Consider the following 144,179-nt stretch of genomic DNA (forward strand, 5'->3'; position numbering starts at 1 on the left):
TCAGCTTTATATGCTGGGCATGACACCATATGGTATGGTCTGGAATATCTCTCTGGTCAGCTGGAGTCAGCCGTCCTGGCTGTGTCCCCTCACAGCTCCTGGCTCACCCACAGCCTGCTGGGAGAGAACAAGAAAAGGCCTTGGTTCTATGTCAGCAGTGCTCAGCAGTAACAAAAACATCCACATTATCACCACTGCTGTCAGGTCAAGTCCAAAACACAGCCCCACACCAGCGGCTCTGAAAAAATTAACTCTACCCCAGCCAAAACCAGCACAAAGCGGCGAGCGAGGTAGTCACATATTAGCAAGAGCAGATCCTTGTGCCATCCAAGATGCGTTGATTAAATGTATTAAAATATCCTTTTTGTTCACTTTTTTTTTTTAATAGCTTCAACTTTTTTTTTTCTGTGGGTACAATGTAAAGTCAACTGTATAATCTGGGCAGGGTATGTCTGACCCAAGTACCACCAGCAAGGCTTTGTGGACATCCAGTTAGCTCCCTTTTGAAGGTATCAAAATTACCCTCTGCATCTAAGCCACTGCGAGGGCAGCAGAGCTGCCTTCCTTTGCATTATTTTGCTGGAGGTGGTGTTCTGTAAAACTGGGTTTGTGAGGGAAGATTCCTCCTATGATTGCTGCATCCAGGCAGGGTATAGTACCTGTACCTCACAGGACAAAAAGGCACATTGTTCATCCAAAGAGCTAATTAAAAAGCTGAGTGTCACAAAGGGCCAGAGATCCATGGCTAAATTTCTGAGAAAGAAGAGATCAGCATACATGACCTGAACAACTGTCCCACTGAGCTGCTAAAAAAGTAATCCAGACTTTTCCCCTCTCCACCAGGATAGCAGATACCAGGCCTGCCACATGGGGAGGTGCTGCAGCTCCTGACACTGAAACTGCTGTCACTGAGCAGCTTCTCCTTTACAATGAAAACAAAATTCTCCTGACCCTTATATCCTGTCCCCTTTCCTCCTTTCTCTTTGTATTTCATCCTTGAACATTAAAACCAAGGGATCAAAAAAGTAGGGCAGCTTCCCATCTGTCAGTGGAGCTGACTTAAACTTGCTTGGGTGTGATGGAAGTGGGAGCTGAGCCTTCTCCCATCTTGAGGGAGATGCTTTCTCCCTTCTGGTGTCCCATGTTCCTCTGAGTTACTGGGTGAAGAGGATATTTTAGATTTAATTTGCAGATCAGAAATGGGCAGGCTGCCAGCGGCAGGTGGGCACAAGGCTAGCTGTGGTTGTACATGGTATGGGATTTATTTTCTCCTTTGCTGTACCTGTAAAATGTTTTCTGGAAAAATTGTGCAATCATCTGCAACCTTTGAGTGTCTCCATGCATCAAGTCAGGAAATCCTAGGAATGAAGGTCATTTATAAATTACTTCTCTAAAATTTTCCTGCAAAACACTGGCTTTACTTAATTTCACAGTATCCCTCCGAATCCACAGAACTGGATATGTAACCTTTGTTTTTACTCTTCTCAGATACTTAAATTTTTTTGCTTTTCCATTAATATGCTCAAGATGCCTTTTGCTTCTTTAGACTTATTCTTACCTTATGCTCCCTTGAAAAGGAGAAGAAAAGAATTCCCTAGAGAGACAATTGTCCTTGTTACAGTCCAGAGGAATGGAGAATTTGGGAAAGATCGAATTATTTGAAATACATTAATTTTTCTATGTAATGTGTATTTGTTACAGTCAGTAACAAGAAATAATTGGGGTTACTTTGGGGTTTATCATGAAATTGAAAGAAAAAAAAAGAAGAAAACCACAAAGAATGGATTTGAGAACAAACCTCTAGGCAGGCTATCAGGATGTTTGAGTACAAGGGCAGTACTCCAAATATTCTGTATTATTTAGGCCAAGTTATTTTATTCCTCATTTCCACCAACTCTGTTCTTTCACCTGGGGTGAGACAGTCACTTGCATGCTCAATTATCTCCTCTCCTCCTGACCAGTTCAATGACTTCTTAAAGGTGCCAAAAGCACTGAGATCCTGAAAAACATGGTTTACCAAGAAAACAGGATGCATTATTACAATATGGTGAAATATTATGTCAGTGGTGTTACACAACTATTGCTTGAAATAAAATAATCCCTCATAGATCACTTTTGCAAGATAAGAATTTTACAGAAGCAGTGCTGGTTTTGTGTGGCTTTTTTCAAAAATCCTTATTTTTCTTTTTTCAACACAACATTCATAAAATCACAGAATTTAGAGAATGAGAGACAAGGGAGGAAGAAACCCATGAGAAAAACCTAAGACCTAATCCCCCGGAAATGCAGACTCCTCACTGAGAGCAGAAAATGACAGGGAAACACTGGTTTTCCTTCTCTAAATATATTATTTTTTTCAGTAGATACACTTAGGAACATTAAATACAGAACTTTTAAATAATTTTAATGGCAAAAGCAGCTACAGCCTTTTCATTTCATTACCTCCATTATGGTAAGAAAAAAAGTATGATTTTAATTTACAATTCCAATTTGTATTGACACTGAAGAGAAGCTATCCTGCTGTTAAGAGGAACTTTTCCAATTAGACCCACACTTCATGGTCTGCTGTTGAAAAAAGGATTTCAAAATCGAATTTTCTGAAATGTCAGAAGTGAAATATTGCCTTTTGTGTTTGTCACAAGTCCCTGTAACTCGGCAGAGAGGATGTCACTGCAGTGCTCATTCGTGAGATGGGTTTTGTGAAGCTGCCCTTTGTATCCCTCTGCCAGGCAGAGGTGAAAGAGCGCAGGACGAAAGTGAAAGGAGAGTTTGGTCTCATTATTATTATTTAGGCTGATTAAGGGGGAAAAAGGCTTTAGGAAGCTCTTCATGCCAAAGAACAAAAACTGCTCCTAGTGCTCAAAACACTGTGAAATCCCACCAAGTTCAAACAAAGGTACTGAAAGGAGAGACAGCATATACTCAAAATAAATTCTGTCTCTCCAGGTTCAGGGTTCACACACACATCAATCCCAGGCTGTGCTTTCCACAGTCCATACTGGCCTGTGGGCCAGCTGAAGGATCAATAGGTGAAATGTGGCTGATGAGTAAATAGGAAAGGACTTTGCCTTTAGAGAAAGAATAGGCATAAAAGTTTCTTTAGAGGGAATTTTCTGTGTTCTCTCTCTCATGCAAGTGCTGGAGACCCTCAACCAAGATTGTTTTATTTTATTTAGTTTCATTTTGTTACATTTTAGTGTGGCTTTGGACTGGAATGTTTTACATTATACTACAAATCACAGTGTGAAGAATTTTTGATACTAGAAAACCAATTATTATTTAATACAAACCCAGAGACAGACCAATTAAGCATAAGGAATTTTAATTCTCATTATACAAGTGGTTATGTATATGCTTGCTCTTTTGTGTTTGCAAGATAGAGTGAGAAAAAAATCTATTTAATTGAAGTCACTGGTTTATATTTTGGTGACAAAAATAGCTCTATTGAGAGTCAGAATACCTTCTTAAATTCAGGTATAAAATAGTTATGCAGCATATTGCTATGGACAGCTGTTGTGTATTCACATATATATATTTATACTTCACTTAAGGAAGCAAAAGTGTACAAATCCTATTAAAGACAAGTGAAAGCAAAATAACAGCTTTTCTGAGGTTCCCTTTAGAAAGTGATCTGTGAAAATGTCTAGCTGTGAGTTCATACATGGTTGTTTGTATAGCTGTGCAAACAGACCTCAGTCCCTGACAAACAAGCCAGCCTGTAAAATGGAAATCCCATCTCCTCCCTTCTGATAAATATGGGCACAGAGCAAGATTTTGGTGTGACCTCACACTGCAGAGCTGCCTTTCCTGTGACTTCAGGAGTAGGAAATCCCTGCTGGTTGTGTTGCTGTCTTCTGGAAATTGTTGGCTTTTCAGCTGGGAGAACTCCCTTATGTCTTTCTCAAGGAATGGGCACTGACCTTGCAGATGTTATTCCTTTTCTTGTTCTTTGTCTGGAGAAAAGCAAAGGACTCACTCACAGTTGTTTCTTGTCCTGTTTTAGTGACTAGGATTGCTCAGTGATTGCATCAGCTCCAACCCTGGATGGCAGCAGTGCAAGATGGAGCAGCAGAATAGTCTCTGAAGAGGGCAGGAGACTTAGCATGCTCCACAGCCACTGCTGCTCTTGATTAACTCTCCCCATTATCTCTGCAAGAGTGAGAATCCTTATTTTACCAGCTGCGGGTTTAACAAGACTCTTCTGCTCCCTAGGGAGAGCACAAGCCCAGTTCTCAAAAGGACTTTTTCTTCCAGACGTCTTTGCCTTGAACACAGATCAGCTTTATGGTGGAAATATCTACTCTTCCTCATCATCTCTCTTGGTTTTGGGAGGCCAAAAGTCCTGAGGAAAATTATTCTGGCATGGAAATAAATCAGTTTTGTGAGTGCGTAACTGCAGAGGGAATTAGCAGGTGGGGAAGGAGGGCAGCAAGAAAATAACTTTGTTCTTAATGGTTCCCGAGTCTGAACTCCTATAAACATCTCTCAAAGAGCATGGATTTGACCCTGAGGATCCACGTGCATCTTTCCTCAAGTTTTTTCTCCCTTCTGACAGCTGAAGTGAGAGAGAAATCCAGAAGAAGTGGAGGAAACTGACTGTCTCTTGGGGAACAAAAAATGCCAACCCCCACCTCAAAAAAAAAAAAAAAAAAAAAAAAAAAAAAACCATGCATAGAGGAGGCAAAATGTAGCTTTTCCTGATGTGAGTTTGAAGCCAGCTACTGCTGCCCACCCTTTCTGTGACCACCAGTGGACAGAGAGTACTTTCTATCTCATTTTGTCTCAGAGGGAGTTATCACACCTGTAGCACACTAAGTGTAAAATAGTGAACTGGTTTGTAGTCAGCTTCTTCTCTTTCCCTACCTCCTTGTCTTGAAAAGCAAGGCAGGAGATGTCACTTAGGCAAGATGTGGGGTGAGGGTAAGGTCCCATGGCTGTGGGCAATGAACCTTTGCTGTAAGCATGAATTTACCTTTCAAATAAGGGAGTGCTGGTTTAAGGCATCCATTGCTAATAATTAAAGACACAGACTTAGCTGTGGTGTATTAAAGGGTGGTTCATCATCAGAGCCATGTGATCATTTCTGGGATTTGACCTGCCTGTAATTCAGATAGGCATGTTTCCATTTTCATGGGTCAACAAAACTGTGTTTGGGAGACAACAATACAGTAAAAGTTGGAAAAAATGAGACCGGATGATGGTTTCAGTTATTTCATTTACCTTTGATCAAAACTGGCTCTTGTACAAACAGTTATTCTTCAGACAGGCTTTTTTTTCCACCTGTTTATCAGTATCCTACTTTTTAAGATGTGCTTCATGCAGTCTGGAATGCCTTCAGCTGATGATTCATCTTACATGTTTATGGTAAGATGAGACTAATTACCCTCCTTAAAAAGCCCAGTGTCCTGGGCATAAAGGAAAATTTGGCTAAGTGGCTCAGATAAAGGCATCAGTTTCATTTTCAGTGAAGTTAAAGCAGATGAATGTCTCCAAGCACCACAGTCTGAGACTGATTTGTACAGGTAGATTTCCAGCACAGCTCCTTTGGTACTGTCTAAACCAGAAAGAACTTTCACCTTTGCTGGACCACAGAGATGCCTGGGGTTAAATAAAGGCATAGAGAAGGAACCTGTCACCTGCATTTGTCCCCATTTAGAAATACCCTACAGCCACTTGAAGCCACAGTGCCTTGTTTGATTGTGGGATGTCTTTGCATTATTTGTGAAAACTTCTCTCTGCACTTGACTTTTAGTTGCTATCATGTGAAAACATTGAAGCTGGGAAGAGAATGGATGAATAAAAAAAATATGAAATTGTGACTTTGGACTCAGAACGTTTCTCCCTAGGGTATTACTGTGTGCACCACCAGCATGTCCATCACTATTGCTTGCACAGTTTTGCAAGTTATTAATAAATAACCAAGATAGGCAACATCATTTGCTGTGATGTGCTGTCAGCCCATTTCCTACAGCCAGCACCTAGATTGATGGTGGCTCTTTGGTGCTTCTGTATTGCAGATGTTGTAGTTTTCCAATGGAAAGGCTGGTATTGTTGATGAGCTTCTGTTTGCTGTTGTCCAATACACAGCAAACACCATCGTAAGTATATTTTATTACAAATTCTTCAATCCTAACAAATCCCTTGAAAGTGGGGGTAGGAAATAGTCTCTCTTTCCAATAGAGAATCAAAAAAGCCAGGTTCTTGGACCACTGAAAGCTTTTGTAACCTTAAATAGGTAAGAAGTAAAAAGCTTAAATCTACCCTTTCAATGAAGAAATCTTCTCTCAGGAGCCAATAATTTAAAATGTACTACTAAAGCATGTTGTTCACTCTCTTATTGCTGTTTACTCATTTATTGTTTGTGACATTTATTGGATCGAAAATTCTTGAGGGAAAAATCTCTGTAATTGATTTATACATTGCAGAAAGCAAAGGTTTAACTTCTGGGAGACCTTCAGTATTCTCTATTTATCTTCTGTTTCAGTGGAGATTTACATATAAGCCAGGCGTTGTGCCACCTTTTGCTAGAGCCAACAGATTCCAAGTGAATGAAATTAAATAACAGCTTTATTGCCTGACTTCTATACCTCACCTTTCATTTTATGTATTTAAGAAAGAAGAGGGTTTTTTTTGGAAAAATAAAAACGTAGTTCAGTCAACCCATTCTGATAATAGAAAATCAATCACCTTTCATTTTAGAAAACTTCTAAGAATAATCATTTTCCAAAAGCACCTGTCTTGAGCTCAGAAATGTTCTTTGTCTATAAGACATCACAGGTGAAGAGACAGGACTTGGCTCTTCACACAGTTCTCTGATTTTTGTAAAATTGTTTTGTGTAAAATAGACTTGAAAAAAATGAGAGCAATGATAATGATCTACATTTTAAAGGTCATGAAATCAATTACTAAGGAGCACCACAGTAGTTAAGAATGAAGGAAAATAATAAAGAGGAACAAAAAAACCCAACCAATTTAGCCTCCAACTCAGCCCTTCCCAGGGATGTGTCTTACTTTCTGTGATCTCTCATTTCCAATATTTCACAGTGATATTGCAAGGAAGATCAGCTACTTGTAATCCCATACATATGGTTATATAGGGAATCTATACCTCCTGACATATTAAAGCATAAGCTGGCATAATGTGGGTGCTAGTAAATGAAGATACATAACTTTGCAGAATTAATTGTGTATTTTTGAATATGTATTCATTGTCTTTCAATGCATGGCCTCATTCTGTTTCAGAAATCTGTTTTTACAGAGCTTTCTCTGAGTTGCAGCAGGTTATAAATTGCCCTGGTAGTCCCTGTGACATATTGCAGGCTTTTTCTTGTCTATGTATAGTGATTGATGTTTTACAGGACTTAAATGGGAAAGTTCAGAATCTGGAGATCAGTCAGAGAAAATTATTTTCTCTTAACCTCTACTCTGACTAACAAGGGTGATGGATTAGGTGATCTCCACAAGTCCCACGCTCAGCTATTTTGTGAGACCCTGTTTTATTTTTAAAATTCATATTGTTTGGACATTCATGGAACATACTGGACAATCTGTTTATCTGTTATTTTAGATTTCTTATTACTGCCCCAAACGTGGTGCATTTGGGCACACATGAGACGATAACAGTTCAAGTCCACGGGGCACAGAGCCCTGTGCAAGTTACTGCATACTTCAAAGATGAGACGAAAAATCAGCTCATATCAGAGAAGATCTACTTTAACCTTAATCAAAATAATGGCTACCAAGAGATGAAAAAAATAACGGTGAGTCTGCCATCACAGTGATTTAATTTTTTTTTTAATTTGGTGATAAAAAGCTTGGAATAGGCTGGAACCGAGACAACACTGATCCTGAGAGGCACCGACAAAACCAATTCCAGTGACAGCAGCACCCAATTCACCCAACCAGCTAATAAAACAATGCCTAATGTAATTTCAGCGGTGATTATAAATATTCTTTTGTGCCCATATAGCTCAAGATTTTGTCACATGGTGATAAATGAAATTTAATTTAAACACATTTAATTGTTTTATCGCTGTTGGGTTTTCTGCCTCGCTTAAAGTATGACTGCATTCAGGCCTTTTGGTTACTACTGGCCATTTTACAATACAAGAGAAACCTTTAAAAATGTGTAGGCTCTCAGACCAAAGTCTGTGTTCTTTCTACAGATTTTTAAGTTGATTAATTCTTTACATCCTATGTTGCATCATTTACCCCTGGCACGATTCTTTGAAGCCTGGCAGGATTTATTTCAGTAGCACTAGTTTGGGCTATTTGGTTGGGAAAAAAGCACACAGCAATATTCAGTTTAGCTCTGGTTAGTTATTCCCAAAGATAACAGCTGAGCTTTCAAATCAGGTTCCTGTCAAGGGTGATGTTTAGAAACAACACATTAAACTGCATGAAGTAAAGCAGCAATATCCTAACCAAGATTTTAGCATAAATAGGAGTTACAGGATACAGTCATGTAGACTGAAGTCTCCCACGTGGAGTTACTAACACTGGACAGAAGGAAGTGTTTTTCTGTGGTGGAAAATGGAGGATCAGAGAGTATTTCTACTTTAAAAGAAATATTCACCTATTAAGAAGGATATAATACCCAGTAAGAAAGATATAATTGTGAATCTTATGTTGAATGGTGCTAATAAGATTATTTAAGCGCTTCAGCTGTTGTGGGGCCTCAGCTATGTGGTCCCAAAGTTACCAGGCTCATCTCTGACTCTGTGGGGGGTTTTCCCTTTTATTCTCTTCAGGTCAGGCCAGGGAGTCTGCAGCAGAGCCTGTTCAAGAAGAGTAATCTGCCATATGTTCTACTGGTCACTGAGAGCAAGGAGCTTCATATGCCTGCGAAGAGCACTCGCATCCTCCTGTCCTCTAAGAAAGGCTACATTTTTATCCAGACAGATAAGCCCATATACACACCAAGTTCCCAAGGTTAAAATACAAATGCTTGTCTTCAGGTGTTGAATATGGATGTTACAAAGGCAGGATTAGAAAAAGTAATAATGAGTCAGTTGTTCTGGCAGCCAGAGCTTCTGCAGGGTCTGCTCTGCACATTGCAGCAACCCCTGTGGAAATGCTTCCAGAGACAGTCACTTTTAAGGGAGACAGACAAAATCTGCTCCTTTTTGTTCAAAAAGGTTAATGATGACTTTCCTTTGGAAAAAAAATTCATGAGCAACTGCCAAAAACTGAACTCCTACTGCTTCTGCTTGCAACACCAGCAGTAAGTTACCTTTGCTCTTTATGAGCACTACTGCTTATTACTTACCAATTTCATTAACAAAAGTGGTAAGTAAAAAAGGGTTTGAGTTTGGTTTTAGGCCTCAACTGCAGAAGGAACACAAAAGAAAGTGAAGTTCCCAGAGTAATTTTGAGAATTTGCTTCAAATATTTATCCAGTTGTGTAACGTGCGAAGGCTATGGAAAATTATTTTTTGAAATTTCTCAGACTTCTTTTCACTAAAACAAAGTGTGTTATCTTAACTTTGGTAGCTCAGTTTACAGACTACAATGATATATATATAGAAAGGCCAGAAAGAAATTTGTGTATTTATTCTTCTGTTAAACAGTCAGATACAGGATCTTCATTCTGGACAATGCTATGAGGCCGACAGATGACACGGTTACAGTTGCTGTGCTAGTAAGTATGCAAAAACACTTTTGATGACTGCTTCTTCAGCACACGAGCTATGGAAAACTTGTACAAAACATCCAAGAGCATAACGATAACTGGGACTCCTCTCCAGAAATCTGTATTTGCACATAGTGAGATATCTGTAGTTATTTTTGGCCCGTATCAGAAACATGGAGATACATGACGTGTGAATAATAAAGTAGGAAAGTAAGCAAAGCATTTTCTCTTCCATAGGACTAGGATATGACCTTGAGCTTTTGGATGTAAATGTTTGACACCTGGTGCATAATTTCATGTTTGCTTCTTCTGTCTCAACAGAATTCCAAGGGTATGGTGGTTAAAAAGTCAGACCGGAAAATAAACGCAGTGTTTGGTGAACACTTGGATATACCTGACATTGCTGAGTATGTTACTGCTGTGTCTTCTGCATCAAAACCTGGAGATTAAGATTTTTAACTGCTGAATTTCTTGAATTACCTTTCAAAATTTTCTTTCTTTCACCAAGGGGCACATATGGAGCCTATGATCAATATTCTTTTACCTTTAAATATCCTATTACCTTGGAGAGATGAGTCCAGAATTTACTGTTAATATGCTGCAATTAGCAACACGTATCCTGGTAAAGAACAATTAAACAAACTACTCAAATATCTGCTCAAATGTATGGCTGCATTTGAGAGAGCACTTCTACAAGGGCTAGTCTGCAAAGTGTCTTTTATTATATCTGATTTCAAACAGTCAAACTTTTTCTTAATATTCAGGGTCTTCTGGCATGCTAGGTTGATTTTGATATCTCAGTGAAGATAATCTATAGGAAATATTCTATGAGTTCTCTGTTTCCACAGACTTTTCAAAGGTAGTGGTTTGCAAATATGTTATCTTGCACTTCCTCATACTTGTTTTGAGTGTTTACTAAGACATTTGGAAATATCTTGCTGGCCCCTCCCAGTAAAAAGAAAGCCATTAATTAGTTAGTGATGAGATCAAAGTAAGGAAAATATTATAATTCAGTGATAATTTATATGTTGGCATCATAAAATATCAGAGGAATTGTAATTAAATATTTTCTGCTGAATCTCCACTTTAGGCCTGGAATTTGGAAAATCAAAGCCTGGTTTCATCAACATGAAATGTCTAATGTTTCCACTGAATTTGAAGTTAAAAGATATGGTGAGATATTATAACATTTGCATTATAAATATACGGAGCTATCACAATGTGCTAAAAATATACTGCAGTGGTTGAACCTGGCTGTAGTTAGGCACTAAGGAAAACTTTCATGGTATTTCAATGCATCATTGTTATCTCTGATCTCTGGGTTTTTGTGGCTTCCACTTATATTTAAAAAAATAAACACCTCTGGTTTTATAGAGACTTAGTAACATTTTAAACACTTTTTTAACATTTTGTCACAAAACATTGGAAGGGCTCGCCTACTGCAGAAAAAAATAAATGAGATGAGCTCCATTTTGAAGTCATTGCAATTCTGGCTAAAGTTTGCAGTGAAGACTAGGATGGAAAAAAAGAAAAAAAAAGTTGCCCATTTTGTCTCAGTCTAATTCAATCTGGAAGTTTATTTGAGTTATTCCTATCCTCAAATAACCTTTTTTTATGGAAAATAAGGACCCATTTGGATAAAGTAAAAATGTAAGAATCTGGGATAAGAAATTGTTTGCTTGATTTACACTGAAATTATACTTTCTTGTAAAATTAACGTGGGTTTGTTGTTTCATTGTTTTGGGTTTTTTCTCATTCAAAGACAAAAGAAAATCTTGAGATTGTATAAAAACCTCAGTTCAGCAAACCTGATTTTGCCTTAGCTAGTGGAGGTAGCAGAATTGTGGAGATTACTGCCTCCTCTCCAAACAGCTGCAAGGAGGAGCAAATCACTCTGATATACCTGCAGGAGCAAATAGGTTGGCTTTGTAGGAGCAAATTCAGAGTGACACAGCTGATGCTGAGGAGCTCATACCCACACTCTAACCATTTCAGGGTGGGTTTAGTTCAGCCTGCTCCTAGTCCAGGGCACTTCATGCCCATGAATGGTCAGAGTTTATTGTATTTTCATTGTAAATAAATACACTTTGTGTGCTTGAAGACTGCTCCACTAGGTGAAGCAAAGCAGAATAAGGGAAAATGACCAGATTTGCTTCAGAAGAGCACTGCTAATTCAAACTGAAACATCCCCTCAGTGCAGCTGCATTGTCTCAGTGTGTGTTGCCACGACAGGAGTATAAGGTATGTTTGAAACTTACATGTCATGACCTTTTGTCTTCTTTTTTTCATGCAGAACTTCCAAGTTTTGAAGTCAAACTCATCCCACTTCATCCATACTACCACATCTGGAATGAAAGCTTTGTGTTTGATATCGAGGCAAAGTAGGTGTGCTTAGGGCTAGGCTGGTTAAGAAGCAGATAAGCAGTTTGTGACTTCTTCCTTTTTCTTCTCATTAACACTTAACTAGCTTCTGGCTTGCCTTGGAACTGACTAATCTTATATACTCTCTGTTTCCACCACTGACTTGATCACACATCAGTGCCAAGTGCTGCATGGGTCCAAGTCATGGTGATCAAGCTGGAACAAGATTTTTCTGAATATTTCAGTTTGCTATCAAAGGTTCAAAGGTGGCTATTTGGGACTCTCTTCTGTGTTGTTAAGCAAGGTTCCAGGCTGATCACCTGGGGTTTTTTTTGTGGGTTTTTTTTTTTTTTTTTTTTTTTTTTTTTTTTTTTTTTTTGGTATATTTTCAGTTTAAACATTTAGAAATGTTCTAAAGCCTCCACTGTGCTATGTAACATAATTCAAGTAGAGCTGGATTCAAGTTTGGGTATGGAATTTTCTCAAAGCACAGTGAAGTCTGTAAGTAATAAGCTAGTGCCTGCTTGAGAGTAATGATTTAGGTAGAAAGACCTCCAGGTAGATAAATACAAATAATCAGAGGAGTTTCCGTGACCATCACTACCACATCATATGTCTATTGCTGAACAGCAGTGCACTGGTCTGGATATTCCATAGCTACAGAGCTCTCAGATGGGCCAGACCATGGGGCAGGGCTCAAGGGAAAATTAATTGCAGCTGGTCCCATAGCAAATTAGAATGGCATGAAACATAGAGAAACTTAGGAAGGCAGACAATGAAAATCGAATCCATCAAAATATTTTTTAATAAAAATAAATTTTTGACTGTTGAATTTTCAGGTTTCATAAGAGTGGAAATGCTAAGAAACTGCCTCTTAGGAGAATGACTAAATTAGAACTTGATACTTTGTTTTTCTCTTTTGCTAAAGAGGAATAAATGTTATTAAATGAGAACAGGCGGGTGGAAGCAGCTGGCCTTCTTTCATAGTTGGGAGAAATGTATTCAGTTTCAGAGGAGTGAGGACTGTTAGACTCCTGCCTGCTGTCCTTGACTGTGCTGGTCCTTCCGTTTGCCAGCACACCTTGAGAGAGCAGACAGAGCCTGTATCCACCTCCTTGTGCTTGTCTGAACAAACTCAACTCTTCTTATCTCCTCTTGATCACCTTAAATTTTTATTTGGTTCTATTGAATAATTACTAGCTTTAATCATGATCACTTGATATTGTGATATGAAGTGATTTAAAATCACTGGCTTTAGTATTTTAATTTTTTCTAAATTTTTCTCTGTGCTATTGCAGCACTCTATTTTGAGTTTATGAACTTCATATGTATTTGACTTCTCATTAACATCATAATTATTTAAGAAGAAACATTGATGTTCAATAACTGGATGCCATTTCTTTCCATATTGGAAAAGCTCCTAGCAGTGCTACACAGGCCTGCTTGATTTTCATCAAAATCAGCATATGGAATACCTGATGACTGAACTTATTTCTCTGAACAGGTCATGCATGTAATGACATTACTTGGTGTTTCCCATTTATTAGCTCTGGCTTTTAATGCAGTTTTCATAAGAGCTGACTCTCCATTGGCTTTATTGGTATAGATCAGTGCTGCCGATCAGGTCAACTTGAAAGAGGCTTGTTTAAACAAAAATAAGCCATTACAGGACTGAGGTGAAGCAGGATTTCCACAAGCATCATGGCCATGATGGGCCTCACGTAGCACATTGCACACTGTGCTGCTGGAAGATGCCATCTGCCAGGGCTTTCTTGAGTACAGAGTCAGGTGCAACAACATGCCCTATGCTCTCTCCCCATGACCTTCATTAAATGTTCAGGGGTATTCTGGCCAGATGCTGGTCTGGCAAATATTTCACTTACAAGAGGACTTTTATGCCATACTGCCTAAATCTGTAGGAGTGACGTGGGGCAGAGGATGTCCACTCTACCCAATGCAGGTTTTAAAATAGCAGCAGGTAGAGTCTTCCTGCTGTGCGTCTTCAGAGGTACCAAATATTTCATATCAGCCCCTGAAATGATTCTCTGATCCCTTATTTTCTATGCTCTGCTCATGAGGTGTCTCCTACAAAGGAATTAGCTGTTCATCCAAGTGAAATGGTATGGGTGGTATGAGACCTCTCTGTGCAACTTAAGTTCCCATAAATTTGTTAAAAAAAATTACTCTAGTGAAATTTTATCAGATGATGTCTCCCCATGTGATTCTGCCAATGTGATTTACGCTTTAAATATCTTTGCATCTGAAATCACCAGTTGGCACAAATATCAGTGAATGTTTTCATGTTTGAGTTACGAGAGAAGGGACTAAATTTTGTCTTAAAGCTATTAGTTACAAATGAGATGCCTACAAATATTCCAATATTTTTTCAGCATAAAATGATTAGTCTGCCTTATGCTTGTTTTTTTATTAAAATTATGATCCTTCTCCTCACTGTTCTTCCTTCAAAAGACATTCTTATGGGAAAGAGATTCAAGGTGCTGCATATGTGCGATTTGGCATAATTGATGAAAATGAGAACAAAATACTTATTCCAGGCCTGGAGCAACAGCTATCAGTAAGTATTTGGTCAAACTACTCTGATTTATCCTACCTAAGTTGAATATTATCAGAAATTCTGGAAACTTACAAGTCCATAATACTGTAGTTGTGATATAAATAACACTTTATTTCTAATGGCAACAATGGCAACAAACCAGTAAGGGCTCTCTTTCCCTTTTTTTTTTTTTCCCTCCCTCTTTTGTTTTAGATCCAAAATGGAAAAGGAAGAGTTACTTTAAATACACCACTTTTGGAAGAGAAATTGAGAAAGAGTATTTCCACTCTGGAAGGGTTTCATTTATATGTTGCTGTTACCACTGTAGAAACTGCAAGTGAGTACAGTATGGCTTAGCTGATATAGTCCACAAGATTCACATTTATCTTTCTCTAGTGTAATCTTTTACGTGGGGAATCTGGTCTCACTGGGTCCATCTTTGCTGTAAAGCTTGCTCATGCTGTAGGGAATTCACTAGAAGAATCTTAGATGGAAAGCAGCTGCTCAAGCTCCAAGTTGCAGAAGATGACATTAGGTAACATTAACTATTGCCATTAGTTGAAAATGAAAACAAAATCTTTTAGAAAAGTAGATATCCAAGTTATGCAAGTCCATAGTTAGTGCCCCCATAGCAACATACTGTTTTATATTAACAGGTGGTGAGATGAGGGAAGAGGAACTCAGCAGTGTGAAGTTTGTGAGATCTCCTTATGTTATTGATCTTTCTAACACCAAAAAGTATTTTGTGCCTGGAGCCCCCTTCTCTGTTATGGTATGTAGTGCTCTGACTGTATCTGTCTGCCTCCACAGCGATGCCTTTATATCTGCCCTCTTTCTTTGATCCACTATGAGCTCTGTAGGACAGAGACCTTCAAGAATAGGTCCAACAGAGCTACTGTTTGTGTGTCTGGTTTGTCTCATTTCTGTATGCTCAGAGTCTGAACAGACAGAAAATGCTCGTTTTCGGCTCTAGAAGTTGACATGCATTGCCACACTACAGGGTTTTATAAAACTTAATCTCTTTCTCACTTCCATATCAAAAGACTGAAACAAGAATATTGTAACAAATTAATCCCACATCAAATTAAAATTCTGAAAAGTAAAACAGGGTATAGCCTTTTTAAAAAAATGCATTTAAGTTTATGTGGCTTGAAACTTCACACCTTTAATTTTCTAGAGTTTTCTACAAAGAGTTGAAGTCAGAAATTTACCTTATAATTGTTAATGACAAATATCTTTGGGACCTGCTTAGACCAAATAGATGCCAATTGAAAATCTGGTGCATTTTGTAATCTGTACTCACAGATTTTTGCCTCAGCTGAAGACCAGATGGAGTCAATTGCTATCCTTTTTTCTCAAAGCTCAGATTTTTGAATGATGGTGCATACAGTTTTATATTTCTTCTCAGTTTACAAAAATGATAATTCTAAATTATAATTTGCCTTTTATTTGTGAGCATTTTTTAAAAATAAGATTTTCTTTAAATAACAGAACTTTTTGTTTTGTTTTGTTTCAATAGGCATCTGCCACTTTGGTTGATGGTTCTCCTGCTGCCTTCCTATTTGTCACTGCCACTATTACCTTGCCTGGAAAACCCCCAGTGAAGAAGACTGCCTTCTGTAATAGGGAAGGTCTGGTCTCCATTACTTTTGACATTCCCAGAGATGCTGATATGCTTGAAATAAAGGTAAAGAAAGTGCAAACACCCATGTTTAAAAGTATCCCACTGAGAATTGGTCATAAGACAATTATAAACCACTGTGAAGATGATCACGTTTCATTGAACTAGCACAGAGGGTGGAACAAGATCTCTTACACCACCTGCAGATTATTGTCCAGATTGTGTGAGATTTGCTAGACAGAGCAGGGGCCTGAGGGATGTCTCAAGTGAAGGACACTCCTGTACATCAGAGCCTTGGGAGTACATGCATTGGTTATAGTGGTGCATTTTTGTGTTTTGGATGTGCATTCACCTGGCATGAAGGATAGAAATGGGACTGTAGGGAATATCACCATATAAAGTGATTGAAAATTATAAGAAAGTGAAGGAAAAGGTCCTGAGCAATGCAGAGAGTCAACTACATCTGCCCACCCAGAGGATTCAATTATGTATGCACAATATAAAACGGGGAAAAAAAAATTTTCTGAATACAAAATTACCTTGTGATTTTGACCCATTTATTCTCATTTAGAAAGAGCCAAGGGTGAAAATATCAAATGCAAATACAGCAAGAGGCGAAATGGGGTAAGAGAATAAAGTAGCTAAAATCCTGGGGTTTGATGGTACATTCTGCTAATGAGGTCTTAGCAATTACTCCTCTCACTTCACAGCATTTTCCAAATAACCTGGCACAATATGATTATTGGTGACACTATGCACTGTCTCCTGTGGGACACTTTACTCACTCTGTCCTTTTCTTCCCTGACAGGTAAAGGCTGAAGAGGGTAAAGATAGGTTAGAAACACCTGAAGCCAGCATCAGAGCTGAAAGATACCAGTCTGCTTCTCCAAACTACCTCAGCATCAGCATCCCGCACACTGTTGTGGCACCTGGAGATACCTTACCCATCACCTTGAATGATATTCATCAGCCTGGCAGTGGAAACATTGGCTATTTCTACTATATGGTAAACAGAATAGTATCATATCAGTAATTTCTTTCAGAAATTATGCAACCTGGAACATTTACCTAGTTATTGATACAAGGAAAACTGAGGGGCTCCGGCAAAGGGCAAGTGGGATGACTGCTGTTCTGGCACTCCTGACCCACCAAGACAGGCTGAGGGAAATGGGCTTGTTCAGCTGGGTGAAGAGCCTAAAAGTGAGTTAACAGCAACTTAAAACTACTTGAAGAGGAATTAAGGCACGGTGGAGAAAAGTTGTCCTAGGTGATGCCACACAATATAACGAGGGGCCAAGGTTAAAAATGATAGCCTGGAAGATTCATTTTGGAAAAATCTATTCACTAGTGATGAGTGCAATATTGGAAGAGGTTCCCCAGAAAGTTGAGAGACTTTCCAGCCTTATAAAAATTTAACACTCAATAAAATAAACCCTCAGAAGTCTCATCTAGTCTACCCATGTGATGTCTCATCTTAGAGCAAGCAACTGAACTAGAGATCTCCATAGGTTCTTTTCAGAAATTATTTCTATTATTCTTCTATTTTTATACATTTTCACTTATTTTGGGAGCATGTAAAATGTATAGTATTTATTTTGCTGAATGAGACAAATGTGGTCATGGGTAGATTCCAGGAGTGAATCTGTTGAATGTGAAATATATTTAATCCCCTTCTTGCTCTTTTCCTAATTTCCCTTGGCAGTCTAAATCTCAGAGGATAAGTGCCAAGATATCAGTTCTCATTTATTTTTAAAAGGACTCTGATATGTTGGAATAATTGTATCCCTAGGAGTTAAGTTTAGGTTTGGAGGTTTGTTTTCAGTGGATGATGTATCACAGGGCTGGAATGGGTGCTGCCAGTCTTTGGGAAGGTGTAGTGCTGGGCAGGCAGGTCATGTGGGAGGGATGGTGGCAGACACTGCTGGAGCTCAGCAGTGAAGGTCTCTCTCAAACTTTGGTTGACTTAACAAAGACAGTGAGGATTTCAGGGCAGGCTGTAGCATGCCTTTGTTTCTTCCCGAAACCCTGTATGTTTAGGAAAGCTTCACGTATTTTGTTCAGGGAAGAGCACTCTCACTCCTGCCACTGTGCCTGTTTTTCGTTCCTCTGACCACCCATGAATATAGCTAACATAATGTAAGAAGGAAGGAGTTAAATAGTGAAGGATGGCCTGAAATCAGTTAAAGACCAGTCTGTGGTACTTTATCCTGAAACCTCCTGCTCCAGCTCTTTCATACCATCTGAGAGATTCAGTACTGATTACAGATTAAATAAATGCTGGTATCTTCCTGAATGTGATGACCAGTCATTGTAGAAAACAAAATTTAGTCTACTATCTGGGTACCCCTTCTCAAGCCATAAGATTGAGTGGAGGGTGACAGATTTGTGTTTAAACCTGGGCCACAAGACCAGTGTAGCAGAGATCCACCACCACAGTATGCAGATCTCCTCCAGGCTTCTGGTATACACACTGGCTATCAAAACTGTTAGTGCCATTAGAAGAGAATATATTTTAAACAGAAATTGCCTCAGGGAAAAAAAAACCCAAACAGTAAAATTATGCAACATAATGCCCTTTCTGGAGCATAGTCACAGTATTTGATTTCTCTTTGTTTCTGCCTTGCAGGTTGTGGTAAAGGGACAAGCTGAGCTTCTGGGAAGGGTCCCATCCTCAAACAAAGTAATAAACCTTAAAATCACTGAGAAGATGGTGCCTGCCTTTCGGTTTTTAGCCTACTACTTCATTGAGCATGAGGGCCAGCAAGAGATCATCGCTGATTCTGTGTGGGTGGATGTCACGGATGTCTGCGAAGGAAAGGTGCTTTCAAAGCTTGTGGCCTCTGTTGTTGCATTCGAAAACTTTTTAAAAATGGGGTGCTGGCAGAGCAAGTACAGCCTGGGATTATAAAGTGAGACATGTCATTTTTATTGAAAAGGAGACATCAGGAGTTGTGCCAAAAGGTAGCTCAGAAATGCTCCCAAGCTGTGCCTCAAAGAGATGAAAAATACAGTTTCTTACAGAGAAATCATCCCCTGTGAGTGCCTATATTTTAGAAATCGACAAGAAAACACTCATAGAATTGTTGAGGGGGAAGAATCTCTTTGTAACTTTCTCTTTTTGTAGTGATGTGTGTTGCACAAAAGAAAGTGAAGCCATTTATCGGGAAAAATTATGAATTTGAACTAATTTTTCAAGCTTTTAAATTTCTGATAAAAGTAATTTTCTAAGTTTTGGTAGCACTGTAAAAGCTTTTAAAAAGAACAGTTTACATTAGAAAATGAAGTATAGACAAAATGGAAGGCCCTCTAAGCCTTTTTTTCATCTTCCTTCTCCTCTTCTTCCTCCTCATTTTGGGACCATAATGTAAAATGAAAAAAAAAAAAAAATTAGACAGAGGAATTTCTCCCAATAGCATGAAACCCAATTGATGAAAATTATCAGCTGTCTAAAATTATTTTTCCACTGAAAATGTTTGTTTTGGAAAAAGAATATGATATTCCACTGGGGGGAAAAAAAGTTTTCAAGAAAAAATCATCCATCTCCAACAGACAAACCAATCCTTCATTTATACAAGGGCGAAATTCAATAATGTTCACAGGCATTTCTAGAAATAATTCATATTATTTCATAATCACCATGGCTACTTCTTCTTTAAACCACAGAAGTGTGTACGTCAGAACCAGATGTGTGTTTGCTCGGTTGTGCTAAAAATTTCAAGTGTATGATAGAAAGCAGGAAATATTATTACAGACTGGTTTAAGTTGGTTAATTTTGAACATTACCATGTAATGACAAAACGTTGCACTATGTCTTTCATGGTAATTTTTTTCCACTGGAAAATAACAAAATTATGTTGAAGACCTCAGTTCCACAAACCCCTAACACAAACTTTAAATTTCCCTTAGTGCTTAAATGTCACTGAAAGTCAACGTCCAGTATTCTGCGAGACACATCTTTCAGTTCCCCATGATTTCCTTCAGTGTGAAATATCTGCACCTATGTGTTCCAAAACACAGCATCACTGGCAAAATCTCCTGTGATCACAAAACAGGACCATGTCCCAGCCTCTGACTGCTGAAAGTCACAACTGACAGTATTCCTGGCCCAAAGAGTCTTCACTTTTCATTAACAAATAAGATACTTTTGTTTCAATCTTTTCTATTTAGATTAAAGTGAGAACAGAACAAGACACGTATGAACCAACAGACCAGGTCAATTTACAGATTGAAATGGACCATGCCGGAAAAGTTGCCCTAGCTGTGGTTGATAAGGCAGTTTTTATTCTGAATAAGAAAAATAAGCTTACAGCCAAAAAGGTAAGATATTTGTAAGAAAATATCACATCTACTAGTCAAGCAAATTTTTCCATTACTAATGAGAGGATCAAAATGTAATTAATGGCTATTAATTGCTTAGACAGCACTTTACTAAACTTGAAAGTGTTTTTTTTCTTTTGCAATTTAGGATCTATTTAAGATTAATTGCATGTTTAAGATGAGTGGTGTATTTAAGATGGGGATTTTCATCCTATGGCAGACAAATTTGTAAATTTAAAAAAGCATGGCTTGAAAGTGCTCCCTAAATAAAACATCCCTCAACTTTAATCTGCTTCCAAAAGCAGCTTGCACCACCAGTTTGTCTTGCTTCTGCGAATCAAAGGCTACAATAATTTTTCTGATATATATGTAAACTCTTTACAAGCATGTACTATGCACCTGTGCCATTTTATTTGGCAGGTATTTAATGCTATGAACTCCTATGATCTTGGCTGTTCTGTGGGTGGTGGTGCAAATAGCGTTCAAGTTTTTACTGATGTTGGTCTGGCTTTTATATCAGAGACGATTCAATCCAGCATTCGGGAAGGTAAGTGCAATCTGCCCTTTAGAAATTTGTGTAAGACCATTATAGATCTGAGGACACTGCTTAAAAAATCAGAAACATTTTTACTCTCATGCTGTAAGAGTATAAGTAAGTATCTTTGCTTTTGGATTTTTCTTCTGCTCTTCCACAAGATGCTGGCAGCTCAGATATCTCAGGTGGTGGGTGCTGGTCCTTTGCTGACCACCTCAGCTGGGGCAGGCAGCAGTTGGCTAGGCTGGTAGTTCTGTGGGACTCTCCCTCAAATTGTGGGTCTTCTGTCAATGAGATGGGTCCTAAGACAGGTCTTCATGAATGATGTGAATGATCAGGCTGTTCCTGTCATATCATCATGACCAAGCACTTCTGTTTTGCCTTCCCAGGATACAAATGCCACCAGGGCATCAGAAGGCAGAAGAGATCTTTGGATTTTCAGAAAAAAATGTCAGGAATCAGTATGTATGCTCCTCTGGGTAGCCTGAAAATCTTGGCAGGGAGAGGCAAAGGGATGTGTCTGGGATCTAGGAGGCAAGAAGTGATGGCATAGTGAAGGATGCCAAGATATTCTTTGTTCCAGTTCTTGAATTATATGACATAATCTAGCACAATTGTATGTACTATGCTGCATGATGCATCATTCATCAGCACAGATCAAAAAACAAAACCAAATAATGCCTGTAAATGGAAACTAGTTCACTGCTTTATAATCCCAAATACAAAGCACTTCTAGTAGATAACGCATCATGTCATCAGTCATGACTTCGAGGTTTTCAAAATAATTTGTATGGTCAGAAGATGTTTTATAAATCCTTTTTTTTCTTGACATTCTGCTTTGAAGTTGTGCCAACTTTGGTAATTTGTGCTTCAATTAAGAGAAGAGTTAGTATAGCATTTGGTATAAACTGTCAATCTGTGCATTTTTTTTTTCTCATTTTCTTGCCAGAAGACATGAAGGCTTGGAGTCTGATTCTTCCTTTCTTTTGAAATCAGACTCTATTTAAGAAAGAGAACACTGATATTGCTATTTCTATTAAGAATTCCAGCCTGCAAAGAGGATTCAACTTTTAATTGAGTCTGACTGGGAAGAGAGGGCTTAGAACAGAATGGATGCCATAGAGCCTATGATTTCCTCCTGTGTTTGTGGACTGTTTTTAGGATGGACTGTTTGCAGGGTCCCATGCTGAAGCTTGGCTTTGCAGCAGAAACTGATATTAATGGCAAAGAATGACAGGAATGAGCACAATGAACACCTTTACACTGATTTCTACTTACATAGCACTAATTCTGGACTTTAATTCTATTGCAGCCAGCAGATACCAAAACACTGCTCTTCTAAAATGCTGCCAAGATGGAATGAAATTAAATCCCATGAGGTTTTCTTGTGCAAAAAGGCTTGCAAAGGTGTCTGGCTCCCAGGAATGCAGGAATGCCTTCCAGGACTGCTGTGAGAAAGCCACAGTCCTCAGGAAGAAGGCGAAGCAGAGGAACAGAGTGGGCTTGGCACGACGTAAAGAGCAGTGGCATACAGTTCTGCCACTTTCATCCTTCTTGTGGTGGCTGGGGAGGGTCAAGGGGCATTTTAGTGCTGTGGGGCTGGGGAGGAAGTTTTCACATCAGCATTTCAGAGAGCCCTGGTACAGTGCAGCCGCCACACAGCATTGCATTTTCACACCTGTACACTGGGGCGGTGGGAGTGGGATGGGACAACTTCTTGGGGTGAGTAAAGGCAAGAATCACTTCAGCCACTGCTGGCCCCTCCAGTCTTACAGAGGAACTGATGGCCTCTGTCCACACCCCAGAAAGGCCCCAGGCAGCAGAGCAGGGAAGGGGGTGGTTGTCTGCGTTCAGGGCCCTAAGTGGTCTCAGATTTAAGCCTCTATAATTAGTGGTACTACTATTATATTACCAAAAAAAATTTACTTTGCATCTAAAATGATCTTATTCTGAGTGTAATTTCTGCTATCATTTCTCAGAGATTTCTCCTGTCTATCACAAGTATGGGACACTGGGAGGATCTTTGCTAGCCTTACTACAGGGTACTGATTTCTCATTTGGTAGCATATAGTTATTGAAGTTGGAAAGAGGAACTATTTCTTTCTTCAGGGAAAAGGTATGGTCATTGCTTCTTTTTTTTCAACATTTTTCTTTAATGTACAAGATGAAACCCAGACGAAATCTTTTCATTCAGAGTATTTTTTTGTGCTCTTACAAGTTGACTCTCTGCAAGACAGTGTAAGTTAGCAGCTGAAGACTTCCAAAAAGAAACCTCACTCCTGTTTTGCAGAATACAATGCATATGAAGAATTGTTTGATGAAACCTCTGTCAGCTTGCGCAGTTATTTTCCTGAGAGCTGGTGGTGGAGTTTTGAAGAAGTGGAAGGCCCTGGAAAGCACAGGTACTGTGTCGCCTGACTAGCTGAATATGTTTAAATTCGTACTCTCAAATGTCTATAAATATCAGTTTTATGTAGTATCTGATGCAGAGAACTTCAGAATATTGCAAGTACCTTGTCTCCACAACTGGGGGAATATGGTTTACTCTTTAAAGACTCAAACTTCATCAAATTACCATGTTTACATTTTATACATGCCTTCTGATATATTTTGTGTGTTTTTAGTGTAAAAAACTTCGCTCCTGACTCTATAACTACCTGGGAAGTTCAGGCAATAAGTATATCTCCTGAAAAAGGTATAAGTATTGAGTATTTTTTGTTTGTTTCTTTCTTTTATGGATGAATAGAGGATGTGTATTTTTAAAAAGAGAGATACAATATTATGCTGACAGAATAAAACAGTCTGTACTGTTTTACTTTATGATCTTGAAGGTCTCTTCCAACCTAGTTATTCTGTGATTCTGTGAAAAAACACAGTGTTTTGATCATAATAGCTACTTCTCTCTTTTATGCCATGTTAAAGCCCAACTAGAAGTTAAGATATATATTTATAAAAGCAACATGAAGTAGGGTCTCAAGGATGATGGGTCATACAATCAAAACTGCCATTTATTCTTTTCAGTCTTTAAACCACCTCATTTTGTCTTCCACATGGCCAGGAAGCCACATGAGAGGTAGCAGCAGTAACGCCACTTTTCTTTGAATTATTCTGGGACCAGGTTCTGGCCATCTAAGTATGAACATCTGTGGCCTCTATGGCAGAAAAGAACACCAGGAAACCAGCAAAGGACCAGCAAGGGCTGGACACCAGAGAGCCCAGGTTCCCAGGTGCTGCTCTCTGGGAGCTCCTAGGAGTTGATGAGAACTACACAGGATGGATAAGGGGTCTATATTGTACTGCCCGCTCCCCTTTGAAAGGGGAGGAAAACTGAGCCACATTTCACTCACAAAACATACAAACACTTCTGCCAAGTTTTAGCTATCAAAAACCATGGATGTGACTCGAGGGGGCAAACTGGAGATAGGTCTCTAGTGCAGATGAGTTTAAATGAGTTCTGAGTATGCCCATTTTCTTTGCCTGCTTGTGACCTCAGAGGAACCCAGGCACTGAGTTTTGATTAGACATTTAACTTCCTATCAGTTGATGTTAAGTGTGCAATTCTCAGTTCTAGCTGTTTCTCTTTTTCGCACCCCAGGGTTCTGTGTGGCTGATCCCCACACCTTTGCAGTTTTCAAAGACTTTTTTGTGTCCCTGAGATTACCGTACTCAGTCAGACGACACGAGCAACTGGAAATAAAAGCAGTGGTTTACAACTACCTGCCCAACGATCTCCAGGTAGTGTTATCAACAACTGCTGTACCTTGCATGCCTAGCTAGCTAGATTTGTAGTTATGTAATAATTTAATGGGAATGACCTGGCCACCCTTCAGTGTCCCCCTACAGCACAGACATAATCCTCTTATCTTGAAAGCTTTCCCAAGCATCCAGTTCTACTTGGTAATCAAGCTTACCATATAAAGCAGATTTCATTCACCATGTTTCATAGCCATATCCTTTGTCTTTGAGTACTTCTTCCCCTTCATTGAAGCAATCTGTTCCCTTTTTGCTGCCTTCTGATCTGGACAATACCCAGCGCTGACACTGACATTCACTGACACTTCACAAGATACACAAGATAGAGAGGTAAATGGGTATGAGCCCACCATCCAATGTTAGCCACAAAATTCATTGAGTATACAGCACATGGCCACTTTTTCTCTTCATGTGACTCCTACGCAGTCCTGCATATGGCCACAGTTGTCACTGGGCTTAGGGCCTCCATCATCCTAAGGCTGGTACTCTTTTTTCACTTCTTCCTATCTCCCAACCAGCTGTTCGACCAGCATCCCCTGAACTGCATTGAATTGTGTAGAGCTGGGATGTATAAAAGTGCACTGTCCTTCTTACTTCATTGTGGTTCAGGGAGAGGCCAAAACTCTGTTTCAAGTTTGGTGTAAGGAAGAAATGTTAGCTGATTTACCTTCAGAGCCCTAATCAATATAGCTGAATATTAACAGACCACAGTGTCACAGAACAATTTACATTGGAAGGGGCATCCAGAGGTATTTTCCAGTGCAGTGCTGCACCAGAACTGCTGTTGGGCATTGCCTTGTCCCCACAGGTGATAGTGAAGATGGAGACAGTGAAGGGGCTGTGCACCGCAGAGACGACGGCGAAGGCTGTGCAGCTGCCGCTGCTGGCTAAGGGGAACTCAGCAACACCAGCCTTCTTCTCAGTCGTCCCTCTCACTGTGGGACAAATCCCAATCACCATTATTGCTTTCGACCAGGATTCTGGGCAAAGTGATAGCATTAGGAAGAATCTCAAAGTTGTGGTATGTATAACTAATTGAGGGCAGGCACTTCACAAATTGTCCTCAAATGTGACATTCACTATATGTGGAGCTCTCGTGGAGGGAGTGGAATGGTACAAACATAAGGCTGGAAGCAATTCAGGAAATACATTTTTCAGCAAGGACTGAGGGACAAAAATTAAGCCTCTGTGTGTATTGTATATGGAAAGGTTTGTTCTCTATGGTAATGAATATCCTTTACCCATGACACAGCAACAAATTCTTCAGCAGGTGCCTGTCTTAGAATCCTTAACTTCTCCCTGCTTCATCAACATGTATGAAAATTCTTTTTTCCTTGTGAAGCCAAGATTGAAAATGCTGGTAATAAAGTTAAACCCTATTTTATTCCTTCTGGTCAATGGATCAATCTTCACTCTTAACAATTGCATAGGTAAAAATATATGCAAAACATGCTAATCAATACAGAGATGCTGTATTGATTATTTAATACCTTATCTGTCTTTCAAAATTATAAAAAGGAGGAGCCTTTTAGAAAAAATTACTTTTCAAGTGCCAACACAGACTCATTACAATACCTAAGTCATCCATGAAGAGCTTTTTTCCATCCACACAAAAAGGGCAAAATATGAATCCTTGCATCCCTGATGTCAGGTTTTACCATGTAGGTAAGAATAAGGCACAGGATGCTGGAAACCTGCTGTTATTAAAGGCTATAGCTTTTGTAGATAAAGACATAGTCTCAGAGTTCAGTGTTACACCAAAACACTAGAAGTAGCTATAAAAATAGCTTTATTAAAACTGAAACTGTAGGAAGAGGGGTGTGAGGAATCAGAAGGAAAACATGTTTAAGTCTTACATCCAAGATGTACTCAGAATTTCAGGGATTTCATGCATGAGAGGTTTACAAAAATGAGACCCTCTGTGAACTTGATAGGTCACAAAGCTGAGAATAAACTTTGAAGTTTAATTTTTGGAAGTTGGTTTTGGTTAAAGGAATTTCATCCAGAGAAATGTTTCAACAGTAACACAAAATATTCAGTAAAGTTTATCAGGATTTCAGTTGGGAAACTGAAATTCTGATTTGAAGGTTGAGTTTTACCTAGAGAGAAATTGCCCTTCAAGATCACTTATTTGTGCCACCTGCTGGCCTAGTGCTTGGGTGGAGCTTACAGGTTTCTTGCAGCTTAATTTCAGTTGTGAGTGCTTGCAAATGTTTTGACTTTTCTTTCTTTAACTGTGCAGGCTGAAGGTGTTTTACAGAGAGAAGAAGAGACCATTTGCATTAACAGTGGCTGTAAGTTACCCAAAAGGGTTAGATACAGATGAGGTTTAGAGTAAGAATGAGGAGTGAATTATGGGTGCAGTGAAATACTCCTTAATGCACAGATGTTCCTTTGGTTAACCAGAACTTGTCATAAATCTCTCCATCCAATACATAGAAAAATACTCATGAAAGGAAAGAAAAAAGAATTATAAATTTTCATAATTGATTTATTTTACTTTTGTTTTTCATGGTATCATTCTTTATATATTAACTGGGTATCCATTTCATTCACTAATGGGTCTTAAAAGGTATTAAAAACAAGGGGTTTTTTCAAGTGTAAAATATTGCTAACGATTGAAAATTAAATCACTATAAGAAAAATAATTATATTTTTTCTAAAATTACAGGATGTTGTTTCTTTTTTTTAAGTCTTGATGTAGATATTTATTTATTTATTTATTTACTTACAGTGAAGTCCCATACAGTTGACCTGAACAAACCATCTAATATGGTACCGGGTTCTGATAGTCACGTGTTAGTTAGCCTGAAAGGTAAATGTAATTTTTTTGTCAACAACTTCTCCACAGGTGACAAGGGACACGTCCCTCTGTGCTGCTCATTCCTGCATGGAAAGACTCCATTCTCTCCCGTTTTTTTTTATTATGACTCAAATGGTCTGTGCTACATGGCCAGGTCATAAAACAAAACATCCCCAGGGTTGAAGCAGTACCTCTCCCTCTTTCTAACTACTCCTTCTTACTTGTAGTGAGTGTAATAGCTTTATGAGATCCATCCTTCCTCACTATGCTCGGACTAACATTATGGGAAAGCCAGATGTGAAGGGAAGATTTCATCTTCTCTAATAACTTCATGCAGGGCTGTAGAAATCTGCTTTGGATTCCAGAAATAAAGATGCCAGACTCTGATGTATCATTTCTGGAGAGTTCTGTATTTCCTAAGAAGAGATATGTTCATATATTCATTTAATCATATATATTTGTGTGTATACATATATATACATATATATATATATATATACACTCATGCATATATATACTCATGCATACATGTCTTAAAACATCCATTAGCAACTACTTTTATTAGTGATAAATATTTCTCCCCCACCCCCCAGAAATGTAAAATAATGCATTTGTGACACAAAGGGTATTGGTCTCCATTTCAAATCCGTGTTCTAAAATAAAGGGATCATCAAATTTGTAAAGTTACAAAATTGCACAGAGAAAAATAAAACCACGTAAAATGTTTGTCATGATTAATGCACAATCTTTTTATCCTTCTGTGGGAGGATCAGGGCTGGTTTGACAAGATTTTTTCCAGCCCAAACCTGATAGACGAGTCTTTCCCCCTTCCGTTTATTCCTTGCCTCCAGTAGTCTGAGGACTCTTTCTCCTTCATATTCCTTAACTGTGCCAGCCTCCTTTCTCCAGGGGCTTGGCACCTCATCCTTGCCCTTCTTCAAAGAGCTTTATGAAGTCTCAGGTAGTTAAGAACAGTGTTGAGCAGTGAGGAGTATCAGGCCATGCTGAAATATCAGCCTATAGTTAGGATCACCTTTCTTCATATTTACAGTTTAAAATAAGATACATACTACAGCTTGTATTTTTTACAACAGGGAACATTATGGATCAGTCTGTTGAAAACTGTCTGAGTCTCAATGGAGTTGAGAAGCTGATTCAGCTGCCCACAGGCTGTGCAGAGCAAACAATGGTGAAAATGGCCCCTGCAGTCTACGCCATTGAGTACCTGGATGCCAGCGAGCAGTGGGTGAACTTTAACCCTGAGCTGAAGCAGGAAGCCATCAGTATGATTGAAAAAGGCAAGCAGAAAAAACAAAACAAGGCAAACCAACCAGAAGCCAAAGGAAGGGATCCTTGCTATCTGTTTGCACTACACACTGGCTGCAGCTGCCTCCTGAAGGAGTGCTCACTGTCTTACCACAGCTTCACAGAAATGCCCCTGGCAGTCTGCAGACAGATATGAGACATGAGGGACACAACATGTGAGGAGGGCTTAGGACACTAATTACCAGCATCTGGCACTGGATGGTATTGACATCGATGGTCCATTCTCTCTCTTGCCTAATTTAGAAGTAGAAAGTAAAATCTGAGCTGATCAATGAAAATTCTTTTGAAACTAAATGGATAGCAAAGGCCAGTTGTTCATTGCCTCCAAATGTTCAAAATCAACCAAGATAAATCACATCCTAAAAATGCTTATTTCTCCCTATGGTTCACATACACTGCTTAGGATAGGCAGCTGGGATGTAGACATCTCTGTCTGTGGCTGTCAAGAGAAGTATGGCAAAGGAAATTCCCAGTGCTAATCATGATATTGACACCTTCCCTTGCCCACTCCTGTATTCATCATTACATAAGCTAGAAGGACTTCAGCAGCCTTGGGACAAGTCAGGGAGGGAGTTTCCTTAGGGAGAGGACACCTGCAATTCTGCTTCTGGAAGACTCCACTCCAAGATGTGATCCAAAGCTGGTATTAAATGTGCAGCAAAGCCAGGACCACATTTCCACAGTATGTGGAAATGTTCCAGCTCACAGGAATTAACACAGGGAATTGTCAGTATTGGAACAGGTACAGCTGATCTTTCTAAATATAGTGGTGTGCTTATGGCATAAAGCAGAAAAATGCACTTGTCATTGTGATCTTCAGATATGATAAACACATTTCATCAATGAAAAAATAAGTGTATAAATTAAAAATTTAAATTATAAATTAAAAGCATGCTAGCAGTTGCTGCATGGAGATCTTTGCCTATTTATCAAGCCTGCCAAAAGTGACATGAGATCCTGCTAATAAGTATTTAGTATTATCAGCATCATTTAGTGCCTACATTATGCTTTTATTGATTTTTATTGAAGTTCATTGTGTAAAAAATTAATTGTCATAAAATCAACGGCTTGAAAAGTTGTCAATAATGGGAAATAATTTCCCAATATTCACTATACATACAATGTTTTGTAACCACAGGTATCTGCAATTTTCAAGTTATTTTCTTGGTTCAATTAAGTCAAACAAGACAGAGGACCTTCTAAGCCTAGTGATTTTTCTGTGTCAAATTGTGCTGACCCAGTCATTTCCTCCTTAATGCCCCATTGAACACCTCCATGAACTCTTCCACCAGTCAATACAAAACATGTCCATTATAATACAAGTGATGTAGGAAAATGCCCAATAAATATGGATGTTCTTTGAACAGTTACGTGCTCTCCTGTTCATGCAGGTTACACTAGAGTGCTTGAGTTTCAGAAGGAGGATGGGTCCTATGGAGCATTTAGAACAACCCCCAGTAGTGTATGGTAAGTGATTTTCTTTTCTTGGGGTTTTGTTTTTGGAGGGTTTTTTTTTGTTTATTTGGTTGGGATTTTTTTTTTTTTTCAATTTACCTCTATTATCATTTGACGCATCAGAAGTTTTTCTTTGGTGATGGATTTTGAAAATCTGGTGGTTGCCTACATACTTTTGTCATGAATAATCAGCCACCAAATTATCTGACTTTATTAAGTCCTTGGTGGAAGAGATTTATACTGAACCACTGATCATTTTGCATTTGCCACAGAGTAGAAATATTCAAGCTGATGTTGAACAATAACTCGCTAGGTTCCAGTGAGTGCACTGTGCTGAATATTAGTTTGTGCATAAAATTAGTATGTTTTTCTTCCTGTCAATATAGTCTTCTATAAGCATCTCTCAGCACAAGTTTGGAAAATTTTCTTCTGTGCAGGTTAACTGCATTCATTGTTAAAGTGCTCACAAGGAGCAGAGAATACTTCAATATCCAAGACAGTCACATAAGCAACTCAATTTCCTACTTGGTTAATCAACAACAGGCAGATGGCTCATTCCATGACCACCACCCTGTAATGGACAGAGAAATGCAGGTAGGTCATCCACAGTTTGAATAATTTGTTGTGCATTTAGGGCTATTAGACATTGAAAGGAACGCTGCGAATTGTTGAATAATAAGAAATGTTTCTAAAGAGAATAAATCTGTAATGTAAGTACAAAATCTGTAATGTAAAATTATTTTGTAAATATGTCTGTTATGTCAGATGCATAGCTAGCACTTCACTTTATCTTTTTATACAGTCTTAGATGCTTTTTTCACCTATGCCTATAGAGTACTTAAAATATTATTTTGGGGGGGGTCATATATTTGGTAAAAATGTAAGCCTTTTATTGCCAAAGGCAATAGAGTGTAGAATTTTGTAACTTTGTTTCGAAGGGGCATCCAGAGCTCATCTAGTCCAAATGCTGCTCAAACAGTTCTAGTTAGATCAGATTGTACAGGGGCACGTCCATCTGTGTCTTAAGTACGTCCCAGTCTGTCTGGGTAACCTGTTTCAGTATTTCACCAGGCCCATGGTGAAAAAAGAAAACGTTTACACTTAATCAGAATTTCCAATTGCATATCTTGGTCTACATAACCTCTATAACTGTCCAGAAACACATAATTATTATACTGTCCATGAATTTAGTCTAGGAAAGTAATGCGCATCTTCCAAAACTCATTGAAAATGCAATGTAGCAACCATGTATATATGAAAAAAAACATATATTAATATTTTTAATGATCTCTGTCAAATAACTAGGGAAACTTTCACCCCCAAAGCTAGTTTCAGTTGATGTAACAATATTGGGGAAAAAGAAACAAGTAGCTCAAGGCCTGGTCCAAAGAGTTTTGGGTTTTTTGACCTGTGTTCAAGGTGAGATAATCTTCTATCTTACATATACTTCAAGAGCTTTCAGGGGAAAAAAGCTAATGAGGCCACAGTTCTTACTTTATCAAGAAGAGGGATAAGAAATGATGTAGTATTGGTGTATAAATACCTTTACAGGAGAGTTCTGTCTGCAAGGTAGAGGGCTCTTTAGTGTGTAGAGAGTAGCACAGCAATGAAAACAACCCCACCTTCCTAGTGACTCAAAACTGAAACTATGAATGTTTCAATGAGAAATTAGAGATTTTTAGCTGTAAGATAAATAACTAAATATTTGATTATCAGCTGTTTTCACATGGTGGGTTACTGATCTCTTACAATGTTCAATGCAACCTTTAATGCTGCCACCATAGAAGATATACTTTAGATGGACACATGTTATTGAGAAAAATTTAAGGTAACTGCTACATGGTACATGATCAGAGGGTTTGCAGAGAAGATCCTTGACTTCATGGAAAGTAATTGTCTAGATTTAATCATAAACGTATGCATGCACATTTAACTTTTCCTTTTCATATTTCATCTTTCAGGGTGGCATTAAGTCAGCAGAAGACGATTTGTCTATGACAGCCTTTGTAACCATAGCATTGCAACAGACCCTACGTGTCTACCCATCACCTGATGTGGTAGGAAGCCTGGCTCTTTAAGTCTGCAGTCTATTGCACAATGGCATATCCACGCTTCCATCTCTTGGAGAATTGCAAATGGGGTTTAAAATCTGCTTACATCTGTGGTGGATAGGAAAAGATATCATGATCTATTATACAACAAGGTGTTTCGAGCTACATGCTCCATCATCAATGGCTTTACTCACTAAGCAAATATTGTTATAATTGTCTTAAAAATCACTACAGGGAAGTATTCTAATTTCCGAGTACTAGTTTCCTCGTGCCAGAAGCAGCAGTTAGCAGGTCTCAGTGATCTTTACAAATGGATCTATTCTGTTTTCACAGGAACGAGTGATTACAGGAGCAGTGGCTTACATGAAAAATCAATTTTCAAGAAGTACTGACTGCTATTCTATAGTCATCACTGCTTATGCTCTGACACTTGTGCAGTCTGAAAGTGAAGAAGCTCAGTTTGTGAAAGAAAAATTAAGGGACTGTTCTTCTTTTGATGAAGGTACTGGTAACCATTCTTAAAAATCCCTTTAAAAAGCACTTTTCCTAAAGGAAACACTCTGAGCACACTTACATGAACAAAACCATTTGAAGTAAATGAAGAAAACTTAATTTTATACAACTGTGTATGTATATATGTAATATATTTAATTATTTAAATTGCATAATTAAATATTTTAATATTTGACATTTTAATATGTCATTTTAATAATTAATATCACTATAAAGTGACAGCTAGTGAAGCCTAGATCATAACCTTCTCTGATTTTGAAACTGGATCAAAACTACAGTAAATATTCATTTATGTTTTCTCCTTCCCTTGAGAAGAAAAGAAGTCCAAGCCAAATGAGAAAGAAGAAACTTCCTATGAAAAAATAGCAACATACAGGAGTAGTCCATACTGGATTTGTAACCGAGAGGGCAGGTGTCTCTTCCAGCCCACCTTCTTTCAAAGCCCCCCACCAGTTCTGAGTGCTTTGTCCCAGCTCCCCGTGGATGTTCCCACTGACCCCCACAGGGTGTGGCAGTGGTGACTGCTGAGTCAGTCACCTGTGTGGCTGCACCACTGTCCTGGTTATTCCTTCCAATGCATTTGGCAAATACAGTATGGTTCAACAGCCCCAGTTTAAGCGTAGGGAATATGCTTCTCCTTAATCAAGGCTGGATTTGTAGCCATAATTAATACTATTATGTCTGATGGACCACCAGACACAATGCTACCACTCCATCAGATGGACATTGCTGTCCAATGGGATCGTTGGGCCCATGGGTTGGAGAAATAAAAATCAAAAATCATGGGTTTTCTTTTTCATTATCTTTCTCCCTGGCTGATTTGTTGCTCTCACAACAGCATCTGTGTCTTGTGGTTCCACAGTGCCATGACATGAAGTATCCATTGTGTAGAATAGTGATTTTTGGCAAAAGTCTCTGCCAAGGGAATTCAGGATTGTTATTCTTGCAGCAAAGCAGCAGCGCTACTGGGGAAATGGCAACGATGCAGTCTCAGTGGAAAGCACGGCCTATGCCCTGCTTCAAACCTTGCTCCTGGAAGACATGGAATATGCAAGGCCTATTGCCACGTGGCTGACAGAAAGGAGGAACTACGGTGGAGGGTACTGCTCAACACAGGTGCCTGACCACCAGTTCAGGAGGAGTCTTAAGGGGAGGGAAGGAAGTAGAAGCCCCCTAAAAATTTTTCATTTAGATTTGTAAGGATCATAACAGTTAATTTTCAACTTCTTTAGTGTATGAAGCAGTAAAGATTTTGGATTGTTAATTAGCAATGGGCCAAAATATAATAGTTAAAAAGCCATCAAAGAAAATTCTTTTTCCTTATGAAGAAGTAGGATAATCTAAGGTCAGGACTCCAATGTGTTTACAATTTTAGTGCTATAAGAAGAAGCTGGGCAATTAAATGAATAGTCTGTGTGAGAGAGTAATCAGACAGACAAATGCAGGAGAACTTCAAAGCAGCAAAAAGCATAAACCTGAATTCGAGGTGACTGATAATGTCATCTGAAATGTTGTTGAAATTACCTGGCATAACTGCTAGTTTTTTTGCTTTTCTTCCTCACCTAGGACACAGTGGTGGCCTTAGAAGCTCTGTCAGCATACAGCATACAGACACTGGACACTGCTTCCACAGACCTGACAGTCAGACTGGGAACACCTGGAAGGCAAAATTATTACAGCATTGTTCTGACTGATGCCCATGAAGGATTTCAGAAGCAGCTAGAGGTATACAACCATTGGTTGTTTCAAAGGTTTTTTTCCCTCAAGAAGGAGAAATCAAATCCTCTGGCAGAGGTTTTGTCATGTTAAGCTACCATGATGTAGCTGATTTATTATACCTTTAAATAATTTGATCTGTAAAACAACAAAATCTTTTTAAAGTCAAAAAACCCCAAACCCAGCAGGTACTTAGCAGCACACTTTAGAGGTGCTTTCCTGCCTCTGAGGACTTTGGTGGCATGAATCTCTCCCAAAAGTGAAGAGCAGCCAGGAACCTAAGTCCTTCTGGGGAATGAGGTAGAAGGAGAATATTCTGATATTCTCTGTACCTGGAACTGTGAAAATGTTAAATCCAGGATACAAAGGAGGGACTGAAGTTGTTAAAATACATCTACTGGGCCCTAAAACAGTAGAGTAAGATTCATTAGCTCAGTACATTTCAAATCTTGAGACATGAGGTCTCATAATTCCTTCTATAGTTTTCCTTACCCAGATTTGGGGGGTAAAGGCACACAAGACTGTCAAGATGTCAGGAAAACAATAGACCAAATGCTGAGCACAAACTAAATATCTTTTCTTTTCACTTGGTTTGCAGTTTGAACTTGGGAGAAAACTTGAAGTGTCTGTGAACGGCAAAGGAAATGGGACAATGAGTGTAAGCTGTAAATTCAAAATCCAGAGTCCAGCTGGACTTCTTTAATCTCTTTTTGAAACCGAAGTGAAAATTTACTTGACATGGCCTCAACCCTTGTGTTTTTACCACCAAAATTCTAAAATTTGGGGCTTAAAGCCTTATGGACTCTCAATTTTTCCTGTCTTTATTAAATTCATAAAATGTCAAGGGTGTTAGAGGTGGCTGGAGTTTGAAAGACCTCTTTGTGTTTGGGAATGAAGAGTTATCTCAAAGGTGTCCCACACTACTTGTGAATTGCACATGGGACCTGTGCAATTCTCTGTGCCATGCGGGGGGACTGGTCTTTCTCTCCACACTCCCATGTCCCATCACCATGTGTTGGAGTCCTGAATGGGTAAATTCCTTGTCATTTAAATGATATTTTTAGTGGCTTGCTGTTTGTGTGTTCACTTTAGATATTAAAAATGTACTGGTCACCTGAGCTGAAGAACAACACCTGCAATGATTTGATTTTGACAGTGGAAGTGGAAGGGAGCCTTAAGTACTCTGGTGAGTGAAAAGGACAGGGGCTGGGTCTCAAAGGTGACACATTTGGCCAGCTGCTAATGATACTTCATAGCTTTCCAGGCTTGGAAAGTGGGAACAAATGAATGAAACAAGGAAAAAGAGAAGTCCCTGAACTCTACCCAGTCATTGTTTCATTTAGCTTATTATTCTTATGCTAAACAGTATAACAACCATCTGAGTGACTGTAGGTGCAGCAGGTACTTGACAGTTACACAGATACCATTAGAATCTCTTCTTGAGAAAGGGGAGGTAAACTCCCTTCACAGAAGGGAAAGCCCTGCTCAGTTCCTGGCTAAAAAGGGACCTACCGTGTGGGTTTAAAATTCTTTGAGGCAGACCTGTCATAGACCTTTCATATGAGCAAGAATGTGTTTTGCATCTCCTGAAGTCATCATCATCTCTGCCTGTGTATGCATTGTTTTTTTCTGTTTGAATTGTTAACTTTTGGAGGGAGGGATTGTCCTTTAAATATTTATGCATAGCCTAAACCTCACCCTTAGCTAGGTTTGTTAGTTATTCTTACTATAGTTATCCCTAGAATTCTAACTCTGAATGAATTGGAAACACTGAGACAGTGTACAATGAACTGTTATAAAACTCACAGTGATGGCATGAGTGCCCACTGGTATTTATCATTATACCAAAAGGACCCAAATTGCAGGCAAATCTGTGTATGGCTGACCATGCCTCTCACCTCCAGAAGCTGAATACTCTGATGAAGATGATGATTATGAGGACTTGACTACAGGAGGAAACAGCACATTTGAGACACTGTCTAAAATGGATTGGTTTGATATCCGCAGCAGAAGAAAAAGGGATCTGACAACTCCCAGCAAAACAGAATCCTTGCAATACAAAGTCTGTGTCAGGTAGGTCTGCAAGATCAGCTCTTCATTTGCTTGTAATTCTCCTTTGTCACCCTTTTCATATCCACTAACTCAGCATCCAACCTAGTCATCTTCTGTGAGTCTGCATACACTGTGTGGCCTCTCTCACATGGCAGGGGAAATGGTTTCCAAACAATGGGTGAGATTTATTTACATGGTTTATGTAGACTTCAAATGTATACTGCTGATTCTTCCCCATCAAATTCTGGGGAGACTCTAAATCACTTGGCAGGCTAAAAATTTGAAAGAAATATTTTATTTAAAAAGGTAAATACAGCTACAATGTATTAGTAGCACATTTACAGAGTCCCATCACTTTCTGGAGGGATGCTTTTACATCCTTTGTGGTCACACTCTGGCCTCATAAAAAAAGAAAGGATGACTAATACTGTCTAGGAGAGAAGAGGAGATGGGATATTCTGATGTGACAAGAAATTGGCAAGTGCAGAGGTATGCAGCATAACAGTGAAACACCTGTCTTTGCTCCCATTTACAGTCTGGCATTGGTCTCAGAAGCACAAATTTGTGGCTATCCTGGGTTCCCCTTCTAGAGAGGAGCTGGATGGAAGAAGCAGGTTTTGCGCCCCAGTAGAATTTTGGTTTTCCTCTGACTTTTGTCAAAGCCTTGAAGACAGTGGTTTTATCTCTTCTTTTAAACAGTGGCATGAACAATGGCAGGGGAGGACTGAAGTTACACTAATTCCCAATGTTTACTCTCCCCCATTGAACACATATTCAGTGAATTATGTACAGGTCAAAGCATCACCTTCCCCACTAATTGCTATGTAACATTTATCAGCTACCTGATCCACTGTTCTGCATCGCTGTTCTGCTGAGTGTTAGGCTGAGGCTTAGACAATAATGTGAAATTTCTTATGGCTAAGACATGGTAGAAAAACTGAAGGCATTAATTACATCACCATTCTTCTTCCCTACACTGTGGTGCATCCTTTATGGGATGGAATATTTTACATACTAAGTGTATGTAAAATATCTTATGTCAAGGCACCCTGTGTGAGTGCAGAACAATTTCATTTTCCAGGCATAACACCACTACCTGATTTTGAGATGGTGAAAGCCAAAAAATTGGAAATCCAATACATATATTTAGTGAATAATTACAGCAATGAGGATTTTTGCCTCGAACAGCAAAGGTGATGTAAATTTGACTTAGTCCATGAAAAATTTTGATAAATTCATTTTCTGTCTCCACTTTGTAAGTAATAGAGAACAGATACTTTGTCAGTGTTGTTTACCTCCCTGGCTTCAACAGTGCCTTTAAGGTGAGATGAACTGTAATTGACAGGTGATTTTTTTTCAGCCTATCAGCTCCAAGGAAATCCTATATGAAAATCTCAGGCAAGGCACCTGGGTTTTGGATAACCATATGACTAGTTTGTATGAGTCATTTTACCTCGTGGCTCTTAATGAATTAGGCAGATAATTTCCAAATTAAAATCCACTTAGGAAAGTTAAATGGAGTGGAAAGTTTTGCTTCACCTTTAGCAAGCCTGAAAAGCCAGACTCTTCAAAGCAGCCTGGCTGTTCCATGCACATGTTCACTGCTGACCATCTCCCTTATGAAGGTCCACAGGTCCCAGAGCACCAAAGATGTCCCTGGTTGATCTCACTCTGCTGAGTGGTTTGGAGCCTGACACAAAGGAGCTCGAACAGGTTAGAAACACACTTTTCTATGCAAACTTTTATAGAGCCTTTAGAATTTTTTTCTTTGGAAATCTTTCCAAAAATCTACACAAGAGACATGGGAAAACAGATTTTTGATTGGTAGGTAGATGGTAGATAGATGGTAGATAGATAAATTGATTTTCACTATTCTCATTCTAATAAAAATATTTGCTGAGTATATACAAGAAATGTAAAGCTTGTGGTGAACAGAGTTCAGATTTCTTAGTTCCTTGTAAAAGAAATTAGGGTGAGGTTTAGCAGGTCAGTAATGTGCCTCTCCTTACCATATACTGCTGTCCTGTGACACGCCAGGACAGTGCATCCTGTGCTTGCAGAACAGAAGACAAGTAGTCTTTCAGTGGAGTTTGGTGGCAGGACACTGTGACAAGGAGATGGGGCACAGTACTCTGAAAATGTGGCCACAGAGTTTGGGGTTCTGGAGCCAGCTTGGTTGAGAGAGGTTTGCTCAGTTTTGTGCTTTCAGGGACTGTCTCCTTTAGGGAGGAAGAAAGAGGGCTGAACAAAGCAAACTAGAATATGGAAGGTGGCAGCAAAGATGTTCCTGTTCTGCTAGGTGTTTGTTTTGATTTGTTTGTTTATTTGTTTTCCTGCAGTTGGTGACAGCTTCAGACAGATACATTCAGCACTTTGAGTACAAGGAAGGGAAGGTTTTGCTCTACTTTGGTGAGGTAAGCAAACCCAATGATTTTCTAAGCCCTGTCATTTCAGATAGTATATAGACTTTTTAAAAATCTAATCATCATCTAAAAATCAGTGGAAAGAACAGAGGAAGGGAAGAAGGGAAACACACACTTTCATCTTCTACCTTTCTATGTCTAAGGAGATGTAGTTAATATTCAAGATTTGGCCTTTGGCCCAAGAGAGAAATCCTCTCCATTTCTAGTCAGGAGGGATGCTTTTTATACATGATAACAAAAGTGTTAACTGGTGGTCCTGTAAATTTCACATGGACATCTTGCATGTCAAGACCAAGATCCAGATAGTGATTAACAAATGTAAGCATCAGGACCCCTAGTCTCTGTGTATATTTCCCAATATTTTGGATAATGACTCCACCCTACATCCATTGAATTGCTTCACCTCTACAGCCAAAGCAGATATCAGTATTATTTCAGCTTTGCCATCAGAACAAGTGTTCAACAACTAGCACAGGCACAAACACTGAGGAATTGACTGAGAAGAGAGAGTTAGTTTTCTTATCAAAACTGTTCTTCCTTTTTCCTCCAGCTCCCAAATGGACCAGACCCAGATTGTATATCATTTGGGGCAAAGCAAATCAATCCCATGGGCTTGGTTCAGCCAGCAAATGCCATCCTTTATGATTTTTACAACCCTGGTAAGGGCACAGAAAAATTATACATAACTGCTTGAAAGAGAAACTCAAAAAAACCCTCCAGTCTATAGAAAGTTGATTTTGATGTAGTGTGTGAAACCACGTAATTTTGTTGAGTGATAAAAATACCAGTTTTGCATAACTGTCTTCCAGTTACTCCAGATTATCTAAACAGAAATCTTCTCAGGAACAGTTCAGTATGGACTGAAAATATGAACTTTTACACTCATGGATTTTTAAATCATATTTCCTGAGTTCCTGTTTCTCACAGTGCTTTTAAGCATATTTCACTCATGTTTTGTTTTGACAGGCTGTGTCTTTATTCATCTAAGATAGGCAATCTTAAAGATTTGACTTTTGTAGTTTGCTTGCCAGGGAAAGCAATCTTGTTCCTCATTCAAAGAAAGGTTAAATGCAAATCATCCCCATTTGCCAAAGTTATGCAAGCAATATTTGAAAATTAGGTCAAATCTCTACTTTGCCTTAATGGAGGGATCCAAGACAGTTTACACTGGGTTTAAACCACTAACTATTGGTTGCTCCTATCTTCTTCTTCTGAAACAGTGCTGTGTCAGAAGGAACAAAAAAAAAAAAAAAAAAAAAGGAAAAAAAGGGAGGAGATGCAGAGAGGGAAGAGTACAACTTAAAAAAAAAGCCCAAACAAAAATTATCCAGACTAAAGTAAAATAACATCAAGCTGTTGCCCAGCTGTAAGGCAACACCGTACGTGTTTGGGAACTGCTGATGTGCATCTGATCCCTCAGTGCTCTGCTTTCTCTGGACCAGGGAAAAGCTGGGCTGCAAACGTAATTTGTGCTGTACTGTACAGGCTTTTCCACCTGAGTTCTCCCATATAAGCTGCTTTATTCCTTGTCCACAGACAGGATGTGCAGTGTGTTCTACAGTGCTCCCAAGCACAGTGCCATGCTTTCAAAGCTGTGCCACGCCAACGTCTGCCAATGCGCAGAAGGTAAGGAATGACTGCATAAGCTGGTCTAAAAGAAGATAGTTACTTCTAGGAACAATTTACATGGGAATTGTTAAGCCCAGAAAGGACCACTGGAATTATCCTAATGTCTATCCTAATGTCTTATGCACATTTATTCTCTAGGATGTTCACAATCAAATTGATTTTTTTTTTGATAGCTAAACGCATTATATATATATATACACGTGTGCGTGTGTATGTAAAAATCCTCTATCACACCACTAAGGAAATTGTTCTGCTATTTTATTCTCTGTTATGCTGTTGTGTGAACATGGATGTGTAAACTACATCTGTCTACATATCTATGCCTATAGGGGTGTATCACTTAATTTTCTTCCCTCCAGGTCCCTGCCCAAGACAAAAATCAACTTTCAGTAAATCATTAACACAAACTACGCGTGTTAGTTTTGTCTGCTACCAACCTACTGCAGATTATGGTAAGGCATGAAAGACAACTGCTGATTTCAGCATCATTCATTTTAATAAGTATAAACCTGTAGTTTTATGTGCCCAGACCTCTCCTGAATTGAGTAGGGCTTCCCTATGCGGCCAAGAGGCTGAGGAGAAATAAACAAAGGCATGTGCAGTTGTAGTCATCAGGGCAGTGAAGTGGGAAGTAAAGGCCTTGGAAAGATGCAGCAGGATGCTGGGGGAAGGAGGAGTGGACATTATGTTACAGGGTTTAAGGAAAAACCCATGGGCCAGTACCACAATCCACTACATCAGTCATGTTACAGGATGTAAATAAATAATAGGGTTTCCATGGCATTCCATAATTCAGTAGCTTCTTCTGCAGAGCTAGATGAATATTTTTCCCTTTTTTAATTTGCCTTTCTGGCCTCTTCTTTGGATACAAAGTTGGATAAACTACAGAAGGACAGAAAAGAGTGAAAACCTAACCACAGAGGAGCTTCCTTGTAAAAATACAAAGAAAGGAATACAAATCTAGAGTCTCTTGATCAATAATTCCATGATTTGTGAGTAGATGGTACACTGGCCTCTGTTCAGACACTTGATAGAAGCACACCTACTATTCAGTCTTTGGATGCAATTTCATGTTGCCATCTGGCATCATGTTGTTGTCTGTTGCAGTATATGAGGTGGAGATCCTCAACAATACAAAGAAGAATGTTTTTGATTACTATGAGGCCAAAATCCACAAAATCCTTAAAGCATGTAAGTATCAAAATGTTTTATTCCTTTCATTCACCTGTAGAAAAACTAGGATGACTAAATGATAGCTAGCATGAGCCATGCAGATGCCTTCTTCTGCCATGGAAAAGTAGGGTCAGATACCTTTCTGCAGTAGGCTTTTTAAGAAGGCTTATTTATTGCAAGGCTTGTTTGGTGCAGCTGCCTCACTGTCCAGTTAAGCCCCAGGGCAGTTTTTTTTTGGTTCACGTTGTGCAATCCCAGAGCACACGAGCTTCAATCATTTCAGATGACAATAAACCAGAAGACACATTCCAGACTTATTGAGTCCATGGTTACAAACTGGAGCTAGCCTAAGATAAAGCCCTCCAAACACATGCATAGTGTAGATATTATGTTTTCTGCATCAACTATTTCATTTTATAGACTGTTGATAGATCCTTATTTTTTCTTGTGTGGACATATCCACTGACCTCTGTTCTGATACTAAATGATGATTTGAAGTGCTTATTACTCAACTAATTATTGAGCAATTGCAACCCTTGTGAAACAGGCTAAGAGTTGTCCACAGATACTTGCCTGAGGTCAATGAAGACAGGAAAACTTCTGGAACTTAAATTTAATAACTGTGCTAAAGAATTAGAAAGGCTTCTTTGTTGTTAGGTGCACTGTAAAGGTTTGCACAGCTCTTAGACAATGTCCTTTTTCAGGCCTGTCATCCCAGCTGCCCCCATGCAAACTTAATCAGCAGCATCAGAGAACAGTGATACTCCTCAGAATAATTTCTGGGGAAGATGTCAGATGACACGCCAGATTTCAGCTGCCGTGGTATCACGTGGTCACCAGTTCTGAGTTTGGCAGCCAGAGTTCCTTTAAAAAGGAACTTCAAAGGTTTTGAAATCTTCCCTCTCTGGAACAGAATAATTAACTCACTCCATCAGTCATTGCCCAGGGGCCTGGCACACAACTTGTGACCTATGCCCAATGTTCAGTAAAATAAGGTCCATGCTTCCTGAGTCGAGAGAGAGAGCATCTGACATACCCAGTGCTCTCCATATGGAGGGAAATTATAATGTACCTAGTGGTCAAAATACTGACTGTAGGGGATTATGGTATCCCAATGGAAAGTTGTATTGATCTCTTGAGAATACCTACAGGATTTAAAGGCTTTTGGGCTCTGGGTCCAAATGTATTTGTACGCACAACTTACTTATTTTGGTAGCAGAGAGAAACATCCTTTGAATGTGAAGTTGGAGGGAAATGGTGTCTTCTATTCCCGTATACTTGATAATTCTTTTTGGTTTGTGCTGTCAGATGCAGCTTCTGAGCATCAGGAAGGTTTCAGCAGGCTTGGGAAAGGCTGGCAGGAGGCATGAAAACATATGAGGATGAAGAAAAAGCTAGGTGTTGTTAGTTTGTGCAACTAGTTCAGTTGCCTGTGACTGAATTAGTGTTATTGTCTCTTGTATTCTCTGTGGCTCTTCTGAGTGAGGTTGGCCTCTGTTGCCATCGCCAAGTTTAGATGAGAATTAGTAGGGTAAAATCTCCTTCTCTGGACCCCATCATTATTTCTTTAAAAATCTTTGAAGTAAAGGGTTGGTTCATAGCACAGATGGAAACACTTATTTGTGTTTGGGAGTCAGCAAAAGAGAATATTGCAGTTGTGCACTTCTCAGATTACTTTGGTTATTGATAGAATTAGTGTATATGTTTTGGATGGCTAACATTTATCCTGTCCTATGAGCCCTCCAGGGACTTCCTTTAGAGGAACAGTATAGCCCATACAAAGTAGCACAGAATCTTTTTTTTTCCCTCTTCTTCCCTTCCCTCCTTTTTGAACATTATTTCCCATTCCATATTCTAAAACTTGAAGTAATTGTTTTCCTTAAATTCCACTTGGATGCTTTGAAACATTAAATTTCAACTTTCTTTTTAATTGGAGATTTAAAATTGAAAATTACATAATAACCACTCAAGGTAATGACTCAGATGCTTATGATCACACTGTCTGAATTGCATTAGGCTATTTGTGAAGCATATGAACCGAGAAACACCTTAGTAATTTAAACCAAATGAGGCATAACGTCATCATTTTCTCAAGTAGTTCTGACCCATCTCTGCATTCCATGAACAAAATGAAAATTCAGGACACCATGTAGCATAGGAACAGCAAAAAGGTCTTGGGTTATATGAGAAAACATACAGGATTTATATTCTCTCTAAAAATATAGATGTATAAGTAACATATATAACTGATACAAGTTTTACCTAGGTGGTAGATAAGGTTCTTAAAGTTAGGTTTCACAGATTAGCAGTCTCTGCCAAATTCTCTGAAATCTAATTAATGTTAGAATATTCCACTTCAGTTTTGTTCTACTTTTAGAATTTTGATGACTAGTCTTTCCATACTTGTAATATAATACTCTATATTAGAGCAGATGATACACAAGATTCTGTTAACTGATGAAAAGACCATGGTGTAATTTACATGTAATTTAAAGTGGTTTAATACTGAATTTTTACAGGAAATTTCAAATTAGAGTTAGAAAGAGAGTAAGAAATTATAATATTGCTGTTATTTACTTTTTTTTTTTAATGGACTTTGAAAACTGTTGTTCTAGTTTAAAAACATAGTGTCCTCATGACCTGAGACTGGTCAGAGGAATAAGCATCTTTTCAACTCTCATGTAATTGCAGTATCTGAGCAGCCAACTCATCTGCCTTGGATGTCCACTTCTGTAGTGGGCAGTGCAATCCTGTATTAATAAACTTCTGGGCCAGAATCCAGACCAGAATCTTCTAAGTTACTTTAACATGGAGATCACCAGGAAATTGTCCTGTGTATCAGATTCAAAGGGAAGAGCATAAAGACTGCATTAGCAAAGTTCAGGTCAGATGTACTAAGGAGAGTGAGATTTTAATACTGTCTGCTGCATTGTTGAGCCTCAAAATGTTTGAATTTAGTTCGCTAGCTTTTAAGACCACCCTGAACCTGAGCATTCTGCAATGGAAGACAGCAAGTTTTCTATTTTTCTTGGCTTTTCCTTCAGTCTCTGAGATTTAAGCAAACTCCATAAGGCCTGAAGAAGGCCTAAGCTCTATAGGAAAACATCTCCTTCAATAACTACTGCAACCACCACGACAACCAGCTAAGGCAAAAGTAGCTTACTTTTTGTCAGGTTGCACTAAGGGAAATGTATCCTACCATAGCAGGGCCATTTATTCACATGTCAAGTGCCAATTCCCAAGTGAAATATTACCTTGGCTTAGCAGTGGGGCAAATGATCACAGGGGGTTGTGTCCTGTGGCTTACAGTTCTTCTCTCTGTTGGAAAGGTTCATGGGGTTTTCTCTTCTTGTCCCATAGCTGCGGATGAAAGCATCCAAGTGGGTGAGCACCGACAGTTCCTATCACGCTCCATGTGCAAGTTAAACATTGTCCCTGGCAAACGCTACCTGCTCATGGGGAGGGATGGGCAAACAGTGGATTGCAACAACAAGTAAGTGCAAAATGGTCTCTGGGCAGCAACAGCTGCTACCATGGACCATAAACCCAGAGGATACTCAATCTATTAGAATACCTCCAGAAAGTAAAGGCAGTACCAAATTTCTCAGGGGATGATTCTGCTGGATTGACTAAAATGCAAAGTGTTCCACTCCATAGGCAAAAGTGGAGCTATGAAGAGGACGTGAGCCACCCAAATCTATTGGCTTATGGATCTGTGGTTCCCAGACTTCTCAGAATCAAATCTGGCCCTGGTTCCCCTTGGTCAAAAACTCACAGCTAGAAAAGGAGAATGGGAAAAGCTACCCAGTCCATCTACTGCAGATGCCTTAAACGGCTCCTGTGTTTGCAGAATTGTGGGACCATGACTAAGAGCAGCTCCCAAGGTTGCTGTTACACCGTGCATGCGAGTAGCATATTCTTCTAATTTCTCACTATCACACTTTAATGAAAAAAAGGGATATTATCTGAGTGGGAATTTAGCATGACATTATCAAATATTCAGGGAGGAAGACATCCTGAATGTTTCATTTCCCTGCACAGAATTGGACAAAGGTAATGCCTCTGAAAGCTCCTAGGGAGGACATCTCCATCAAGCTGTGAGCACCACTTCCTAAAACCTTAAAAAGTCTCATTCCCATCTCTATATGACATCAAAGTGAGTGCTTAGGTCAGTGGCCTGCTTCAAAAGAAGCCTGATAGGGACTGGAGTGTCCCAGCAGAGGTTTAATCTCCAACATCTTCTCCAATTAACGTGAAATACTGGAAGTTACATGGCTTCTCATTGGTATACTCTGTTGAAACTAAACTTCCCTTCACTGTCCCCCTGGTGTGCACTTGGGCCTTTTGTGTCATTCTGGAAACTCTAACAGAAACTTAGCCCAAGCTTATCTGACATACTCACAACACAAGTCAGCCAGGTCTGTCCCAGCTTGGCACTGACACATCCCAGACTTTGTTCAAAGCTCAGTTAACCTGCTGGTGAAGGCAAGTTTCTTGGCTAGTATACCTCTTGATTTCAGAGATGCCTCTGTGGAGGGATGCTAGGTTATTACACTATCCCATTGCTCCATGTCAGGAATAATGACTAGCCTTTACCTGTCCCATTTTCACTCAGGATGCAATACTTACTTGATGCACAAGCCTGGGTGGAGAAAATTCCAGAGGACAGTGAGTGCCGCAGCACTCTGCGCCGGCAGAGCTGTGCTCGCCTGCAGGACTTCCTGAGCATCTCTGACAGCCTGTGTCATGTCTGAACAATGGCTCTGACCCCCACATTTCTCTGGGACCGCAGCTCACCTTCTGCCAGAATTCTTCCTGCAAAGCCTGTGCATCCCAGTGGCACCTGAAACATTGCAGGGCTGCTTCCATTGCTGTTTCACTGATTGGGGTATCCTCTTGTGGATGTGTGTGTGGGTAATACAATAAAAATGCAGTTCCTCTACTAGTTACTGTGTTTATTGTACCTGACACTGGGGAATAGAGAGCAGGAGTTTGTGTCTTCTCGAGCTATTCTACAACAGTGCAATTATCCTGCAGAGAGTCAAAAGGAAAACATATTGTACATTGCCTGATTAATTCCTGCAGTCCCGGACAAGGAAAAATTATTTTTAAAAGACCAAGACATTTTCATGGGTCAAAAAGAAAATTGGGCCTTACCTGTGTTACACTGCTGCTGAAAGAGAAGAGATACCAACACTCATGCTTCAACACATCAGCTGGTTTCTGGTTGTAGCTGTGACTCCTGCTAACCCCGTGGCTGGATTCCATACTCTTCTAAAGCTGGAACTGGAAGGGGTACACTGACCATGCCCTGTGTTGGATCCGGGAGTCTTCAGCACTCTGTAGCCACAGGTCTTTCAAGCTTTTCTTTTTCTAGAGTTTAACTCAAAACTACTCTTTTCTTAGGATAAGAAAATGTTTTGGTAATGCTGATAAGCAGAAGACTTTCAACTACAGGCTTTGCTTCTTTAGCTTGCCATCAAAATGCCATTTGGCAGTCATGTCTGAAGCAGAGAAGAACTGGGTAGGTCAGCATCCTCAGATGCACGCACCACTATTTGTGCCAGCAGCTACTGAGCACAAACATTTGCCACCTGGACTGCTTGTGCTACGTTGCAGTAAAAATAAGAAAGGCTTGTGTCAGTGATATGATAATTAGTAGGTCCATGCTGAGGTGGTTAATTGGGAGTCAAATGACCCTACTGATAGGAAGGGCAACAGTGATGTTCATGTGGCCAAGATATTACACTGCAGCAGCACCTATCAAAACAGCTCCAGCACAAGAAATTTCAGATTCACAGAAGACAGTTCATTGCTGTGTGCCTGAACAGCTATCTTTGAAGGCTGCAAACTCAAATTTAGCATCAGCTGAAGCAGGACACCAGCAACATCTTCCTCTCAGCTGCCAAGCATTGCAGCTTGGATGGAGGGTAGGGAAGGCTCATTTCAGGAAAACCTCAATACTTCATCACATATGTAAAAGAAGATAAGAAACCTACTGAAGATGTAAGATAGACACTTAAGTTGACAGAAGACCTTGAGGTTTGCCCCAGCTTTCACATTTATGAAATGTGATTGTAATGCCTCGTTATTCATTATCTTTACTTTATTACACAGCTTATATAAATGTCAGTGTGATATGGCAGAATACAGCTGAGGTCAGTAAAACAAGTACTAATTTCTATTAATATAAGGTAAAGAATAGGCTGTTCCACTGACATACTCGTTATCCAGTAAGTCTGACAATATTTATGGAAGAATACCTATAAGGTTAAGAGCCAAATCCTTCCTTTCCACTCCACAAGGCTTAAGTTAAATACCAATGTCTGGCCCTTCTGCTGTGTGGAGTATATCAACAGCTCAGAGGTTCTTGCCTAGAAAACAAATCACCAAATAATTGCAACACTCAAGACTCTGTAAAGTGTGGTGAAAGCATAATTAAAATTTTATATCAGGTCAAACATACATTTTTAAATATTTTCTTCCATTTTACTTGCAGGTGACTCTATGCTGGAACTGCTTAGTGTCTAACTTTGCAAATGCAGTCTAAATGTGGAAGCTGTGTGTGATAATTAAACTTATTTTGGGGGCAGAGGACCCAAACGTGCTCTATGTTAACTCTGCCAATTGGGACATCTTTGCTTCCTAGGAAAATCTTTAAATATCTCTGGCCTAGGAGCTAGCATAGAACTGTCTCTATCTCCCTGTATGTTTCTGCCCCAAACTCCCAAACATACTCATAGGGAGAGGAAAGACAATGGTGGAATTATTCTGTGCTGCCACAGCTGTTAACATTTGCAGGTAACGCAGTGACAGACCTGCTGAAGACTTGGCCAGAACCATGGAGGCCTTCTGGAGAGCTTTGGAAGCATTAATTTCTCCTTCAGCTGCCACAACCTGAAAATGAACCAAAATGGAAATGGCATGGAAGCACTGCCCATAGTGGTGAAAATCCAGCTTTATAATGAGGAGAAAACAAACTAGTTTGGATTCCTGGAACCATAGGACAAGAGGAAATGCCTTTAAGTTGCTAAGGGGAGGTTCTCATTGGATATTAGGAAAAAAATTAGGTTTTCAAGCATTGGAAGAAGATGCCCAGGGAAGTGGTGGAGTCACTAACCCTAGTGGTCATTTAAAGGGTATGTAGATGTGGTGCTTAGAGACGTGGTTTAGTGGTGGACTCAGCAGTGCTGGGTTTAAGGATTGGACTTGGTGATCTGAGAGGTCTTGTCCATCCTAAAAAAGTCTGTGGTTCTATGACAAGGAAATGAAAGCCTGCAGGTGAACACTGTCATGGGTCTCACCTTAGCTTTTGTCTCTTCAGCAGCCTCTGTTTCAGCTGCCATTGCCCTCTGCATGGCCATAGGGATCCAGATGTCTTTGATCTCCACATGGGCTACTTTGACTCCCCACTGCTCCGTGGCACTGTCGAGGGTAGCCTTGGGGACAAAAAGCATGCCAGGAAGAGCACAGTACTGGCAGAGGGAAAGCCACGTTGTGCTCCCTGCTTGGACAGAAGGATGGGGCAAACCTGCACAGCAGAAAGAGGGATGCTCGAGGGGCACCAGCACTCAGCTTAGTGTGTGACAGTGGGTACCACAGCCTCAGGAAACACTTGCTGGTCAACACCAGTGTCTCCTCTGTGGCTTCTCTCCTGCCTCCTAAATTATGATCCCCATCCTTTTCTTAGGTGGGCACTTACTAAACTTCTCCCTTTTACAAAGAAATACTACAGCAACCTCCTTAAACAGCACAACATGACGAAAGTACGCCATGGGTGAGACATAGCACTGGCTGCAGCAGGACTGGTAAACTCATTTGTGCTCCAGCTCCTGGGCACTCCTGCAATCCACACCACCACCATGACCTTGTCTCTGTGCAGCCACTCTCCTGGCTGCAGAGGGTACAGTCTCTCTTTGGTCTGACTTACCTCTCACTGAAATTGGGTATTGGATTTTTCCTCTGCTCTCTCCCTGGCTGCCAAATCAAAAAAGAAATCAGATGGCCTTTTAAAGCATACAGCAACTCAATTTTGTGCTCTTAGTTGTAATGACAAGAGACACAAGCCTTGCCTCAATGCAGGGTCTGCTCAAGACAGAGCTTCCCCTGAGAAGATCTCTTTCTCCATGTTTGCAGCTGCCTCTATGCAAGGGCTAAGCTGATTTCTTTTTTAAATCACTGGATAATTTCAGAATTTTAATTGCTTTTTGATAGAGATAACTCTGCTACAAGAGCCTGGGGAAATACCTTTAGTATAACTCTTTCTGACTCTAAGCAACAAGATGTATAATTGAAAAAAAAAATTAAACCATAAAGGGAGATTATGTTATCCTTGTTGAAGAAAGATTATTTCTAATTTTCTACTCCCCAGAAGACACCTCAGTGCTTGTGAATTTTGGGTGCCAGATTTACCTGGATACTGTGTGCAATCTCTTCACGACCTGCGAGCAGCTGAGCCAAGCTCTGTGTACCCAGAACGTTTCTCAGGGCTGCTGTGCCAGAAGCAAGGTTGCAGAGTGGACATCAGTGACATTGGCAACAGCACTGACAGCGCTGTGGATCCCGTAGTGCACCACCCCATCCACCTGGGCAGCAAAAGCATCCCTTGTGAGAATCTGCATTTGAGAAATGCACACAGTCACAAAGTTCCAACAACACATCCTTTGCCTAGGGAGGGGATATATTTTTTTAACCCTTAGTGAGTAAAAGGCACTGCTAATTCAAAGAAACTAAGAATTTTTTTTTATTTCTTTGTCATTCCCCCAAGAAATTACTTCAAGAGACCTGTCCAGCATCAACAACGTTTAAACTGGGGGAAAATGCTTTACATACCCTCTAAATAACCCTTCAATAGTAAGTGAATCTCATAATTTGAATTAATTTCTTTTGCAATAATAAATGATAGCTATCCTCTTTCTTTCTTGTAAAAGGGTCCATTAATGAGTTTATACATTTCATGCAGCTTGGAAGATCTGTGCTACTTTCCCTAAACACTGTATTTGTAAGAAACACCAACAAATTAAAACAAAAAAAGTGCAAGAAATTGTGAGAAGAAACTGAAAGAAATATTTAAGCATCATAGAAGAGTTGTCATTTTCTGCCAGACAGGTTTCTTGTGCCTCAGAAGGCAGCTGGCCTCAGTGGAGAACTGATGATGCTCTACTATCACTTCCCCCTTCAGCATCTTTTGCTTGCAAGTGACTGCTTCACAAAAACCCTGCCAAACGATGCAAAAGCCTGGCCAAAAGCTGCTAAGCCTTATACAACACAAGTTCTGCAACCATCTTCCTTCCAGCCTCACATTTTGGGGGAGCCATTTTTCATTTCACACCACACACCCCTGCACCCTATGCTCTGAGAAAAGGCTCTGTTTACAAAAATATATTAGCCAAAAAAAATCTCCTGGGGAACACAGTAGGAAATTCTGGGGGCCCAAAGGGTCTTGGAGCTGCCTCTTCTCCCTCTGCTCTTTGTTTAAAGAAGGGGACAGCAGTGTCAACTCCATTAGCAGAAGAATTTTTCTGCCATGGGGCTGAGGCTACAAAGAGCCTAAATTTGATCAGAACAGGATTGCTCAACAACTAATCCTTCAGATTAAATTTTTCAGTCAAAATTTGCCAACAAAATACCAGAAGATTTATCCTACTTGGATGTAAGATGTAGGATCCATTCCTGCTTGGACCTGAATTTTGTGGAAGATTGTCTGCTAATTCCTGTTAATTTAGTGGGATTTGTTACCCCTGGGTAATTTGCCTTTCCAGACACATGTAGAAGGCTCTTTTGAATGGTGAGCTACATGTCAGATCCAATTTCATTAGGACATTAATTTACAGCTGGGATTTTTGTAGCCTGCTCCTCTCTTGTCCTCCCTGTCTCACATTCACACTTGTAACTCCCTTCCCTTATTTTTGAAATCACAGTTCTGAACACCAGCTTGACCTGCAACAATGCATCTGCAGATTTTCATTAGGGGAATCATAGAATAGTTTGGGTTGGAAGATAAAAGATCACTGAGTTCCAACCCACCTCCCATGGGCAAGGACACCTTCCCCTAGACCTTGTTGCTCAGAGCCCCATCCAACCTGGCCTTGAACACTCCCAGGGATGAGGCACCCATAATTTCTTTGGGCAAGAAGTTATTTTGTAAGCAGCTTGAAATCCAGAAGATACAGCAGAAAAGCTAAATTCCATATGGTAGATAAATTCTATATGGTAGCTCAGCATGGCAAAATGACAAAACATGCATTATTTTTGATTGTGCCATGAATCTGCTCCTGTCTTAGATGGCCACGAGGGAAGTTACCTTTTGTGTAGGAATCTTACAGGTAACGGTCCTAAGATCAACCTTGATAAATGTACCTGTACATGGAAGCACAAGGATCATTCCTGAAAAATAAAAATTATTAGATGAAACACCTCTGAAACTAAAGTCCAGATCCAGGTATCTTAGAGAAAACAAACAGATGGAAATACCCACAGCATTTGGAATAACACCCTGCCTTATCACTGCAGCTGTCCTTTCTTCTTAAAAGACATGACAACAGTGATGTTTTGCATTTTCAAATAACAGAGGGAAATGCAGATATCTGCAAATAATGTGAACTTATTAGAGCTTAATGACCTAGAACTCTTGTCTGGAAATGGGCACCTTGAAGCTCTTGTCTGAAGTTTGCCATGGGACTTTTGGCAAAAATTCCTTCCATGCCTTTAATTTTCCCTTTTTAAATCACAAGCCGTGTATGGTTCAGTATGTGTCCTCAGGAAAGACATCACCCAGGTCCAGATTCCTGCACCACATGAGAAACACTGTCCCAGGATGTGACAAATCCTGTGAAGGAGTCACCACTGTCCTTCACTAGAGAGGGAGACTGTACATAACTTCCAACCTCAGCAGCTTGCTTTGGTGCCCAGAGCCACACAGAAGGGCTCTGTACCTAGCTGCTCTTTGAACCACATGACTACTATTCAAGAGGAAGGACAGTACCTGAAAAGGACTTTTTCCTGTTATTTCAACTTCTAGTTTGTCCATTTCATAGGCCAGAAGTGGTAACTGCACCAATGCAAACTCCTTATGTAGCTGGGTTTGGTTTGTGATTTGCAAGCTGGTCCTAGGGAGCAGCCTCAGTATAACTGCTGAGTGTCCCTGCCCTGACACAGTTACCATTTTCAGAGCAGAGGACAGCTAAGGAGCTGGCAGCAACAAGCTGTGTTGGAAGTGGGGTGCAGAGAGAGAGGCCACAGTCACACAAAAATACTGTGGCAGACTTGAACACTGCATTTAAACCTGCCTGCAGTCCCCTGACAGTGTGTGCAGCATGAATGCATCCTTCTGTTGTCCAAATTGCTCAGCAGCAAAGTCATACCTGGTATCAAGGTCCTCAAACTTCTGTGCCATGACAGGAGCGTGGCTGTATCTTCTCTTCAGAAAAGTAAACAGTCTGCAGGTTAAGGAACTGCAGTAGAGGGGACCTTCTCATTCCCCTCTATGCTATGAAGAAGGATTTCATGGAACCTCTGCAATTTTCTATGTAGTCTGGGTGCATTGTAATAAAATAAACCCAGAGGACTTTAACAGAGAAAAACTGCATGTATTCACCTGGTCCCTTTGCTTTCTTAGACGGAATACCTCCCAGACGAAATACAACAGCACGTTCATATTCTCTCACAACCTAGGAAAATATTTTAAATTTAGAATTTTACAACTAATTCTATTTTCATTCCCTGGTTCTTTAATCTTTGGCAATCATATTAAATGTGAAGAAAGTACAAATATTATAAGAAGCAACAAAGCTGCAAATCACTTTCTTCACATCTTCTATTTGCCTCATGATTTGCTGGAAAATCTCAGCCCCTGCCCATGGAAACAGGTAATAAAACAGATCACATATGAAAGAATTAACAGTGATCTAAAAAGGACACCTCAGAGTTCTCTCAACATCAGCAGCACACTCAGAAGAGTTGTAGGCAAAGGGGCTCTCACCTCAGGTAATCTAAACCACTTCACTTAGTGCATCACAACTACTGGAGGCTGGCATTCAACTGATGTTTAACTGGAAGTTTAACTGATGATGAATGTTGAGACTGGAAGAAATTAAATTAAGAAGTTGTGGCAACACAGAACACTTGTAAAAGAACCTGTGTGGATCTTATTTCCAGAGCACATCTTTGCTACAAACACTTATGATTCCCAAAATGTGAATGTGAGGTGCCTTGTCTTAACTAAATCAGTAAAAAAGTAACAGCAATGATAATAGAGCATTCTTCATGTGCCTCAAATCCTGATAGCTTACCTTAATACATGCCCAGATGGAAATAGGAAAGGTAATAAGCACCAGGAGGAATGAAAGGGAAACTAGGATCCAGCCACAGACACCAATTCCTTCCCGCCTGTCAGCTATAAAAAATATAAGAGCAATGAATGCAAAATTTGAGAAGTCATCCCAGGGATGTACACCTAGCCCAGCTGCAATCATATGGGACCATAAAGTCCACAGAAACTCACTCCCTCTTCCTCCCTCCCATCACCCAAAGAAAGCCATAAAACACCTAACCAAACATTCAACTTTATGGCCGTTCAGCACAGAAGGAAAATGAAAGATATTACCAAAGCTGGGGGCTGTGAAGGAGAAATAAATGAATGAGTGGAGTAACAATGAGTATGAAACTATCAGATAGGGCAAAGGGTTTAGTTTGTGTGAAACAGATAACAAGGGGAAGTCTTGCTTTCTTTAGATGGATATTTTTAGGAATATTCATAGGCCAGTCCATCCACTGGACCATAAATTTCAAAATTTGTTCTTGTCAAAATGCATGCCCATGCATTTTAAGCAGTTGTCTTCTTGTGATCAGCTCATCTCATCCCAAAATTTCATTCTGATGAAATAAAACAAATAAAAACTAATTTCATTATTTTAGTGCCTGAAAGGAAGGCAGTAGTATGCTAAGTTATTTCAAAGATGTAGGGCAGCACTGGAAATTTCTGATACCAAATAAAACTCACATGCAGACAGAAATGAGAAATAGGAAACAATTCAATTTATACTCTGTAAGAAAAAAAAAAAAAACAGCTTGTCAGGACCCTGAAACAGGATGAGGCTCCCTCATCTGTAAGGCACGAGCTGGCAAACCAGCAGAGCAGGACTGACAATTTTGTCAGAGCATTCCCAGCAACTAGTGTACTTCACATTACACTAGTGGTGTGGCAGGCTACAACAGGTACATAAAGTACCAGAAGTCAAATGTCTTTTAATCAGTGGAAAGAGATCAAGGAAAGTCACAGAATAGGCATCATTCCTAATTCTTAATTTGAAATCTGAGCAAATTAATAATGGAGGGATGTTTTGTTCAGCAGAACTCAATGTTTTTACTTTCTCTTAATTTCACATAAATGACCAGCTTACAGAAAATATCTGAAGATCATTTTCTCCAGTGACAAATTTGGTTATGAATAACCTCCTCAAAAGCAATTTTGGGCTGTAGCATTATCTACCATCATCCACCTGAGCCCACTGTGAAGACGCCTGGTGGGAAGGACACAATCCACAGACAAGGGGAATAGATGGGAAAAAGTGCCAGCACTCAGCAGATTGATACTCAAGCAGCTGAGACAATTTAGGGGTCAAGATATCACCCCTAACCACCACGGGCAAAAAGCATGCATCCAAAACTTGACAAAGTACAATTGAATCCTTCTCCACAAGAACTCTCTTAGAGATCCTGATGCCAGTTAATAATGTAGGCTACAATTAGAAAAGGAGAACATGAAAACATGCCTTTGAATGAAACTCCTAGCTCCCCCAAACCACCACAGATCTTCTCTGATTACCCCAAAGTTTCAAACCATTTAACCACACAACAAATTAAAGACTCTAGAAAAAAACAACAGTGAAGAACCAGTCACAATCCTATGTATCATTGACCTGAGTTTGCCATCCCTGTGTATGGATTATAATAGCCATGACCACCAAACACCTCACTTGACTCTTTAGTCCAGAGCTAATCAGGAGTTGCAATGCACCACAAAAATGGAGAGCTCATCACTCAGCAATTGTGGAAAAACTCCAGGGTACTGGAATAAGATTCACTTAATTTTTTCTTGATGCAGCCATTAGGGTACATCACAAACACACTTGGTAAACAAACTCATGATGTGGGTTTCACATTTGGAAAGCAAATGAAAAACTCAGTGTGGGCAAAAATCTCCCAAGCCTCCTACAGCAACAAAAAGATAGAGTAGACTCAGCCTCTTTAACCACCATGCTTTCTACCTTAATCTTTCTGCTTTGTCCTAAAGGCTGAAAAATTCTTCTGTCTTCCCTAACTAGATCCTATTTTCCTCTCTCCAGTCCATCCTTCCATACAGAAGAGTATCAATAGCTGAATCAGCCTTTTTCATCCATGGGGTCATGTTGGCAGAAGGTAGATGCTGATGCATCCTGGCAGGGCAGCATGAGGCACCTTGTTCTGTCACTTACATTGGCAGATACTGAGTTTTCATCTACAGCCTATGTCAGACATCAAATGCAAAACAAATGTACTTTTTTTGTTTGGTTAGTTCTGCTCCTTTTAATATTATTGAGAAAAAGCCCACTCGCGCACACAAAACAAGGTTTACCAATTAGATGTTCTCTGTTCGTTTTCTTGGGTCTCTCTGTCTGGGGATCCATCCCCTTAGAGGGAATCTCTGATCCCCTCACAGATGAGACAACAGCGTACCTTGAAACTGCAGGGCTTGTGCAAGATGCTGAAGAGGGAAGCAGGATGAGAGAAGGAGAAATCCCCCGCATGAGAGTCTTCTGGGAATTAGTTACCCTGGTAAGGAGATGATATTCACAAACACCCAGTCTCGTGTCTCTGATGTAACTGGATGGTATTGTAGATCCTCTGTCCTCTGTCTAGGGTGCACTTGGCCCAGCTGGTCTTAGGTCCCAAAAAATACAAGTTGGAAATAATTTCTGTGAATCCATTGCCAGAGATTAAAACATCCACAAAAAAGACAGGAAGATAAAATTAAGTCCTGTGAGGAGCAGCCGAGGTACAGCCTGAAGAAAATGAGGCTCAGAGGAGATCTTAACACTCTCTACACTGCCTGAATGTATGTTGTAGCAAAGTGAGGATTGGTCTCTTCTAAAGAAACAAGCAACATTACAAGAATAAATGGCCTCAAGTTGTGCCAGGGTAGGCTTAGATTAAATATGAGGAAAAACTGACTTCACCAAAAGAGTTGCCAAGCATTGGAACAGGCTATCCAGAGAAGTGGTAGAGTCTCCCTCACTGGTGGCATTTAAAGAACATGTATATATGGCACTTAAGGATGCAGTTTAGCAGTGGACTTGGCAGTGCTGGGTTAATGGTTGGACTGGATCTTAAGAGGTCTTTTCCAATCTATGATGCTATAAAGCAAGGCAGAGATTGCATGCTGCTCCTCTGCTATTCTGGGGCTCAGCTGCTGTTCAGATCTCAAACATCAGCATAATAAATAAAACTCCAGGTGAGGTCTCCAAACTGTATAGAATAGCTCACCACACCCCTCTTCACACTGTCCCATCAGTACATACTGAGCCCTGTTGAGCTGGATAACCTAGAAACCATAGCAGAAGCATTTCAGCTCCCAATCCTTAAAATTGTCCCCCAAGTAAGAGTATTTTTCACAAAATATTTTGACAATCAAACTAATGGAATTTCAGACTAAGCCATTTCTGAAAGCTGTAGCAGCAGAGGGCAACCCTCTCAAAGGACAAGGCTGTTGCTTGTTATTTTAATAAAATATGAGGTGCTTTTTTCATATGTAATTTATGAGTTTGATACATAACTGCATTAATTACAGGGCTGGTTTTTGTGGGCATCTGTTATCTAGGATATCTGTGAAAATCTGGCTTCATTTCACCCAAGTCTTCCTCCTGGCCAGTAATCACCCTGGCCCCAGCTGATTATTCCCCAGAGAATCCTTTTTCAGTCTCACAGAGAGGAAAGTAGACCCCTGAACTGACATTTTAAATCCCACTGAAAGCCATAAGCACAGTCTGAAAAATCAGGATTGACATGCTTATTGCAATATGCTCCCAAAAATGTGACAATATTCATTTTAGGCCATTTGTAGCATTTTCATCATTATTTGACTTCTAAACATTTGAACTCTTATGATCACACCTCTTCAGGACAGACACTTACTGGCAGGGTAGTATGTATGAGCAGTGACAAGAGAAATGTGGTTTAATTATTTCAGAAACAAAAACATAATACGTAAAACTATCCCAACAATTTTTTTTAATTTTAGAGTAAAACTAAAGTTATTGAAAATAGCTTAATTTTGAACCATTTGAATGCCACAATTTAAAAAGCTTTTTATACTATCAGATAAATGAGCAGCACATACTAAAAGTTAACAGATATAATTGCTCCCTGTTTATTGACAACTCCCTGAGGTGACTGTAAATAGAGGTGAGTAAAGAAGATGTTTTGTGTTTGTGTTCAGGAACATCACAATATCAGTTTTGTTTCATTTTAATGTAAGCTGCACTGTTATTCTCTTTTCAAAATTTTGAAATCAAAGTCAGGGCACTCTTAACACTTTCTCCTTGGGACTATACTGGGGCATGTGGACAACTCATGTCCCAGATTACTACAGACCACTCAGAGATTAAAACACATGAGAGCTCTGGTGCAAAGCAGTTTACAAGCTGCAAGTTCACTGGTGCTGAACAGCCTGGTGCACTGCTGTGACAGAGCCACAAAGACTGAGCTCAAAGCTGCTTCAGCAGAATTTACTGACTTAGAAGCCACATCAGATGACCGGTTTGGGCTGCTCACAGTCCAGCTATTTCTGCAGTTTTATACTTGTGATATAGCTAAAGCCTTCAACTGCTATTCCAAAATCAGCATGAGGGCTCAGGCATGATCAGGTGCTTACCTGTAAGCACATCATTCTTCAACATTCCTCTGCAACAACTGCTACATTTACAAGCAGCACGAGTCCTTTACGATGTCTCTACAATGTCTACTTTCTCCCACTTACCTCATCATCCAGTTGTAGAGACTTAATCCACAGCCATTTGTAAACAGTGCCAATCCCAAAAATGAAAAAAAGAATTGTCAGGCAGTCCCCACATGAGATTTGCAAACAAAGTTGTAGATTTAAATTTTCCTTTTTCTGACCCTCTTAGGCCCATATCACTTTCCCTATACATTTCTCAGCTTAGTCTTTTCCTGGCCCCAAGTTCTGCCTACTTGCTTCAGGCTTGGCATTCCCTTTCCCCAGGTCAAAATTAAGGAGACAGGACAGGACAGGGCAGAATAACAGTACTGTCCTTTGGCTTGTAGGAACATCCCCATATTGCTGCTTCTCTTCATGCAAACAGCATCAGTTTTCAACAGCTGAAGGTCTGGAGATGACAGAAGGCCCTGCTTTGGCCACTAAAGTAAATATGAGAGAGAGACAAAGGTATTGCTCCTCTATGAATGCAGAAAGGAAGGCAATTTGCAAGAAAGTCAGAACATTCATACCATGGCAAGTTTCCTTTCAGGACCAGGCAAACTTCCAGCACTCATTTGTAAACCAGATGAAAAGGACAGAAAATTACTGTTTCTTTTCTATTCACTGCAGCTGCAATTACAGCACTTGTAAGAAACATTGAAACTTGGTAGCAAACACAGTCCTGGAAAGTTCTTAGTTGTTGCAAAAAAGGTTTTATTTCAAGGAACACTTCACCACACCATATCTATGCAGGCTGTCAGTACACACAAAATAAAGCAGTATTAGGCAACTTGAACACTGAAAAAAATCCATTAGTCCAGAAATTAAAGTCATACAGCAAGAGCCCTTTCCCGGCACAGGCTCAGTTTAAGGTGGTTTGCCTCAGGAGCAGACATTTCCTTGGCTGTCTAAAAATGGTGCTCAAGTAAGCATGAAAGAGCTCAGGATAAATCACTCTCTTCAGAAATTCCAGTGCTGGGTCACAGCAGTTTGCTGCAATGCAGAACATGGACTTTATTCCTGAGAAGGAAAAAAATTAATAAAAAACAATTTTATATCAGGAGAAATATTTAAATAATTGAATTTTAAGCCCATCATCTGAACAGTTCCTTTACAAAATCCAGCTCAGTATGCTTCAGAAAGATCCAGTAAGAACCAGAGCCCATTCCAGACATAAGACCTTTACAACTAAACATTTCTTAACCTATTCACTTGTCTAACACAGATGGGAGAATCAAACACTCTTCTCTGGTACAGTGGCTGGACAATACCCAGTAACTACACTGCTTCAGGAGAAGAGCATTTCATACAGGGGATTTCACTACTTCTCACCTGTTTTCATTTGGAGAAACAAGGCTTGAATCTCTTCGGCATCTTTGAGTTGTCCCGTGCTCAGACAGGAACCCCATACCCCCATGACCATTCAACAGATATTTTAGAAACAAAGGCACAAAGTGCTTATTTTCTGACAAAACAGTATTACTTGCTTTTGACTACAGGATGACGTGAATTAGTTCGAAATTTGCTTGATGAGGAAACTAGGATTAAAACAGGATGTCAGACTCAGCACCTCAGTAAGGTTACGAAACACTTACTGACTTGGAACTGGTTTACATTTGCATTCAGGGAGAAAAGCCAATTTGCTCTTGATAAGATACCTCTATCTTTATTTTCTCCAACTCATCTGCAAATCTACAAAGAACAAGTTATGGAAAGAAGGACAAGCAGTGTAAAATGAAATATGGTAGAGATTTCTTCCACAGATTTAAGTCAAGGTATCAATATCAGAGATACCAATTTTAAGAGCAGTTCAGAGTGAAGAATCATGAGAATTTAACAGGTTTCACAAAATAAAAAATGTAAGAACACATTTTTTTTTTTTTTAGATTTAATGGAATATGTAAGTTTGATTATTAAAATGTCAAAGAATTTAAGTTTTTAATCTAAAAATTAAATAGAATATTTCTAATGTCACTCCTTAGGAGGACAATTCTAAAATTTTGGACAGAATTCTGCATCAAAAAGAAACAGCATAAGCAAGCTCAAGCAGTAGAAGTATCATAGTAAAAACAAGTTTATTCATTCATATTTTAGGTAAATATGCAAATAGTCAGCAAAGCCTTTTTGCCATGACTGTAAACTTTTTATTTAAAAAAATTATGTTAAAAACCAATACAGTAATTTCCATTAATATTCTAAAAAAGTTTGTTCACATCTTGAAAGAAAATACATTAGCAACATCTCCCAGCAGAATCAATCTTTAAAAAAGTAAAACTCTAGGTGCATAACATTTCTACAGTGTAGTATCTCTACATTTTAATTTATTCACATGATTGAATATCATTCACCTATACTGTCTCTAGACAATGATCAAGAGCATTCCTTAAATAGAAGATATTCAATGATGTGTTACACATTGCCACAGATACTGACATTATTAGAAGAGTGCACAACTCAGTTTAACTAACAAAGCAAGACGTTTCTATATGCTGCATTGTAACAGTTAATTTAGCTATATGCCTTTAAAATCATATATGTTTTCCAAGGAAAAATACTAAAAAAATCCATGGTCCAAATTCTGCTCCCACTTATATTCACAGGATAAGATAAGCACCATCAAATTGCAGTTTATAGCTGAAAAGCATATAGAGAACCAGTTTGTTTGTGAGTATAAGGGAGAGAAGAACTTGCCCCATGTCTGTAAACATTCACATAAGTCTGCAGTCAAAAGTGCCAGATAGGCAGCCTATCTGCAGTACAATTATTTCAATCAGAGAGGTGCTGGGGGCAAGGAGAAGACTGTGGAACATTATTTTAGAGGCAAGTTAAAATGTTTTTATGTATTTTGGAAAGACATTCTCAGCTAGCTAAACCATACTCCAGTAAAACATAATCCACTTCTACCCAAATACAGTACAGCATAATTTCCTAACTTTCTTGTTCAGACAAAGGAGTACTCAATTCAGCAGCAAGCCCATGACTATTTCGAAGCATAAGAAAAACCCCCACACACCTCTGACCTACCCTCTCCTTAACATACTGCTGATGCTAACAGGAGATCCTCATACACAGGAAGAAAACATCTGAAAAACCATAAACTGACCTTGATTTATGCACACACAAGAAGTGTGCTTCTAGACAAAAGGTCATCTACAGCTTTAATTTAGTTTCAGTCCAGATCTCAGTCTATATTAACCACATATACCATACAAAACATAACAGAAGGATAGGTGCTTATTCACACTATTAAATACACTTGGTCTCCCTACTCAACTTGACAGTCAATTGCCCTATTTACACAAACATGTGTTTGAATGTTCCTGATCCTGTAAGAAACCAAACACTGAACTCTTAAAATTAAAGAAGAGTAAATGATGCTCAGCAATTCACAGGATCAGACCCTGAATCCAACTGAATGCAATTTGTAAATTAAGTATGACATCTGACACAGCCTCCTGGAAACATTTTACCCTCAAGTTTTCCCTTTCTTTCCCCAGCTCAGACCATGCTCCCACTATGGCAGAGATAGCCTCCAAAGTGAATAGGATCAGGCTCTGTCAAGCAAACACTGCAGTCTTTAGAAATGCCTGGTATTTACTGCCATCCACTCTGGGGCAGACTTGTCTGCAATGAAAATGGTGTTCCTGGTGTTGATGGATAGTTAGCAAAACCTTCAGGCTGAGCTGTATAGTTCTCCAGAGCAGAAGCAGAATGCGCCTTTAAGGAAGATAAGAAGTTAGGAAACAGCACTGACAAAAACAAGGAAACAAAAATCTAAATTAAGCAAAATTTCAGCCACAATACCAGACCTGCTCAAGGCAAAACAAATGGATTATAATCTGAAGTGTGCAAAGAATAGAGATGAACAAGGCATCTATACCAAGATGTTAATCTGTAGTGCAACTATTGCTCTGAAATACCAGAGAATGAAAAAAGCAGTTGGATTAAGAGGGAAAACAGAGAAGTGTTAATGGCGTTTACTTTCCAGTGGAGTAAGCACCAGCTGATTTGGAAGGCACAGCTTAATCAGGAGCTGTAATACTTTAGTGACTCTGAACTTTCCTTCTCTTCATTGCTCAGGTAAATAAGTATTAACTTTAGTGACTGGATCTTATAAGAACAATTATGTTCTCAATGCAATCTGCATACATTTCTACAGAACAAAAAAGCTCCTGAGCTGCAAAAGCATGGTCTAGATGAAGTAACTTGCTTCTTCCAATCCCCTGTTATTCAGAAGGTATCTGACAATATGCTGCACTCTGAACAGTACTTAGACACATGCTCCATTTCAACAACTGATATGTCACAGAAGAGAGAAAACATTAAAGTCAAAGACACTCAGCTCTCTCTTTTAGTACCATGTAGAGAAGGTCAAATTTCTTACAGGAGTCTGTACAGAGGCTGTTTTTAACAAAACAAGCTTTTAAAAGACAAGCTAAACATATAAACACAAAGTCTGATGATTGTTTCAGTTAACTTATGTAGGTTGATGGGTGAAACAAGCTGTTTCATGGACAAGAGATGATGAAATTACACAATACCCAAAGCCACTTCAAGCTTATATTACAATTCTATGTGTGGGAACTATCAAGAGAAAAGCACAACCACAACAGACACAAATTCAAGACAATCTGATTACATGTGCAGAGGCACATAACTCACAACAAATGGTCCACAGAAATCTGTAAGTTATTCAAATGTCAGACTGGAACTGAGCACAAATTTTGCAATGGCACGGTCAGCTCATTAGATTTAACACAAACCCCGCAAAAAAATTAATTTGCATTATCTTTTATTTAACTTCTCCCCAGTTTACAAAGAGTTTTAGATGTTTTAATCTCATTTATGAAGCATTGCACACTGGCCTTGAGTAAGAAGTTAGCACAAGTTGTTTTTTATCATCATCCTTGTAATCAGTTCTCACACAATTTAGAGTTTTAATCATTTACTGACTTAAACTAATCCCAAAGAGTTAACAGGTAAGTACGTGCTCAAGAGATCACTGGAAGTAGAACAGTATTAACAAATCGACACATTACCTGTAGTAGTGCTGACTGTGCAGCTGCACTGTGCTGCAATTCCTGTAAGGAAGATTGTGCGGCACTTTGGGGAAAGCCAGGGATACCAGGGAGAGATAAAAGACCAGGAAAAACTGCATTTCCTGGTGTCTGTAGTCCAGAAGTCAAGCTGAAAGAATGCCAAAATGAGGCTGTTATTAGGAACATGTGCACCATGTTTTATTCCGTTTCCCTCTCTATAAGCTTATGTCTACATAAATTACAAAAGCAGTTCTTTTTCTACATCTCATAAAGGCCAGAATTTCTAAACTGAAGTTCAGTCTTTACCCACCTAAAAATTATTCATACATACACAAACCAAGATTGTCTGGAATACACCTAAGGGGACTCAAAATGTTTTGTACCTCAACTGTGTTGACAGTTTGCACACAAAAAAACCCTTTACATACAAGAATTTATGCTGACTACTTCCTTAAAATATCTAAGATATTGTCTGCTATTACCTGTGTGTATTAATGGATGCCCACGTGGAATCCATTCTTGTAAAAGCCTAGGAGGTGCCAAGTATCCTCATCTGGGAAACAAAATCACTGAGCACCTCACTGGATTAGACTGTCATAACAGAGACTATTAAGGCCAACCTATTTAGTCATTACCCTATCAGCTTCAAAAGACAAGTGGAAATCTAGTAGTGTACTAACTTTAAAAACTATCTGCACTTCGTAAGTATGACTGAAAATATTGTCTACACACCTAAAATAAAATCAGTGTTTTGCTCAAGAGAAAAATAAATAGTTCTGACCTCCTCCAAAAACAGTAACGTACCCAGCCTGTGCCACAAGTGCAGAGTTGAAGTTTGAGCTAAAGGCCGAGGCAAACCCTGGCAGGACCGGAGCTGGAGATGGGGCTGTGGCAGCTGCCGGCAACGGTGCAACTGCTGCTACTGCAGAAGATGCCTGGAGGCCAGGGAAAGAAGGGAGAGCAGGAGTGACAGAGGGTGTGTTAGAGACAGGAAAACCAGGGAAGGATGGGTTTGATGATCCCAGAGGTCCCTGGGCGACAGAAAAAAGGGAAGGGACAGCACTGGACAAGTTAAGCGAGAAGGGTGGAGCGGAGACTGTTGCGGAGGCAGCGAGTCCTGAGAGCACGGCGGCGGTGCAACTCGCATGGGGGCCGGACACGGCTGAAGCGCTTGTAGCCGGAGTGGCCAACAGAGGCCCGGGGAGAGTGACAGGCGGGGTCAGTGCTGGGTTACCAGTAAAAGCAAAGTTACTGGTTAGAGACGTGAAAGGAGGAAGTCCATTGAACACGGGGGCAATGGGAGCAGAGGAGCCATGTGGGGTGAAGGAAATGGAAGCCAGAGAACTGGAGTTGTTCAGAGGAGCACTCAGAGAGGAGAGCCCTGACAGCGCTGGATTCAGAGAACTGGGTAAGCTGACGGGCACTGAAGCTGCTGACGTGTATGCACGCCCGAGCCCTGACAGTCCTAGAGTGCCATGAGAAGGGCTGGCTGAATGAGAAGGACCTTTGAAGGCCGACAGGGTAGGACTCATGGGCTCTGTTTTGACCAAAACTGGGATACTTGTGGCAGCTGGGGCTGATGAGAGCTGCTGGTCAGGATTAGTAGGACTTGCGCCATGCAAGAGGGAGGCTGATGAGCCACAGTTGACTGGCATAATCGATGGTGAAGTGGTTAAAGGTGACTGTGCAGGCAATGTGGGAGGAGTGGAACTAGAATTGGCTACAGATGGGGATGGGAGACCTGGAAAAATAGCCAGCCCAGGTGTGGAGGAACGCTGTGTGTTGGGGGTGACTGATGGAGTGTAACATTTGTTGACAGAGGAAGTGGGAGGGTCAGAGTTTTGATTAGAAAGAGCAGATAAAGAAGCAAGCTCACTTGTCACAGCAGAAGGTAAAGCAGATGAATTGATTAATGAAGTGTCACTTGATGTCAGAAATCCCTTTAAGACAGACAAAATTGGGTTAGGCAAGCTAAGCGAGCCAGGAATGGTAGTGGCAGGAGAATTAGCAATTGTAGATGGAACAGGACTAGAAATCCCTTGGGTATTGGGCGGCAAGGACAAAGGGAGGCCAGCAAAGACTGATGACAATGCAGCAGGATTATTAGCAGAAGCAACTGAAGAGGTTGTAGAGAACGGGAGGCCAGCAAATGGTGTAGCAGCAGATGCGAAAGCTTCAGTGGGTGCAGGTGTGGCACATGGAGTGGAAGAACCTTGTGGAGCGGGCATAGCAGCAGGGATAGAAGCCAGCCCAGAAAAAACTGAGGGGATAGGGGTAGAGGTTGCACTGTGAACAGATGTGACAGGAACACCAGGCAATGAAAGGGATTTGATGACGGTAGGGGTTGGGGTAGATGGCTGAGATGTATGGATGGAAGAGGAGACCTGTCCTGGGAAAACAGGAAGGACAGGGGTAGACATGTTCATCCCAGAGATGAGTGGAGTTGCAGGTGCTAATGGATGGCTTATTGCCTTGACAGGTGATGGGGTAGGGACTGGAGTAGCAGCAGGTGTTGAAGGATTAGAACCATGAGGAGTAAAGAGCTGATTCGCTTGTGCAGAAAAAGCTGCAAAGAAACAAAACCGATAAGAATACTTGAAACTGTCAGAAATGTTTGAAATCAACACAAAAACATTTTATACAGCATTTCAAAATATGATACACAGGCAATAGCTAACACACAATGTCTACATATAAACAATGAACAGCAGGGCCTATGAAAACAAACCAAAAAGGTACACACAAACACATCACACAAATCATACACCATGTGGGCTAATACTCCCTTTTAAAAACATTATGTGACATCTGCTACCTCTTCATGATCTCATGCAAAACAGTTAGAAACTCAAATGCACTCTGTAAGAACATCCAAGTGATCCAGGTGAACACCCTCCCTCTGGTGCCTAACATTTGGCAGTACCCAAACGAGATCTAATATTCCATCAGCATCAGATCACCTGGGCTCCTCTGCATCCACTCTCACTGAAGGTCAGAATTTCCTTCAGAACCAGTTAATTCAATGTATCATGATTTCAGAGAAGTTTAGTCAACAACTGAAGAAAGCTGATTTCAGGTGCTGGTAGTTTTCTTTCCTTCAAAATCAGGTCATTCTCTTCACTGTGCTTCCTTCAGATTTTGATTCTAAGAAGGTACACTTTGAAATTCATTTATCACACTACATTATTAAACTAACATTGGCACTTGACTTTCTCAATAAGTATTTTTAGGAATCTTTAGTCAGGTGTCTGTAATAAAGACAAGCACCTGCTAGTAAAAGTATCAGCTTGTGTCAATCCTACAAAGTAAGTTAGAGACATCAGTCAAGCTGCAGGAAAACAGGCACACTGTCAATGGGGAGGTGGAGGTTAATGGAAAGGAGCTGCATTTATGAATACTGGCATGTCAAGAGTTTCGATATGCCTGCCTCTAGTTTCCTGTGGAACATGAATATGTTAATAAATTCTTCCTCTCAAACAACCTTTGTGCTTTATTTTACTTTTGGAATAATCTGTTGAAATGTAAGCAAGACACTCATCCAACCAGTCAAACTCACCACCCATAACTCTAGCAGCCTTCATGTCTCTCTTGCCTGATTTCTACACATAATTCTACGTGCAAATCCAGAAAATCATTCTTTAAAATCTTGGACCTGAGTTGATATGACAAACTCCTATTCTGTGTATGTTAAAACTCAAAAACAAGTATATCTGCCAACAAAATTTTTTTTTACATACTCTTTTCAAAAAAATCCCAGACTGCCCAGCTCTGGACTGTGTTCTTTTTCTCATTCTATTTCCAAGCTGAAGACTCTCCCAAAGATCAGTTATTTAATCCTGATAGCTAAGATAATCATGGATGAAATACAACTGTACTAGAACCCAGAGCTGAACTTTTCTTCCTAAGAGAATATTTCATTCCTTACTCTGTATTCATTTAGCTGTATAAACTAACTTTGTAAAAATACATGCACACAGAGAGGGGTATACAAGAATGTAAGTGATTCTTCAAAACATTTCTGTAGAACCATCCCTGGACATAGAGAAGGAAAGACAAAACATAACTTTTTTTTTGGTCCCTAGGAATATTTACAGTAGCTAAACTTATCACAGTAATTTTATCTATTTGCAGTATTTAATATGCCTGACTCAATTGTCAGTAAATTCTCAGATTGTATTTGTAAAATCTAACAACGTGTTATCAAAGCCTTTTTTTAAGAGGTTCCTAATGGGATTTATTATTATGCTTTGTACTAAGAGTACAAAGCATCACACAAATAAAAACAATAAAAAGTGCACAGCTGTCTTGGTAAAAAGAACAGGATCTTACAGGGTAAGACAAAAGCACAGGTAGACATAGCTGGATCTAACGCTCTGGGATAAGACATTCAAAAATCTCTAAATCTCTCTTGTATTCCTACTTTCTTATTGTAACTGATCTACATGGTTAAAATGTCAATGAGTTTTCCAATAGATGTCCAGAGTTTTAAAAATTGCAAATATTTACTCAAGTATTTAAATGCATGACATTGCAAAGGGTATTTTGATTTAGTTTTTAGCATGATTTCTCACATACTTATATAATGATGAATATAAAAAACTTCGATAAGCTAACACAAAAGAATGAAATTTAATGTTTCAATGCCTTTAATACAAATGCCTGATGATTTGTTTTTTCTACACTATCAAGAGATTCTATTCCACATACTTCGTGTCTACATACTTAAAAGCTTATGAAGATCCCACTAAACAAGTTGTTAACATTTTCTGAACAAATAACAAAGATACAATATACACAAAAATCCCCTGTGGATTTGCAATTTACCTTGATTTTGGGAAGGTTTTGCCTGGCTGGAAAGGTCCTCATTTTCTAAACAGAGAACAGTAGCTTGTTATTGAAAGGCAAATGAAACTCCAGCAGTGAATGAACCACTCCCAGCAATGAACCAGGAAAAACAACATGAATATTTTTAAAGATATGCATGCCTTACCTGATACCACTTGATTAGCATTGTATGGTGGAGGAGCTGGTAAGCCTGGAGCAATGACATTGGCCATTGGAACTAAGCCAGCATTGTTGTAAGCACCTAAAATAACAAAGGCAATACACATCCCTGTTGTCAGAAGAACCTGTATCTAGATTAATCAGTAAGCATCTTCACCTTTTAAAAAATATTTTCAAGACTGTAAGACATTCCTTCACCAAAAAGCTAGACCAGTTAACTATCTAGGCTGGATGTTGGCTTTTGCACATGTCTGCCTGTGATCCAAATTTCACTAAGGGCAATTATCTTAAGAGAGCCTGAAAAAGTCAGGTTTCAATTCCTTTCAGTTCCATTTTGCCTGAAAAAACTTAGAGGTCTGCTGATGTCTGCAGCATCACTGGTTCCCTTCCTATTCTTAATTTACAGGCTTTGCAACTCTTTCTTCAGCATTAAAGCTGGACAAACAAAGGAGCTAAACACAGATCACTAACCATGACACTTTAGCCAGAAAATTCAGAGAAAAAACAATCCTTCTCAAATACTTAATTTAGTATTCTTCAATATTTCTTTAAATGTTAAGAAATTCAAGTGGGTTAGCAAAGTATTTTAATATAAAATTCTCCCAGCAATTAACATAATAAATATACATTTTTCCTCTGTTATTTTTTGGAGCAACTGAAACTGTTGCATTGCTGTGGTATACAGTTCTGGTAAAACACATCTGAATTTAAATTGCAGGAACACAAACACATTTCACAGTGGCCCTGAATTAATAGTTAAGGAGCATAAGAACTTGGGCTTCACGGGAAAAGTATGGTTCACTTGAACAATACTGAAAGTGCACTAATTTGTCATGTAGAAGTCCTTTCTCATTTCATACTTTCATAGTAATTCCACCTGATGTTAAGATTTCTTGCACAACAACTCTTGCCTGAAAATCAGAAAAGCAACTAAAAAGAACTGCATCACTCAGGAAGGAAATGTTCAAGAGGCAGAACATAATTCATTACCACTGACTGAAAACAATCACATTCAGTAGTTTCAGGTCAGCATCTGCAATCTCACTAAAAACACACATACACATATATATATAATTTCACCAGTAATGAGTTCTGTTGTCACAAGAGCTTTCTTAAAAAACATGTTGCAGCCTAGCAAGGCCCTGAAACCTCAAAAGCTCATTCATACCCTAAAACTGTACTTCTATCTAAATACCTAAAACTGTATTTCTATCCTACCACAGGCCAAATTTTGTGCTTTAAGATACTTCGGATAGGATTTATTCAATATAAATTTGAGTTAGTCTGCAAGCTTTCTGTACAGCTTCTTGCGAACAAATAATCTCCTGGGCATAATTAATCAGTCTTAGTTTAGCCACTAGTAACGCCCATTTTTCTAAACTGGCTATAAAAAGACTTGCAGACATCAGGTTGATTAGATGACTCAGCCTTCAGCTTGTTTGCTAGGAGTTCTACTTCACTTTCTTATCAACTCCCTGAAATCCCCAACATCAGTGAAAAGCAAGAGTCCTAACCAGAGCACTCCTTGTTCTGCAGTACAGAATTTCAAAATTAGAAGAGGCTTTCAGCTGCCTGCCAGACCTGAATCTGACTACTTTAAGTATTCTAAGCTTTCCTCCAAAGAAAGGGCAATTGCCTTGGCCCCTTCCAAAAATGCCTTGAGTCTAACAATTGATGCAGCAGAGCAAAGAGAGGAGCTTATGAATAAAGGCTCAATCTTACTTAAGGCACTAGGCTAGAAATAGAGCAATGGCAGGAAAAAGCAATAAGTATCTCCCTTCTGAGACTGAAATCTACTTTCCTTTTAGGAAACTGTTTGCTTTCCATTATGATGGACAAAAGGTAAAGCTGAAGGCAAGTGAGAAACAGATTACAGCCCTTCAGCAAGTTCCTACATAGTTCCACCCAATTCAGGGCCGTGGCTGACCATAACCCAAGGTGGGTCCTATAGCAACAAGTCAGACTTGTCAAGCCAAAGCACAAGCCTTAGCTAAACGTAACAACAAAGCTAAAGCCCTTGTCTAACATGCACAATGCCTCTCATAAATTAAATCTTTTGTCATCAGAACAGGACTGCGAATTTTTCTTATGGATGCTGGAAGTCAATATATTCCTCTTTTGATCAATTCTGCTGTCATGAAAGAAAAGGTAGAAACTAGTACCTAGAGCATACTCAGGGAGCAGAAGCCAATTTCAGATATGACCATGGTCAGAGAAACCAACACTTGACACATTACTTAAACGGCAAATGCATGAACAATAGCATCAACCTAGAACACATAGAAACCTTACTTGGTGCAATAGTTGCATGTGGCCGACATGGTGGGATGGGGTATGGAACAGGTTTGTGTGGATTGTACGTTGATGGAGCCTACATAAACAAAAAAACAAATGGAAAAAGCAATAGTGAAAGCATCACCTAATGTTTCTCAGACAAAAAGCTAACATTCAGATACTACTACAGACAAGCATTCTTGACTATAAATATAGGCTATATGAAATTTTTTCATAATATCCAGAGTGACTGCAAATATTTCACTCTTTCTGAAAAGAGTGAAAGAAACATCACTAGTATGCCTTTAGATTTTAACAGAAAACTGAGCACAAGTGGGAAAGGGAGCTCCTTTCTGCCTTGCAGTTCTCATAATCTGCAGTCTTGGACTGACTTCTCATTTTAGATGTTTAGCACATTTAAAACTAGCAAATATTTCTGAAGATACCTATGTTTTTAAAATAATACAGCTTTGTGGGAAATATCTCATAATAGAAGTGATAATAAAACATTTGGACAATACTTCTAAGTAGTAACAGGTTCACTGAAAGTTTTTCCCATATGCTCAAAAATTTTGAAATACAGATCAGCTGTGTTAAAAAACTACAACCTCTTTCTAAGGCACTGCTGTAATTCAAGTTTCAAAGATGGAGGCATTTTCTGTGTTCATGTGAGAAATCCTCAAGAGAGCAGCTCATAATGGATTACCAAAAATGCTTAAATGCTTTTAGTTTTCTCTTCTGCTACTCTAATTTAAATTCTGTCTTCAAATGCACATACACTGTATCCAGTAGAGAATTCTCCCCCTCTACAGATAAAAACTAGAGTTCATTTTCAAATTAAATAAAAAATACTAGGTCATGTTCATTACAGTAGTTTAGCTTCAATTAAATTGCTGCTCTACAATCTTCTTGCAACATAACAGCATTTTATAACAAAGCCTTGTTGAATTGGCTGGTAATTGCTTTGGGGATGTTTAAAGTTTCATTTATTTATTAATTTTTAGACATACTGGTTTGGATGGTCCAAGTATACGAGCTGCTATTCCCTTTCCTTCATTAGTACATTCTTCTGTGTCCTTCTTGATAGGGGTTCCCTGAAACAAAAGAAAATTAAACCAAACATTAATTTAGAAGCAAATCTTGCTGTACAATTTCTATCTTTTTTTTTTTTTTTACTGAACCACATTTGAGTTTTTGAACATTCCAAAAGTAACCATGTTTGTCAGGAAAAAAACTAACCCAACTAACTGTTTTAGGCTTGTAAAGAAATGTAAAATAAGAGCATTCCAATAGCTTGATTTGTAACACTGAGGTTTTGTAGAGAGAGGCATTTTAAACAGTGCATGTTGATGATGGAATTCTGCATTTTGACTTGTGGACATGATAACATTAATTTCAGTTATTTTGCTGTCTCAAGTGTTCAAAGGAAATGCTTCACATGCTTAAGTGACACACTAAGATTAGCAGTAATACTGCAGTTACCAGATTAGGTCACTATCAACCTACCAACAAGCCTCTTGACACCTCTCCTGATTCTGCCAAATACTGCTGGAGTTTACAATGTTTTCCTGATATGAACCATGTCTTATTTATGACATTGTTCAGGTAATCTTTACCTGAAGCAGCAGAGAGAGAATGGGCAAATAAAAATAATGCAAGTTCCCTATAAATGTTGAATGGGGTAAAACAAACCAACCACTTTGGTTTTGATTCCACTCCTCCTTCCATGTATATGAATTCTGGGTTTGGTTATACAACAGTGAATCTTAAAATCAAGGTTCATTTGTGAAAAGCAAAAGTATAGGATCATGCTTACTGGAAAAATTCCATTTATACGGCTTGGTTTGCCCTTGGGATAAGGATTGCCAGGAATCATGCCACACGATGATATCATAGCATGAGGAGCCTTACAACCTGTTTTTGAAGCCTGCAAAATATTCAAGAAAGAACATTATTTGCTATCAAATTCAATGCTCTAATGAAACTAGTTACTATTTCATAACATTTAGACTACATGAATCAACCTATACAGAACAACTGAAGTCTGTGTCTCAAGTCTTACACCAAATAATCCAAATAGTGTAAACTTCTGTCAAAGTCCCTCTCTGCTTACACTGAACTTGGGCTTAAGAACGTAGTGTTCTCTAAAACAAAACACAAACTGTTTCCTTCAGCATTGGTTGAAATTCTGTGTCATTTTTTCCATATGTTCCTAATGCCTGACAAAAACTTCTCCTTTTGTTGCACATGCTCTTATCTTTTTGCAGTTCCTTGTTTCAGCTTGTCTTACACTAGTAGCTCCCAGAAGTCCTCATGCTAAGCCCTGACCCCACAATGACCACAAGGATACAAACACAATCCTAACAGAAACAAGGGTATTATTAGTTTATCTCGATTACCTGTTCCAGAATTCTTCTGCATCTTTTCTTCTCTGACATATTAATTCTGAACAGATCTTCAATCAGGCGATAATTCTGAGCATCAACAATGTTGCTGTAAAGACATTGACAGACAATTACTGCCATTCCATTTGCATAAGCTGAAACAATACACTGTAGTATTCACATTCTCCGAACAGAGAGAGACATGATTCTCTCTCCCAGGATTTTTCCCAGGAAGTTGTAAGAAGCAGTGAGAAAGTTCAGAGGAAGAAAACAATCCTTATCTCTATTTGCTGCTCCTGTTGTTTAGCACATGTAGAATGTGTTATAAAGATTGGTTAACGAAAAGTATGTTAATTGCGCACCGGTGAAAGTTGTTTAGATTGATTAAGCAATTAAGTCAAAGCTGTGTCGTGACTGTCTGGAGACAGTCACAGGTTTTTCTTAAATATCTTTTTAGTATGCTATAGTTCTAGTATAGTATAGTATTAATATAATATAATTTAGCATAATAAAAGCAATTTATTCAGCCTTCTACAACATAGAATCAGAGCATGTTATTCTCCGTGCAGCGGGGGGGTCACACTGCTTCAATAATGCACACTGAAAAGTGACCCACACTTAGCCACTACCCAAAAGCACATTAAAAAACCATAATTAGTACAGATCATAATATTACTATTATTATTATAAATCCTAGGCTTAAATATGGACTTCATACTGTAAGTAAAACTATTAGAACTAAATATCAGTACAGAACAATGGATGATGACAGCTAAACTTTATTGCAAGAGTAAGTATGTAGAACAAATGAATTTTGCATCACAACAGTGATGTCTTGAGACTTAAGGCATCAACAGTTCACTAGAAAGCTTTAATTACTACTAACACACAATTCCTAGCACAGCAGAAAACCAGCAACTACTCCATTTGCTTCTTGCCAGTCTGGTAGAAAAACAAGTTTTCATCTGATTTACTTTACAATTAAAAAGGTAATTCCTGTTAAATCTCTCTAAGTTCTGCAGAGCTAGTGAAAGCCTTCATATTGTTCCGAAAGGTACTCCTCCTCTCTCTTCTTCCCCAAACAACACTAGACACACCACAGAGAACAAAATATGTGAGTACAAGGAGACCAATGCCTGCTTCTACCCACCTTATTCAAAATGCTGACCAATTTTTTACCAGCACTTCTCTGTCAAATATTACCCGTGCCATCTAAACTACTGGAAATACAATACAGCATCAAAAAGGAGGACTCCTCAAAGGAGGATAATAGACAGAAATGAAATCAGCAAAACATTGAATGAAGACATGAAAAACACCTCAAAGAACAGTATTAAAATGTGAATGAGCTTTCAGCTTTGTTCACTATTCCTGATTAACGAAGTAAGCAGCACATAGATTTGGGTTAGGATTCGTAATCATGACTCCCTTACTTTGCTCTAGTACTGTAGAAATTCAACAGCTAAGGAAGTTATTGTGCTTTCCCCCCTCATCAGCTGAAGTGTAGCAACTGAAGAGTCCAAGCACTCAAAACTCATTACAAGAAGGCAACAGGTTAGTCTTGTGTGCCAGTAACTTTCCTTTGGCTACTCTGTTTTGTTTTGGTCTGAAATAGACTAGGAGCACTGACATGGCTTCCTTAAGCTCAACTCCTAAAGCAAAATCATGTCTGTATCCTCAGTCTTAACTGTTTTATGGATATTTGTACCATGAAATTATATGCCCCAGGAAGTTCAAGCAGGCAGTAATACAACATTCACAGGGAAGACAGATATGCTTAAAGCAAAAAAACCCTAAACAACCCAAAAAAGAACAATACTTTATAAAATAAATCCCCTGAATCAAGCAGAAGAGTTCCATTTTAAATACATGTAATGGATCCTTTGAAGCAGCTCTGTTCACTAGGAAAACCCCAACTTTCTCTGTAAATATCAATTTAGAATATCTATTTTTATAGACAGTAGATTTGCCACTTTAAGAGATCCATTTACTTACCTCATTTCTACATATGTAATATTTAGAGGACTTTGCAAAAAAGGGGTAAATTCCCACAATTTCCTGGTCTCAAGTCTTCCAGACTTCAGTGAGCAGAGAAATAAGCTTAAGGCCCTCTTTGTTCTCTACAACATTTGAAGACCACAGTAAAAACACCACCAACGTGCGGTCTTCCAGCAGGCAGAAGCTCACATAGCAGCAAGCACAAGACTCAAATCAACTATGGAATTTTCCACAACTTTGAATCATTGGTTGGAAGGACCTTAAATATCATCTAGCTCCAAAGCCCCTTCAGGTGAGCAGAGGCACCTTTTACTAGACCAGGCTGCTCAGAGCCCCATGCAGCCTGGCTTTGAACATTTCCAGGGATGGTAACTTCTCTGGGCAACCTGTGCCAATGCCTCACCATCCTCACAGCAAATAATTTTTTCCTAATATCCACTTTAAACCTACTCTCTTTCAGTGTGAATACATTCCCCTTGTCCTGTAACTACACTCCAGCTCTCTTGAAGGCTCCCTTCAGGTACCAGAAGGCTGCAATTAGATCACCCCAACTCATCCCAGGCCGAACAAACCCCATTATCCCAGGCCGAACAAACCCCATTCTCCCAGCCTTATGTCTACTTCTACAACATCTGCATCTAATTAGTCTTTTAAACAGCCCCATCAGTAATGGATTTCTGCTTTGCCTTAACCAGGCACAGTGCTTCCTTCTAGGAGATCTAAAGTTTTATATCCTCAAACATGAGCAAACCAATACAAGTTAAGGAACACAGCAAAAGAAATACTTACGAAGCTAAGATTTCAAGGGCAATAAGTTTATCTTTACTGAAGGTGAAGCAGTTGAGAATATTAACCATTTTTGATGCTGGAACTGCCACTATTTTCTGATAAGAAAGAAAGAAAAAAGTGTGTATAAAATAAAACAGTACAAGTATTTTAAACTCAGAATACAATTCAGTAACAGCTTCATATGGTATATTTCAGTAAACTTTTAACAGCTTCTCTCTCCCATTGGGAAGGAGACTCTATATGCTAAATTATGAACAAGCACCTCCAAAAAGCACTCATCAAAAGCAAAGAAATCAAGAGAGTTACCGAGATTTAGAAAGGGTTACATCTCCTTCTGTGATACACAGGAAAGTCAAAGTCACTTCAGTCAGAAAAGATACCCCAATTAGAAGTATAAAATTCTAGCTTGGTACCACTGAAGGAGATGAAGAAGAAACTTTGAAGATTTTGAAGAGTATATTGACTCATCAGTTGGAAAGTAGGTGTCATTAAATTAAAATGACATTAAGAGAGCAAACTTATTCTGCAAGATCATGCCACAAGAACTTACATGTTGTAAAGCCTTTATTGCCTTAAGCTGCGGTTCTGCCCAGGAGAAGTATCTCAGTAATTCAACAACCTGCAACAGTAAGGCCTTCCATTAATCTTTCAGATATATTAAAAATGTATGTTAACAGCATCAATATGACCTTCCCACTTTTGTAGCACACTAGTATACTGCTAAAAAACATCTATCTGTGATGCCTGATTGTCCGTGCCTACCAGCATCTGTCTTTTTATTTCTAAGTAGGCAGCTAAAATTTCTATGTCATGAGATAAAGATTTTCCATGGAAATGTTTTAAATACTTACTTTTTGACATCTATTTGCATATATGAATAACAACACCACTGTATTAGAATAAGTAAAAGAAAAAAAAAATCAAGTATCGCTTATCAACTATCAGGATCCCAAACATACACCAAAAAAAGCTAGCAGGAAAAGAAAGAGGAAAAAGAAAATCTACCTATTATCATGTTATACATTATCTCTATTTAGACAATACACACAAAATAATTCTAAACTCCATTATAATAAATTTATACAACTTTCCAGACACAAAAGTGATTTTGATGACAAAACAACTTTGAACTCTTTTTAATAGTGCCATGCTGATATAATAACAAGGAATTAAATGTCCTCAATAAATGTGAAAACCTAATATGATCAGCCTCAGCATGACCGGAGACAATCAGTTTGTATTACTGAATACACAAAAACAATAGCTCCCATTAAACTCATAACAGTGTTGATTTTACCTGTTCACTAGAAAAGTATCCATGAACATATTCAATAGCTTTTAATTTGTACTCAGTCAATACAGCCTAAAAGATATAGGGAAAAAAAGGATGCATAATTAGTAACTCAAAAATTATAATTATAGCACAACCATCTGCTAATACATTAATCTAAAATCTACCCCTACAAAGTGACATTGCAGCATTTTGAAGTAACAGTGTACTTCTTAGGTAACTGAGAACAGTGAAAAGCAGGAAGATGTGATTTAATTCTTCTGTTAAAAAATACTCATTTTTTATTTACTTGATTTTGCTTTTTTGTTGTTGCTTATAACTGTGATAAGAGAACATCATCACTCTTCTTTTTGCTCCAATGATTTACAACAACTTAAACAAGACAATACAGTTGATTATTCAGGCAATTGCTCTGTATGGCCCCTGTAAACTAACTGACAAAATATTTCACTTTGGTGAATTTATGAAGAAATTGGATAATGAGTCTATACAGACAGAATTAAATACTCAACACAGCTTGGTCCAGAGAAGGATACTGTCTTATCGTTATCGTTATGCATTCCATATTTTAACATGCAGTCATACCAATCAAAGCACAGTACTTTAATGCAGCACTGTCCTTTTGACTTTTTGGCAACAGTTGTATTGATAACTACATGAGCTGCCTAATAGCCAGGACCTCCTCCCTCCCCTGTACCCAGCCCTCTGTGACAGGTACAAGATGTAAAGAAGACAGCTAACAGCTGAATTCCTGCCCCAAGCAGGTGAAAACACCTTTCTTCCATAGTTTCTAAGTCCCCCCCCTAATGCTAAATCAAACTACCTTTAGTTTGGTATTCTCAAACTACCTTTAGCTTTACTCACACACCCACTTCTATTTTCCTCCCAACAGCCCTAGAAACTACCCTTACCCCTTGCTTTTTTGTTCCTGTCCTCCAGACAGACACGAAGGTCTCCATCACTGCAGCCTGACTGTGAATGAGTAGCACAGGTGCCCAGAAATCCACCTGGATACTATTTGAGGCAACCCTCTTCCTTTCTGTACCTCATTAAGAGACAAACACTACCAGACACACTGAAGTCACAGGAGAGAAAGAATTTGTCTTCATGCTCATTTTTTCTTCTATTCTTTCCTAGTCTTCATGTGTTTTGGAAAAAAGCAGGGTATGTCTTTTTTTTTTTTTTTTAACTGAAACAAATGTTACTTTACCTTCTTAAATCAACAACTGAATGACTCTGTAACAAGAGTACAAACACAAAGCACTGCTATGCATATTTATAGAAGGAACAAACAAACAAAACCCCCAAAGTTTATTTTGCTAGTACTTGTACATATATACAGGGGGAAACAGAAGTAAACTACACATGAATACATTTAAATAATTGTTCCTGTAACTGTAGGACTGAAAATGGAACATGCCAACACAACAAACTTGTGAATCACATAATAAAGAAGGTTCTAACACAGAGCTAGAAATGAAGCTTAAACAAAAATATAGCAGCAAAGACACAAAACCAGCATTTGGACAATGAATGTTACACCACAACTATTATTAACAGAGCACAGCACTGATCCTTAGGTCAACAGCAAGTTGGAATACAAGCAGATAGCAGAGGAAACATTATTGCCTAAAATCACATGCCTAAACCCTTTTGTCTGAAGTCTTTAGTAATCAGAGAGCATTTTCTGAAGGACTGCACTGCAGTAATATAATTAAAACATTACTCCCTCCAACCATCAATCATCAGAGAAAGCATTCATGTGCTAGTCGTTCCTTGATTTTTTTTTTTTGTGGTCCCCAGATTTTCCACACAAATTCATAAATTGGGAGGGAAGTCCACACCCTGAAATATCTTAGACTGTCATGTTTTTAGCTGTTTTAAGAAAGAGACCTTATGACCATGACCTTATGCAAAAATGTGATAAAAAAAACACCCTGGGGCTTCTGTTGAACAGTTTTATACCTCAATAGGGTTTTATACCTTGATACATTGCAAAATAATAATATTGCAATTGCAGCCATCACTGCCTCGTGCCGAAGAGAAACTGAACTGAAACTCAACTCCAAGTCCAAATAAAGGAAGTTTACATCTCCTAGACAAACCAACACAACAAAAAATTCTACTTAATGCAAAAATGCTATGGATTGCTGTTGTGCCACAAGGAAATCTCATCTGAAACAAGCCCTTCATTGTCACACCAAGACAGCTTCAGCAGGTAAACTGTTCTACTGTGACACTTAAATAACCTCTGCTTAACTGCAACAAAATACATCACCACAGGTTTCTGCTTCCCAGGCAAAACCAGAAACATTAATCTCAAAGGTTCTGATTTTTTTTTCTCTCCTTTTCTCCTTCTACCATTCAGGGAAGTGTGCCAACCACTAACCTCGAGCTTTTCTGTTAAAGCAGGACCCTGTGCAGAGAGAAACCAGAGCCCTGCCAGACACAAGGAAGCCCAGGTTTGTACCTCTTCTCCCCACAACCTGCAGTATTTTGTTCAGAGAGTTTATAAACAGGAGATAAAGAAACACAGCCCAGAGTACACATCAAAACACAGGACTGACATCCCAGAGGAAGAAGGTGTGCACACAGTCACTCCCAAGCTGCGGGAGACATGACTTCCAACAAGGACAACAGAGTGCAGCTCAGAAATCAGTGTTCTCACATCCTATTTGCACACTGTACCCCCTAAACCAGCGTACAAAAGGTGGGTACTTCACGCTGTCTCCGGACAGGCCAAGCAAACGCAGCTCTTCCCCTCAAGTAAGACATGCTCGGCTACTTTGGTTTTCTTCCTCATCCTCCTTGAAAGTGAAAATGCTGCAGTAACTTTATCCAAGTGCTTATTTCCAATGAGGGCTCAAGATCACCCAGACCCAACCAGCCCCGCTATGAGCAGGGACACCTCCCACTACACCAGGCTGCCCAAGGCTGGCCCTGAACACTGCTAGGACTGGGGCACCCCTGGAACCTGTTCCACTGCCTCACCACCTCCACAGTAAAGAATTTCTTGTTAATAAGCTAAATATCCTCCTCCTTTCAATTTGTAGCCATTACTCCTTGTCCTATAGACCACCACCAAATGATTAGACTAACACATACAACGAGAATTTACCTTCCTAATTTCATCCAGCACCGTTTCAAATGATTTCTTATCCATCTTGATTACTGCCGACACTTAAACGTGGAGGAAATAATACTAGCGATTAAAAAAATCCTAAATGTCTTTGAGCATACAGTGAAAAAACGACTTTAAAAAATAAATAAATAAAAAATGCCGGGCACGGAAGGGGGCCGGGGCTGTCCTCGGCCCGGGGATGGAGCGCTGCCGCCTCTGCAGTGGCGGACACGGAGATAAAGGCGCCCTCCGGGAGACGCCCGGTGCGCCCGCTCCCCGCGCGTCCCGCGGGCGCTCCGGCGGGCGCAGGGGTCGCGGCGGCGGCAGGAAGGGAAGGGAGGGGAGGGAAAGGGAAGGGCAGGGCAGGGCGGCAGCCGCCCCGCTCAGCACGCGGCACGGCGGCCCGGCCGGCCCGGGGCGCCCCCGCAGAGCATCGTTCGCGGCGCCGCCGCCCTGCGATCTCGGCGGGCAGAGCCGGGGCGGGCGCGGGTGGCCCCCAGGGCAGGCGGGCCAGGTGAGGAAGGCGGCCCCGGAGCGGCGTGAACCCACGCAAACAGCGCACCCCCTCCGCCGGTCCCGCCTCCCTGCCGTCGCGTCCTGATGGCATCACAGCGCGGAGCGAAGGCCCTTTTCCACGCTGGGCGACGATAGCGATGCCTGCGCGGGTGCGGCGAGAACGCGGGGCGGACTCGCCCCTCGCCCAGCTCCCGGCGCCGCACCGGAGCGCTGAGCGCTGTCCCGGGGCACCACCGCGCCCGGCCCGCGCCACCCCCGCGCCGCCGCCCCCGGCCTCGGGCCCGGCACGGCGCGAGGAGCAGCGGCCACCGGGGCGATAAGGGAGGGGCGGTGGCCACGTGGCTGCCGTGGCAACCGGCCCGGCCCCCGAGAGGCGGGAGCGGCCGCGGGGCCGGGGCGGCCATGGCTGGGACGCTGCTAGCCCTGCTGGCCCTGCTCGGCGGCTCCCAGGTGCGCGGCGGCCGTCCGGGGCTTCGTGCCAGGGCCTCCGGTTAGGGTGGACAGCGGGGAGGGCCCGGCGGGGCCGCTGCGAGGGGCGCGCCCGGGGCGGGGGGCGCGGGCGGCGCCCTGGGACCTGTCCGCTCTCGGTGCCTCCCGCGCCGCTTGTGCCTTGTGGGTTCCGGGTGGAGACTGCGGCCCTGGGCGGCTTGGCAGCCCCGCCGAGGTAGTGCCTGCGCGGGGCGGCCCCTTCCAGGGCGTTCCAGGCGGCGTGCTGCGCCCCAGCGAGGAAAAGGGAGTGTTTGGGTGACTAACCTCCCGCTTGATACTGACAGGTGTTCTCCTTGCCCGATTGCTCGCGGTTTTCCTTCGTGATAGCCCAGCCTGTCTGTCCGCACTGTTTGATCAGACCCTAACCCTAACCCTAACCCTAACCCTGGTCCAGGCAGGGCGAGGAACAGAAGTATCAGGTGGCCCTGGGTCACGTTACTTCTTAGCTCTGTGCTGAGTGCTCTGTTTCAATGCTTAGCTTCCCCTCTTCTGCTGGAAAAAAATAGAACACGAAGGTGGAAGATTTTTTTTTCCCCCGTTATCGTTTAAAATATATACATTGACCCGAGTCTGACTGTTCCTGGCATTTTACACTTCTTCATTTCCAAGGTGGAGTTTTCATTACTGACCTGTGTTTTTTCCTTTTTACTTTCACATCTTGAAGTGGCTACTGAATCTGGTGCATTTGGAACCTTCTGTACTATTTTCCTCATTTTGGAGAGTGATTTACAGATATTAACAGCAGCTCTGGTGTAAGAAATTTCAGGGTTTGTGTTTTGCTTTCTAATTCCAGAGTTCCCCAATCCAAAGGACTTGATTAGCTAGTTTTCAGATTGTTAAAGCTTTCCCATTTGCAGTCCAAACCCCTGGCTGCAAGCCTGCTTCTATTTATCTGTCTTGTAATTTAAACTGAGTGAATGAATTCATGATGCTTCAGCACACAGTCACTTTCTGCTGCTGTTTCCTTTGATCCCACCCTCATGGAATTTAACTACTATATATTTATTTTGTATTCTCAGGTTTTAAAAGCAGAGTACTTCTCTCCTTGGAAGGGAGAGCAACAGATGTACAAGCTGGACATAGGCTGGCCTAAAACTCCAGAACACTTCACTGGCCAAACATTTTGTGTTGCTGTTGACTCTCTCCATGGTTTGGTCTATGTAGGACAAGTGAGTGGAAATATTTTTTTTCTCTCTGTGTTGTTTCTGTGGTTTTTTTCCCTTTAAAGTGTCTGCTTAAGATAAGGATATATATGTGTGTGTTTATTTACATGTATTTACATATTTGGAATAATGATTATGTCAAACTCAGAGAAAATATAAACAGAGATGTCTCTGCTGTATCTATTTTTGAAAGCAGTTCTGGCACAACATTTGTTTGTGGGTTTTTTTTAAAGCATTACATTTCCGTGGTATGAATGCATGATCCAACTTAACTGACTTACAGCAGCTTGTTCCCTCAGCTGTAAGATAAAATGTGATTCTGGGGCAACTGAAACTTCCATTCTTTGAGGCCTTGTCCCGTGAAATCAAAACCACACAGCTCTTTCAACCAATTAGAGTAATTGGAGTTAAATTATTTCCTCTACCCAGGTCCATGTGTGATTATCTCTAGGCCATGGAAAAGACATTCTCTCCATGGGATGTGGTGAGAATTTCTTGTAAAGCATAGTATGAGTACTTGGGTGCCATGCAGCTAACAAGCCCTGTTGTAGTTTCTCATGCCCATTACATTGGGCACACTTTTCAGCAGGAACACAAAATCGCAATTCAACCTGAAGACCAGGATAGCTGCAGGCACTTGGCTGCTCTGAAAGCTGGACTATGTGTGATGTAAGGTGACAGTCTGGACTGACTGGAATTTTTTTTCATACTAAATTTAGACCCATATCTCTCTTTCCTTTTCTAGCTGGAAAAAGAGTTCCAGCAGACAATCATGCCAGGATATTCTTTCAATTCATGAAACATTGCAAAAACTTCAGAAAGAGGAATTTTAAACTGTGAGATTACTTACTTAATAGGTTTTCTTTAGAACTTTTTTTACCTTTTCAGCGGGGAGACAATGTGCCAAAGGTACTTGTATTCTCAGAAGAAGGCTATTTTCTTCACTCCTGGAATGATACAGTTGAAATGCCTCATGGTATCTTTGTATGGAACACTGCAATAGGAAGTTCAGTGTGGATCACAGATGTTGGAACAGGTATGCATTGTGGTGATATGAGAAATACTCAGTGGGGAAGAAAATGTAATATTGCTTTAAACAGCTCACTTATTTAAGTCTCTCAAGCAATTCTGAGATAGATTTGTGCTTTACTTGCTACAAACAAACTTCTCAGGTGCTGCACAAAATAGTCTGAAGTTTCATGAGTTGTGCTATGTGTCTGCTTACAGCTGCTAAGATTGGTCAGCACTCTTCCCTACCACCCAGAAGTATCAGTGAAAAAAGCATGATAGACATTAGCCTGGCTAGACCCAGGTTTAGTGATCCTAATACAGTGGATGAATAGTGTTACAGCCTGTGGATTTACTAACCCACTGTCATAATCTCATTATAGAATTTTAGTCTGTTAGATGTATTAATATCACTTACTTTTGAGTATCAGATTTTCAATCTTTGCAGTCAGTTTTAATACTTACATTTTGTTTTAAGATGTTGTTGCACTTTCTTTTTTCCTTGATTCAGGGAAATACGGACACACAGTGAAACAGTATAGCCCTTTGGGTAAACTTATGCAGGTCTTGGGCACACCTGGTAATGCTGGTTCAAGTTTGATTCCCCTGCAATTTGATCAACCAGCAGATATCTTTGTGGAGGAAACTGGAGAAATCTATGTTGTTGATGGAGACGGAGGAATGAACAACAGATTGCTCAAACTAACAGATGGTATGGAAAAAGGAACTCTTGCAGTAGTTGACCACCGAAAACTGGATTTTAAATAACATGGATTGGGAATACTTTTAAGCAAGTACTAGGCAGAACTGTCATTTAACTTTAGTTTGAGGACGTTATTGAGTCAGAACCTGTTTTACTCCTCATTACTTCAGGAGAAATCTCCTAGTCATTCATGAGAAGAGGCTGAGAGAGTGACTTTGTTCAGTGTCCTGGCTACCCCAGGACATTCAGTCTCCAAGAAAAAAAGCTAAAGGGGATTTTTACTGCTGTCTTAAGTCAGTAAAAGGAGGCTATAGAGAAGACAGAGACACATATTTTTTTGAGATATACTGTGAAGAATGAGGAACACAGAGCAAAAAATTCCAAGAGGGGTGAATTTCAGTTTGATTTTTGTTAGAAAACATTCAGAGTAAAGGTGGTCAGACAATGAATGACAGGATGGGCCAAAGATGGTTTGCACTCTCTATTCTGGTAAATGCTCAAAAGCTGATGAGTTATGGGCAACTTCATCTAACTTAAGAGTTGGATTTTTTATCAAGGCTAGTCCTGCTTTGAGGAGCAGGTTGGACCAAGCAGTGTCTGGAGGACTTTTATACTTTAATTGTTCTGTGATTCTAATTAGCCCACTCATACTCCTCAGTTAGGGCAGTGACTAAAGAGTCTGCACATGTCCACAGTTGGAATAAGTGGAGGAGCTACTGTTTCTCCATTTTGCTTTCATAAAGCAGATACTTCCCTAATACCTAGTTTGCAAAATGGTAAATTGTTAAAAGTGAAAACTTCCAGGTAACAAGTCTTAAAAATCAATTTAGGAAATAAATGAATAGCATAATCAGTCACATTCTTTTTTTTTCCTTTTTGTATTTTTTTTATTCGGTGTTTTACGGTACCTTGGATTATAGCTCTTGTGTATTACTGGCTACATTTTTGTAATCATAATCATGAAACTGCTAATAACAATCCAGTAGTCACTGTAGTAGTCATGTTTTCTCTCAGATTTATGTATTGGGAGTACTGCTTTTAAACAGTTTAGAAATGTCACCTTTTACAAATTACCCAAAGTAACTTTGCAAGAGATTGACTTAAAAGCTAGTTTATTTGTTGTTTTCTCACTGTGATTTTTTAACTTTTATTTTTCATGGTGCTCACTGTTCAGACTACAAAGAGCTATGGCTGACTGGAACAAATGGGAGCGGCATTGGTCAGTTCAAGATTCCTCACAGTGTAACAGTGGATGCTTTTGGACGGGTAAAGAATTGAGGAGATTTTTTTATTTCATCTTTCAACAGACTTGTTTATATGTATTTGAACAAAACAATCTATTTCTTTTTTGTTTAAGCTGTTGTGATCTGTGTCACTTTATGGAGTTACATTTTTTGGTGTGGTAGTCCTGAGCTGAAGTTTCATAGTGCAGGTTCTATGGAAGCAGCTGGCTCCAAGGTTAACACCAGGATCCTGACCACTTACACTGTCAATGTCCATGCAACAACAGTGTTCCTCCTGCGGTTTGTAACAGGCTGCCATTGTGAGATTACAGGAGAAGCATGTTCTGTAATAAATAAAACCACTGCTGTTTCTTCATGTAGAAGCAGCGGCCTGCTCGGGCTATCCTGACCTTGATTAACAGCTCTTCTCCCATGGGAAAGTACATACCAAAGGATCAAGTCCAGCCATAAATATCTGTGCTTTGATGTAAAACCCAGAAAACTGGGCTGTGAATGTGTGGGATGAATGATAAGAGCTGGAAACATCAGCTCTGCTCTTTTTGGTTTTTTTTTATTACTTTGTCTCTCCTGCTGGCTGGCTGTGTAGTTGATCTTAAAACTTGTTCACAGAAGAAACATGTAAATACTCAAGTGTGTTTATTAAAGATGATCCTGCTAGATGACAAAGTAGTGGTCCGTTGCCCTCAGTCACTACACTTCAGGGGGCTTTAATTTCATATTTGGAAATTGCAAATAAGCTTTAGGTGATAGTGAGGCTCTAGCTAGGTTGTGGATGTTAGTCTCTTTTACACGCAGCTCAGGGCATTCCAAGAGTCTGCTTCTGCCAGGTGTTAATTGTAGTCTGGCTTTTGGTCTTCCAGTCCTAGAGGGGAGTTATGCAGTTGCTTCTTAATCTGTTTCAGGGAAAATAAGATTGCTTCACTAAAGCACCACTGGTTGAAGCTAATTCTGCTGATGCTGTCTGAATCAGAATAAGAAGTGTATATAAAAATCAGTTTTCTGCCAAAACTGGCAGAGTGGGAGAAAAAACAGGAGGAGCATGGTCACTTTATGTTGCAGGGTAATTGTGAGTTTATTAATTTAAAGATAGTGACTGGGATGAGCTATGATTTTACTGCCAACGTAGTGTTGATCATCAGTTTGGGTTGAGAATTAATTGTTAATTCATAAGAAATCTAAGAGAATGCTGTAATAGTGCTTCATTTAAAAACAGTGATGAAAGGTCTACGGTTATGTTTATTGCTCCCTTTTTGGTGATACCCCAGAAAAGTCACGAAGTTTACTTACCAGACTGATGACTTGTCAACAGCTAAAACTTCAATGATCGTTGTACAAAAAATGCCTTCATTGGAACTGTCTTGTGGTATTGCTAGCTTGCAATGTTTGTGAACCCAGTTAACACAGCGTGGGACAGAGACAAAAAGTGGTTAGACAAAACCAGCTAAACATGCTCTAAGTGTTTAAATGGCTAAATATTTGTAGTAGTATTAGGTATTATCAGGAGTGTTTGCAGATCATGATCATGAAATGAGACTACCATTGAAAAAAAAAATGCAGGTGATAGACCTTTAGACAGATCTTCAGAATTTAATAGGTGGAAATATGTCCTCATTGTGGGGATAAAAATCCTACCAAATATATCATATAGCCACAAAAAAAGAAGAGAAGGCACTGATTTCTCTGTGAAAGTAGTATAAAATAATTTGTGTATGTTAACAGTAGGTCAGTTTTGGTTTATATCTGGCAGTCAGATCTATTGATTTAGTTTTGAATGGGAAGGTATACATTCTTCCAGGGTACATTCTTCTATTTTTACTACAGGGAACTTTGCTCTTGTAAGAAACAAATGCATTTAATTTGTTCTATTTATTGACAGCCATGATTTTTCTTTTTAACAGGTATGGGTTGCAGATAGAGGCAACAAGAGAATCCAAGTTTTTGATAAAGTCACGGGTGAATGGCTTGGGTCTTGGAGCGGCTGTTTTTCAGAAGATGGACCTTATTCTGTCAGGTATTGTTGAATAGTTATAGGAGCACACCATTTATGTAAATAAGGTGTACTTTTACTGGTGAATTAAAATATTGGTATTTAATGCCTGCTGACAAAGAATTTAACCATTGAAATAAGGTGCTGGGTGTCCTAACGTTTGCAAATATCTGCACAGTTGCATCTTGGCAGGGAAAGCCTGGCTTTATAGCAAGCCCTGGATTTGAGTGCAGTATTGGGAGCTTCACTTCAAAGTTGTTATGTTATTAACCTTACTGTTGCAGCTTTTACAGGAAGAAAGATTTTCTTGAATGAGTTTTCTGTAGCATGTCTCAATGAGCAGCCATACGAAGAACAAGGCTTACAACTTAATTCCCAATGTTACATTGCATTCTGTTGGTCATAGCCTTCAGAAGGGTGATTGTTAAAGAGGTTTTGTTTCTGATAAAATGAGATGCCATATGGAGTTCATAGTTCAAAAATATGTTTATCTTTCACAGGTTTACTGCTGATTACAAATACCTGATTGTAGCTCAGCTGAATATCAACCGGTTGGCAATCTTGGCAGCACCTCCAGTTGGCTCCATTGGGGACTGTGCCATAGTCCACAGTGTCCAGCTGGCTGATGAAACCAAACCACACCTTGTGGATGTAGACATGAGGAGTGGAGCAGTTTATGTTGCAGAGATTGGAGCCCAGCAAGTACAAAAATATATACCCTTAAACTGATGATTTCCCGCAACTGCCATGGCACAAGCTGTGTGGCATTTAAGACCTATGACCACATTTCCTTGAATTCTTTATAGCTTGCAAGCATAGAACTGCACAAGTGCTCCCAGAACTCTAGAGCTAAGACTCTGTCCTAGCTGTTCTGGAGAAATACTTGGTCTTGAGCTCTTACTTGTTTAAGTAATGATATGGTGGCTTTTACTTCTGTCACAATTGTAAAATGATAAGCATTTTAATTTTATTATATAAAAGTTTACGAACACAACTGTTCATCTTAAATGCATGGAGTCAACTTGGGGCTCTGCTTAGCCTGTGTGTGTTGTTATATGGTCAGAAATGTCTGAAAGAAGTTTTACAAATTATTTCCTGGGAGAAGAGCACTTCATTTCAATGTTTCTTCACTTTGTTTTCTGAATGGTTGTGCTGGTACTGTCCAACAGAGAATAGAAGGATGTGTCACAATGTTAAATTAGATGCTGCTGAATATTGGTGTCAGTATTGGCATCTGCCTTAGGTGTTTAATGACATAAGTATTGAAATCTGTTTTCAGCTCTAGCTAAAACCAAAAATGCTGTAATAAGCTTGAGCTAAATTGATATTAGACACTTCAAACTAAATTAAAAGTATCTGCACAGCAGCCAAGAACTGATTCTTAACTAAATTAGTTCTTAACCTTATTTGATTTATATCAGCATGAGTTTTCAGTTCCATAAGATTTCATAGTGGAACATATTGAGGTTCAAGTCATGTAAGTTCCTCAAGAAAAACAAATTGCAATTTGCTAGGAAAGTCTTAATCAGCAGTAGGGACTGGGAGACATATGATTTTCTTCTGATCTAATTGAAGCTCTGTCAGTTAACAGCAAAGCATCTATTTTGATTTATTTACAGGACTCAGACTTCATCAACTTCATTAATGTGTAGAGTTAAGTTTCTTACACTATATTATAGCAGATGTCTCTAAGCTTTGTCCTAAAAAATCCTGCCTCTCCATTCCCAGAACAAAGTGGTTCTGCTTTCTTCACATGTTGCTACAAGATTTTAAATTCACTTTATAGTATAGAGGGAACCGGGTATGGAAGAAATGGGATGGGGAAGATGGCATGGCAGAAATGAGAACATGGATAACTGATTACCATGGTAAAACTGTGATCCACATTCCATATTTTCTAGCTCTTGAAAACTTATGAGAGGATTTTTGCTGTTTCCACACATTTATTGTACTGTGTGGATTATTTTAATGCTAATTACCAGCTAAGAGAGGTTGTTTTTTTCTACTTTCTTAGAAAGGGAATAGCGGAAACAGAATTGTACTGATAGGAAATACCTACTTCAGTGAATGTTGTCCAAAGCAAATGCTACTTAATTTGGTAGGTTTCAACCTATGATCACAAACTTGTGAGTCAGTAGATGGAAAAGCTGTTCAGAAAAGTCAGATTCATACTTTCTCTGAAAAGTAACTCAGCTATGGAGCCTGACTGCCTGGTTGCAGCACTATTTGAGATTAATGCACTAAATATGAAAGCTTTGTTGTTGGCCACATGCACAACAATAAGACCAGATCCCACCTGGGGCTGCCTGCAGTCAAGTCTTAGAAGCAGAACTTCAAGGTAATACACTAGCAAATACAGTCCATCACTCATGTGGTCTTGAATGGGAGCTAGTAAGCAATATTTATTTGCTGAAAAAGTAGCAGTACTTCCTCTAGACCTATGTGAATATGTCCACACAGTGTGTTGTGTGGCTTTTCTAACTAGTTATTGACTAGCTCAGGGATCTCTGCTCTGTGTGCAATTTAGCTATTTCTTGTCTACACAAGGTGGGTTTATTTTATAAAATTTTACTATAAAGTCATGATACTTGAGCATATCTGGTGTGTAGGGGGTCCAGGCATACCCATCTTACTTCACTACATCCTAATTTATTTTTCCTTTGTCACATCCATTTGAAAATAGAACTCCAAGCTCTCTGGGAACATGTTTTTGTGTTCAGTAAAGCAAGGTAGTGCACTTTTGGATGTTGACAAATAACTTACTTGTACAAGTTTCTGTTTGCTGCGTGATCAGCTCTTTTTCATGAAATTTTGGCTGCAAGAAATGGGGAGCATCCATCCAGTTTTGTGTGGCTTTACTGAAATAGGCCAAGGTGCCAAAATATGCCTTACCACTAGGCATTTGGGTATCTGTGATTACAAGGGACAAGGGATGCTTATTATTAATAATTATGAGCTGCTTAGACTCTATTTTATCTCTGTGTCTATGACTAGACTGAGAAAATTATTTTGTGCACTAACTTGCTAATTCTCTGAATGTTTTCTTATGTATTGCCTTGAAACCGATTTCTGAAGAAATGCATAGCAAGAGAATTTGATAAAATAAATTGAGAATTTCGCATTATTAAACTCTTGGGTGCTTTATTTCTGTATTAATATAAATACATTCCATTGTAATGGATTACTCTTCTAAATACAGGGCCCTCACCACTTAAATAAGGTATTTAATAATTTCTGATACCAACATTTGAATGTAATCTAAAATTCCATGTTATCTTTATACATCACTATTTCTGTGGCCAATCTCTTGCATTCTAATTTATGTATCAACACAAACACGTGAAAATCTCTCATGTTTCCCTCTGAACAATTAGTAAAATGAAATGATGAGTTACATAAGGGCCAAGTTAAAAAAAAATTAACCTGTATATCCTTATGATGCTAATCAGGAAATTAAAAATAAACTATCAAAACACTTCTTATACCAAATCAGGTTTTATTTTCAGAAAAGATTTACTGAGCACTCTGTCTAATTTTTAGAAGACCAAGAAGGATTCTCTATGGATTAGAAATACTTGCACAAGAGAAAAAGTGACATACTGCAGTGTTAACTAGATAAGAGAGAAACCTAAGGTGATTGCTAAAACTGTCCAGAAATCTAATTTTAGGTAATCAACACCAGCTTTTAAGTGTGAACAGTAATCACTGGAGTATTCAACTAATGGAGATAAAAATACCATCTATTTTAATGTCTCCAATTTTGCAGGCCTTTTTTTTTTTTTTTTTTGAGTAAGTACCCAGGCTGTTGACTGGATGTGTTTCCAGGAGGTAAAGACCAGATCACATAGTCCACTCTCTTCACAGAATCACAGAATGAGATGGGGCATCCACAACTTGATTGGGGAGCCTATGAGAGTGCCCCGTTATTTATGATTGTTTTGTAATGCTCAACAGTCTTTTTGTGTGTGTGTGTGTTCTCACAGTTGGAAATTTATTAACAATATTTGGCCAAAACAAAAAAGCCTGAGTCAGGTTTGTGCTATGCAAGATCAGGTCAGCGCCTTAATAAAAGCTGAAGGGGAGGGTACAAGAGTATGTTTGCTGGTCTGTTCGTTGCTGGGAGTTCAATGCCTCTGTGGGTAAGCTCTCTGCCTTACAGTGGTTATTAGCCTTTTTGAAGCATTCAGTAGTCACTTATCTCAGTTAGCACTTAATTTCTCAATAATTTCTATCCAGAGAAGCCTTCTCAAGCGATCCATCAGCCAGCAGTGAGTTTGCAGTCACTCAAATTGCCAGTACCCAACATAAGAGGGCACCAAACCCCTGCTGATGCTTGGGGGACTCTGTGTGAGGACCGACCTAACAGCTGGTGCTTCCTGAATGTTTTCAGTAGGTCAACAAAGATAATGAATTCCTCCAGACTTCCTTTCTCTTTTCAAAATAGACTGCTTTAAGCATAAGCTGATCATAGAATCATAGTAATTTTGCCCTATTATTATTGGATTTATGTCCATCTTGTATTTCCATGGTTTTCCTTGGGGAAAAAAAAGAGTAATTCAGTGTCCAGAGACAGCTGGATATTGTGAATTGATTCTTGTAGTCCTTACATCCTTTGTTTCAATTGAATTAATAGTGATATGTTGCTTTGGAAACATAGTGATTTATAACATTATAACTGTAGCAGAATAATTGTACCAAGAGAGTGATGCCAGTATGTTTCCCTACAGAGGTGACCCTGAGTGAGATTAGAACTAAATTTTCTTCATCTCATTCACCAGTTTTATTCTATCCCTCCTTTCTCAGCCTATGTTTAAAAAAATCTTGCTCTGGTTTTGTATTACTATTTTATTCTACTCCTTTGGAAGATTTCATCTGCAAAAATTGTATTTCCCAGTAGTTGCCATAAAAAGGTTAGAACACAGATTTTCTTCAGGTAAATGATTCAATATATTCAAATCATTCAGTCTTTCAGTGTTCATAAAACATTAAATTCATGTTGCTTATATGAAATTTTAAAGTAGAAGCATATGAATTGATGTACACAGGATGATTTGTTGCTGCATTAAAGCCAAAGTAACACTGATACAAATGAGGTATTGAATAGACATTCTTTATCATAGTATCACATGTTTCAAGTGTGAGGAAAACACATATAATTGTGTAAATGGATCTGCAAAACAGAGGTGGAAAATACTGCCTAGTTACAACAGGAATAAGCCTGGTAATTCGGTCTCAGCTGTGGAGGGATCTCTTACAAACAAATTAAGACTTGAGAAATCTCTTTAATCTCTTGAAGAGTCTGTATACTTAAATTCTTCCTAGTAGTCAATAAAGATAATGAAGGGGAGGCTTTATATTTAGTCTGGATTAATTTGTCTTCAACACCCTGTGTTCTGTTTCCAGGTAGCTTAGAGATTTAATATGGCAAATTTTTTTTCTTAGGACCCATGTAATCATTTACAGATGATGACCGAGTCATCTCTTCCTCTGCTCCTTATCTAAACTGTATAGATCAGAATACTTGTCTTGCAATGGAAAATTGGTAAGACTTTAATTTCAAAATGTTTTTATAGCACATTTTAATAAAAACAAACAAATTCAGAGGAATGTTTACTGTGCTATAGGAAGTCTGAATATTAGATTGCCAGCACTAAACCTATCTGTGTGCTGTACAGGAGTAATGCTATCCCCCACATGATTTGATGAGGCTGAATTTATTCCTGGTACTAGCTCTCAGTACAGTACTGTCTCTGACAGTTACCAGAGAATTTGGGTGACTATAGGGTTAAGGTGTAAAGGTGTAAGAGTAGACCAGAATGGATACAGAGTTTTTTTCAGTCTTTGCTGTTGAAGTGCTTAGCAAAATTTTCATGCTGTTAACATTTTTTGACAGAGTCTTAATCAGAAGATCTGGCTGAATTTAAGTGTCAGTAAATGTCTAATTGAACCAATCTGATAAGTTACTAGCAGGTGGTCAGTTTATTACAGCCATTAAGTATTTTCAGGAGATTTCTGAAATGGTAACTTGTGCTTAGAACTGCATTAGTGTCACAGGAGAGAAAAAAATGGCAAATATGGTTCAAAGGAAGAAAAAATCCACCACACACACAAATAAAAAAAACCCCCACCACACCTGTGTGTGAGATTTCTGTAGAGGTTCAAAAGAATTGACGACTCTACCTTGCCAATTGACATAAACCATAATGAAAGAGTACCGTATTAGATATACAACCATGAAATCTATTAAAAGTCTTTGGAAGAATCTCTAAGCATGCATGTCAGGATGGTCTGGCTAATAAAGTTTTCTTAAAAGGGCCTTTAGCAACGTCTCATGCTAAGTGTCCAATTGTGTGAAATGAAAAAGAAGGGCTAATTGTGGAAGACTAATTAAAATATTATAAATGAAGTTAAAAACTGGTTCTGTGCTGGTCAATCTATTGATAAATGTTCTGGAAATTAATTTGGAGAGTCAGGGACAGAATTTACTAACAATACTAAGCAACTCAGGCTTGAGAGTAAAGACAAAAGCTGCAAAAAGTTGCACAGTATCATTAGATTGAATGGGCAATAAAATAGCAAAAGAAATATAACATTGATAAATATAAAATCAGGTACAATTAGCAAAAAGAAGCCAAATTTTTTACACTGTGATAGCTTTAATATATGTTCCCATTCAGGAAATTATTCCCGCTCATAACAGACGATTCTATGAAAATATCAGCTTCTAAACTCAGCAGCAGTCAGGAAACAAAGAGAATAATGAACTGTACTAGGAAAGTAGCAGCTGATCAAAGAGAAAGCTTTGCAATGCAGTGTTGTAAATTCCTAGTGCATGCTCATTTGGAACAGTACAGGCCATTCTGCCTCTTCTTCCCACTTCTAATCTCAGGAAAGCTAAAGCAGAAATAGAAATAGTAGAGCAGGGGAAGTAAAGTCTGTTAAAAATCCTTGACTATATACAGCTGCCTTGTGGGCATCGTCAGCATTTCATCACATAAGGCCTCTGCACGAACATGCCTTTCCCCTACAGCTGCTGCTGTAAACTGCTGTGGCTTCAGAGCTCGGTCAGGATGTACAGACGGCTGGCATGCCCTGGTGAGGTGGAGGATACAGATGGGCAGAGACATGTGGTGTCTGTTATGCAGGAAAGGTTAGCTTGAAAGGAAGATAAGACTTTGCAAACATCTAAGCTTTTAGTGGTGAACGTACTTAATGAATAGGACATACAGTCACAGAGTCAGTTACTTTGTCTTACTGAAAATCAAAAGTTTCAGCAAAGGGATCAGAGTTGCCCTCATTCCAGTCTGATCACCTTTGATGCTGCTCCCAAGGGTCATGCTCTGGCTGCCTGTGCCACCTGTCCATCATCCCATAGACAAAAAGCACTATACACTCAGCATCAGATACTAAATTATAAAAAAAAAATTAAATTTTTTGGTAACATATCATCTCCCATGGTCTAACACAAACACAGGTAGTACAAGCTAATTTTTTTTCAAAGATTGAAGCCCTTGAAAAATGTTTTAATTCAAATGAAGGTGCTTTTTAAATGTTTTAATGATTTCCAGCCAAGACACAATGCTGATGGTTGTGCTGGTTTATCTCATGTGCATTGGTGTAGCTGGAATAAGCAGGCAGAAGATGACTCTTGACTCCCAAGTGAGGCTTCCCACTGCAATGTTCATGGTTTGCAAGCAAATACCCATAATTGTCTCTACAGGGATGCTGTTAAAGAGAAACAGATTATACTAGAGGCATGTGCTTCAACATACGTATAAATCTTACAGTGGAAAAAAGTCTTTAACTGATTAAGGAGGAGACCTGGATGTCAGGGGGAAAGAGAGGGGAGGGATTCTCCCTAGCAGATTCCATACTAGCTCTGTAATAAGGCTTGCCCCATCTTCCTTAATGCCCAGTCTAATTTCAGAGCTTTTAGTAATGAAAAATAGAAAATTGTTATGAGCAGGAGATTTAATTATAACTAAGGATTGCCATGATTTGCTGTTGCCTTAACAGGGCTTTGTGATGGATGATGCTACCAGATGAAAACAGATGGAAAGTTTGAATCATATTTAAGACAATGAGATGGAGGAGGTAAAAATATTCGGGATGACTTTAGAGGTGGTACCTTTTGATTGATTTGGAAATGCTTGCCAGTGTTCTAACAGGGATGCATGGTGCAGTAGATAGTTCCTGATTTTCTTTTTGCCCAATCTCCTTGTCATAGATGTCCTTCTTTCTCATAGACAGTTGAGTCAGGAGGAAATACAGGCCACAAAAAAATATTTACCAAACGTCTTTTATTAATTAAACCATTAATATTAATAGAGTCAATTTGCTATTTTCTTTACAGTTAAGTCTGATGGTCTCACTCATGAAGATCTACCTCCAGAGCTCACACAGCTGCAAAGGGCTGCCACAAACAGCTCCCACCATGTACTTAGCTTCTCTCTGGCCTGCTGCTTTCCAGTCACAATTTCTCCATCCTCACACAGATTTTGGCAGTGCACAAGTCTTCTTCCCAGCACACAACTCCTCAGCAATGCACAGGAGAGGAGGATGGATTGCACACCAGGAAGCCCTGACAGCACTGGAGGGACTTAGGTTAGAAAAGTCTCTTTTTTTAAACCATGCATTGCAAAGAAAGGCACAGCTTACCTAAAAAGGCAGATTTGCTGGCACTCTAGGAGAGGCCACCTCTAAAGCAAGCTGGCCACCAGCAGTCCACCAGAAGGTTGCCAGGTGCTGTAAAACCCATGCAGCTCTGTAGAGCAGTCATGCAAGGTCTGGTGTGTCCCATCTGCTTCTCCCTGTGCCCTTCCTGTTCCACATGGAACAAGAGGACTCTTCAGTCACCATGGCTGCTCTCTGAGCAGCACCTTCATTCTCCAGCACAGGAAGCGTTCACACTCCTAATGTAAAACCTATAATGATCTGCAGAGACAACTTTTGAAGGAGAAATATTATCTCTTGTTAGTGCATTTGTGACAGCTTAAAAGCCTTTGGGTATGCAAGGCCTTATGTAACTTTCTTTTTTTTTATCAACTTTCTCACTTGGTATAATAAAGGATATCACCTTCCCCAGCAAATTTCAAATTGCTCAAGATGCTGTAACAAATTTCAGATTGTATGGATTGCATACTGTATGTATCCTTAACACACATACACACTTAGGTATACAGATAATATATCAGGAGAGATGTGCAGCAGATGTGGTATATATAATCTAACATTCATACATATGTATGTTTTTTTAATTTAATTTTTATTGATCTACTCCGGGTCCAAGGCATGCTGGGAGAAGAGAGTGGTAGCAAATGCTTCTATAATGAAACTGCCTAAGCCACCCAGCATCAGCAGTAGCTCCTGCTGTGCTTGCTCTGTACAGAGACAGCCCTTGCCCTGGAGGCCTTCCCTAAGGAAATGGGCTGGCGTTAAAGAAAAGCAATATATAATTCAGTAAGACAATCTGAAACTTCCATCTTTGCAGAAGGAGGTCTGATTTGGTATGAGGGATCCATTAGACTAGCTCAGGTGTCTCAAGGAATGCTATTGTACCAATCTGCAATAATTACAGTGTATGGGTTTGAATGGATTTTCTTACATCCTTAGTTTTCACTCTTCTGCTTGGGAGAAATTTTAGCTAGGATAAGAAAGGAATAATAGGTGCTTGACCCAAAATCTTTATCACAGAAGAAACATTTGCAGTTTGGTCTAAAAATCTCAAACACTGTGTAATTTCAAAAGAAAAAAAACAGCACTTGGCACCACACAATACATGAGAGAAAAACCTACAAGTTGCCAAGAGGGCTTGACATAAGAACACTGCAGAAAATGAAGCAGTGGGAAAATTAATAGAGAGGAAATTATGAGCACCTTCTAAAAAGTTTTATCATAAACATACCTCTTAGCCCATGGAAGAATTTCTTTTTCACTGCAATGTGAATCCAAGTAAACAAAACATTCAAAAATTGAGTGGAACACAGTGGCATTTCATGGAAGCACAAGTCAATGACACAGGCTGGAAATGTATCCTTTTAGTTAGGCAAAGATTTATGGAAGCCTAGTCAAACTGAATGTCGTTCCTGGTGCACACATTTAAAGAGCTAGCACCAGGATAGAGCTATTCCTAGGATAGCAGTCTCAAATCTGAAGTGTAAATTAGACTCCAAATCAGGTGTGGCAATTGGTAGCATTTAAATAAACACCATCAGACTGACTGACACCACCAGAGTGACTGATAATCCCACTGCCCATCCCTCACTAGCCCATGCCTCCTCACTGAGGATGAGTGACAAAACTGGGTGCATAGTCTGAAGTGAAATAATTAAATGGGCTGAATCCTGTGCAGCTGGGTGTTCAAAATGCAAATACTGCTGCTTTTTTAAATTCAGCAGAGAATTTATTAGCCTTTTATACAGATAATCAGATACACTGGGGGAGGGGGAAGGATGAATGGTAAAATTGAAGCGATACTGGCAACCCAGAAACTTGGGGATTGGGTTGCTTCATTCCTGTTCTAGGATAAGACTATTTTAGCTGCTGCAGTTGGTTTAATTGCCTGGCCTTAGTTTTTTAAGTGAATGAAAGCAAACCTAGAGCCTTGTGTTGGTGTTGGTCCCTTATTTTTTGCTTTCTTGCTTGCTCCGCAAAGAAAGGGAATGAAACAAAAAGGGAAGCTGACCACTCCTCCTCCAGCCTGGAGAGGTCTCCAGGTGCCCATCAAGGGGGGCTTTGCAGGAACGCCCTCACCCACAGACCACCCTGAGGGGATAGAAGGGAAGAGAGAACAGAACCAGCCCTGGACACTTCTCCTCCCATTTTTTCTGCAGATGTTTTACTTGAAGCCCGGTCTCAGACCCCAACATCTGCTGTCCTGTTCCTCTTCAACAAGGCACTTGAGGAAACTCCCAGGACTGCAGTGGGCTTATCAAAATACAAGCTGAATGATTGATAAAGCAAGTCATGTCACCCAGCCAAAACCTTCCAACATTCGCCTTTATTAGACATTGTTTTGTTTACTTTTGACTGCTGAAGTTAAACTATTCAGGCTGAAGTCACCCATGCAATGGATTTATCTTCGGCTTAAATCAGTGACTCCTAAGCAAGTATATTTTTTTCCACTTATTTAGAAGAATTTTAAAGCAGGCAGAAGCACTAATACCTTCCTACTAAATATGGCTTTAAATTAAGCAAAGGTCATGTCCTCTGCATGAGATATTTCCACTAGTTATTGCTGTGGAAAATATGTGGATGTATGGCTGTGCAGTGGGCCAGGAGATGTCCAAGGAACAGGAAGCTGGAGGAGGACCACCCAGGAGAGGACACTAAATGAGACAGGAGCCCCTGGGGAGAAAATAAATTGGCGATCATGTCATTAAAGATTGTAGCCATGATGCATGTGGGCAAAGGGCAGATTTAGAGTTGCACAGATGGCATTAACTCTGATACTCCCTAGACTTTTGCTTGCTTGAGTTAGTAGATTTAACAAGGTATTAAACGGGCATATGTGCACATACAGTATTGTTTTCTGACAATGTGCCTTTAACCTGGTAAATCTGTTTGTAACTGACAATACCTTGACACACAATGCCAATGATCCCTAAGACATGGCTGAGGAGAATGTAAAATTACAGTGTGAAGTGGGCTTTCAGTGTTATTGAGAAAGAAAATAATCTGTGTCACCAGAGGTGGACAGCTGCTTTGGATCTTATTCTCTCTTTACAGTTTTCCTTACAGCTGTGTCCAATGGTGTTTACAGTATATATATCTAAGTGGAAGGGAGAAAACTGTTCACCAGAAGCCTCAAGAAATGCACAACAAAACATTCTTTTTGGTTTGTCAGTTACTTGTTTTTCTTACTTCTGTAATCAGCTCTTTTACTCCTTATTAGCTTTAAATTTTATTTAGCTGACCTTGTCTGTACACAGATCCACAAATAGAACAAGCAAGTCTCCCCTCTCAAAGTGTAAGATTCAAAAATTAGTTTTTAACGGAAGATGCTTTCAATCTTTTTAAAAGAAATAATTTAAGTTACCACAAGGACTATTAAACAATTTCCTGTACTGAACTGCAATAGGTGTTTTCATCTCTACTCCTCTTCTCATTGCTCACTATTATTCTTACTGCTTATATATCTTGATGTGTTTTAATATGCTTAAGATGCTTCTCCAGAGTATTTTCCTAGATTATGGTGAGCAGAGTTGTTATATGATTGGTCCTTTTGTGTTCCTAGCATCTTGCTACTTTATCACTTAAGACCTTATGAGTAGTCCTATCTTGCTAAAATTTGCAAATCAAATAAATTTTAATTTAAAGGAGAATGATTTGATGGTAGTGTCTGCTGGGTTTTAACTAAAGTAAATCCAAACACACTCAGCTGAAATTGTCTTGAAAGCAGAAAGGCAGTTCCACTGTGAATCTGTGGGGGTGGAGGTGATGAATTCCACTGTGAAAGAAAATGAAAACCAGATGGCACTTGCCAAACACCAACACAGGGCAGTTATGCACAGTGGAGGCACAGCCACATAGCACTTACACAAACCTGTTACCTAGATCCTCACCAGGCTGCTGAGCAGAGTGAAGCTTGAGGTGTCTGGTGACATCGGGGTTTTGCGAGATGAAGACAAAGCAGCAGCTCGGGCTGAATGAGCCCAGGCTGCAGATAAGATGAGGGACGGGCAGTTTGCCAGGATCTCCCCAGCACTGGTGACTTTGCCCAGAGCTGCTGCACCGTTTGGAACCCCCACCGGTGCCTGCAGGGCAGGGAGCTGCTGACTGCTCTGATAACGGGGGATGGGGGGGGGGGGGGGGGTTGAAGCCTGAGCTTGAACAGCGTGTTTTTTCCCTTTTACAACAGCTCAGGCATCACTTCGGTGGCCACAAAGTTTTAAACTCACAACTTCAGTTGTGTTATGAATCTTAGCTTGGTGTAGGTGGAACTCAGATTTTATGTAGGAGGAGATAAAACTTGTAGAATAGGTTAAAAACACTGACTGCACTGCAACCAGGAATAAAATTGTCACTGACAGCTACAGCAAAAACAGGATTTTCCCCTATGCAAATAGATCACATATTTTGTTGTTGCTAATATGACCCCACTCACTAGGACCAGAGCAAACACAAGAAGATACAAGCTGGTGATGAGGGATTGACATCAGAGTTGGGATGGTTCTGCTGCTCCAAAGCATCCACAGTTTACTAGCTGGGGAGTGCAGCTGTAATTGAACAGAAGCTTTTTGCTCATCGAGTTATTGCTTATTAAATGTTTTTTTAATTTCCTTGCAACTTTAAAGTAGATTTTCCAATCAACAGATGAGTCATTCCCCTAATCCTCTTTATTTTGCCAACAGACAAGTAAGAATACTCAGCTGATATACACCTTGGCATATTGCCATTTTATGATTCAGTCTACTATCATAATTGTTTGTTGTTCTGCTTTGTTTCAGTGAAAATGATGGCTTATAATAATTATTGTGCATATTGTACTTCTTTTTTAGTCCTTAGATCTAGAAAGAGATTTAGACCCATTTTTCTGCAAGTGAACCACAGCAGAGGCATGCCATTTTTATTTAGAGATACCTAGGTTAATTTCTGTTATCAACATCTCTTCTTAGCAACATTAAAGAGGAAAATCAATTCCCAAGAAAATCCTTCTGGGCACTTCCCCATCAGAAAAAGGTCATGGCACTGCAGAGTTAAAGCCTCATCATCTCTACATGACTATTCTTGCTGGGTTTGTTCCAGTTAAAATATCTTGTGAAATGGTCATATGAGTGCTTTATGATTGAATTCAGCAATTTATAGAAGATTCCCTTTGGCTAGAATTTTCCAGCCAGCAGCTGAGATGCAATAACTGATGGCATGCCTGGAGCAAAGGAAGGAACAAATTTTAACTGGAGATCCTAGCAGCTTGTGTAGGTACACATTTTTAGGGGTTCTGCCATGCTGCGGCACCATGCATGGAGCTCAAGGTGAAAACATTTTGATCCATTAACATTGCAAAACTGACCCCTCCTTCAGCTTGGGTTAATGTTACATGTCACAATATAGAAAGCTTCTCTGTGGGAGAGTTTCCAGATAAGATCTCTCATCCACCACATTGTGAAAGCAAGGATCCAATGGATATATCAGCTGTTTTTCTTGCAAAACCCACCTGCAAACTGACCTGAGATGTGCAGCTTCTGGCCATAGTCCTGATTTACACATGCCTAATGCTCTCCATGGGGAAAAAAAAAATTAGCTCTTTTCCCTAGACAGCTGGAGGAGGGTCTGTACTCCAGTATCTCAGGTTGAAAGGCTGGATGGCAAAGACTATGTCCACTCTATTAAAAATAACAAAAAAGAGGGTTTGGTCCCTACCCTTGAATGACATGGACAGTCTCACATCCACACAGGCCAGGACATGTTCCTCTTGTTGCACTTCCACTCCATCCTCTCTCTGGATGTCCTCTGCCACCCCGTTGGTGCCCCTTCAGCAACAGAATTATGATTTAGAGGGCTGGAGAACTTCACCTTGTTCTCTTTTTCTGAAATAATCTAGGGTTTGCTCTGCAACTCTGAACTTCAAGAACCTGTAAGTGGATGTTTTATTCACATCAGTGTGTGGCACGAGGACATACACCAATGATGGAGGGTCAGGTTCACTTATGGTGCCTGCCTTCTGGCAAGAATTGCTGAGAAAAGACTCTCCCCAGAAGCACTTCTGGGCTCTCTTTTGGAAAACATTCGTTGGAGTGGTCTGGTCAGCCCTTGAGCAAACTAAAAATTCAGCAGAGAAGAGCTGGGGACTAGTGCTCAGCCCTACCCCCAGCTCCACATTTGTTTAGCTGTACTAACATACCAGAAGTCAACACCTTATTCCACCAAAACAGTATTACCAAATGGGCAGAAAAGGAATGACATGAGTGAAATTCAACATTGCACACACTCTCTCCCTGCCAGGGAGCAAACATTCCCATCAAATAGTTTAATCCAGATTAGAAATATATAATTTTTTTTTTCTGCCTGGCTAATAAACAAATTGTCTTTTAAATGAAAGCTGCCTCTGAGTTTGTTCTCCTGCTGGATTCCAGCCCAGCTGACTGAGAAAAAAATTCCAGAGAAGTTCTGTTCTCTCTGATAATGTTCATGACGAGAAGTGATGTGTAATGGTTATTTATTTATTTATTTATTTGCTTGCTTACTAACTTGCCATAGTTCATCTCTGTTGCATTGCCGCTGCTGTCTCTCCCCATTGGTTTAAAAGGAGTGCTGCACCTTGGGTTGTTTTCTCCCTCACAGTACTTTAGCCACCCAAACCTCTTGGTGGTGGTGTGTCCTGTCTTTTAGCCCTGGGGATACTTTTCTGCCATAATCATCCTTTATCTCTCTTAGGGTTAGCTCTTGCAGTTCTTTTTCCCTAGAGGTGAGGGAATGGATAGACGAATTAAGCCAACAATGAATGAAAGCAGCAGGGCTGTACACCCCAGCAGGGTAAAATGCTGACTTAACTAGCGCTGCTTTAGATAATCATAGTTTCTTCCCAATTACCTTACTGGTCACAATCTCTACAGGTCATTGCTGTGCTCTGTAGTCATAAGCTTCTCAGACAAAGAGTTACACATTTTAATTTATCTGTGAGGCAACCAGCACAGCAGCAGTGCTTCTGAATGTAGACGGTAATTCATTCTGGCACTGTGCTGTGCTGTGTTAACATGAAAATGCAGTGCTGATTTTGTTTATTTGTTTTGTGTAAGGAGATTGATGCTAAATTTACGCCTGCAAATCCAACAGGATCATTGTGGTTTAAGATAATTGCATAGCTTAGCATAGTTGTAAAACTGCAGTTGATTCTGGCACTGGGAGCCTGCCTTTGATGTGTCTCAGGTTCATCTCCTGGAATGGAGTGCCAGTTTGTCCCACGATCCATCATTTATTTATTTAAATCTAAAATAATCAAGATTGGTTCCTAAGGCCCTATGGAACTACCATAATAAGTTATGCAAAAATAATGTCAAGTTAAGCCTCAGCAGTTCAGCCAACTATCTATCTCCACTGTCAGCTGGAATGTCTCTGCCTCCTCTGAAAACCCTCTTACATAAATTCCCTTTGCAGTGTGCCTAAGAAAGTCAGCAAATTTGCTATCTTTAAAAGAAACAGAGGAAAAATTTCCACAACCATCAAATGTAACACATTGCAAGTGCTGTGCTTTTCCCAGTTACTGGGAACTTCTGAGGAAAGGCCATTTCTTGGTGTTGCAGACCCAGTCCACAGACGACTTTACTGTGCACACAAAACTGAGTGTGTCAGAGGACAAGACACTCTTAATCCAAACACAGAATAAGGAAAACTGCAAGGGATGACCACAGATACATTCTTTCTGCTTTCCCAGGAAAACACCACAAACTCCCAGAAGACTCTCAAGCACTGAACACAGCTCCTGAGATACCAGTATCTTATCTCTGCATTGGGTCTCTGTGGCAAGGTTTTGTTGGGGGATGCTACACAGGTGGCAGCTGTGAGAAGCTGTCAGGCTCTTCCCCATGTCTGACAGAGTCGATGACAGCCGGCTCCAAGAGGGACCTGCTGCTGGCCAAGGCCATCAGGTAGTGCCTCTGGAATAACAGAGTTAAGAAAGGAAAAAAAAAAAAAAACCATAAACACAGCAACTTCAGCTGGAGAGAGGAGTGATAATATGTGAGATGAAACAGCCCTGTAGACACCAAGGTCAGTGGAGAAGGAGGGGGAGGATGTGCTCCAGGTGCCAAAGAAGAGATTCCTCTGAGACCCGTGATGAAGACCATAGTGAGGTAGCTGTGGCCCTGTAGCCCACAGATGTCCACAGTGGAGCAGCTATCCCCCTGCAGCCCATAGAGATGTGTGATGAACTATCTGCAACCCCCATTCCCTGTCTTCCTGCACTGCTGGGGGGAAGAAGGCATACAGTTCAGGAGGGAAATTAACCCAGGAAGAAGGGAGGGGTAGGGGGAAGTTGTTGTAAGATTTGGTTCTATTTCTCATTGCCGTACACAGATTTAATTGGCAATAAACTGAATTAACTTCCCCAAGTTGAGTCTTTTTTGCCTGCGATGGTTCTTGGTATTGGAAATATTATTGTCTTTATCTTGACCTCTTTTTTAATATTTTCTCTCCCCTGCCCAGTTCAGTAGGATAATGACTGAGCAGTTTTGGTGGGAACCTGGTACCCAGCCAGGGTTAAGACACCACATACTCCCAAATATTCTGTCTGGATTTCAGTTGTTGAGCTGCATGAGGCGTGTTTACCAGCATCTAATCCTGAGAGACCCATCACGTGGATCACATTGTCAGTGTTTGTGCCCAAGAGGGAATGCTATGTGTGTCTCATGAGACACATATTATGAAAACTGGCTAAGAGGAATGCTAGCAAAGGAAGAAGAAAATTATAAATAAAGTAGGTTTAAAATAGTGAAAATATTTAAACTATTTTTTTTACTGTAGAATATCTAAAGTCTCATTTTTTTTCCCCTAAAGCCTATGTCCCTGGTATCTCCTGAATAACTCCACAGTATATCCTATTTCTTACTACTTCTGTTAAAACTGTGGCAAAAAGGTCAGCTGTCACAAAATACTATTAAATTCCTTTAGCCTCCAAAATGCTTGGCTGCATCTAGTCTGCCTGTTGGCACTGCTCTTTGATATGTAGTAATTCCTGTGCTCATTGTCTGGAAAAATGCTTGCGGGCCCATTCCAAAATCACATCAAGAACTTTTTGCAAAAACGCAACACAATTTTGGCAATTTCAGTTGCATGAAGCACCTTATGCAATCAACAGAGATCAACAGACCATGTCCAGCCAAGGATGCTGCCCATCCAAAAAAGCTTTTGACTCAGGGGACTTGAGATATGCATCTGCATCTCAGCCTGTTGTCCATGTGCATCTTTGGTCTCCAGAATGTCTGTGCCTTGGGATGGATTCTACAAAAAGTCCAGGCTGATTATGGTCTCAGTACTAAGTGGAAATAAAGCATTTTTCTGAAATCTGGTTCCTAAACACAAACAAGGGAAAAGTAATGGAAACTTGAGTGAATGGAGGCTAGACTTTAGCTAGATCACTAAGTCCCATTTTTCCAGATCTCATCTCTAGACCTTACAGTACCAAAGAGAGCCAAGTACACACACTTTCAATTACAAAGGAGTTACACTCTCTTTTTAAATCATCCTTAGCCAAGGCCATATCCCAAATGGGTTCTGTTTTTCAGCTTTTCAGTAAAGAAGCAGTCTCATAGGAATGCTCAACACCCTAGGAACAATATTAAATATTGTGTGATATTGGAAGGTCACTTACCCTCCACAGTGTTTTCTGAATGAAAGACTCCTTAGAATGGGGAAAAGTAAAAGGCTGTAGGATGACTTGTAGACATCCTATTAACTGAGGCTGTATATTGAGTTTTCTAACATGGCATTGCAGAAGTCTCTAAAACAACTCAGCTTTCAAAACTTGCAAGACCATTAAAAGATCAGGGAGCACAATCCAGGAACTGAAGTGGAAGTCTGTAATTAGTTTTGATGCAATTACCAGCATGCATATTTAAATCATATATGTACATGCTGTATGCTGCACTGAAGTTGTGTTTAAGCTTCTTTTCTCATTGACAGGCAATGACTGGCCTGCCTTTTGCACAGGTGAATGCAATCTAGATATGTTCATAGGTAAAGCAGACACAGCAGCTGGAGGATTAATTAAACGTTTGCCTAACTATGTAAGCAGACAGTGATATATCTTCATAGCATCTGGCAGTTTAACCATTCACTAGTCATCCTATAATTAGCATGCTGATGAATTTAATAGGATACTGTTCTAATATATAGTGCCAGATGGTCCTTCTGACTTACAAGGGGAATGACAATCTCTGTCATGTTTACTTCAAGGGTAGCAGAACAGTCAAAAAGATCCTTCTTAGACTAAACACTGGTGATATAAGAGGTTACATTTGCTGCCCTCAGAAAGCTTTAAGTGTTGCTATATGAAGAAAGCATGGTTCAGGAACTTCACATGAAAAATATGCTTGACTTCCCTTGTTTAGTTCTGCTATTTGGTAAAGACATTAGCGTGCTTGCTGTGTTTGCAGATGAACTTTGTTTAAGACAAATAAGCACCTATCCCAAGGTGCTGCTGAACAGGAGGAGGTGGAGGATATTGAGTAGTGCTCAGAGAGGTCTGCTCTGCAGCCAGACCTGTGAGATGACCCCTGGCCACTTCAGTGGAGCTTTAAGTTAGTCCAAACATTACACAAGTGAGTCTTCACTGTAGCTCCATTCATTATAGAAATTACATTTACAAAGAAACTAGTGAAATGGCAAGGACAATAAAATGAGGAATATCCATAGAAGAGGAACTAAAAGACAGAGATGGTGACACACTTTCTGTCAATAAGTAAAGACAATTATTATGGAGCCAGCAGAGAATTTCAATAAACTTCAGTATCATTCTGGAGTTTGTAACAGACTTCAGTGGAATTAGTAGTCAGACTACAGCAATCTTATTATCAAAGAATGCCTTGTAACTAAGATCGTCTAGGAGAAGATACTGTGTGTGACAGATAAATCTCAGTGTTTCTTTCACTTTGAAGCTGGATGCTGCCTGCTAGGCCAAAGTCTCCTTCATGACAACTATTGATCATGTTCCAGCTGAGCTACAGCTAACATTCTGAACATTAAAACTTGCTGACCGGTACAATCCTTTTTTTCTCAAATTACAAATTATACTGTCAAAATGTCAGTGTAGGGACTCTGTACAGACTGCTACCTCACCAGCATAAGCAACATGCTCCACACTAATATCCTAAATGCCCTGCTACAGAGAACAATTTCTTTTAACTTCAGGATCTTCCAAACCATTTCTAGACTAATGGATATCTCAAACTACTTTTACGGGCTCCTGCAGTGATTCTGACTTAAAGATCATTGCACAGTGAGGATTAATGATCCACATAACAGTGAATCTGTGAAGGCACCAGGCCATGCTGTGCTGCGTGCCAACAGCATCACCTTCAGGCCTGTGCCATGTTGCACTTCTGCCTTGGTGCAGGGCAGATTTGGTCAGGTCATGATAACAGTGGAGCAGCTCCCACTCCATACCAGTGATAACACACCTGCGCTGCCTTGCCTTTATCTCACAGCGTACCAAGAAGTTCTCATGTGAACAACCTCTCTGTTTGACAGTAGAAATGATGAATGGAGTTGTTTTCTTGTAAGAAAATCCTACAAAAGCTTGAATGACCAGAACAGACTAATCCTTCCATCTGGTGGAGTCTGCAGGGCATGCATGGTGGAGTCTCCAGTGCTGCACAACACGGAGTTCCCAGCATCCAAAGGAACGTAAGTTTAACTCTACAGTTTTCCTTCCTTATGCTGTTAGCTTTTGTAAGTCTTATTTTAAATGATGTTTTACAGAATCCAGGTGCCTTTCTTACTGGGATGGTAACTCTGGTGTCCAAACCCCTTGTTGCAGCCGGCAGTTTCCAGTTTCCGCAGTCAGAAACGCCTGTTTGGAGAAAAGATCCTGAGGGAAGGGCAGCCCGGGAGGGTGCGTGGGTGACTGCCCAGGGTGCAGCAGCAGACAGGCTGCAAGGCGAGTCGCCCCGGCGGCTCCCGCGGCAGCCAGGGAGAGCAAGAAGGGGCTGTCTGGATGCCTCCCCCGGCCGAAGTACTGGGGTGTCCCAGCAGGGATGGGGAAGAGGAAGGGAAAGCCGGGGGACGCTTGCCCTGCGTTTGCTTGTGTGTGAAGTGGAGCTGTCCCGGCCACCCGGCGGGCAGCAAGCGGGGCGGCCCGGCCCGGGCACGGCGGCTCCGGGGGCGAAGAGGAGGCGGAGGGGTCCGGCCGCTGGTGACGGCCGGGATGAGGCGTGCCCGCGCCCTCCGCTCCGGGAAGATGCTCCTGCCCCGCCACCGTCTCTGTCCCCGGCCGGGTCGGGCCGGAGCGACCCCCGCCCGCTCGGTGCATGAGAGGGGCCCGGCGAAGGCACCGGCGCTCCCAGGCTCCGCTCCGCTCGTGATACTCTGGGGATGGCAGGATATGCGACGGGTTATTGCTGTGCCAGGCGGCGGGGCAGGGGGAACCCCAGTGCATTGAACCCCACCCCGCTACCCCAAGAATGAACCGACAAATACGAACGTGTTGGGCGGGGCTGGCACGGTGGAAGGGTCGTAGGCAAGGATGTCACGCTGGACAGCGTCAAACGCTTTGCATTAATCCAGGCGAGCGATGCCTGCTGCTCTGCCTCGCCTAGCATCGCTGTAGCACCCGTAGAGAAGGTCATCAAATTTGTCAGGGCATGATTTGCCCCTAGTAAAGCCATGGCGGCTGTTACAAATCACCTCTTTGTTTTCCATAAGCCTTAGGATAATTTCCAGGAGAATCTGCTCCATGATCTTGCCTGGCACAGAGGTGAGACTGACTGGTGTGTAGTTCCCTGGGTCTTTAGCTCTCCCGTTTTTAAAAACGGGGTTTTATTTCCCTTTTCCCAGTCATTGGTGTCTTGGTTTCAGATAATTTAAAGGAGAACACTCTGGAATGAGTTGTCTCCCTTTATAGGAGAATACATATGAACATATCTGAATTGCATTCACCTTTGGGAAAGGTGGGCTGATTGTTGTCACCTTCAGGCTAGTTTGTGATAACTTCCAAGATCCCAGGGCAATTTGCATTTCCTATTTGAGCTCGTTGTGTAATGAGGGTAATCCACATATTCCAGGTAGCATTGGTGGTGTGACATATTGCAGGGACCTTTCCATTAAACATCCAGTCCAGCACTGGTAGTCAGGGTGCCAGAAGAAGCTGTGCTTCAGTGCCAGTCACTTCTGAGGCAGCTCCAACACCTTCATAGGCTGCAAGAATCTCTTCTGTGGTTGGGGTACAGCTGGCTCAGATCCTCTGTATACCTGACTCCACAGCGCAAGAGATCATCCTCGAGTCCCTCCAGGTACCTTCTGCCAGAGGCTCCAGGCTGTGGTGTACAGCACGTAATTCACATCCTGTCCTGCTTGGCCCCAGGGCTGTGTGAGTAATTTCTTGTTTGATCTGTTCAAAGGCTTGCTGTTGTTCAGAGCCACACTTTTAACAGTTCTTTCTCCGTGTCACAAGGTAGAGAGGGCTTACAATCTGGTTGTATTCTGAGATGTGCATCCTCCAAAAACCCACGGCACCTAGGGAAGCCTGTGGGTTTTTTTCTTTCTGGTCAGTGAGGACATGGCAGCTATCTTATTAATCACCTCTGCTGGAATCTGTTGACAGCCATCTTGCCACTTCACTGCTAGGAACTGAATTTCCTGGGCAGGTATCTTGACCTTATTTTGTTTAATGACAAAAACAGCTTTCTGGAGAATCTGAATTATTTTCTGCCCTTTCTCAAAAACATCTGCTGTGTTGCCCTCTACAATGAGGTCATTGATAGTATTCTGGAACTTCACCCTTTTCAGTGCAGTCTGCATCAGTCCATAGAAATGGTTGGACTGTGCTTCCACCCCTGATGGAAGTATTCCAATTCCAAGTATACTGCACATCCCTCCAAGAGACAGCAAACTGTGGCCTGCACTCTGCTGCTAGAAGAATAGAGAAAAACACATTGGTACTGTCAAGAGTCGGGTCCCATTTTGCTGCCTTGCACTCCAGTTCATACTGAAGTTCCAACATGTCTGTCACGGCAGCACTCCAGCCCATACCCTGCAGCACGGCCAGCCCGAAATGGCCCACGGGCACGGCCTCTTAGTCCTGGGGGGTCGGCAGTGGCCCTGTGGCAACGTCTTTGTCGGGCAGCTGGAGGGGGATAGCAACAGAGCCCCTGGGGCTGCTCCTGGCTCTGCCGCGCCTCCTGCAGCAGCTCCTGCACCGTCTGAGCCTCCACCCCGAGGAGGTCCGGGGGAGCCCCGGCGGGAGTGGAATCTGTGCTGGGGGTGTCATCCGCGGCGGGGGCGGGACGTGTATGAGCGTGGAGTGCTCCGGGTTCCTCCAGCGGTGACAGAGGATCAGAGGGATCACCAGCTCCCTCGGGGGTGGCGGGGCCGGCTGGATGCTGAGCAGGTCCTGGTCCTCTACTGCTGTCAAGAAGTCGGTGTCGGTCTCGGTGTCGCCGCCGCTCGGGGCACTGCGCAGGGTCCCACGGGCAGCGGCTACCGCCTTCCGCCTTGCGGCTGAAAACAAACCGGCTCTGGTCCTGAGGTTCCCCCGAACACGCCAGTCCCCTTGGCTGCTCCCACACCGCTGCCTGCCATCATCTTCCTCCGCGGGGCCCTGTGCAATAAATACACTGATGCACGGAAATCTGTTTTTAACACAAAAAGGCAGAATATAACCTGGTTGCCAGACTATAACCAGGTTGATCAGAGTGATGATTGCAGTCTTGTTGAAAGCAGTGGTTGCAGTCCCGTTGAAGTTCTGGTCTCACTCTGGATCCTCGAGTGGTACCAGAAGTCCCCAAGCCAAAGATTTATATATGCTCAGGTTCAGGTGGGAATTCTCAGTACCTCTCCCAGGGCAGGAAGTTTCACAATGGATGATGTAACGCTGTGAGTCATATGTGAGACTCCCCATATGAGAATATTTTGGGAGTTTTTTACAGTTTTAAGTCGTTACAGTGGCCTATTCTGCTGGAGCCATTGAGTCTGTTTAGCCTGCTAGCAGAGATGACCTCTCAGCTTGGTGTGAATATGCTGGTCCTCCCCTAGAGAGGAGTTATCACAGCTGAGTCATTGGTGTGAAAAAAAGAAACACTACCTGCCTCGCGGGGTTTGCCTCTTTTTCCCTGTCTTAATTAACACCCAGTTTGTAACCTGAGGTGTCAGGTGTTTGTAACCTGAGGTGCACTGGGCAGATACTGCACACAACCCATCATAACCAGTTCAGCAGAAATTACAGAGTAGAGTAAAATACAGTTTGATTACACCCACATAGGGCTAAACTGGTGTACTATTCCTGCAACTAGAATAGCTAATAATATATTTATAAAAACACTTTTAACTATCCTTTATACAAGGGGCCAGATTATGTTCTATTTGAGCTTTCATCTCTCTAGTTTTCTTTCTGCATGACCTAATGACATCCTTAAACACTTCCTGAGTTGCCTGCCCCTTTTTATAAAGGTGATACACCCTCTTTTTTTTCCCTGGGTTCCTTCAAAAGCTCCCTGCCCAGTCATGCTGCTTGTTTTCCCCATGAGCTCATCTTTCGGCACATAGGGAGAGTCTGCTCTTGGGCCTTCAAGATTTCTTTCTTGAAGTATGTCCATCCTTCCTGGAGCTCTTTGTTTTTAAAGGTTGTTTCTCAAGGCACTGTCCAAATGAGCAGCTAGAATAGGTCAAAGTCTGCCCTCCGTAAGTCCAGTTTTCTGGATGCCCCTCCTTGTTTCAGTGAATATTGAGAACTCTATTCATTGTCACTGTACCCCAGATGGCCTCAGAACCCCCATCTTCCCCCAGCCCTTCTCTGTAAACAGCAGGTCTAGCAGAGCCCCACCCCTGGTAGGCTTGCTCACCAGCTGTGAGAAGCTCTCCTCCATACACTCCAAGAACCTCCTAGACTGCCTCTTCTGTGCTGCGTTGATTTCCCAGCATATATCTGGCAGGTTACTCTAATGCCTTTATCAGCCCTGAAATCACAAGCCAAAAAAAATTGAAGGATAAAAAGTGGTTACCATTTATTGAAGGTCTTTCAGGTGCACTTATGGTGAAATGCACAACAGAATGCACACCAACAATGCACTTAATATAGGGCTCTGACACTTTTATACGTTTAGCCAATTAGCATAATTGACAAATATCCCCATTAGAAGTACAGTTAATGATGTCATTTTCCTCTTGGTTTGGCCCCCTACTGAAGCTTCCCTCTTTTATTCCAGCCCCACATTGTCTATGTCTTCATATATGGAAAAGGAACATAGCCTTGGTTCAATGAAGAAGAAAGATTAGAATAGGATTTCAGAAATGTGTTTGTCTAGAATGTTTTTTCCTCCACTTCTTCCTGGTCAAGCTCACACAGGAAGAACCACAGGTCGGCTCATGGGGTGTACCCCCCTCTCCCTATATGGGCAACATCTGCTGCTGATAACAGGGACTTTGGTCTATACTGGTGAAATTTGGAGAAGGACCTCTTTAAGCTCCTTGCTGAGTTTCTGAAGGGTGTCTTCTATCCTGTCTTCCAACTTCTGCATATACTCAGTCAAGTAAATTTCCACGGCTTAGATTTGGGCTGGTGTTGCTGCATGGACAGTGTCTTCATATGCCTGGAGTCTCCTTGTCATAGCACCCACTTATCACCAAATCTCTGAAAACTGGAATAAGACTCCTAAACACAAATTTTCTTTGTGTTCAAGAGCTCATCATTTATTCAGGCCCCTGGGAGGGCATGAGTGATAACTCCTCCTTACATGCCTCCCAATTTCTACAAGCGTTTTGCTAATATACAGTCATAACATGCATATTATAATTTCACTATTACCATAAACCCCTCCTCATGTTCCTCAGGTTCTGAAAAAATCAGTTGCTGTTTTGACTGTAGCTGCATTCCTGAGCCAGATGTCTCCTCTTTATCTTCTAACGTTCTTGTTTGGGTAGCAATTTCTGCATGCCTTATTTTTCTGCTAAAGGTCTGTAGACACAGAGTCTTCTCTGTTAAAATTTCAGTCACATTGTCTTTCTACTAAAAGCTCACAGGTGCAGTAGAAATTAAATTAACCTTTTTAGTATTATAGTATTCTCCTCAATCCACCACAGTGTTGCTAGGGCATGGCCTTACACTTGTGTCCCGAGTCATGCAAGTTTGAGCCACATCAGTGTGGTACATGTTGCCATGTCTGCACTCTTAGTGGTTTGGTCATTTGAAAAAAGGAGCTCTGTCACAGCCAGTTCTCTCAAGCACAGGAGTCCTTGCTCCATGGTTTTCCAAGAGCCTTCCTGTGGCTGTAGATCTTCTGGTCAGAGGTATCTCTCCTGGACACTTGTTAAGAGCCGAGTCCAGAGGCTGAGACGTTTGAACTTCCTTGCAATCCCACATCATGTGACAGGAATCTCAAGTGCCGTGTTTCAGTACCATCCAAAATTGTACCATCACTTGCAGTGTCAGAGACTGGGATCAACAATATAGACTGGTTGGGCTGTCAGGTGAGGCCTTTTCTCAGATTGTGGAGACTTTCTAAGGACAAAGACTCAGTGATTATTTCTGATTCCAATTCCTACACTGGCTGTGAGGGTCCTGACTCCCCATCATCATCCACTGGACAAAAGGATTTGATCTTATATTTCCTCCTCTGGACACAAGTGACCACTATTAGCTTAGGCTACCATTCTGGTTTTACTGCAGCTTGAGGGACTGGGGTATCTGATTATTTTTTCTCCTTCCCCTCTGGCTATATCTGTTGCTCTACAGTATTGAGCACTGTGAAATAAGCATTACCCAGCACAGTGCGATGAACAGCTTCTCTTTGCAGTTGTCATTGCAACTTTCTTTCAGATATTTCTCTTTCTCATCTGGGTTCTAAATTTATTCAAGGGGAAAATTCCAAACTACTGGGACAGAGTGTTTCTTCAGGGCGTAGACTACATCTTTCCACATGCCACACCACTCAGGATTTTCCACCACTGGGGCAGGCCTCCCTGGAAATCTCAGCCCGGATTCTAAACATGCTGTAGGCCATATAGAGGAGAGTTAACAACAAAAATATGGCATCTTTAATATCCAGAAGGAAGTGAACATTCTCTAATGATAGCTATCAGACCTGAAGAGGGAGAGGGAGGTAAAAGGCTAGGAAAAATAATTTTCTACTGGTTTCCCCATGGGCTAGGTGTGATTAATAATAAACCCTCAAAAGTAGCGGCTGAGACCAGGACAGGCAAACAGCAATAATACACAGCAAACAGCAATAATCCCAAATAATTCCAATTACCACTGATATTATCTTTATATAAACTGTTATAGAGTATATCAAAACAGCAATCCTGGTTTGTATCCCTGATCCAAAAAAGATCCACGCCTTGGGCAAAATGACCCATGTATATGGAGAAGTATACATGCCTAGGTGCCACAGCCCCATGATTAAACCAGGCAGCATGGTGACCAGTGAGTTCTGAACCCAATACAAAATGTCTAGGACAAAATTGTTATTTTTTCAATTTGTCTCTCATGTCCCTGAAGCTGGGAGGCAAATTGTCTTGGTTTGAGACAATTTAAGGAGGAAAAACTCTGGAATGGGTTGCTTCCACGGATGCCTTAGGATTTTAGCTTGTATGTTATATATTTTCATGTATTTGTAATCCTGTAATTCTTTATTGTATAGCTCTAAACTCCATATACAGTGCTAGCTAATGTCTTCACATTTTGGTCAGACAAAACGATTCCTCTCTAGGCCTAGGAATCAAGGACACCTTACTGTCTTAGGTCCCGAGAAGTATAAATAAAAGTGAGTTGAGGTGGAACAAACTGGGGGTAAAATGTCTTCATTACCTGAAGCTGTAATTGGAAGATTAAACCCCAAATATGCAAATGAACCAAACTTAACAAAAGCGTGAAAACTTATGAATCATCACCCATTTTGGGTGTAGCCCCTGGGGGTGCTTCATCTGCCCGAAATATACTGCTTTTATTCTTTTAATTTTTTCTGGCCTCTGTTTTAGGTAACCCTGAAAAAGGCATCAGTTTCTGGCAACCACAAAGGTCAGCGGGGTCTCTGGAGAATCCTCTGGACTGGGTAAGACCCAGCTACAACCCCAGCCCTCCTGCAAAGGAGTCATTTGTGGCTGTTGTCCAGGGAGCTGATGAGTCTTTCCTACGATTTGCAGATAGGCTGTCTGCCTCTGTGGAGAAGCAGGTGAGAGATCCTGAGGCAAGGAAGCTTTTGCATAAGCACCTTGCGAGAAGTAACTGCAATGCCGACTGTAGGAGAATCATAGAGGCTCTTCCTGGTGATCCTTCTATCCCTCAGATGGAAGAGGCCTGTGCAAAGGTAGGCACCTCAGGCCATAAGATGGCTGTCTTGGCTACTGCTGCGCAGCCTGCCATGGCTACTGCTGTGCAGCCAGTCTGGGCACTGCCACAGGGCGGCCAGCGACAGCAGGGGAATGCTCAGGCCAGCAAGAAACAGGGAAAGAAGGTACAGCAGGTCACAGCTCCCTTGTTTTTGTGTGGTCGGTGTGGAAGGCCAAACCATACTGCAAATGTCTGCAAGGCGACTGTGCATGCTAATGGCCAAGCGTTGCCAGGCTCGGGAAACGGGAAGCGGAGCGCGATGGAGAGACGCGCCCAGACACAAGCTTCTCTCCAAGCCCTGGTGCTGATGGAGGTCTGCTTAGCCGGCTTGCAGCCAGCACCCGTGGCTCAGCCGGTGTTGATGTCTGCACAGCAGCAACAGTTGTCATAGATTCTTGCAAAATACACAAGGTTCCCCTGGATGCCTTTGGTCCCTTGGGTGAGGGCATGAGTGCTCTCCTTATGGGGAGGGCTAGTGCCGCCCTTCAGGGTATCATTGTGCACCTGGAGCTCATTGATGCAGATTTCACAGGACAGATTTGTGCCGTGGTTTCCACACCCACCCCTCCTGTCACTATCCCGAAAAGAACACGAATTGCTCAACTTGTGCCTTTTAAGTCTTCTGTTCACAGAACAGTTGATTGGTCACAAGGTGACAGTGGCTTTGGATCCACTGGGCCACCTCAAGCTCACTGGTCTGCTGTCCTGACTGAAAAACGTCCCGAGATGCTGTGTACCCTGTCCATCTCTGGCGCGACGCTGCAGGAGATTCATCTCCACGGGCTTCTTGACAGTGGCACGGACGTCACAGTTCTCTCCCTTGCCGCCTGGCCCCCAGCGTGGCCCTTGGATCCAGTGGAGACGCCTATTGCAGGATTGGGAGGAAAAGCACGTTGCTACATGAGCCAGCAGCCCATGGTGATCACGAACCCAGAGGGACAGATGGCCATGATCTGGCCTCATGTTTCTTCAACTAGTGTTAACGTCTGGGGGAGGGATGTTCTGTCTGCGTGGGAGTGCACATTGGGATGGATTTTTGATGGAGGCCACTGCAATGCATGTCGCACACCTCCTTTACTGTGGCTGGTGGACAAACCCATCTGGGAGAACCAGTGGCCCCTCCCTCAAGACAAATTAGTTGCCCTTCGAAACCTGGTGCAGGAACAGTTGGACCAGGGTCATCTGGAGCCTTCTACCAGTCCCTGGAACACTCCTGTCTTCTGCATCAAGAAAAAATCTGGGAAATGGAGGCTGTTACAAGACCTCCGAAAGGTCAATGCCGTGATGGAAAGCATGGGAACATTGCAGGCGGGCATGCCATCGCCTACTATGCTTCCTGCAGATTGGCTGATCTTCATCGTGGATTTGAAGGATTTTTTTTTTACAATTCCTTTGCATCCTGATGACAGACCAAAATTTGCCTTCTCAGTGCCAGCAATCAACAATGCTGAGCCTGCACAGCGATATCAATGGAGGATTTTGCCTCAGTATGCGTGAAATTTTCCTGCCATGTGCCAGTGGTATGTGGCCCATGCCTTGTCTGGAGTTCACAAGCAGTTTCCTGATGCCCATATTTATCACTATATGGACGAAATTTTGGTGGCTGCATCCACCCAGGATGAGCTGCTGAGGATATGGGCTCAGTTGCTCAATGCTTTGCATTCTCATGGGCTGCAGGTAGCTCCAGAAAAGGTTCAACAACAACCTCCTTGGAAGTATTTGGGGGTCAAAATTCTGCAACGGACAATCCGACTCCAGGAGGTGCAATTTGTGCATTCGGTGAAGACACTGAATGATGTCCAGAAATTGATGGGTGTCATCACTTGGTTGCGTCCATACTTGGGACTGACCAATGCACAACTGTCTCCTCTGTATGATTTGTTAAAGGGAGACTCTGATTTAAAGTCACCTCGCACATTGACCCCTGAGGCACGTCAGGTGCTGGAGGAGGTTCAGCAAGCTGTTTCTGCTTGCCAGGTTAATCGCATTGATTCTTCCGTTGATGTCACTGTGTTCATTACCACTCCAGATTCGCATCCCACAGGCATTATTGGCCAATGGAGTGACAAATGGTCCAATTCCTTGCACATCTTGGAATGGGTTTTCCTGCCCCATCAGCTGCAGAAGACGGCAACTGCATTGATTGAGCTAATTGCTCGCTTGATAATCAAATGCCGGCAACGGTGTTTGCAATTGATGGGTGCGGATCCCGCAAAGATCATACTCCCGGTATCCCGGGAGGATTTTGACTGGAGCTTTGCACACAATGTGTCCCTGCAATGTGCTCTGGAAAACTTTTCAGGGCAGATCACTTATCATCTGCCCAGCCACAAGCTACTGCAGGTGGCGAAATTCACACAAATCTCTTTGAAGCCCAAAAATAGTCAGGAGCCTGTGCAAGGACCCACTGTCTTCACTGACAGTTCAGGGAAGACAGGGAAGGCCATTGTTACTTGGAGGGATGGATCAGAGTGGCAGGTCCTGGAAGGTCATGAGGTTGGGTCAGCCCAATTGGTTGAATTGAAGGCTGCTGTCATGGCATTTGAGAAATTTTCCCAGGAACCTTTCAATTTGGTCACGGATTCTGCCTATGTGGCTGACATCGTACAGTGGTTGGGTTATTCAGTTTTGAAGGAGGTCAGTAATCCTGCCTTGTTTCATTTACTGAAGACATTGTGGTGTGCCATTCAGGCCCGGGTTCATCCATTTTACGTTCTGCATGTGAGGAGTCACACCAATTTGCCAGGGTTTGTAGCAGAAGGTAACGCGAGGGCTGACAAGTTGGCTAACCCAGCGTGGGTACCACCTCAGCCTGACATACTTGCGCAGGCCAAGGCATCGCATGGGTTTTTCCATCAGAATGCACATACCTTGCAGAAGCAGTTTCAGCTGACTCCAGCTGAGGCTCATGACATTGTCAAGTCCTGTGATGACTGCCATGCACTTGCTCCGCCTTTACCAGCAGGGGTAAACCCCAGAGGCCTTAGGGCTTTGGAGCCTTGGCAGACCGATGTCACCCAGATTGCTGAGTTTGGCCAGCTCAAGTATGTGCATGTCACTGTGGACACGTTCTCCTCTGCCATGTGGGCTTCTGCTCACACTGGAGAAAAGGCCCACGATGTCATTGCCCACTGGAGGCAGGCATTTGCTGTTCTGGGAGTACCTTCTGCTGTGAAAACTGACAATGGTCCTGCTTACACATCACAGAAGGTGGGGCAGTTCCTGCAGTCATGGGGTGTCACACAAGTGTCACACAATTTTGGTATCCCTCATTCTTCGACTGGTCAAGCTATTGTAGGACACGCTCATGGTACTCTGAAGCGGGTTCTTCAAAAACAAAAACGGGGAATGCAGGGTGAAACCCCGCACAGTTGTTTGGCAAAAGCTTTGTATACCATCAATCATCTTACTGTGCTGCAGAATTCAAATAACCCTGTCATTTTGAATCATCACCTTTTGTTGCAGGCTTCGGACGAGACACATCAGCCTCAAGGGAAGGTTTGGGTGCAGAATTTAGTCACCAAACAGTGGGAAGGTCCCTATGACCTTATTGCTTTGGGGCGTGGGTATGCCTGTGTATCCACAGATACTGGGGCACGCTGGGTACCTTCGAAGTGTATTCATCCTGACCTGCGACCGCAGAGACAGAATCCAGCCAAAAGACAAAATGGAAACTGTAACCAAACTGAAAGCCATCAAGCGGATGAATCAAGTGATGACTCAGATGCAGATGACATGAGTGATCACTCTGATGATTCCTCCACGAGTGGACACTGAACATTGTTCAAAATTTTCCCTTTTAACATTGTTCATTTTACTTTCTTCTTTTTCTTTTTTTAATGGAAAAAGGGTGAGGTGTCACCCTGTTCTTTTAAGAGTTTTAAAGTTCTTCTAAAAGTTGTCTATGCCTTCTGATGCTTACATATTTCTACTGGAGTTTTCTCATACTGTTCATGTAAATAATGATTGTTTTGCATTCTTCTTTGTGGGAGAAGAGAATTGACCAGTGTGGTTGGAGAGGTGGCAATTTCACCCTCCAATCCACTGTCACTTTTGGAGTTCTATATATTGCGAGGTCGGAAATAAAGTTCTTTCCTTTTGCTCTTTTCTTCCCTCTTTTGCATCTAGTGTGTGTGAGTTTTTCATGTCGTAATGTGACAAGACGGGGCTGGTCTTTTGCAACCTTGGCTAGTGGAACTGGCCTGAGGGCTGGTTGGGACGGGCCTCAGCAAAGCAAGAATTTGTATTCCAGAGCAAGCTGCTGCTTAGGTGGGGTCCTGGGGAAAGGTTCCCTTCAATATGGGAAATCAAACCTCTACAAAGGAACAAATTGTCCTTTCTGTATGGAAGGATGCATTACTGCACATGGGAATTGCTGTATCAGATCATTCCCTGTGTGCCCTGCTCTGTTGGGCAAAGGCTCATGGATTTTTGGTAGATGCTGAGACAGCTTTTAGCCTAGACGCTTGGCAGACGTTGGGAGACTGGCTGTGCAGGAAATCTCCAGCAGAGATAAGAATGCATTTGAATTGGCAGTTACTTGGGGCAACTCCAAGTAACTCCAGCTGTGTTACCTTTAGGCGCTTCTGATACTACCGAGAAAGGGAAAAATAAGAAAGGGCTTGAAACTTCAAAAAAACTATAGGGGTGCAAGAGACAGAAAATGATTGTACTTCTGAAGAAGAAATTTACTTGCTTGAATCCGGTCCCATGGATCCAGATTTAAAACCTGACTTGTTCTCTCCAGACCCTAAATAGTCTCTGATCCTTTCTAAATCAAAGGATCTTCCAGAAAATAACATAAAACTGACTGATTGGGCTGGGATTTGCCATCAAGCAATAAAGGAGGGGAATTTTGACTTGGCCCATTGTAGCAATGTACTTAAACAGCTTAGGCCACAGTGTGCTCCAGGTAAACCATTTTTAGTTATTCTTATCAGAACCCTCTGGAATTCATCAAGGTTAATAAGACATAAATTGTGCTAAAATAAGAAAGAAGAGGCTCAAAAACAAAATGCCAAGACCATAAGAACTAGATGAAGGAGGGCCTTGAAGCACTGGACTGTAACCAATCATATATTGTTGCGGTGTGTCTCCTCCCTCCCAAAGGTAACCCTCTCCCCCCGCCCCAACCCCCATGAGCCCTAGCTGTGAGACAGGGGGTCCAGGGGGTCGAGTGATTGGCAGATTTGAAAGATACCCCCTGCCCCCTGTGGCTATTGGTAGACCTAAGTGCCCCTTCTCCCCTGGCACCCCTCCCCCTCACCTGGTTGGTGGCTACCTGTCCCTGCCCCTCCCCTCACCCCCGGGTTAAAAGGACAATCCAGCCACGTGGCCGGCCCTTCGGTTGGAGCTGCCACCAGGTCCACAACTCTGTAGCTGAAATAAAGACTCTGGATCAAGCTCTAGCAGAAGTGCCTCCTTTCTTCACCATTGCCTGAAGCCTCTCCACTGAGGAATATCGCTCGCAGCCTCTGAGTAACCCAAGGGTGTCACTGGGGAGGAAACATCCCAGCTGCCGCCATTGGACTCAGCAGCAAGGCAAGCCCGGGCAGGTCTCTGTCAGAATATTGGGAACCCCAATAATATATCTTGAAAAGTGCATGCAGAGCATGTGGACAAGATAGCACTGTGGCAAGCAGACTGGGAGAGGCAGGTAGACACTGCTGTGATTGAAAATCTCAGGCTCAGTCAAGGGGACCCTCAGCAGTTCGCCACCCCAGATATGATGTTAGGGAAAGGGCCTTTTTTGCTAACCCGCAAACTCAGGCATGTTTACATACAGCAATTTTGCACAGTCTCAGAAGCTGGCACGGGAAGCATTCCATGCTGTCCGAGATATGAGATTTCCACCACCATCCTATACAAGCATTAAGCAAGAGGCAAAGGAGACTTTATTGAGTTTTCTAGATCGCCTTAGAGGTGCAATCGATCAAGTTCCAGGAATGTCTACAGATATTAAAGCTGCACTGGGAACACAGCTGGCTGTGGAAAATGCTAACTCCATCTGTAAGAGGATCTTGCAGACTTTGCCTCGAACAGCCCCCTTGGTCGATATGATTGAAGCTTGTTCTAGGGTTGGAACTCCAGAGGAAAAAGCCACTTAGCAGAAGTGATGGCAGTTGCCTTTAAACCACTGGTTCAACAAGGAAAATGGGACTTTAGCCTGAAATGTTTCAACTGTGGTAGACCTGGTCACTTTAAAGCCCAGTGCCAAGCTAAAGCCATAAAGAAAAGTAAGGCAACAGCAACATCTACTGTTTTCATGGGAAACTGCAATAGATGTGATGAATTTGGTCATCAGGCCAGCAAATGTCAATCAAAATGCAAGAAAGAACACTATTGGGGAATGAGGGGCAGAGCGTGAAGGAGGGATGCGAAATAACACAAATGCTCCCCCACAACCAGGTGGCTGCCTGGGTATCCTCCACTCAGCAACACAGGAAGTGCCAGAGTGGACTTGCCAATAGAAGTAGAAGTAACCCTGGAAAACACCGATGTTCAGAGAAAGGATTTCGATGGATACCAGCAAAATGGGTTCGTGCCTGGCTTGAGAAGGACACTCTGATCCCTAAATCACCAATGAACCACAACCAGTGCTACCTGAAAACAGCAATTGCCCTCAGAACTGTGAATGCTTTTACTATCCTTGGTTGAGATCAGAATGTGTGGGGTGTGGAGTCTTTATTTTCAATTTTTTCAGGAACCCTGTTGGAACCTGCGTATTTTTTATTCTTTTTCCCAATTCCATTCTGGCTTAGGCCAAATGTAAGGCACTAAGTTATTTCTTTTGCATTCAATTCCGCAAATTTGAACCTCTTTTGACTCCTTCCAAAAACTGCGGAGATGAGGACTATTTTTTGTTTCTTGTGACCTGATGCAATTAAAATTTCAATGGCCTTACACCTCATATGAAATTCTGAATCGTAACATGATCCACACCACAAGACTGTACAATATAGTCCCTGACGTTCCCCTGATGGGGGAAATCCTCTCTTTAACAGTTTTGTGCCATGTTTGAGAGATGCACGGGACCTTTTTTCAGTCTTCAAGTTGCTGTTTATTTTTATCTTATCAGAAGTCTGGCACGCCGTCTGTACCAGACTTAGCACGCAAGAAAGTACAGCAAAAATGGTCACAAGATGTACAGTTTCAAGATCTTTTAAAGCTGTTTTATCCAATTAACTCTTAAAGCATACTTTATTTCTACCCTTCTACCAATAACTAATCCTTTGTCTGTCCATGTAACCTCTGCACTGCAGCTTCCCACAGCCGATCACCCTGTGCAACCAACACTGCAGAAAATGGAGTAGATGAAGAAGAAGAAGCTAAGACAATGCCCAAGATCGTCCATCTTGTCTCCTATCTACCTCCATACTAGAATCCCAAAACTCTAAACTTCTCACCCTGTGACAAACTACACTATTCTATATTATCTATTTCACACACTTGTAGACTCCAATCCATCCCAAAGTCTTGGAAGATTTCTCCATGGGCAAAGGTTAAAAGCTGTGCTTCCCTGGGGGTCAGGATGCCTCAGAGCAGACAGAGAAATATTCCCTGTGCCCTGGGTTCCAACAGGTGAAGAAGAAGGACCAGCCTCTGCCCTAAAACCTCCATCTAGTAATCGCTAACATCTGGCTGCTTGCTACAGCCCTGCCCCCAACCTGGGGCCCAGCTGGGCCAAATGGTCCCCAGGAGCAGCTCCAGGCTGGGGCCAGATCCCAAATCCCAACACTGTGAAGATTTGCCTGCAAACCCCAGGCAGGGTAACGAGAAGACGCCACCCGCCCCCTCCCCCCCGCCTCCGGCATGCTTCTGCTGATTTTTGGCCTGACTGATTAGATCCTAGCTGCCCCTCCCAGATGCAGTTACCGCTCCAAGCTGCCAGCCAGAGTCAGGTGACCATCTCCAGGCCCTGGGCAAGATGTTAACTCTTTCATCCTCCCTCAAGTGAGAAGAAGGAATAAGATGCAAGTATGTAAAGGAGCAACCTGAAGACTTTGTGGTCAGTGAAGAAGTCAAGTCCCAGATGGGAGGGATGAGTAGATGCCTTAATCTTGGGGCTGAAATCCTCTTGTAATGCTATGGAGAAAAATAATCTTTTTCCCTATAACAAATGAAACTATGGCGAGATGAAAGTGTTCAAATTGTAGATATCAAGCAAAGACCTCCATGCTAAAGTAAGCAGATATTAAAATAGCTGTAATCTATAAGATGCTTGAACAGAGAGAGAGAGAGAGAAAAATGAAGACCCTGTGACCCCAGGGAGAGAAGAAGACCTCTGTTCCCAGAGATTAAGATAATTTTAAAGATAGATAATAAGAACCTTTGCCTTTGGACAGCTCATCTTTAAAACTGTACCCCACAAGTTGACATGGCCCATAAACACAGCTGTGGGAAAAGCTTGTGGAAAATGGGAGGGACTTCATGACTGCAGATTTCCCCAGGCGGCTGCTATTTGTGAGATTAAATGAACAGGGCTAATGCCTTTATTAATGTTCAGATCTTTATTAAAAAGATCAGCTGGGCAGGGGACCCAAACGGATCTCACCCCCGCTGTTGTAGCTTTCCCAGGTGGCCGAAAGGAAGGAGGCGTGCAGAGTCTGTCACTGAAGTCCAGAGCAGCAGCTGGCCCTGCTCCTTCTCTGGTGGCAGCACCAGGGGGCTCTGTCTTTTCCGTCTCCGCTTCTCTCAGCCTACTCTAGTCTAGTCTTTTTTAGATGATGATGATGATGGACAAAAGTCGATCAGGGGATGTGTTTCCCTCTTCCTCAGCTAGGGCATTTGTCTATCCCCCTCTACTGTGTTTAGTTCTTTATTTAGGGGTGTCTCTATCCCCTAAAAATACTCCCATGATCCCAGGGGGTTTTCTTATTTGCATTTTAGTCCCAGAATGTTGGCGTGGTGGGGGGAGGCAGGTTATCTCCAGGTAGTTTAGAGAAAACAAACAGAGCAATTGTCTAATTAACATTTCAATATCGGTACTCAGCTAGAGTCAGTAGTTGTTTCAGTGTTGCCATGGGAACTAGGAAGGCCCTGCCTGGGAGTATCAGGAACTTTGTTCATTACATGAGCGAGCCATGAGAGAACTGTTTTTTCATGTGGAGAAATCTCCATAACATGAACATGAAGAGGGACTTCTCTCCTTAAGTGAACTGAACACTATTTTAGAGGTGATGAAGTGACTTAAATTTTAGGGTTTGTTTCTTTACATTGTCAGTGGGAAGAAAAGGTTGTGGGGAGAGGAGAAGTGTTCTGAAGATTTTGTTCTGATTTTTATTACTCTTTCTTTTAGTTACTGTTAGTAAATTTTTCTTGATACCCTTTTAAATTTTTGAGCCTGCTTTGCCTTTCTCCTAATCCTACCTCACAGCAGGAAGTGAGTGCACTGGTGATTGGCCAACACTAAACCCCACCACACTCATTAGTGAGCCGCCTGGGAAATGTCAAAATTGGCGATTCTGCCCAGTTTCGGACTGAGACCTGTGCATATAGTGTGGGGTTTTTTTACCAATGGTAAATGTGGGAATTGGAAAAACAGAAACTTCCACAGTCATGGAAGGGGTTGATTTGCAGCCTTGGGAGAAACTGGGATTGATGTAAAAATACAATACAAAAACATTAAGTAGAAAAATTATAAACTTATGATAGTTTCTATAGTTGTAAGTAAGAATATGCCTTAAGTAAGTAAGAAACTTGAGGATGCTGACAGTTTAGTCAGAAAAAGAAACAGATAACTTTCCCAGGCATCGTACAGGGGAAGTTGTGAGAAAGCTCAGAGAAACAATTAGCACAATTCTTATCTTAATCTCTGCATCTGGTGTTTGTGAACATGTGGAATGTTTGTACCTGAAGTTTATGAAAAGATATTTACAAAAAGGTGTTTTTCCTAATTAACCAATGATGTGAGGGGTGTTGTTTAAGGACCAATCAGGTTCTGGGTGAACGATCCTGTCTATAAATTGGTATAGTTCCTAATAAACCCTGCTTCGTGCCTTCTGAGCATTGGAGTCAATGTCTCCTTCTTTCAGCTGCTCCTAACTCAATGGCGACAGAAACTGTATGGGTAATATGGTGAAGGGTTTATAGTGTAGTAATGTAATAGTATAGAGTGGGTTGGGAGTTTGGAAGTTATAATAGAAGCGTATATGTGCATGTGAGACAGAAGCCTATTGGACAAAAGTATCCACAGTGCAGTACATGTAAGTAAAGATGATAGGTTAGAAAAGCAAAATACACCTTGTGACAACTGTCTATTGGACTAGAAAGTTATATATTGTCTTGTAACAAAGAACTTGTGACTAGTTTGAGCTATGGCTGACTGCTTGCTCCTCTAAAATCTCACAGCCTCTGAGCATGATGTTTATCTGAGCAATAAATCATTCTTAGCCTGATGATGGTCCCATCCCTTCATTATTAGCAGTGACAATGATAGATAAGGATGACGAATAGTCTTAAATTAGACGTGTGGGTTTTTTTGGGTCTCCCTCTGTTACTTGTAATATGTGGCAGAAGAAATTAAGCCTCCAGGATGGCATCAACAGATTATGTGGCTTACTTGGTCCAAAGATACAGGGGTGGACTCCTTTTGTTTACCCTTAGCCATACCAGGAGACCCTTTCTGCATGTTTAATTGGTATACAAATAAGTAATTTTACTGCTTTTAAAAAATGGATAGGAGCCAGAGGAAAGCCATATGTGGGAGAAAATAGATAAGTGAGGAGAATTACTCGTATAATAATAAGCAGAGGTGGTACAAAATTGGACATATGCAAAAGGTTGGGGATTAGGCCAAATGGCGAGGGCTTCCAAGCAGTCAGTCACTGAATGAAAGCAGACTAGAGCCTCAAGAACTAGACCTGTTAGGACTGGTACCTGGAAATTATTGCTTGTTTTTTAACTACTTTTTAAACCCAAAATCAGCTGTCCTAGTCCTATGTCCCAAAAATAATACTGTCATCCTTAACCGCAATTCTCCATGGTATAAGAACATGACTAAATATTACCACAATTGGATTTATCCTGGAAGTGTTGGCAAAAATGCGACTATAAGAAAGCTTCCACCAGGTGTCTTTTTAATCTGTGGGGATAGGGCATGGCCTGCAATCCTGAGTAATCTGTTTGGTGGGCCTTGTTATTTAGGAAAATTAATCATGTTTGCCCCTAGCATGCGCGAAATGCTGAATCTGACTATTTGGAGAGAGGGACATAGCAAGAGGACTAAAAGAGCAATCACAAGCTTGGCACCTGAGTGTAGGAAAGGGAATAACAGTTCTTTACTAGAAAATATATACAGAACAGAACAAACACAGAAACAGGAAGTTTCCCACCCACTAAGCACTGTTTCCTCTCTGGTGTAGTTATGACCACGGCTGACAGGGGACACTGGTGGTTCTGGTGAGGCAGAGAGGCTGTAGTGACTCACACCCAGCAGGGGCAATGGTGGCTTCTGAGAAGAGGGAGATGATTTCCCTGAAACTCATGCAGGCAGCAACCAGTCTCACACTACCAAGTAGCAGCAAGGAGAAGCAGGAAAAGCAGGCAGATTTGATTGTAGGGCTGAATTGCAGTGTGGCAAAGTCCTGGAGCAGAATACACAAAACTCCCACAGTACCATGCAACTGTTCTCCATCCCTGAATGGCAAGGAAGAAGGACCCGCCCTCCTGGCAAGTCTCAGGTCATCACCAGCATCTTTCATGGCATTACGCAGCAATTCCAAAAACAAAACTCCGATCAGGAGAGTCCAACCCACAGCCAAAATTCTCCAAACTCAAAGATACTCCGTTGGAATGCCAGAGTCATTGGCCACTTCCCTTTGTGTTGTAATCACTAACTATTCACCCAGAAAGGCTGCTGTCTCCCTTCCAGCATCTCCCTGACAACAATGGGAAAAAATTCACTGAGAAACCTAAGCCACAAGAGTAGTACAGGGACCTTATCTCTTCCCCCAGTGTGTAGGGGTTTTGTTTGGGCAGGACCAGGGAGGTTCGCATATCCCCTAATCTTAACCAGCCAAGTAGCTTCTGCTAAATTTCCATGCCCCATTACCTAACACTCTTAACACAGTCTTCAGCAGTCCATTATACCTCTCAGTCTTTCCAGAGGCTTATGGGTGATAAGGGATGGGTGGCTTATGATAATAACCATGCAATACCATGCTTCTTTGCCCAGGAGTTTATGAAGTTGTTTTGAAAAGTAGTCCCATTGTCTGATTCGATTCTCTCTGGGGTACTGTGTTGCCACAAAATGTGTCTCTCAAGACCTGAGATTGTGTCTTGAGCATTGGCAATGGTTTACAGGGTTTGTTGCCAGCCAGCCAGTTGTTACCTCTACCATGGTGAGTATGGAGCTCTTGTCTTGGTCTGTTCATGGCAGTGGTCCAGTGTAGTCAGTTTGCCAGGCCTCACCATACTGGAAACCCAGCTGCCACCCTCTATTCCAAGGAGATTTCACTCATGTGGCTCCTTTGATTGCAGTATGTTTCACGTTCATGAAATACATGTGTGATGGCCTCTGTGGTCAGGTGGATGGCATTTATGGTCAGATGGGCTTGTCATGAGCCCATCTGTCTTTTGTATCCTTTCCTAGATGCCCTGATATTTCATGGGCCCATTGGACTATAAATAGCTCATGCTTTCTCTTTCAGTCTAAGTCTACCTGAGTTAATTCAGTTTTGGCAGCCTTGTCTACCAGTTCATTTTTCTGATGATTATCAGTGGTACAGCTTTTGGGCATGTGAGAATTTACATGATGTACCATCAGAGTTGCATTTTCCACCCATGCAGCATGGCCTCTTGGCCACTGGGGCGCACTGCTGGCTCATGTTCAGCCTGACGTCAATCAGCCCCCCCAGGTCCCTTTCTGCCTGACCACTGTCCAGCCACTCTGTTTCCAACCTGTAGTGCGCATGGGGCTGTTGTGGCCAAAGTGCAGGACCCAGCACTTGGTTTTACTGAACCTCATATCATTGGATTTGGCCCATCAATCCAGCTTGTCCAGGTCCTTCTGCAGAGCCCTCCGAACCTCCAGCAGATCAACACTCCCCTCTAGTTCAGTGTAATCAGCAAATTTACTAATGGTAGATATGATCCTCTCACCCAAATAATGAGTAAAGACATTATACAGGACAGGGCCCAACGCTGATCCCTGGGGGACACCACTGGTTACTGGCCACCAAGTGGATGCAGCCCAGCCATCCAGCCAGTCCTTAACCCATCAAAGAGTGCACCTGTCCAAGCTGTGGGCTGCCAGCTATTCCAGGAGTATGCTATGGGAGATGATGTCAAAGGCTTTGCTGAAATCCAAGTGGACTACATCCACAGCCTTCCCTGCATCCACCAGGTGGGTCACCTGGTCATAAAGGGAGATCAGGTTGGTCAAACATGACCTGCCCCTCTTAAATCCATACTGGCTGGGTCCGATCCCCAGCCATCCTGTACGTGCTGTGTGATCACACTCTTTCTCAGCTGCCTTTGCATCCATTTCTGGACAGCCACTTCTTGTCGTGTATTAGGACCAATATGAATTAATTCCTTCACATTAGTATCATGAGATAGTATCCCAGCACAGCTGTCCAGTTGTACTGGGTTTATGTGGCAAGGGTTTGGTAGTGTGTGGTGGGGGTATCGCGGGTGTGGCTTCTGTAAGAAGATGCCAGAAGCTTCTGCCACATTGGACGGAGCCAGTTCCTGCTGCCTCCAAGTTGGACACACCACTTGCCAAGGCTGAGCTCATCAGCTATGTAGGTAGCACCTTGTATGAGAGAACGTATGTAACAAAGGATAAAAATTATGGAAGAGAGGAGTGAGCAAATGTGAGAGAAATGGCTATGCACACACTGAAGTGGCAACACTCAGTGAATGAGAGGAGTGTTCCAGGTACCAGTCCAGAGATTTCCCTGTCTCTGAAGGATATACCATTTGAAAGGGACCTGAACAGCAGCAGTTCATTAAGGACTCCAGCCCATAGGAAAGACCCGTGTTGGAGAAGTTCACGAAGGACTGTCTTCTGTGGGTGAAACCCCATGCTGGAGCTGGGCAAGAGTGAGCAGAAAGGAACACCAGAGACAAAGTGTTATGAACTAAACACAACCCTCATTCCCACATAACCCTGCACTGCTCATGAAAAGGAGGTTGATGAGTTGGGAGCCTCGGAAGAAGGGAGGGATGGGGGAAAGGTGTTTTTAGGTTTGTTCTTATTTTGCAGTGCCCTGCTTTATTTTATTGGCAATAAATTAAATTAATTTCCCCAAACTGACTCTATTTTGCCCATGACTGTAATCAGTAAATTATCTCCCTTTTTCTGTCTCAACTCATGAGCTTTTAATTTTTTTTTTTTTTTTTTGATTTTTCCTGTCTCTGTCCCATTGAGCAATTGAAGTGATAGGGTGGCTTGGTGGGCACCTGATGTCCCGCCAAGGACAATCCACCACAACTGTCCTGGCTGTCAGGCTGGTTTTTGCCTTTTTCACTGAGAAGCAATGCCCTCCTGGGATGCTGCAGTTGTCATCATAGGGCCCTCAAATGACTGAAGAGTAATAATTGATACCTGTGGCAGCAGCTTTCTGGCCACAGAGAGCAGGCACAGACTTTCCCAGGCATTTTCCCGGGGAAGGCTGTGAGAAGATCAGAGAAAAGAATGAGAAACAATTCTTATCTCCACTTGTTGCACCTGCTGTTGGGCACATGTGGAATGTGTCATTGTCTAGGATTGCAAAGACAGGTGTCTGCTAAGGAAGGCAGGAGCCTCCTCTGAAATGGAAAAATGTAGACCGCTTTCCTCTGAATTGTTATAAATTTGAAATTAAGGGGGGCTCTCAGGCAAAAATATGGGAGCAGGAATAACAGTTCTTTATTAGGGAAGAAAATAAAAAAATAAAATAAACAATGCAGTAAACCAAAACAACTCTGACAGTCAGAATACAACCTGACACCCTGTTGGACAGGGTGTTGGTAGCAATCCAATTGGAATTGTGGCTGCAGTCCTCTTGGAGTGTCAGGTGTGGTTCTGTTGGAACAGTGATCCTGTAGAAGAGTGTAGTCTTCCTCTGAAGAGGCAGTGGGAGAGGCAGCTGTTCCTCTGGGAAAATCCAGCGCAGAAAAAGCTGTGCTGGTGGGCCAGAATCTCAAGGCTATATGCAGGTAGGAATGCTTGGCTCCTCCCTCTGGGTGGAGCATCTCACAATGGGATGCCATAATTCTTATCAGTCATGCAGTGACATTCAATAGGCCATTACCGGCAGATGTCTCCCTGGAGGGAGGATTGATTGTGGAAGACATAAGGAAAAACTGTCCACTTAATACAAGACAACTGCCATACAGATGGCAAATAGAATACATCTTGCTTTTCAGTCTGGGATAGTCATGGAGATTTGTTTACCAAAGGGTGATTTCTTAATTGGACACTGGATGGTATTTGGATTGATTGATAATTAGGGCAAAGCTGTATCGGACTGGCTGTAAGGGTTACTGAGTTTCTTAATAAGTATAGTATAATATTGTGTAAGATGAGATAATAAAGGAATTGGTCAACCTTCTGCAATCATGGAGTCAGTGCTAATTATTATCCAGCTCGGGGCCTGCGGTGACAGATACCAACATTCTCCTGTCACAAATGGGTCTTAACCAGACAGAGAAGACTAATTTGTTTCCCTCCCTTTTGAACTGTAACAGGGAAGAAGCCTAAATTAAATCCCTTTCAAATATGTGGAGACAGGAAAGAGTTTGCCTAACAAGAAAAGAGGTGTGTGCAAGGCCTGGATGTGTTCAGTCATATCTTCACAGATTTTTATAACTAATCTTTCATTCTGAATATAAAATAGATATTTCCCAAGGTAATAGACCACTGGGAGTTTTTTATGCATGGCCTTTAAGTGCTGAAGTCAAATGAGCTACACCATTAAAAACTGAACTTCACCTCAGCAGTCCACAATCCCTGGCCTTCTCTGACCATGAAAAAAGGAAAAATTTTGTTGAAAATAGCTGGCTGAGGGAATATACTTTCACAAATGAACAATTCCATGTAACAGTCACAGGTCTATGTCTCCACTAGCCCAGGTCCCAGTAAACAAGTTATTAATCTGTTAAAAGCAGTCGTGTCTTAAGTTAGCTCAGGGAAGGAGCTAGAACACAGAAGTTATGCCAAGAAATGGCTGTGAAATTTTTATTTCTGGCTTTCTGCCCTTCTGGGACTCTCTCACAACCCCAATTTCCTCAGAGAAGTGTTTTGGCAAAGGGGATGCTTGCAGAGCCTGGGATATGAACTGTGTGTGCTGTAGCCAAGAGTTCCTTCATGTGGCTTCCTAAGCCTTGCCTTGTTTATCCCACTGTCCCTGCCCTTTGGGATGGCCTCAGGGGCTGTTGATAGATTTAGAAGTCCAACTAGTTTGCACACTCATGGCATTTTTCATCTGAGCAGCAAGTTGTTAATAGCATCATCAGTTATCTCCTCGCTCATTGTGAAGAACACACTAACAAAAATCTGGAAAGCATTTGGAATATCTCAAAATATTTCAAAGATTTTCAAAAGCACTCATAGGGAATCTGGGCTGATGCCATTCCCCTACCCCATAACATTTAACTGATCATTCCCATGGTAGGTATCTGCTGCTTAATTTGCAAATGTCTAGTGCTAAGTTATTGAAGTTGCTGAAGACATTTAAGTTATTAAACGTTGGTAGAACATTAGGCATTATGACTCTGTATAGTACATACTGGTTTGTTTTTTCATTGAGATTTTAATTTTCATTTCAGAAGTAACCATAAACATCTGTGACTTAGTCCAGTTTAACTCATAATTCTATTGCACACTTTGTAAGAAGCATCCATACAATAGACTTAATTTATTACTAGCCTTAATTGTTGGCAGAGACAATATAATTCTGCTACAATGCTTCACAGAAACACTGCAAATATAACAGATACATAAATTACTTCTTACTGATATGAAGGTCCCTTTCCAGTTAAGCACACTTGTGCTGTGAGAATACAGAATTGGACATATTTTCCTGGGAGCATATAGCAAAACTTCATAGTCTACTGAAAGACCTACTGGCAATTCGTCTGCTAAAGGGTCAAAATTTGAAAGGTAATACTAATTATCTTATAAATCTTAGAAAATTTCAGTGCTCAGAACCAAAGAAAAGGGCATTCAGTTAGATTAACTTCCCAGTCTACAACTATTTGTTCTTCCATTTAATTTGAGCTAGGAATAGAAAAAAATGCTCTATCACTGTGTCACCTGCATAAGCTGTTATATTTGTTGATACCTCCCTCAGGAAGACACAAAAGAGAACACTATTCGCCTCACCTCCATTGGCCATAGAAGAACTCAGCTGTGTAAGCCAAAATTAGACATATCAAAGCACCTTTGATCACTTCATTGTCTGTGAAGTTCTCTCTAAAGCAAGCACTGTCTTCCATAATGGATTGTATTACTTTGAAATGTCAGATTTAATGTGTGTTCATTCCTTCAGATCCCTGATACCATCTAAGGTGCTGACTGCGCAGCACCACATGAAGAGCCTTGCAGGTGGGTCTATTAATTTCAGTGTGTTCCTGCTTCTCAACAGCATGTGGTTTAATTGCAGAATTGGTGAAGCAAGGGCATCACAAGAATTTATCTCCATTTTTCTGTGTGTGCACAACCACAAAGTCATCCTGCAGTGTAGGTTTGAATGAGTTATGGGACCATAAAAAAGTACTTCAATTCACAAAGCTATCAACTCTTTGTCATGAAACAAAAACACCTGCCAGAAGAGTTTTATTCTTACTTGATAATCACAGCACAACTAGGCACAGGACAAAGATATCATTTAAAGGGATATTATTATGCAACAGATATGCTCTGAGGAACCGTAGTCTAAATTTAGTTACTAATTAGAAAAACACATTTTACAGATGTAGCTAATTAGCCAACAATCTGAGAACTGTCTCTTTCAAAAAGGAAATGTAGTAGTCATTAGTAAAGTACCCACCACAGGATTGGACTTCTCTTGTCCAATAGATCCAGCAATGGGTCATTACTCGTGTAGGTAACTTCTTGTTTTCTACAGATAAAATTAATTCTAAGCTACATTTAGCTAATACTGAAATTATGCCCTTGAGAAGAAACTGCAGAAATACACAGCAAGCCAGCATTCTTATGTCACTTTCCAGAGTTTTATGAAATTCCTCCTGTCTTTCAGTCTGTTTGGACACAATCATCAGACTTTTGTCTAATAACCTGGTATTCAGAAACTTCATTTTTCATACAGAAGAGCTAAAATATGAGGAATTCCTGTAGTTCTAGGAACCAGATACCTGAAAAATAATCTGTAGTATTAGTAAAATACCAAAGTCGACACTTAGAAATGATCAAGTAAGTTGGAATAAAACTGCAGTATGAGGAACAGGATGAAAGTTGCCAGTGGTGGGAACATAGCTTTTTCTGTCAAATGAAAAATCTTGAACTCTCAAAGAAAAGAATGTCTCAAATATTTCAACCAAGAGAAAAAAAAAAACCTGTTGTTAAATGTTACAGTGTTGATTTATGTGAGCTGTGGTTCAGTGGCCATATGCACTCCATTTTTTTAATTCTTTGCACTGGGTCATATTTCTCATAGTGTCTCATTTTGGGAAGGAAAATGGCTCAAGAAACTTGTAAGAAATTCTTTGGCCACAGGCACATTTCAGGAAATGTAAAATGTACCTAGGTAGCCGGAAAATGGAAAACTATAAGGACATGGGGCATCTGTCCTGCAATATAACTGAGGCACACTGCTTATATATACCCTGAAGCACTGGGTACTTGGCCAACTCTTCATTCCAAGCTTCCTTTACTAAGGTCTCACTTTTCCAAAGAAAAAAAATATACTATGTATGGGAAAGACTTACCCTTCAGGAAATTAAAGATATTAGTCTCATTTTGAGTTTTGACAGAATTATTTTAGTTAGCCCTGGAAAACCTGAACCCTACCGATCAACAAAATCCATGTCTCCTTCATTGATTTTTGTTTGTTTCTGTTTTGCTTGTTTTTTTGGGTTTTTTTGGTTTTTTTTTTTTTTTTTTTTTTTTTTTTTTGTTTTGCTTTTGGGTTGGGTTTTGGTTTTTATTTCCAGCATTAGACAAATTTCAAGCAATTTCCAAGTATATTGTCGAAAATATTTTAGAAGGAACTCTCTGAAAGAAGGACATGGCAAACACTAAACAAAGCTCTAGGATATCTTTTGAGAGTCATAGCAATGAGAAATATTTGTAGACCGACTCAAGCATGTTTCTTCTTCTATTGATTCTTAAAAATCTCAGAGACTTTGAATGGCATTGGTTTCCTAAGACACTTAGACTGAGCTGGTTGTGGAAATTTCTCTTGTAGTTTATGGAGACTGAAAGGTAGCTCAAGAAGGAGTCATCCTACCTTATCTCTTCCAGCTACCTGGGTTAAAACCCCAGTTTTAAGAGTCATTCAGGGCCTTTCACTATGGAGGAAATTGGGAAACAGTGAACATTTTTTCTCACTGTTTGTTTAGGAAACCTGCTGGATTTCCTTCACTCAAAAAATGATTCAAAGCTAATGTTTTGCTCGTAGAAAATGATGCATTTCTCTGTTGTCTGATAATCACTGTTCTCTCCTGGGACATTCAGTACAAATAGTTTCTGAAAAAGTTATCAGTCATAGCCATGTCTGTGTATTCAAATTTTCTTTCATGGGTATCCAACCTACATTTTAACCTCATCTATATACACAGCTTTAATTTAAGTAAACAGTTAAACATGTACATGCCCTTTCTACTTTAGGAGATACCTATAAAAACAGTTTTTCCTGTCTGGCTTAATTTTTGCTTTTTAAAGTTAAAATTAAGCTGGTGCAAATCTTCCTATTTGTTAGTCTTAGGATCCTTTATAATGAGTTTGCTGAAGGGACTCAAACTTGAGTCATGTAGCTTTACCACAGTGGCTCACCCAGATCCTTCAGTACTATTTCTGTACCCTGATTTAGAAAAACATCTCAGCAAGTATCATGTGTTTGGGAAATACATTTTCTTTCAGTATTTTCTTACATAGACAGTCACCTCCATGAATATCCTGGCTTCTAAAGCCATTTACTAGTACACACTATGAATGAAAATCCAAACTCAATTAAAAAGGATTAGCTCTCTCTGTCCCATGAGGTGGCCTTTCTGCTTGGATCTCTCCTGCAGCTTTCAGTTTCTGAGATTCATGGCTGTTACCCTGGGAGCCAAAGTCATATATATGTTGTATTCAAGACACTCAGTGAGAGAACAGAGAATGGATTGCCTGTTAACATAAGCACAGCTCTGTGGGGCAAGTGGCATATAGTTGTTTGTATACAAAATCAGGCTATTGTGCAGCAGACAAAATAAGAACTCAACTCAAAAGAAAATGAAAAATGTTGTTGTTTTTGCCACTTCCTTTTACCTAAAAGTGTTTCTGCAGATGTAATACTTTAAGATCAGACAAGAAGATAAGAAGAAATAATTTGCACACTTTTACAGTATATAATTTAATGACGTTTCAAGTCCTTGTATTACTTCAACAAGCATGGGAGGCACTGAAGAATTTCTGGACATTCTAAGTAATCATCTCCCACCCTCCCACCTTATCTTTCTTTCTTTCTTTCTTTCTTTCTTTCTTTCTTTCTTTCTTTCTTTCTTTCTTTCTTTCTTTCTTTCTTTCTTTCTTTCTTTTTTCTACATGGCTTATAATTTTTTTTTTTTAGATTTGAATGTTGTACCGTTTTTTTTTCTCAGAAATCTTTGCAAGCAGGTAATACTAGCCTTCTAGTTGGAAAGCAGGAAAAAAATGCAATGAAAATGCCCCTAGTCTCAAGAGAAAAAAATGTTTCTTGTCATTCTTTTTTATCAGAATAAGCACTTATTTATCAAAATGAGATAGAAGCATTCATTATTCAGAGTAAGATGTCTAAAACACTGTGTTAAATAAAATAGTTAAATAAAATCACAAGAGTACTGGAAGCAGTACAGCTTTTTCCTACTGGATTATATCAGACAAGCAGTCCTAGTTCAGAGTTAGCTTGGATTGCTAATATCACTGTGGCACCAGCCCACATCTCACGTCCCATGTTTGGGGGCAACAGCCTAATGCTGTCTGTTGGGGCGACAGGGAGAAAGGTTAGCAGTTCTTGAGGAGGGTTGGTGGAAAAATGTTTCTACATTTAATTTTCACATTAAGATTAAAAGTTAAAACAGTCTCCCAGTTGTCTGGATCTTCAGATCTGCCTTCCTTGGCAGAGCAGTGAGCTACTTTGATACTGGGACTAGCAACTGTCTGGTGGGATCCAGAGTTTCCTCAAATAAATCTGTTGGGTCTATTTGAGGATCTCCACAGTTAGTAATGTCTTCTTCTTAATGGAGCTATGGAGAAGCTCCACTTTTTCCTTTTCCCTTATATCTCTCCCTATATGTGTCCTTCCAGCGTTGCTATACTTCTTTTTCTGATAGAGTAGCTATCACTGTCTTCTGACCCTGTACTAAGTCCTTTCAACTTGAAAATGACCAGAAAAGTCTTTGGGTGATGTTTGGAGGTTTTCCCCCTCAAATTAGTTTTTTAGTATATCAGTGTGCTGAGCTCACTCAGCATGCAGTCAGAAGAGCACTAGGGCCAGTATAGGGAAAGGAGCAGGTTAAGCAATCATGGTCAGGGCAAAAAGGAAGAAAGGAGAGGAGAGATGAATGAACTGGACTCCTTTAGGGTCAAGCAGCCATCAGGTCAACTCAGCTCAGCTGTATAATCAGCCTAACTCCATTATTTATTAATGGAGTTAAAGCTACCTTATCAGCAGCACTATTTCAATCCAAAATGCAAACTTTGTTTAGTTATTTAAGTGAAATGATTTTCATGTTCAAGATCCTACTACATATCAACCAGGAGTTTATTTTTAGTTCCTATTGAGTTTTCCTATCAATATGCTGATGGTGGGACCAGGCATTTTGGTAAGGCATGCTGGATACTACAACACTTTATGAGAAAAACCATCCCAAAACAACTCTCAGGCTGTACAGTTAGGATGCTGCACCTGAACTTTTCTTCCATTTTGTATCCTATTTCTTATAATCAAGAATCTTTCATGTGCCTTATGAAACCATGATAAAAAGCCAGGCTGGTTTGAGATAGTAGAGAGGAACTGGTCATTCTTGGGATCTTTCCAGTATAAACTGAACAACTGACTGGGTGTGATAGATTGCAGTGTAACACAGCAAAACTCTCTGCTCTAAGGGGAGCCAGTTCTGACAGGCCTGTCTGGGGGTGTATTCAGAAAGAACAGGCAGAAGGCAAGCAACTTTAAAAGATGGGGTTCCTAGGAAGAAAGCCAAACTGAACAAGATCCATCTGCTCCAGAAGGATTCCTTCTTCCACTATGAGAGGAGGAAATGGGTTGAACAATTAGGCAGAGATACAGCTCTGTCTAAATTTAGTTCCAGAGATTATATAGGCGTGTCTTCTGCTCTTGTATTCCCAGTGATTTCCCTGAAGCGGTATCAGTCTGAGCAGTGGTTATTATGTTATTCACGTCTTTATGTTCTGTATAAACTATTTAAGAGATATGGGGGAGAAATCTTTTGTACATGGCCTCTAAGGTTCTGGGCAAGTTACAACTGACTGTTTTTCCTTTCTTTAAACCTGTTTGTTAGAGGAAGAAGAACAAGAGGAGAAACCTTTCCATTAAGTCATATATATTTGTTAAAAAAACCTTCACCAAAGTTTCAGAAAATACACTCAAGGCAGATGCTTACAGTGTCCTTTGGTCTATAGAGGGGCAGGAAACACCATGCTTTGTTTTTCAAGGAACAAAGATGTGTATAAGTTCAAATGCCATCCTAACGGTAATGGGAAAAACTCTGATAATGGCTGGACAACATGAAAGGAAACTCCGGAAGGTGCACAGAAGCAGCAGATGCCTGGAGAATACAGAGTGGCAACGCTGGTGGATGCATTAAAAATCTGAGGGAATAGAGGAGAGAATGAGTTTTAACTTGAACTTAATGAAGACTATAGGAAAAAGGAGAACCAGATCAATAGTCACAACTGACTTGATCTAGCATATGCAGCAGCCCTACTGTAAACATGGCTTTGAACTAAGTGGCTTCCAGATGTCCCTTTTAATCAACAATTCTAAAAGCTTTTGAATTCTTGCAGTGTCAGGTGATGACGTGCTGCCATTGTCTGATTTTTTCTGATTTTTCTACATTGCACAAGTTTTCAAAGACATCTCCTGTTGGCCTGAGTGCTGGGATCCTTCTCACTCGGAAGGGCAGCCCACAGAGGAGCAGGTGGGATGAGGCACATGAGGGTGGGTAGGGATGTGGGACAGGGGCAGGCTGCAGGGCAAAGACTGTTGGTCAGTTTTATAATGGGATATGGAATTGCTTGTTTCTTGGTAAATGGGTAGAGAACGATGGTAATTACTATGGGGTGGGGACCATATGGTGTGCTGCAGGTGTGCCTGCCAGGTCAGTTGTAAAAGAAAAGGTTTCCAGACCAGGTACCAATCCTGATAGGGAGTAGTGTAAGCTGGCAGTATGCTACAAGAACTTAGAGAGGCTGAAGCTTGGGCAGCTGGGGAAAGCTCAGCTCTAGCCTTTATGTTTTCCAGATGAAATATGGTGCACGTCCTACAGGTCACTTGAAGACAGTAGGTATCTGTTAAACTGTTAAGCTACAGGGGCATAGTCTTCCTAAATTCCAGAATAACCATAGCTGTGTTTTCTGTTTATCTGCTGGCCCAGGACAGGAGTCATAGACCTCACTCAAATTCTATCCAATCTCCTGCTGTTGGGGAGCTGTTCAGCAGTGCTCAGTGTCCCTTCCTAAGGCACAGAGCTTCCACCTCCTGCTCCTGACAGCCACTGAGACGCACCCTGGGTCCCCTTTTTTGTTCTCAAGAGCAGAAAAAATTGACAGAAGTGAAAAAAACATCTGGCAGAAAGGAATGAGCAAGAAGTGAAGTCTGCCCAGGGCTGGTTTTCTTCGTGCATGCAGCTGTGAACAATTACCATCACACCCACATGCCAGAGCACACACATAATCTTGCCTTGTAGGCACAGCCCACAGCAGCCACTGGGTGCTTTCAGCTTCTGTGGCAAAAAAAAAAAAAATCCCAGTTACTATCAAATCCACTAGACCTGCCATGATGGGCACTCAGTCTCCTTCTCAATGCACTCACTGATAACCCAAATCAATTATATATGCATGATTTTGGTATCACAGCATTTCAGGCAGCAAAGAAGGCAAAGAATAATGAATAGAAAAATGCAAATACAATGTCTCCTGTAGAAATCTATGTTTTCTGCACAGGTTTTATACTGTCCCTCAGCCTAGGACCTGGAGGCCATATCAAAACTAGGAGCTGCAGTGACCTAACTGCCTACCTGTGTCTGTAATTAATTCAGATGAGCTTCCCAGAACAGCTTCCCTTGCTATATAAGTTATGAATATAAATAGACAAGATAGTTGAAGGCTTCATTTCTAGAACAGTGGAAGAATTTTCTAACTCCCTGGTTTTATATATTCAAATCATATCTCAATACTATTTTGGAGCAAGAACTGGGAATATGCTGTCTCCCCAAACCCGCTTTCTGTGCAAAGGAAACCAGGGTCCAAAGAGGTGCAAGGAGCAGCATGACCCCGGGGTATGACACAATATAATCACTAGGTAGGCTCTACACAGCCTGATAAGTAGGTCATTTGTTACAGACACTTAATTTATGCATTATAACTTATTTTCAAATTGACTGAAAGGGTCATCATGACCCGACAACAAGCTCTCCAAGATGCTCATTTCTCTTGTCACAGTTACTTTTAGAAGCCACCAAAATAAGCATTTAAAGTTGGTGTCCTGAAAATAGCCCTTGACATCTGTAATGTCCCAAATCCAGGTCTCATCTTCCAAAATTTCAAATGTATGTCTCACATTTTTAAAGGGAAGTGGTTTTGCACATTTTAATGCAAACTTTTGGGTAGCTTAAGTAGGAGCTAGAGTGCTTTTCAGGAGATGGTAGACCTAGGTTCAATTTTTGTTTGAGCAGATTCAAATCCACAACTTCTGTCCTAGCACCAGTATGATTTATTTTACCAGGTTTCTAACTTAGCTTAGTTCCAGCATTCTCTAAAGTCTTCTTGGGACTGAATAATTGTGACAAGAAATATTTGTGAATCATTAAGCCAGGTTGAGAGAGAAGGGGTGCAAGAATCACCCTGTAGTTTGGGTGCTTGGATGACAAGGAGGGTTGCTGCTTTATGTTCTTACTGTTGTCCCTTGACTTTATTCTAGAAACTTGTCTAATCTAAAATAAATTTGCATATTTAAGCTAGGGCTTCTGTGGACTGTATTACAGAAAAGAAAGCTGCTGAAGGAAGAGACAGGACAGCTTGAGGTACACATAGACCTCTGACTCACAAAGAGATGAAAACAGACCAGGCCAATCACAGAGAACATGTTCAAAGACTGTTGTGCTGGAAAACTGTACACACACCTACTGCTGTCTTAGGAACAGGTGTATGTCTAGTAAAGACATTCTTTAACTAAGTTTGTATTCCTGACTTATTGGCATAATGTCCCTCAGAAGAACTAATCAAGAAATCAGTATGCTGTGAGGTGAAATTCTAATAAAAAGCGCAAGATTAGAGATTTTGTAGTGTTGAGGCACCATTTACGAGATGGTTAGGATAGAGAGAGTGAGATGTTCTGGGACTGGCCTTTGACAAAGTTATTTGGATGCCAGACTAAATGTTTATGGTCTACAGTAGCACTGCTTCATCTAGATCTTGCCTAGGCAACAACTGTGTTCCCCAATTTTAGTCTAGTGACTTCCAACAGGAAAACTGGGCCAGCTTGGAACAATCATCACCAGCAGTGTTAGTTGTGCAGACAGCTGAGAGTTTTGAAAATCACGCACACTCCTCCCTGGCAAATCCAGCTGATGGATTTGAAGGTTGCCAAACCAGGGAACCTCCCCACCTCTGTGTAGAAGCCCCCCACAGTAGAACTGGGGCACAATGGCCAACCTGTGTGGGACAGTACCGTGAACATCATACAGCATTTCAGTATCCCTGGCAGACAGGAGGCCCCTGTGCTGTGTTTTCACCTGAGTTTGAACAAGATACCTGGAATGCCAGGACATGAAAGCAGCTTGCTGGAGTTCAAAAGAAAAAGATGGAAGTAAAGGACCTCAGAGGCATTGAATGATCAGCTTGTGTTGGCACTGCCAACCATGGCATCAGACTGGGTTTCTAATGTTAATGCCAATGTTTAATGACAATATTGCAGCCTTTAATCTGATATAAACTGAGTTGATGTAGTTGAACAAGATGAAGAAAAAACAAAAGCACAGGGCTTGACAGCTCCCATTCTAGCCAGCACTGGTATAAAATTCTCCTTCATCCTGTCCAGCACTCCAGCTCTTTTAAAACAATCTATGACGTAGTCATGCTGCATTCAGTACATTAGCAGTGACTGAAAATGTAATCACTGGAAGCAATACACAACTCAATAGGCTGCAAAGTTGTTCTATGACTTCTGAAAAGGCCACATATTTTCTGATTTAGTGTTCCCTTTATAAAAAACCTGACTTATTCCTTCTCACTGAGAAGTTACTCGGACATATTGAATTCTTTGGAGGAAATATTTCCATCTAAATCTGTCTACAATCATCTGATAAATTCTGAATAAACACAAGGGAAGATTTTGTTCTTTGATCAACTTAAAATTTGACTGTGTTGACAGCAAGTTATATCTGATCTCATTTAAATCAGTGCATAACTTAGTTTGCTTCAACTAGAGCTGTTCTGGATTCACACCAGTGTATGTCTATTGAGAGTCTGACCTTGCTTTTCAGGCTTTTGCAGATAGTTGTTGTCAAATAATCTTTCTGCAGGCTACTCAGATTTGTTTCTTCCATGCTGAATGATCACTCACTGCCAGGCAAGTCAACTCAGCTCCTCCCAAGCAAGAAAGATCAAATTTTTTTCCTATTTCACCTCACCCACTGCCCAGAATTAAAGCTGAGAAATTTTTGCTTTTTCTCAGATCCTCCAGTTTCAAGTTGAAGCAGGAATATTTGTCTGGGGACCTCTCATATCCTTGTTTCCCTCCAACTAGTGAGTAAAAGCACATTCTGACTTCAGAGCTCCTCATCTACTGCTCAGAAGTTCCAGACTTATGTCTGGGAAATTCTATATATGTAGTCTAATATATAGGAAATTAAGTATTGCCATTGACATATGAATAAATTTGCACTTATAAAACCAGCCAGAGAAGTTAATGAAATGCCATCTCATATTTCCTTTCCATCAAGAGGGAGAAAAAGAATCTCACATTTTTCCTGCTAAACAAGCAGATATTTAGGGAAACATGTAGAAAGTGTAATTTTGAGACATTGCAGTGAAACAAGGCAACATCTGTTCTTGTAGTTGCTTGTACACATACAGGATTAGGGAAAAAAAACAAGAACAAACAAAACACAAATCCAGTAAAAAATTTCCTAACCTGATATGCTTGGCTTTTATACAAGTAATTCTATGTTTCTGACTGGACAGGGGACCCCCTTCTTTTTTCCTATTCCTGCAAGGTTTTAGTTTTCTGTTGGTGATACTTACCCGAGGTTTGGCTCCATCAGGATAAAACTATTGTGTTATGTTGGAAAGTACAGCCATAGCTGTTGTCTTGCTGCTTCACAATGATGTCAAATTAGATAATGTTCTGGATTCCTAATATCTTTGAGTGTGACGTTATTTTTATTTCTGCATTGGTGCTTTGACCTGTCATATCACCCTGAAATTGCCTAGGGACCAATCTTCTCCAGCTAAAGCTGTCAGTTCCTTTCACTGAACATCCTACTGCATGGTCCTTCCTAACCTGTCTGTGGATCTGTCTCAAATGGATCAGTCTGGAGTGGATACAAGGAATACACCACTGAATCCTTAATTACACTGCTGCTTTCCTAAAGAGAAGAAGAAATTTCTCTAATTACCCTGTTTTAGCAATTGTTTTTGATGACATGAGTTCTTATACGCTCTCCCCTGTTTATTCATTTCAGACCCAGTAGTGCAACCCTTTTGGGTGCCAGCCAGCCCACATCCTTGCCAGTCTATTGCCATTGCAGGTGAGCTCCCTCATGCTCTGGGGAGATTTTAGGGGTTTGGAGAGTGCAGCAGTGATTTTGTGGTGCACTCTTCTTCCACGTGCCATCAGTTAACTACCTCTACAGTTGGCACTGCCTGGATGCAGAGGGGAAGAACAGACAAACAAAAGTCTGCTTTTGAGACACCAGGTTGCCTGACTCACCATG

At 40.9% G+C, this 144,179-nt stretch overlaps 4 protein-coding genes across 5 annotated transcripts; 2 read left to right on the forward strand and 2 right to left on the reverse strand.

The window, feature by feature from the left end:
• Window positions 1-5,945: 5,945 nt before the first annotated feature.
• LOC137469385 (complement C4-A-like) lies at window positions 5,946-46,858 on the forward strand. Its single transcript, XM_068182073.1, has 41 exons — window positions 5,946-6,098; window positions 7,568-7,760; window positions 8,751-8,931; window positions 9,570-9,640; window positions 9,953-10,038; window positions 10,722-10,804; window positions 11,925-12,012; window positions 14,462-14,567; window positions 14,760-14,883; window positions 15,203-15,318; window positions 16,066-16,233; window positions 16,976-17,173; window positions 18,794-18,985; window positions 20,335-20,484; window positions 20,905-21,031; window positions 21,409-21,480; window positions 22,332-22,532; window positions 23,310-23,421; window positions 23,644-23,714; window positions 24,615-24,754; window positions 25,581-25,793; window positions 27,015-27,066; window positions 27,507-27,587; window positions 28,670-28,873; window positions 30,293-30,368; window positions 30,794-30,950; window positions 32,318-32,413; window positions 32,741-32,909; window positions 33,870-34,036; window positions 34,487-34,645; window positions 35,235-35,294; window positions 35,729-35,822; window positions 36,541-36,709; window positions 38,314-38,401; window positions 39,028-39,102; window positions 39,662-39,770; window positions 40,648-40,737; window positions 41,100-41,192; window positions 41,848-41,931; window positions 45,274-45,406; window positions 46,529-46,858. The coding sequence occupies exons 1-41, from the start codon at window positions 6,034-6,036 to the stop codon at window positions 46,665-46,667; spliced, it is 5,052 nt and encodes a 1,683-aa protein (XP_068038174.1). The 5' UTR covers window positions 5,946-6,033; the 3' UTR covers window positions 46,668-46,858.
• Window positions 46,859-47,912: 1,054 nt separating this feature from the next.
• Window positions 47,913-59,084, reverse strand: STOML3 (stomatin like 3). Its single transcript, XM_068182070.1, is given in 9 exon segments — window positions 47,913-48,810; window positions 49,218-49,352; window positions 50,326-50,405; window positions 50,408-50,528; window positions 52,217-52,299; window positions 53,510-53,582; window positions 54,204-54,307; window positions 56,528-57,493; window positions 58,928-59,084. Coding segments are annotated over 8 exon segments (969 nt in total). The 5' UTR covers window positions 56,700-57,493; window positions 58,928-59,084; the 3' UTR covers window positions 47,913-48,609.
• A 491-nt stretch (window positions 59,085-59,575) lies between these two features.
• On the reverse strand, window positions 59,576-81,555 carry PROSER1 (proline and serine rich 1). Of its 2 annotated transcripts, XM_068182067.1 has the most exons (14): window positions 81,348-81,555; window positions 80,783-80,866; window positions 77,671-77,736; window positions 76,924-76,992; window positions 76,374-76,468; window positions 73,602-73,695; window positions 73,019-73,129; window positions 72,213-72,296; window positions 71,221-71,299; window positions 68,915-69,010; window positions 68,749-68,793; window positions 64,729-66,490; window positions 63,925-64,072; window positions 60,933-62,602 (listed from the first exon to the last, which is right to left on the reverse strand). In XM_068182067.1, the coding sequence occupies exons 2-14, from the start codon at window positions 80,825-80,827 to the stop codon at window positions 62,480-62,482; spliced, it is 2,817 nt and encodes a 938-aa protein (XP_068038168.1). In that variant the 5' UTR covers window positions 80,828-80,866; window positions 81,348-81,555; the 3' UTR covers window positions 60,933-62,479. The 2 variants fall into 2 exon arrangements, with proteins under 2 accessions (XP_068038169.1, XP_068038168.1); XM_068182068.1 differs by lacking the exons at window positions 60,933-62,602; window positions 81,348-81,555 and adding an exon at window positions 59,576-59,905 and having other exon boundaries at window positions 80,783-81,118.
• A 61-nt stretch (window positions 81,556-81,616) lies between these two features.
• NHLRC3 (NHL repeat containing 3) lies at window positions 81,617-91,024 on the forward strand. Its single transcript, XM_068182069.1, has 7 exons — window positions 81,617-81,751; window positions 82,810-82,959; window positions 83,842-83,989; window positions 84,473-84,673; window positions 85,839-85,930; window positions 87,807-87,919; window positions 88,396-91,024. The coding sequence occupies exons 1-7, from the start codon at window positions 81,704-81,706 to the stop codon at window positions 88,622-88,624; spliced, it is 981 nt and encodes a 326-aa protein (XP_068038170.1). The 5' UTR covers window positions 81,617-81,703; the 3' UTR covers window positions 88,625-91,024.
• Window positions 91,025-144,179: the final 53,155 nt, after the last annotated feature.

Source organism: Anomalospiza imberbis, chromosome 2 (genome assembly GCF_031753505.1).
Source record: "Anomalospiza imberbis isolate Cuckoo-Finch-1a 21T00152 chromosome 2, ASM3175350v1, whole genome shotgun sequence".
Classification (NCBI taxonomy): Eukaryota; Metazoa; Chordata; class Aves; order Passeriformes; family Viduidae; genus Anomalospiza; species Anomalospiza imberbis.

What these genes read in the sequence shown, in the direction of transcription:
- LOC137469385 (XM_068182073.1), top strand. Translation starts at nt 6,034, where the DNA reads ATGGAAAGGCTGGTATTGTTGATGAGCTTCTGTTTGCTGTTGTCCAAT. An exon ending in ATTTGAAGTTAAAAGATATG is followed by an intron (nt 10,805 to 11,924) that starts GTGAGATATTAT and finishes TTTTTCATGCAG; the next exon opens with AACTTCCAAGTTTTGAAGTC. An exon ending in TCAATCCAGCATTCGGGAAG is followed by an intron (nt 21,032 to 21,408) that starts GTAAGTGCAATC and finishes TTGCCTTCCCAG; the next exon opens with GATACAAATGCCACCAGGGC.
- PROSER1 (XM_068182067.1), bottom strand. Translation starts at nt 80,827, where the DNA reads ATGGATAAGAAATCATTTGAAACGGTGCTGGATGAAATTAGGAAG. An exon ending in AAAACCTTCCCAAAATCAAG is followed by an intron (nt 66,491 to 68,748) that starts GTAAATTGCAAA and finishes GTTTCTTTGCAG; the next exon opens with CTTTTTCTGCACAAGCGAAT. An exon ending in CACAGTCAGCACTACTACAG is followed by an intron (nt 62,603 to 63,924) that starts GTAATGTGTCGA and finishes TCTTCCTTAAAG; the next exon opens with GCGCATTCTGCTTCTGCTCT.
- NHLRC3 (XM_068182069.1), top strand. Translation starts at nt 81,704, where the DNA reads ATGGCTGGGACGCTGCTAGCCCTGCTGGCCCTGCTCGGCGGCTCCCAG. An exon ending in GATCACAGATGTTGGAACAG is followed by an intron (nt 83,990 to 84,472) that starts GTATGCATTGTG and finishes TCCTTGATTCAG; the next exon opens with GGAAATACGGACACACAGTG. An exon ending in CAGTGGATGCTTTTGGACGG is followed by an intron (nt 85,931 to 87,806) that starts GTAAAGAATTGA and finishes TCTTTTTAACAG; the next exon opens with GTATGGGTTGCAGATAGAGG.